Raw genomic sequence first — 122,957 nt, 5'->3', positions numbered from 1 at the left:
TAAATTATTTATATGTGATTACATGATTTATTATTTATCATTAATATTTTAAACTTAATATAAAATCGTTTCAAACCGAGTATATTTAAATAAGGAATCATTCATGGTTAGAAACCCTGAGATGTGAGTTGGGTTTTCCTGTTACTCATTGGAATTTTCAGACATTCATCACACTGAGATGTGGTAGTCGTGTGATGAGTATGCACTTAGTGTACCCGCATTTAAACCACACTTTGTTGTCTTCAAATATTCAATGAAAATTCTGAAAGGTTCAGATTTTAACACCCCCTAATCTCAAGATATTAAGCCTTCTTCTTATAATGGATAGCATCCATTCTAACAACAGGAGCAAAGGGCGAGAAGTGGCAAATGAGTGCACATATACCAGCAGATTCACGTCACTTTTAATGAAACCTATAATACCATTTAGAGGTAAAGGGACACACAGTGGACATCCCCCACCGAAAATTTAGAGCTTATACGTTTGTCTTTTCCAATAAAGCACGGAGAAGGCGTCTCCCTGTCACCCCTGTAGGGGGTGCTATGTGTCTGTTTCTCAAGCCTCTTGGCCTGAGAGTTTGAAGGTTCTGTGTTGTATCTCAGCAGTTCTGAGACAGGACAGAGACCTCTGATGGAATCTGTTAGAGCTGCTCTTCCAGCTTGGAGTTTGTTCCAAATGCCTTTGTTCTATTCTATCACTAGAACCACTTTGGACTTCCACGTCTGTTCCAGTTTTCCTTTAGCCCGTGGTGCTTCTTTCTTTTCTTGTGCTCATTTTTCTTGATGTTATTTTCAACCGAGATTGCCACATTTGTCACAGCTGCAGTCTTCTGTTCCTTGTCAACCATCACTGTGTGTGGTTGGTTGACCAGCAGCTGCTTGTCAACTGGAACTTGATGTCCTACAGTACCTTGGCGCTGGTGTCCCCAAACACCTTCAGCGTCATCTCCCATCAGGAGTTGAAAACTTCTAATTCATATGTTTCACAGATTTTCCTGTACACTATCCGTCTCAGTGTATACCATCTCAGCTTGCACATTACATCCTGCTATATGCTGTTGGATAGTCTCCAGGGCACCTTTGCACAGGCTATAACTTGGGTCTTCTTGGCTGTGGTAGACTCCTGCTTCCATGGATCTTGGTTCTGATGATGGCATGATCAGACCCTCTGTGCTGTCCTTTAAGCCAGCCTTTAAGCCACTGGTAGGATTTCATGATGTTACCAACTTCCTCTATGTGTCCATGGTACATCCCACACAGAGGTTGGTCATCCATGATAGTTCCTCGTCACCATTTATCCTCAACTGCCTAAGGCATTCTGGTGTTATATGACATGCCTCAACAAGGACTGAGAACACTCCCACACACATGTTCTCAGTATAGATATGATGGAGGTATGATGGCTAACCAACCAGACAGAGTAGCGGTGGCACAGTGATAAGTGTAGGTATACCAAAGGACCTTAAGAACATGTGGAAAGTGGTAAATAAGGTATTTGGGCAGTGCCAACCACCCCACCCCCCACCCCCAAAGGAAAAAAAAACTGGGTGAGTGGTCCCAAGAATGGAATCCCAGATCTTAGTCCAGGAAGGTGCAGTCCTAGGAACAGCAAAGATACTGCACGGGACCCTCAAAGACCACCTGCAGGGTGAATGGGGAATCTGTGTTTGTGCATGCATGTATAATTGACTGGGGACAGGGCATTCTTGATTTTTGTTTTTTTTTAATATACCACAAGTATGAAAATAATTTACTTTATCATTGATGGGAACAGGAAACATGTCTACATGTAAGCTAGGTACGTCAGCAAGATGTCTCTGAGTGTAAACCAGGAAAAAATACAAAATAATGATGATGATGCTTTTTGTAGCTGAATCCTTAATTGCAAGAGGTTGCCACAACATATGGAACTGTATATTTTCATTTGAAAGAGATTTTTCCTCCAGATGCCCTGCCACCGGGTCTTCTGTGTGTTAGGTGAAGTTGTTAACGAACTCTAGACAAACAAGACAGTAAATCATACATGTGTATGATAGTATAAAATAAAAAGAATTAAGAATAAATTGTTTAAAAATAATTTTAAAAATTCCATAGTCTTGTTTTGTTATATTTCAGTATGTTGAACTGTGACCCATTGCCTGATTGTTAATTTTTTTTTTTTTTACATTTAAAAAATATCACCAGAAATCATTAGAAATTACACGTCCAATTCCAACTTTCCATGATTCAATTTCAGTTTCCATAATTATATTATGACATTGATTTATCTAATTCTCTTAATTAAATTGAAAGCGTTTTCATGCAGTACTTGAATCTAAATATAAGTCCTTCTTTTTTATCAGCCTGGCAGAATTTACAAGTAAAACTGTTATAACCCAGTCTGATAACATCCTACAAAGGCCCCGTGATAAAAACACAGAACATGTTTATCAAAGGCTTTTTTGTGGGGTTAATTGATTGGGTTAACTTTTCTCTCACGTGCTTTCCGTGGGCGGAACTATTCTGTCCAATCACTGCAACAGATTAGCTTGCTGAAGTGGCTATTTGCACGCTGATTGGTTACAGATCAAAACACTTCACGGGTCCCGCCTCTTCCCGGAAGCTGACGGTCATCTGATTTTTTTTCCTTTTTTTCTTGTTCCTTGTTAGCAAGCGTCAGTGCTAGCTAACAAAACATCGATTCCACTTTCTTTTCTGTGTTCTATTTCCTCTCTGCATTCATCATTAGGAGTTAAAGGAACTTCTCGTCTACCTCCCAAGTCATGGACGAGACGAGTCCGCTTGTCTCTCCGCTCCGGGACTCGGGTGATTTCACCTACTGCCCCACGGAGCCCACCAGCCCCCGGGGCGCGTTTGGAAGCACGCCGGGCTCCGTGGTGCGCATCACGGCCGGCAGTCCGGGGCGCAATCGAGAGAGACAGCCGCTTCTGGATCGAGACCGTGGAAACACGCCACGGGAGGCGCACAGGAATGAATTCCCAGAAGATCCCGAGTTCAGGGAGATCATCCGAAAGGCCGAACGAGCTATAGAGGAGGGGATCTACCCCGAGAGGATCTATCAGGGTTCCAGTGGGAGCTATTTTGTCAAAGATTCACAGGGGGTAAGAAGACCTCCTAACTTAAATCTGCCTCGTAGCTGATCGGTCATTTGAGGGATTTGTGAAACCCGAGGGGTTGTTGGTGTTGTCTGAAAACACCTAAGAGTGTTTTAAGAAGTATCACTTGTTCCCAGGAAAGGCCTCGTCCAAGTAGCCCGTGATGACTTTGCAGATACACTGTAAGTCTAGATAGACTAATTATTATCCAATCGAATAGCCAGACACTGAAGATAATGGGAGGTTGGTATGAATAATACAATGCAACAGAGAAAGTTTAAATAAAACATAGCCCGAGATTCAATAAGAGGGGCTTTAGGGGTTTTTTCCTGTCTTCTCAGCTCATGTTTTCTTCTCAGATATTTATTTTCTCTAAGTACTTTACCTCTGTTTCACTTCCACTACCAATTTGTAAGCACCTAATGTGCTGTGAGAGAAAGGTGAGGTGTCCACAGGAAACCCAGGCACAGTGACAACATGCAAACATGCAACCCCAGCTGAAGTTGGAACAAGGAACTTTGAATCGCTAACCAGTGCACCACTGTCCGTGCCAGTGTGGACTTAGTTCTGACTTAATTACTCATAATCACAGATGTCAGTGGTTCCAACACTAGGTCCAGTAATGCCAGGACTCTTTTATGCACCAAATCAGTGAAAAATAGGTTAATTAAAAAACACACACAGACACAACCCAAATGGGCCTGGGGTATTCTTTTTATTTTACTGGCCACGCTGATGGTGTTTTTTTAGCTTATGCATTGCACATCAGAGCACCCTAAATAAGACACACACTGCAGGCCGCTTCCAACAAATATATCTGTCTTCAGCCAAAACTATGAATGTTATATACCAATTGCAAAACTCCTATAACAAATTACTTGCTTTCTTCTAAAATGCTTTCATCACCATTGTTACTGTAAGTCTGTTGACACATGTTCATTATCTACATCCCAGGTAGTGTTAGTAATCTGTTAGCGACTCTGTATCTGACCAGCTGTCCCGGTGACAGCAACACATATTCAAATAATATACATGATTTTTAGGCTTCTTTTTTTCAGATGTTACTCTAAAGTTTCATGATTGGAGCCAGCTTGAGCAGCTCACTGACACCTTCCTCCCAGTTTCTCCCTATTGTCAGTGTGTTAAGTTGTTTAAGAAAAGAGAAGTGTGCCTCAAGGCATCTGAAATGGATCCACACAAATGCATTTTCCATCTAATCACACCAGCTTTATCGTGCTGCTTTCTTTGGCCTGTTAAGGCTGAATGTGTGAGGTTTTTATCCAGTGACCTGCTGCTCCCATTCACCCCCACCTCTCCAGTTTCCTTAGTCACTACCGTGATTAGTAGTCATGTGCTTTCTCCCTGTGAGGATATAACTCTTCAGTGACCAAGGTTTATGTTGTAATTGCCGCATGAGATACATGTTACATCACATGGTGCATATAGTGTGACTTCTATAAAGAATTATAATCACCATACCAAAAATCTGCCTTTTGCCTATCCTGTGAAACTGGCATCCTGTGTAGCTTTTAAAAGAAGTTTAAAGGTTCTAGTTTCATTTCAGCCATAATATGGTTGCAGTATACAATTTCAGTTCGTGTTGTTAATGGCTTTTATCATTTAAACTACTCTTCAGGATAATTCTGCTTTCTATTATTCTGTATTCTGTGTTGGTGTCAGATTTAAAAAAACAAAACAAAACACACATTGTCTTTGAATTTTACTGTTTGTTTCATACATATATTTAAACCTGCCCTTTTTACTCTATCTTCTCTGCATGGGCCACTTTATCTGCAATTTATTTTATTTTCCTTCCATTCTGTCTCCCTTTGCAGAAGATAATTGGTGTGTTCAAACCTAAAAATGAAGAGCCCTATGGGCAGCTGAATCCCAAGTGGACCAAGTGGCTCCAGAAACTGTGTTGTCCCTGCTGTTTTGGCCGTGACTGTTTGGTCCTGAACCAGGGCTACCTCTCAGAGGCTGGGGCCAGTCTGGTTGATCAGAAACTGGAGCTCAATATTGTTCCCAGGACCAAGGTATAAACTCTCAGGGCAGTGTCTTCACATTACAAAGGTCAGTTAAGAAAAAAAAAGTCCCTCTTTTTAATCAGAATTTCTACTTTTAGGTGGTGTATTTGGCAAGTGAAACATTCAACTATAGTGCCATAGACAGGGTCAAGTCTCGAGGAAAAAGGCTAGCTTTGGAGAAGGTGCCTAAAGTGGGCCAGCGCTTTCACAGGATTGGACTGCCACCCAAGGTAATCTGGTACATTGGTTTTATGCAAGTCATTTTATTCAGTTATTAATTTGTGTATTATTCTACAAATATTCTTTAATATATTCTTACATTTCTATGAAATGTTCAGTTACTCTCGTCAAGAGATTTAAGCTTGATTCTCATGAAATAATCATGTTCATCGTGTTGTTTGTTTTTGATTAGCTTATAAAATCAAATGCCGCTTTAGCTGTAGTGGACACAATATCTATGTTTGGTCATCAACCCACATAAATATAAAAAAAACTACCAGGGATAAAATACCATTTTAGGTAATTTCATATGAAGAGTTGTAGACTTTTTAACTTTCTTGGGAAAATGATTTCGAAATCTATCAGAAAATCTATAATTTGCAGTGCTTTTTCTGCTTCAACAGGTTGGTTCTTTTCAGCTCTTTGTTGACGGATACAAGGATGCAGATTTCTGGCTGCGAAGGTTTGAAGCAGAGCCTTTGCCCGAAAACACCAACCGGCAGCTCCAGCTGCAGTTTGAGCGGCTCGTAGTCCTCGATTATATTATCAGGAATACAGGTACGTACTCACAACCGTAAGTAAACGAAGCCGAGTGAACTCATTTATCACTGTTGAAAAAATGTATTGTGCTTATTGCAGAGCGTGTAGTGCTGTTTTGGTTAGGATTGGGTTTATCTGAATTTGAATATTTTTTGCATCCCAGACCGGGGAAATGACAACTGGTTGCTGAAGTACGACTGTCCCATGGACCCTGTTGGAAACCGGGTGAGAAACACACACACGAAAGCCTACGTGCAAACACATTTAGAGTTGTAATATTAATTTTTAGAAATGCTAATTAAAATATAACTGTCAGGAAAAGCACAGGTAGCGATTTACATATTTCGTGTAGGCAAAACGTGTTGCCCACACAAACATCAACCAACCAGCTGATCTGAGCATCTTTTTATTCTTTTTTTAAAATAAAAGACAATAAACTACTGCTCAGTCTAAACTACAGTGAGGCTGAGAAAATGAATATAGTAGTACAAGATGTGGTCTTAGTATTGTTTCATGTTGTAGCATGCAGATGGAGAAAGGCAGATGTCTCTTAAAGTGCCGTTTGATTATTGCAGTTGGATGCTACAACATTGTTGTAGTCGGGCAGACTTGTTGCTAACCTAAAAACAATATTATTTTTTAAGTGCAGTTTCATTATCTTAGTAAGGACACATAAAAAACTACACATAACAGATTTTATGGAAATCTGTTTATATTTCATGTATCTGAAAGGAAATAAAAATTATCAGCCGATATATCGATTTTTAAATCACCAAAAATTAGTATCGGTATTAGCAGATGAGCTAGCATTAGCTTACATTAACAAGAAAAATGATGCCTCGCTTTTGAGCAACAAAATCAAGTGAAGGTCCCTCAGTGAATCAACCATGTTAGAATTAAATGAGAATCTGTTCATATATTTGCAATAAATAAATAAATCGTTAACATATGAAGAATGAGGGTGACATGCTGTTGGGTATTTGGGTTGTATTTTGCCTTGTACCCAATGACAGCTGGAATAGGTTACAACCCAAGTCTCCACAGTGAATTAGATAAGTGGATGAAAATGGATGGATGGATACATGAAAAATGCGAAACATTGCAATTTTAATATTGTTAATCTTTTTTTTTTTGTTATTGTTTTTGCTCATTCTGCATTGTGAAGTCCAAATGCTTTCACCTGAAAAGGTCAGTAGTTAAATATATCTTTGTTATATTTATGTTTTTATCTGTCCAGGACACAGACTGGGTGGTAGTAAAGGATCCTATCATCAAGTTGGCAGCCATAGACAACGGCCTTGCATTCCCCCTGAAACACCCTGACTCCTGGAGAGCTTGTAAGCACCATTTAAACCACTCATTGTTCAACTTAAGGACATTATTCTTCCCTTGAGAAAAAGAAAGCTTTTTATTTTTCCTTTTCATAAGTATGTACATTTTATATACATTGACTGTATCTTGCTTGTTTCATTAGGTTTTAATTAATTTTCTATTCATTTTGATTTCACGAATAATTGCTGAGCTCTTTACAAGCAATATATTAAATTAGAATTTTTTCTTGTCCAATCACAGACCCCTTTTACTGGGCATGGCTTCCCCAGGCCAAAGTTCCTTTCTCCCAGGAAATCAGAGAGATAGTGCTTCCTAAACTCAGTGACCCAAATTTCATCAAAGACCTAGAGGAGGACCTCTATGAACTCTTTAAGGCAAGTCATCATTAATTTTTTGTGGCATGGAATGATGTAAGTGAGAGAAGTTTGAAGTGAAAACAAGGATGGAGAGGATGGCTATGGTATATACATGTGTTATCTACTGTGTCTCACAGAAAGATCCTGGTTTTGACAGAGGACAGTTTCACAGACAAGTAGCTGTTATGAGGGGACAGGTGAGTTATCTTTTCTGAAATTGTCTATCTAGACAGCAAAACCTAATGGTGAAGACAAAAAAGGGGAAATGATTCTTAATATATGTATGAGTTTAAGATGTGACAAACCTCTCAATTTGCATCCTAAGATCTTGAACCTGTGCCAAGCCCTGAAAGATGGTAAAACACCCCTCCAGTTGGTCCAGATGCCTCCAGTAATTGTTGAAACAGCCAGAGCTCCTCAGAGAGCAAACAGTGAGTCTTACACTCAGAGTTTCCAGAGCAGGAGACCCTTCTTCACCTGGTGGTAGAAAAGAAGCAGAATAAGAGAAACAACAAGGAGCTGGAGCGAGAAAAGCAATGGAGAACATTTGTGTTTGGATGAAGGACACTGCAGAACCTGAGGGCACAGGTTTTAATTTTTTTTCCTTGAAATGGAATTAGTCCTCACATCTCCCATCCTTTCCTTATGGATAATTCAGTAGCAGAGTGTGAGTTGGTGAATGTTAAGAAGAGGCCAAAAGAGGAAGAATTTCATAACATATCTTCCCTGTTTTACTTATGTGCCTTTTGTGGAGGTCAGCTTAAAACTGATGATGTGATGAAGATTTTGTACCTTCTTGTGAAAGATTTCAGTGAGGTGACTTTTCTGTTGGACTCCTGGGTGCACGTAATGTTTGTTCACACACATGCACACTCGTCAGAAGCCTCTTATGTTGTTGTTCTTGTATGGAAAGCGTTGCATTCCGTGTTTTGTTTTGTTTGCTTTTTTCCATATCTCTCATCCTTCAATATCCACATGCATATTCCCTCCCACAAAGTTCAAAACCCTGGGTTGGTGAAAGCAGTTGTGCCACTAAGTCGACATTTTATTTTACTTTTATTTTTTAACAAATAAGAGAAGTGTTCATTGTGACTAAGTATTACAGATTCAGGAAACAGGCACTCAGTGGTGTGCATGCCTTTACACAATGAACATCGACCATGTGAACTGGTTTCACATGGTTCCTCCTAAGATCAGGATCTGCAAGTCATCTTGGTTGATGTAGAAAAGCTGAGGTACTTTTGGTTTAAGAACTGAACTGTTTGTTAAGTTAAGGTAAGTGTGAGTTTGAGTGGCTCGTCTAATATGTCTACTCCCTCTGAGGAGTTGAGTCTTTGGTGAAGAAAACAAAATTACTGCATCTGCAACTAAACAAAGGGGAGTGGTGGTTGCTCGTCCATCAGCTCCTTTTGTTTTGGACTCTTGGATTGAGTTGATTTTCTGTCTCCAAGGTGGACCTAAGTAAACAAAGAAATAACTTTCTGCTGTACTGAACTGACATGAAATGTAATGTGGCAATGCACTGTATAATTTGTATGTAATATTTAATGACAGATTATAATTAAAACATATTCCATTAATACAGACGATTTGTGTGTTTGTGACTGTTGATTATAATTGATCTTATTACAATAGAAAAGAATAAAACAGCCCTTTATTGTTGCTTACGTACAATCAAAAAATAAGAAGAAGTGCAAGAATAATTTGCTCATGTTCAACCAGAACTAAGGTTTGTTAGTTTTTCAAAACTATACTTTCAGTTTATGGCTTTTTTTTTTTTTAATGGATAGAAATTTTTTTTAAATCATGACTGAGTTGTGAACAAATAATAAACTTTATTATTCTGTTGGATTTGCACTGAATTTTTTTAACTGAACAACCTTTAACACCAGACTAGCACACTTTAATCTGACAACAGTTACTCATGAGTATCGAGTTGCATGGAGAGGGAACCACAGGCAGCACTTTTGAAGTCTATTTTGCATTTTGGCCTTGGCTTTAAAATTGTTCCACCCTTAATTAAAACTCAGTGCTATACTCAGTATCCTTTTCTGTTGACAGTTGATATAAAATCGGGACCACTTCACTGTTGAACTGCTTGTTAATGCAAATAACTAATTAGCCAATCGCATGTAAGCAACTCATTGTGCATGTAAACATGGAACAGATGACCTGCTGAAGTCCAAACTGAGCATCAGAATGGGGGATAAAGGTTATTTTAAGTAATTTTGAATGTGGCATGGTTGTTGGTGCCAGATTTTTTTTTTTTTTCCACACAATCATCTGGGTTTACAGAGCATGGTCCATGGCAGTGAGCCATGGGCGAAAATGCCTTGCTGGTGCCAGAGGTCAGAGGAGAATGGCCAGACTGCTGACTGCTGAATCTTGAAGCCGATGGGCTAGAGCAGCAGAAGACCGAACCACATGCCACTGCTTTAAAGAAGAGGAAACTGAGAGAGACAAGAGAAGATTGGAAAAATATTGCCTGGTTTGATGAGTCTCTTTTTCTGCTGCAACATTTGGATAGTGGGGTCAGAATTTGGTGACCCAAACTTGGTGGTGTAATGGAATGGGGGATCTTTTCTTTGTAGTTTTTGGGCCCCTAGAAGCAATTGAGCATGTTGTAAACACAGCAGCCTACCTGAGTAGTGTACCCATCTTCTGTTGGCTGCTTCCAGCAAGACAACATCCCATGTAATGAAGCTCAGATCATCTCAAACAGGTTTATTGAGCATGCCAATGAATTCACTGTACTCTAATATCCTCCATGGTCACCAGTTCTCCAACAAGCAACCTCTGCATTGTAGTAGAATAGAAAATTCACATTATGAATGTGCATGCAAATCCACAGCAACTGTGTGATGCTATCATGTCAATACTGACCAAAATCTCTGAGGAATATTTCCAGCACCTTGTTGAATCTATTCCATGAAGAATTAAAGCAGTTCTGTAATCAGGTTCCAACCCTGGTGTGCCGAGTAAAGTGGTCAGAGAGTGTATGATGTGACACGCATCACACGTAGTGACAAACCCATAGTAACCACCCAACTTTCTTCAGCTTGTTGATTTATTCATTTTTTTCACTCCCAGTTTTAATGATTTGGTTCATTCTCATTTGTCCCCTCATTCTCTGGGTTAGCATTGCACTTGTTTGCAGAAAAGAGCACTGATAAACCCACAGTACACTCTTTCCACCACCCATCGACAAACACAATTAGCACCCAGCTGGTAAATATATTGGGGAATTTAGCAACTAAGATTTAGCAACCAGATACTTACCGTAGCTAGTGGTGGATGCCAAAATCACAGCAAAAAGACAGAGAATGTTGTATTTAAATTTACTAGATGGCTAGAACTAACTGTGAACTCATGCTAGTGTGTTGTAAATAGGCAACTTTACAATATGGTACCTTTTTTTTCTGCTGCTGAAAAGCTAATCCAGGGTTTGAAAAGAATGTGAGTGAATTGTTTTATTATTTATATGTACATTTCAGACATGCAGTTTGTGGAGATAGGTTAATCGATTAATCTAAATTGCCCATAGGTGTGAATGCAGGAGTGAATGTGAGTGCGAATGGTTGTTTGTCTCTGTGTGTTAGCCCTGTGACAGACTGGCGACCTGTCCAGGGTGTACCCCGCCTCTCGCCGTATGACAGCTGGGATAGGCTCCAGCGTCCCCCCCACGACCCTGAAAAGGATACACGAAGCGAATGGATGGATGTACATTTCACCGCTAACTTTTTTTTTTTTTTAAATTTATGAATGATTTGATATTCTGTGACACATTGAAATATCCTATCCATATAAAAGTATTTCCCTCTGTTTATTCAAAATATTTTACTGTGTATAAGAATTGTAGTGTACAGAACAGCCCATTAAAAACCACAACAACAACAACAAAACAGTTCATTCTAGCCTCTTTCCAACAAGTCTCTCTGTGAGTAGACACACATTCGAATTTCCTATAATAGATTGTCCTTTAATTTGCATGCAGGTTTACCACAGTTCATAAAGTTGTGCTAGTGTCTAATATGTATAGTGCATGATAGCAGAAGCGCGTACGTCTAAACAAAATCAGACTTCAGTTTTGTTGCATCTTCAACCAAAATCCAGTTTTTAACAGAGGATGCGATGAAGGTAACGTTCAGAGTCTCTGGCTTCCTCAAGCCTTGTCATCCCCAACCTCCACGATGAAGGTTTGAAGGGATTTTGACTATCTGAGATGTCTTCCTCAGTTGGCAACAGAAATTCTCCTGCACTTGGAGCTTTAGTGGTTTCTTCATCATCAGCGCTAAAGTCAGATAATGGCTCCTTAATCCTGGAACAAAGATAAATAACTCTTGGTTAGGCAGTTAAATAAACTGTCACAAAGACACATTATAATCTGAGGATCTGAACATTTCATTTGCTGTTTATATTCTAAAATTCTAATTCCTTTGCAGTTGGCCTGATGGTTTGATACTAATGTGTATGGTACTGTAAAGCAGAAATATAGCCACAGACGAGCTATTATGAGAGAACAGCAATAAAGAAAATTTGTAGGTTGCCACATGGAAAAGAAGTTAAATTACAATGTAACAAGTAAAAACTTTACTGACGATTACTTCTACTTTATGGTTGTAGAACAGAATAAAGTTACAATGTTTCTTTATTTCTCCAGAAATGGAAAAAAGCCTTTCAGCAAGTGAAATGAATATGTCATTTGTAGCAAACAAAAAAGTGTCAAAAATAAATTGTCACATTAGACATTTAGCATGAGAAAACAAGCTGAACTATACAGTCAACCAGAGTTTCCCAACTTTAGCTCACAGCGTTGTCAAAGAAGTAACACTAATTCTGTTAGTCTAAGGAGCTTGGAAAGAAAAGCGTCTGGACTTCTTAAAGTTGCTTGAAGACGTTTCACCTCTCATCCGAGAAGCTTCTTCAGTTCTAAGGTCAAATGGCCGAGAGTCCCAGATTTAAACCCAGTGGGAGTATCCCCCCAAAGAGGGACAAAGGACCCCCTGGTGATCCTCTAATCACATGAGCCAAGGTGTGAAAGCGGGTGTGGGACCCAATCAGCCAGGGTTTCGGGTGAGCTCATTGTTAAACCTGGCCCCACCCTATCATGTGAATTCCTGAGGTCAGATGGCCCAGAATGTGAGTGGGCGTTAAGGCGTCTGGGAAGGGATCTCAAAACTGGATTATAGATGGCAGACAATTGGTGTCGTAAACCACCGCCTCTGTTCAAAGATGGTCGCTCACAGTGGACATAGATGGCCTCTTTCACTCCTCTTTCAAACCATCTGTCCTCTCTGTCCAAAATGTGAACATTGGCATCCTCGAAAGAGTGACCTTTATCCTTAAGATGCAGATGGACTGCTGAGTCTTGTCCTGTGGAGGTGGCTCTTCTATGTTGTGCCATGCGCTTGTGAAGTGGCTGTTTGGTCTCTCCAATGTAGAGGTCTGGGCATTCCTCGCTGCACTGTACAGCATACACCACGTTGTTCAGTCTGTGTTTTGGAGTTTTGTCTTTCGGGTGAACCAGTTTCTGTCTGAGTGTGCTGCTGGGTCTGAAGTACACTGGGATGTCGTGCTTGGAGAAAACTCTCCTGAGTTTCTCTGATACACCGGCTACATAGGGGATGACAACGTTGTTGCGTCTGTCTTTCTTATCCTCCCTCGCTGGTGTCTGATCTTCATCAAGATCAGACACCAGCGAGGGAGGATAAGAAAGACAGACGCAACAACGTTGTCATCCCCTATGTAGCCGGTGTATCAGAGAAACTCAGGAGAGTTTTCTCCAAGCACGACATCCCAGTGTACTTCAGACCCAGCAGCACACTCAGACAGAAACTGGTTCACCCGAAAGACAAAACTCCAAAACACAGACTGAACAACGTGGTGTATGCTGTACAGTGCAGCGAGGAATGCCCAGACCTCTACATTGGAGAGACCAAACAGCCACTTCACAAGCGCATGGCACAACATAGAAGAGCCACCTCCACAGGACAAGACTCAGCAGTCCATCTGCATCTTAAGGATAAAGGTCACTCTTTCGAGGATGCCAATGTTCACATTTTGGACAGAGAGGACAGATGGTTTGAAAGAGGAGTGAAAGAGGCCATCTATGTCCACTGTGAGCGACCATCTTTGAACAGAGGCGGTGGTTTACGACACCAATTGTCTGCCATCTATAATCCAGTTTTGAGATCCCTTCCCAGACGCCTTAACGCCCACTCACATTCTGGGCCATCTGACCTCAGGAATTCACATGATAGGGTGGGGCCAGGTTTAACAATGAGCTCACCCGAAACCCTGGCTGATTGGGTCCCACACCCGCTTTCACACCTTGGCTCATGTGATTAGAGGATCACCAGGGGGTCCTTTGTCCCTCTTTGGGGGGATACTCCCACTGGGTTTAAATCTGGGACTCTCGGCCATTTGACCTTAGAACTGAAGAAGCCTCTCGGATGAGAGGTGAAACGTCTTCAAGCAACTTTAAGAAGTCCAGACGCTTTTCTTTCCAAGCTCCTTAGACTACGATGACCTGGATGACTGAGAACCTTCACAGACACTAATTCTGTTAATACTGCACCACTCTGTCGCCTACCTTCACCACGCTGTGAGACTTTATTATTACTCTAAGAACCCTTATTTCATCTCAGCGAGGAATGTAGAAACAGATGTATGACTGTGTGTGTGTGTGTGTGTGTGTGTGTGTGTGTGTGTGTGTGTGTGACGGAATGCAGGGGAACACAGTCTTGTGAGGTTAAAATGAGTTTGTTAGACACATGACAATTGTTTGCTGCATTTAAAGACAGCCACTGGAACAAAGTTAGGCTGGAGCTTGTGTAACCCAAAGTTTAACTTGTGACAGTATTACTGATATGAAGGGGAAACAATATTCTATGAATAAAATCTAAAATCATTATCTTCACACATCCTGTCTTTTCTTATTTTGTGTAGTAATAGACAAAACAGACACATACCTGAGATATCCCAGTGCTCTGTTCCACTTGTGATCTTTCCGTCCCTCTACTCTGATTCCTGCTTTATTCCTTGCTCGGACTCTCAGTCCTACCAAGGCCTCGGCCAGCCCTGTTTCTTCCCCTTCTTTCTCATCCTTTTCTTCATTTGCTCCTGGCATATCGTCATCTATCCCCTGCCACACCAGCTTTGCCCGATGCTCAGCATTTCTCTCCCCTGACATTCTGAACAGCCTGTGTAGCTGATGCATGTTCAAGCCTGTAAAAATGTTAGAGCATCCAGACTTTCGGCTGCGTCGACTGGAAATGTTCCACTGCATAAGGAGACTTTCCTCACTGGAGCCGGAATCCAGGGCATCTGCCATGTCACACGGTTGGAGAATTTCTGGGTTGTTATATAAGGGCACGAGGATGATGATGATGTGAACCCAATGTACGGGCACTGCTGAGAGTCTGGAAGGTAAGGTAAAAGAGAGAGAGTTAAAAGGAGAGAGACTAACCTGGTCAAACTAAGGATAAGGATAAAGAGATCACAACCACAAGCAAAGCTTTTATCCAGCAGACAATTTCCATGACTGGAGCCAAAAAAACTATACCAACACCATCCTTTCCTGTCTGACAAACTCTTATCTCATTACTCATGGGTATTGGGTTAAGTACAGTATTTAGGGTGTTTGTTGGGCACATTACAACTTACACATTGTACAAACTCATGTACTTGCACACATCCATGTGAAAACACTTATGTGGGACTGCAAATAGCAAATTTCTCTTACCAGTATATTTTTTCAGTGACTTAACTGGGCCATAAAAAGTAAAATTTTCTACAGCCAGGAGTTTAATTGTATTAAGTAAAACCTGAAAAAGAATAAATATGATTAGACGAAAACAACAGAATTTTGTATTTTTTGCTAAATCATGACAAAATGTGTTCAAGCCCCCTGTAGGCTTTCAATAAAACATGCATGTGTATCTTTAAAAAAACAAACAAACAAACAAACAAACAAACAAACAAAAAAAACACCACCTCATGTTTGAAGTGGGTGACTTCAGGTCTTTTTGCTGTTTCAGGAGAAACTGGTATTTTTAAGATTAGGCTAGCTTTTTGCTTTTTTGTTTTTGGCTGATGAGAACTGATAAGGAAATTGGAAGTTTCATAGGCTATTAACAGCCTAATAGTTCTATGCGTCACATTGTTGTGTGACAGCCAGTCTCCATGTCATATCTAAAGCATCAAAAGCCCCAAATCTACATCAAATAATTCTCCATTATCATCTTGACAGTGTATCCCAAATATAACTGTAAACTACAAATGCAATAATAAGGGTGCTTACCTTCAGTCTGAGTGAGACAACTGTATGCACTAGGCCAGTAGACAGACAACCTGATTAATGAACCGGCATCCAAAGTGTAACCTTCACACCGGCTAATACCCAGCCGACCCACTTCACAGGGGCGCGTCAGTGGCACGCGGAGTCGCGAGGGACGTAAAGGAATAATCAAAGAGTAGGCTAATCCATTAGTGACGTTAGTGTTTGTGCGCTCACCTCACAGCAAGAGTCAGCCTGTAGCATTCAAAAACAAAAACAATCTAACCAACAGAGCAAACATAAACCCCGCACATGGATTTGTGCTTTTAATCTCGCACAAATCCATGTGGCGAGATTAAAAGCGGGGTTATTTTGTCTTAAAATTCTAAATAGCCGCCTAATTAACCTTACAGGTATCTATGCATGAGAGCTGAACATGAGTGCATTGCTTGAGTATGAGCTTCAGGATCTCCTGAAGAATATTGAATAGATCAAAATGGTCTGAGGCATCATAACTGTCTTATTTGATAAGTTTATTTCAAGCCTCTTTTATGCATTTCTCCCATTTCTTCCATCAACGCAATTTCAGTGGTACTGTACCTTCCTGTTATTAATGAGATTAATGAAGTGAAGTCGTTAATAAAACCCACGCAAAGCAATTTTACCTGTAAAAAAAAGTGAGTGTGCCATTATTAACCCATTTTAGATAAGCTGAACTAAAGCTAATACCTCTTACGATTAAAAGCCACTGAAATTACTGCCGTTATCCAGTCTCTGTTCAGACGTTCAACATCATTTAATAGCACATACCACGTGACCCATTGTTCCTACCATTTGGCAAGAAGCCTGGTGGAAAGGTAGCAATTAGCAATGGCTGGTTTAGAGGTAAAGTTTTTTATTCATATACTCTCATACGGCCCTGATTTATATAAACTCACAACGCTCCATCTATTTTTATTTTTATTTTATTTTATTTTTTTTATTTATTTATTTTTTTTTACCGTGTAGGAGGTTGATTGTAATTTAAATAAAATCCAACAGAAGTACATCAGACTGGATATGCTTATAAACACTGATAAAAGGAAGCACTGTGACTGTGGAAGACCAAACCCTGAATTTAGAGTTTAATGTGATCGTCAACAGGAAAAGGACAGATTTTAAAAGTTAACCATTTACTTAAGATAATGAGCATTTAGTAGATCCAAGATTCTAGCTTAACTTGCTCGAAATACCTTAACTATTTACTTTCAGGATATAGCTGACGTTAAAAAACAAAACAAAGCTCGTTTTCTACAGCAGGTGTAGAGCACCTAATTAAGACCAATTAGCAGGCGTGTGAGGAGATCTCTTTAAAAACTCACAAAACGCTTGGTGGTTATTTCTCTTGCGTGTGACCAGCGTTTCCTTTCAAGACCAAACATGCGTGGGCTTTTTGCTGGATTAAAAGCTGGCCGGGTTCTTATACCCGGGTCAGGTATTCAACAAAGAGCAACTTACATCCATGGCAAACCGCCCAAAGATAAAATAGGCGCTGTCGTAAGTAGACGCTAATTCCATGTCTGTTGAATATGTTACAAATTTTGACTGGTGGTAACTGAAGTAACATGTTGTTGTTCTGCAGCAATCTGCTTTGGTCTTGATGGTGATGTCTCTGGCCATCCTCGGGCCTTCTGGTTGGATTCTTTCCCGCCTAGACTATTACAAAACCCGTGACTGATGGAGGACGTCCCGGGAGCAGCCGTTACACCTGTGCTTGCCCTTAAAAGAGCATAATTTCAGATATTTCAGTCGTTGCTGAGATAATAAATTTAAGTTTCTCAGTTGTACTTTGTCCTTCTTTTTTTTTTTTTTTTTTAACCAACAAAGTGATGCACTTCGCCATTTGGACCACTAGTTGGCACATAAGCAACTGTTGGCGGAAGTAAAACCTCTCACTTTGCTTATAAACGAGCTCCATCAGTACAAGGGGTCCATTATTGGGAAATCACGTGCTTATCAGGGGTTTTAATATTAAGTCATTGCACAGCGTTAGCGCGTCGTTAAACGCACCATGAAGCCGCAGCTGTTTGGGACCAAAGAGCGACCGTGCGTAACACACAAAACCAACGCGGACGCTGCGCTGTCCTTTCAAGAGGAGCTTGTAGCAGCAATACACGGAGCATTTGAAGTGGCCGTGGAGATCGCGGTTCGCAAGGTGAAAAAGCTTGTGGCAGGTCAGGTGACGAGCGACATCTATGAAGAGATGCGACGAGAAAACGAGTCCCTCAAACAAAGGCTGCAGAGAGCCGAAGCTAAGCTGGACTCTGCGCGCAGAGAGGAGAACTGTGGAAGCCCTCTTACTACAAATCAGCTCTTCGGTGCCATAAAGTACACCGATCAACCGCCACACCCCAACTGCAGTCAAAGCACAAGTGCTGTGGGCAGTGTGCTCAGCCCCACAGAGGTCAGAGGTGACACTACCCCTGCGGGTCACAGCGGAGCGCATCAGCCTCGTGACAGCCAGGATCAACATTTGAGAAGACCCGACGAGCGCAGATCGCGCGAGGAAGAGAGAATAAATGACGCAGCTTCAGATCCAGAAAATGAGCCGAACGACGGATGCACTAGAGGTACTTGGCAGACTTGTTCTCTTTCGTTACTGCCCCAGTAATTGCCTCAGCATCCTAGTTATATTTAGACCACGATGTGTGCACAGAAACTAACAGCTAAACTGTTAATGCATGGGGATGAACATTTTTCACACGTTTTGTAGACAAGTGTGAAACCAGTGATGCACAGTTGCCAGTTTTAACAACAGAATGTGTTACTAGCAGGATTGCTGAAGTGCAAACACTCACCTTTGGGGGAAATGTTTTTTTTTTTTTAACACAGTTAAGATTGCGGCCGATGCAAAGACTAAAAAAATATACCTGTTGGTTTGTGTGTGAATCCACCAAGTGCAAAGATTAAAAATACACAACACATCCAAGAATCATTAAAAGGTCTTTAGCTTGTCTTGATGCGCTCATATAACTTACAAGTGTTTTAAAAATGAAAATAGTGATGTATGCCACCCAGGTTATGCATTGATGGGATTGCAATATCTTGTTCCAAAAATGTGTATATTCAGCATTAATGGTGTCTTCACAGATTTGCAGGTTACCCATGCTTTGTGCACTAATTTGTTGCCACACCAGATGATAAGAAGGGCACCTCAGTGTGAACCATATATATATTTAATTTTGTGTAATATACTGGGATAATTATAATTAGAGCTATGTTGTTATATTTTGTAACTTTCCTAACATATGGTATTATTTCATTTAGTTTATTTTGTTACTGTTCTTACTATCTTGGAGCAACTGTGACCACATCATTTCCTCTGGGATTAATAAAGTATTCTGATTCTGATGCTGGCTTTTGACCTGTGCCCTGATTACATGCCTGATGGTTTCAGACTAGAGAGAAAAGAGACTAACACTGTAATGATTTCCAAACATAAAGTTCTGGATCTTCACATCTGTTTTGAGTTCTGTTTTTAAAGTAACTGTTTTTGGAAACAGAGTTGCAAAGGTACTGTGCTCAAGCTCCATAGAAGGCTGACTTTAAATTTATTTTATAATGTATGGAAAAATTGTCTTAGTTTTCTAATTTAAAAGAAATCATTAAATGCTTGCATCTCTTTATTTGCAGAAGTAACTGAAGAGATTTCTCGCGTTTGTATGGTGAAGATTGAACGTATGAACCCAGTATGTCCAAACCAAAGAGCTCAAGATGGCATCTCACCACCACTTCCCAGCATTCTAGGCAAATCCACTCGAGAGCCAGTTACTCAGGTTACTGTAAAGCAGGAGAAGCCAGAAGAGGAAACACATGGTTCCTCTTGCTGTTTGGATTCCTTTAAAGTGGAGGATTTTAGCCTGGAGTGTATATCTGGAGTCCAGTCCAAAATGTTGGAGGAGTGGAAACCAGAAGTGCAGAATATTCAGAGCCAAGATTCAAACTCTCAGCTGTCCAGCGCTGGGCTCGATCAGGGTAAGAGCGAAAACTGCCACAAAGTATTCCCTCTGTTACAACAAATAAGGTTGAAATTAAGATCAGATTTACAATATCTAACAATGATATATTCAGCTAAAGTGGAAAAGTCTTTGAAACTGCATTTACCTCATGGGAAGGTAAAATGTTTGAGATTCAAGAGGGCTTAAAAAAACCCAGGCCTGTAAACACAGTTAACACACTGCAGAGCCTTCTCTCATAAATTGTTTAGTTTTACAAATGTACTGCACTGACATTTCCAATATTCAGATTTAGAAATGTGGAATCCACAAGAGTAAATAGACATTTTTCCTTGCGATCAAGTTGCTGAAAGATCATCCAGGGAAATTTTTTGTCATTTTTGGATCTGCAGGCCAGTCACATTTGCAGCTAGATTTGATCATTATAGGAAATTATTGTCTGTTGTTTCAGTAATTAGTATTAAAACTGGTAGATGGACTATATGCCAACTCACCATGTGCTATTTCACTGGGTGCAAAATGATTAGCTGTTCATTTTACTTAGCATTAACAAGCATTAAAGTTGTGCTTAAATTATATGTATAAGTCCACTTACAATGTAATTAAAATAGTTTAATCTCAAATGAAGCAATTGTAATGCAAAAGCTGGTTTAAGCCCTAACCAAATGCCAGGTGCAGAGAGCATGACTTGTAGTGTGAGTTTGGGACCTGCAGTGTCCTGGCTACTTCCAGATAGTGGAAAACACATAAGACTCTTTTCTTCCCACAAAAAGGAATGCTAAGGGGACTGAACCAAGTTGGTCCTAAATTCTGAGGGATTGTTGTGAGATTTAGCATTTGGAACTCTCAGGTGATGAAGGGAGCAGACATTCAACTGATGGAAATAAACCAGAACATGTTTGTCTAATGATATAACATGTAGAGGAGGCAGGAACTCTTAGTGCTGCTTCAGAGTCCTGTGCTGCCTGCAGCTTGCCCTGAGTCTGACAAGCATCTACAGGAGTCAGCAGTGCTCAATGCTCAAGCCATGCCAGCACAACAGGAGCATCAGTGCCAGCTGCTAGAGATGACAGCAGATCAGACGCAACAGAGGGAGATGACTTCTAGTCAGCTCCCACATCCCATCATGTCAAAGCAATCAGTGAAGAGACAGACCTACCAGCATTCTTTCTGACACCTCAGATCATTGCACCAGCAGGACAAGCAGTACTTTCTGTGCCAGCAGTTCACTTCACCAGCCCACAGTCCATTCTGACTGCCACCATAGTGGAAGCTGGACAAGCTCCAAGGAAGCTGTATAGGGGAATTGTGAAAGTCAGAACAAATGTTTGGCCAGTTCTGCCCTTCTGGGACTGAGCACAGCCAACACGATGACAGAATACAGGCTTAGTGAAAGATTATTTTTTATAATTTTATCTCCTGAGTCTGTATAATTAAATTAGACATCATAGTCATACAAGAACAACAGCAGTTTCCTGTTTGTGTTCAGGTAGATAGAAATACATTCATTCATGACCCAGAGTAGTTTTTGTTTTCTTTTTGGTTGGCATCGTTACTTTATATTACAAAGATTCTGGGTTTGAAATTTTCGGGATGTTTTTAGTGTTCTGGCACCGATACAGCAGTTTCTTCACGCGGTTCAAATACATACATGTTCAGTTAACTAGCGATGCTGAATTGACTTTATCTGTGCATGTGAGATAAACAAAAAGTTGGCAGTGCAGGGAAATGAATAGGTTTATTGGCTTGCAATGTAAAATGATCTAAGTTGCTAGTGGGACAATAAAAGTTCTATATAAGTAACAGACAATTTCTCATTATCAATAATATTGATTGGTTGTACAACCAGTATGCAATAGACAATTTGCCTCATGCCCATATTCCAGTCAAACCGCGCGACATTTATGCTTTCCTACTATCTACTGATGCAAAATTTTAACATCTGGACTTCCAATCAAGCGGCTAAACATCAGATTATTCTAAAGGATTCAAAAAATGTTTGCTCTATATAAAAACAATGGTCACTCTACTGACTTAATACATGTAAATAAATAAGTGTTTTACGTATGTACTTGATACTACATGAATTCTGATCTTTAAGGCTAATCAAGTTTGTGTAATTAAAATTTTTGGGTTCATGTGTTTATTAACATGAAAAAAATCATAATTATTCTACAGTGTAATTAACTCTGCATGTTATGTCTTTCAGCAGCTCATCCTCCAAACCCAGCCTCCACCCTTCAACCGCCCACAGATCTTCCATCCCTCCCTGCAGAGTTCTCCAGTATCTTCCAGCTGTCCGAACCAGCTCCTGTGTCAGAGGCCGCTCCACAGGTTTACCCAGTCCATGTTCGAACCAGTCATAAACTCAACCACCCCATAGCTACCCTCTATGCCTGTAAGTCCTGTGGTCAGACTTTCCATCTGCCCAGCTTGTTGCGCCGACACACTGGCCAGTGCCAGCTAAGGTTCCAGCAACGCTGTCAGCAACCTGTAGCAGGAAGCAAGAGGGCCAGATTGCAGCTTTACCCACCGGGTTGCAGCCCCTTCCGCTGCACAGTGTGCAACCGAGAGTTCAATCGCATGGAGAATCTCAAGACCCACCTTCGAATCCATACAGGAGAGAGGCCATATACCTGCTCAGTCTGCTCAAAGTGTTTCCGTCATTCTGGTGCTTTAACCAGGCACTTCCGCATCCACACTGGAGAGAAGCCTTACATCTGTGGACAGTGTGGAAAGTCTTTTAGAAACTGTGGTGGGCTCAAATTCCACCAGCGCTCTCATAGCAAGCAGCTACAGTAGTGTGGTTCTTGAGATTGGAATTTTGTTATGCAATATGCATAAAAGTTGATTTTATGCAAGGCTTAATATGTTTAAATTTTATTTTTATGTTAGCAGCCACCTATCAGTCCTGCCTCTGCTGAGTAAAATGTCAAAGAAAGACGTTTAATATTTTCCCATGTACACGTGATATACAGGCACAGCACGCTCAAAGGAGTCATGTCTAAAAACAAGCAACATTCACAATACAGGATGCAAATATTTATGTTTCTGAGGTGCGTCATGCTCAGTGGCTATAATCAGTCCCTACTGTATATTGATATAACCTGAAATGACTCACCAGTATGAGGTCTCTCTGTGCAATGCACTTTTTCTTTTTCTTTTTTTTTTTTTTTTTTAGACCAGGTCTTCCCTTTGAGACTGTGTTGTTTCAAAAGAAATCTTACAAAGCAGTATCTCAAGTTATAGATACTGCAATGAGCATCTTAGGTCACCTGTCAAAAACTAAAACTATCTAACTCTCAGACAAATTTAAATACTTTTATGATTACATGGTGAAAAGAAAATAAGCTCCAGGAACTGTAGCTTAGTGATCACTGAGGTCAACATTTAGATGCATACGGTATATGTCAGGTCAGTAGTAAGTGCTGAAAACTAAATGTGTGTGGAGCCTTTCAGTGTAATTCCAAGTGCCATTTTTCTTATGTTCGTGGTATTTATTGAAGAAACTACTGGTTGAGCCAGTATGTGTTTATGCCAATCCTGTTTTTATAATTGTCTGTGACTCACATATGTACTACTGTATGTCTCTTATTTTGACTACACTATGTAAAATAATGTATTTGGACTAATAAAAGTAGTATTTAAAAGTAGAAAGTCACAAAGTGGATCTTTTTTTAATTAATTTTTTTGTTTTGTTTTGTTTAATCAGTCACCTGATCTTAACCCAGTAGAGGAGTTTTTCAGTTAACAACGGGGAACTGTACAAAAACAATTTCCTAAACAATGAATGAATTAAAGTTGAAACTTGTTTTTTTTAGCTAAGGTAACTAATGTTTAATGTTAACAAAAGAAATAATGTGTCATTCAGGTGTCTCTCTCACAGACTAAACTAGCAGCATTCAGTTATTTAGGGTTTCATTTGATTGTTATTAACTGCTCCACTTGCCACGGTCTTGCTGACACTTTTATATCCTCTTCCTCTTTTTTTTTCTTCTTTCTTTGCTCATTTGCAGAAGGATACTCCTCCTTCATTTTCGCTGAATGGGTTTGCAAAATTGCAAAACCTTAACTTAAACCGTAGTTTAAAGCTTGTCTGTGTTCTTTCTATTATATTCTGTGTGTTTGGATTTAAAGCAACAGTCTAAATTCCACAGCTGCTATTTAATCTTCATCAACTGCTGTACAGTAAATCTGTGGTCAAGGACTGACTGAAGCTCTTTAAACCAGGTGAGTTTTACTTTATCATGACCTCAACTTGTGTGTAACAAAATCAGCAGTAGCCTTATGCTACTTCACTGGTCAACCCATCTTTCATTTCTCATTTTCACTCAGAATGAGGCCCTGTTAGTAAGTGGAGGGCCCTCACTTCTCAGTATAAGGATCCAGTCAGTATGACTGAATTATTGCTTAATGGGAACACATGGCTCTCCTTCTCCAGTATGTATCCAAGCCCCCAGTATTCATCAGTGCAGTTTGCTTAATGTTTTACTTTCACTAATAATAAAAAAACCCCTATTTTCACATCTACTGGAGCCCCCCCCCCTTTCCAAAAACAAAAACAAAAACAAAAAAACAACAAAACAAAAGCATCCTTTAATTAGATGTTTTGGTATGATAACTATTCTGATAAATCATAACAGTCAGAACTCTGACATAGTCTGAATAATTTCTGCTTTAAAGGTCACAAAGAGACATTATTATTATTATTATTATTATTATTATTATTATTATTATTATTATTATTATAATTACTCACAAAAATGCTTTCAATATAAAATTGAAATGTATGGAAAGATTGTCCAAGAGCGCAGATGGTGGTAAAATGTACAAATATAATTTTTAAAAAACCCTAATAAAAAATATGTTTATTATGTTCTTGTTTTCCAAAGGAGTATTCTTAATTTAAAAAAGGGGGAAAAAACTGATCAGGCTCTCTGCGATCGACTGGATTGGACACCTGCCATTGACCATTTTCTGTTATCAATTATCAGGCCTGGATTAAACGAGGAAGCAGACGCTCTCGCTGCTGAACAGAGCTAGCAAAGCAAAGGTAGCAGGTCCAAAAAAGAAATATAGCGGGTTGACTCTCTATGTCGACACGCTGACAGTTCCAGAAATCGCCTCGTTGTTCCAGGTTTGTGCTCATGCAGGAGGACAGCCGGAGCCATGTTGACTGAGCTGCTTGAATTCGGAGGCTCTTTCTTCCTCCACGCTGAAGATGATGGTATCGGTGGGACTCGCTAGTTTCGCCTGAGCTCCTTTCAGCACCGCCGCGCTTCATAACTTGGTTGTTGTTGGAAACCGTGCTCGAGGTAAATGATCTCCTTCGTATTTAGTAGCTAGCAAGGCTGACATGCCGGTGTCGTGTTGCTATTGTACAGCACAGCGCTCTCCCACCGGCACAGGACTGGAGTTAACTTTCCGGTTTGGCCGCATCTCGCAGGCCACAGCAGTTAGCCCGGATTTCCCTCCTTATGGACACGATAAAGAAATCGATTTTAATAGATTAATCAGAAATAAGTAGTCCTCATGAAAGCTACCAACATATCGTAACACTTGGAAGGAATCCACCTGAACGCTAGGTTTATTCATTCATGAACTCGTATAAAGGAGATGAGACTGTAAGCGTGGGTTATGGGAGATCCTTCATACAACTAAAGCGCACAAAGATAGGTTAGTGGAGAAATTCGCTCTTTCCAATAAAGCTTGGATGATGGGTTTCTCTCACAGGACCTCAGGAATAGACCCCGGAAAAGCCTACAAAAGCATCTCTGAAAGCTTGGTTGGTCATAACGAGGCAGACTGTCTACAAATTGAACAAATCAAGCACTGGTGTTAATCTCACTAAAGCAGTTAATTTTCTCAAGGGGGTCACAGAAGAAACAGGGACTGCTGTGGAGGGTTACACTAATAAGCTTATTGAGAGATAAAATTAATATTGAGCAAAACTGAGTTCAGCTTGATGACCTCAACAAAGAACCTAAAAGCTAAAGAGTAAAAATCTCTCCAAGTATCAGAATTTTTGTTCATTCAAAACACCAAATAAGAGTAGTATTAATGGAAGGAAGCATTTTAGTGTGTTTCAGGTTTGCAATGACTTCTGAGATTATGTTTTGTGGACAGATGACAAAGAAGTCGATTTTTCTATTTAAAATGCACAACTCTGTGTTTGTGAATTTTAGAACAGTACTGTCTAGCAGCTCTAAAACTGAAAGAGTGGTGGAAGGATTGTGGTTTGGGGCTGCTTTGCTCTCTCGGGAGTAGAGTGTCACAACTACACAGTGACCAAAGTGCACAAGTAAATCAACAGCACGATAGTTTAAAAGGAAGAAAATTCATGTTTTTGGAATAGTCATTTCAGAGTCCTAACCTTAACACAACTGGTTAAGGTTGATATATGATGGAAAGTGTTGAAAATCCTCTATAAAAGCTAAAAAGATCTGGTGTACGTTTTGCTAAAAGAGATTCTAAGATATAGGAAACTCAAGGCCTGTTACTTTTCTCAGCTTGGACTTTTTGTAAGACGTTTTTTTGTGTTATCAGTTTATGTTTGTCTTTATTTGTAAGAAGATGAAATTTCAGTAATTCAAAAGGGTTTACAAACTTTCTCTTGCTGAAGCTCTAGACAGTTGGTAATATTATCACAGCAGATTCATTTTTGCTTTCGAAGTTACTCAACACCTGAATCCTGCTTGTCGTCTGTCCCTCATTCTGTCCAGGGATGGCTTTGCACAGTACTGGATCATTCCAAGACCCCTCACAGGGCACAGGGGATCGGGGGGAGCTGGTGCACACATTGTCTAAAGAGGCCCCTGGGTCTCCAGATGCCTCTGAGTTGGGAAGCCCTCGGAGTACACCAAACTTTGACCTCCTCAACATGGTTTTGTCCTATAAGAGGATGGCTCTATATCTAGAACCCGTTACAGATACAGTGGAGCTCATTCGCTTCCTGCTCGGGTGTGTATTTGTGCTTTCTGTACCTTGTATGAACATCACATAACTGCTTTTTCATAGTAATCACAGAGCTACATATTTATATTGCAGTATTCATTATGATCTTTTTTTTTTTTTTAAATCTCTCAGGTGGAAGATGCCACTGTGTTCTCTGCTTGTTTGTATTTTCCTCAATGTCTTCTTCTGCACAGTTAATGAAGGTAGGAGGAACCATTACACAGCCTTATTCAGCCTTATTGTTGCCTTTTGAATAATTTACTATGTTGTTTTTTCTGTCTCCCTCTTCTGATATCAGTCGGTTGGTTCACTGTGAGTTTAGCAGCAGTATCTTTGCCGGCTGCCCTGGGTTACCTGCAGGACAGGTGTAGGGGCAGAGCCTCAGAAGATGAGCTTCAGAAGCGTCGCTTTCACGCTGTGTATCGCAGAGACTTACAGATCATTCATCTCACCAAACAGGAGGCCATGTTGGAAGTCAAAGACCTGTAAGGCAAATTATGCATTTAATGACTTAAACTATTAGCATGTAGCTTCCAGATCTAAAAAAATGAAGTCAGTGTGGAGCTGCTTTAAACCTGCTTTCGTTTAAAAGGCCAGCAGAGACAACCTGTTGGTTGTCAAAAACAAAGTCTAGAGCCCTCAGCTCACTTGATCCATGCCCATAGTATACTTGTTACTGGTATGTTTAGAGTCTGAGACACTTCTTTCAGGTTTTACTGAATCCAACATTATGTTCATTTTGTAAATTATGGTCCCCCTTAATGTGCAGAAAGAAGTTAAGCAGAGTATGCTTTCAATGTTTGATGCACCCTATACTTATAAACTCTGGTTTCAAAAAGCTAAGGTCCCGATTGGAAGGTTTAGAGACCTTTAGGTGACCCCCTGGCAACGACTGGTCGCTAGGGGGAAAAAAAAAAAAAAGTATATTCCCTTGCTGATTTGTGAGCAATTGCTTGAGGTTGCTGGCAGTCACTAGGTGAAATTGGTTGGAAAGAGGTTTACAGCGATGCATCAAAAAACTCTTTTTAATTGCTTTGGTTATTAGCAGGTTGCCATGGTTGCCTGTAGTTGACATGGAAGATGTCAGCAAACACTTGCTGGCTGCTACTTGTGTTTGGAGGAAAAAACTTTGAGGAAATGCTTGTTTGTCCTGTAGAGTTGTTAACTTTTGTGTTAACTTTTACAATTTTAAAATATCCAATTTAAAGATTAAGTTTCAGGCAAACACTGATAAAGAAGCTGGAGGAAGTCAGTTACTTCCTCTTTTCTTTTTCTTTTTTTTAAGCAGTTTACAAACTGTAGCTATCGGTGCATTTCTGAGTATTTGTTCATGGTATGTATTTGCAAATCGGTTGAAATGTATTTGTTCACCCTTTATTTGTGGGTCTCATTTGCCTTCACCAGGTTGAAGCAGCTGGATGACATGCTGTCCTCTGCCTGTCAGTCAGCAGAAGCTGCTTATAAAGTCTTGTACTGGGATAATCACACCAAGTCATCAAGGTCTGCATCTGTGGTCTCTCTCTTTTACACACACACACACACACACACATGTCTGGTTTGCTATCCTCGTAGGGACATCCCATTGACATAATGCTTTCCCTAGCCCCTTACCCTAACCCTAACCATTAAAAATGAATGCCTAACCCTAACCCTTACCCTAAACCTAACCATAACCTAATTGTAACCCTGACAGTAAAACCGCATTTTGAGTGTGAAAATTGCTTTCAACCCCGAGGGGACCTGGATTTTGGTCCCCACGGTGCAGAAAGTCCCCACCAGGATAGTAAAAGTCAGATTTTGGTCCCCACCAGGATAGTACGAACCCGTACACACACACACACACACACACACACACACACACACACACACACACACACACATTCTTATTGCTTATAGCTGAGTCATTATTGCTCAACAGCCGACGCTCATGATAACATCAGTTCAGCTTATGCATGTGAATGAATTGTATATGTTTTAAAAAGCTTTGCGGTACTGATCTCTTCTGTTGTTGCCAATAGTAACAAGATATTCAGATGTGTGTCATTAGTCACGGTTTAAAATGTCAAATGTGAACTTAACAAAGAATTCTGTTGCTGATCAATTGCTCACATAGTTTTAATGTGACTTCTCAAAATGTTCCACCTCCAGGTTCTATGGAGGGATATTAATCCTGGTGTGTCTACTCTATGTTGCTCCGGTGGCCTGGGTGCTAGCTGGACTCAACAGTGTCATCTTTCTGTGGAACAGAGACTTCTGCAGAGGTTAGTTTGGAAAAGGCTGAAAAATAAAGCTAACACTGAAGCGTTAAATGGCCACTAGAGCCTGGCTCTAAAAGCAGTAATACAATACAATAGTAGTACATGGTCATTCCATACAATACATTCTCATTTAATTATGGTTAAAAAGTAAGATGGTGACTGAATTTGAGACTTTAAAAAGGGTAGTCCACAATCCAGTGAACGACCTTTAGGTGGCTACATCCATCTTTATAAATGCAGTCGATGGTCTGTTAATCTGTTCCAGTTTTATTGGAGCTTAAGAAACTGTTCCACATGAGCAAGACACAGACCTCAGAAGGGGCGTGTGAAGAACAAGAACAAGGCAATTTATTGGAGAGGACCCCCACACCGACCAGTCTAGAGGTGAGAGACAGAAGCACGGAGGACAAAAGTTTATACGGTCTGATACGACTTACACTGAAGGATTATTTGCTGTGATTTATATTAAAACCAAATACAGCTGAAAGCTTCTTACACTGAGAGCATGGGATAAACAGTCCATCTATCATTTTCCTTTCATGCCCTCTGTGTCTTTCTGTGTTAGGATTTTTACTCCAGCAAAGTCACAGACTGGGGATCACATTGATCTGTGGAATTCCAGAGTGAAACTTCACCCGTTACATTCATGTGTGATCCTGATTTCAGATCTCTTAATCATACCACAGTTTAACAGCTGTTCTGGGTGCTCACTCTGGGATCAGCTGTGTTTCAGGAGTTAAGTAAACAAGTGCTCAGATGTTGTTTTGTGTTTTGTCACAACAGGATCTGTCCCCTGGCAGTGTAGAAGAAGCTGAGGAAGCTGAGCCTGATGATGAATTTAAAGATGCCATTGAGGTAAACGGAACACTTACATTTTAGGATGTACTTTTAAATTACCTTTGTATGTTACTTCTCACACACACCCTTAAATCCTGTGTTGTGCAGTTGTAATTCTCAGATGTCTGTGGTATTATAACTTCTTCCTTGTAATGTCTAATGTGATTGTCCAATTTCATAAATCTTTGTAGTTTAATTAATCATAAAAGATGTTTCTGTAGTATTTTAATTTGTTTTCTTGCCAAAGTTATACTAGAAAAAAATGGTTACTGCCATTTATTGTCTGGCCAAGTTGGAAGCACTAAATTTACCTGATTTGGCACAGATTTACACTCATAGGTGGAGCAAAAAGACCAAGTGTGTTCCACTTGGTTCACCCTGACAGCAACAGAAATGGTGTAATGAATGGGAGAAGTTTTATCTTTCACTCCTTTCTTCTTTTGCTCAGATAAGTAGTTTCTACTGAAATCTTCAGTAAACTGGAGTCATTCATTAGCTTAACTTTTCATGTAATATATAGATGTAGGGGGAAACAAATTTGGATGGTGAATTCTATAAATTTTTGTCTTGCATAATAATAAAAAAATTAAGAAATTCACCGTTTGAGCTTGCCGGTAACTGTTAGGGAGGAGGAAGCCTTTGTTGCTGACATACCTCCTGTCTTTATTTGGTTTTTTTTCCCTCTGCTATCCTCCTAACTCAGGAAAATTCAGTTTCAACACAGGTAAGTGTTCTTCTCCTTTATTGAGAGGAGGCTAGTTCATCATGACTTTTTCTTTAGTTCTTGCTTTGCTTTTTGAAGCGCAGTTTTTGGTGTGGTCACGGATAGTAACACTGAATATCAGTACTTTTAGGTAATGTTTTTCTCATCTCTTGTTTTGTTGCCTGACAAGGAAACCCCATTGGTTTTGGTGGTAAGTGATTTCACTGTACATCCCTACTGCCAATTCATTCATTCATTCATTCACCTTGGCAGGAGTTGTGTGGCAGCAATAATGCTATAAATAACATGCCCATAATTGTTGCCTCCAATTACAGAATATTTTTATCATTATTATTCAGCATGATCAGCATCATACTTTAGGCAACAAATCTTTACTATATTAAATCCCCAGACTGAACTAATTCTATCAACAGAATGTGAATAATTGCCTGTGACTTTCTGTCCAAAATATTTTAAGAGAAATCAGCTGAACACTAGCGCCAGGGTGTTCTTTTGTGTAACACCAGTCTGCACGACAAGACTCAGTCAAGACTGAGTAGCGATGAACCTTTATTTTAAAAACACATATTGTTATTCATAATAGAGGAAATGTGGTTAGAGCTAAAAAGAAATGTCTTTTAAAACATTTAAAGAACAGAAGCATAGATCCAAAGACATTTCAGGACTGATAAAATGCTGCCCCCTTGTGGTGAGGGATTTAGTTAAATACCAAAAGTGCCTTTAAAATCTATTAGCTCTTGTGACATAAAACTCTAAAACTTGAACTCCTTTAAATAACAAATATGTTGTCAAATTTAGTGGCCAATATTAGTCAACAAGGTCCATTACACCTGATTTATCTGTACATGAATTTTTTCATCAAATAAATGGATACACTTATTTGCTAAAATCTTAAACTGTTCCATTAACTGCAGGGAAGGAAGAAGTTATCCTCCTCTCTCCAAGTCTTTATTTTTTGTTGAAGTTGGATATGTGTTATTCTTATTAAAGAATGGTTTTATATTCTTTAACAAGAAAAGCTTTTAACACATGACAACTAATATCTTCATTCTGTTTGTCCTCTTACACTCTGTTCATTTGGTTCTGTGTCATTGCTGTCACTCAGTGTAGTAGATCACATTTGTAGTGGAGTAGGTTGTGCTAACCTTACTTGGTAGCCCTTGGTTCACAGACAATTGGTACCTTTATCACATCCTAGTTATATTGAATATTAAGAGTTAAGAGAGATTAACAACATTTAATTTCTTTAATATTTCTGCTTTTGCTCTTATGGAGATTGCGTCCTCATGTTTGGCAGATAAATTAAGTACAGCAAGTGCGTGAAAGCATGTTCTTTGAAAGCATGTGTTCTCCACCTTCATAATCATCCTAGTAGTTGTTGTGATCATCATGCTTAGCTTATTCATCAAACAGCTATTAGTCAGACTACCTGATTTATTTTTTTAATTCTAGTTTCTCCTCTGTTAATGTTTAATCTGTTTCCTGGCTTCTTTACACTTCAAATATATACGTTATATAAAAAAAACCAAACTATTTGTTTTTCCTATGTATCTCACTCCTCTTCGTCTCCCTAAGGAGGATGATGATGGACCCCTTGGAGCTCCCGAGTATGACACTATCTCTGAAAATGGTCTTCTAAGCCGAAATGAACCAATACGCAGCAAAGTGTCTAAACTGACAGAGAAACTGCGTAAACGCTATCCCGCAACCGTCACAGGTCAGCAAATCCTCCGCTGATTTCAACCCTCTTATTTATAGCTCGGTGATGACACGGTAGATTTTCTAAGACTTACAGCTCTATTCTTGGCTGTTTCTTTCTGTCTCCAAAGGCAACTGTTCGAGCTGCAATGCCGTCTTCTCGGTTCTGAAGAAAAGGGTGAGACTGAAACCTTGTGGCAAGAATTTGGGATATATTTAGGCATCATGTCGTCATCATGGTTAATTTTATCCTATTTTTCTGTTGGGATGAGCTCTAACCCACTGTCTGTTTTTATTGCAGAGAAACTGCAGTAACTGTGGCAACAGCTTCTGCTCTCGATGCTGTTCCTTTAAGGTGCTGAAATCTGTTATGGGGGCAACAGGTGAGAAGCAATATCGTTAAAATATTTGCATCATATCACACAATTCTGTTTCTGTTAGTTTTATTCATCTGTTCTTTGAGTTATAGCCGCTGTCTTTTATTATTTCATCCTCAGCTCCAGAAGCACAGAGAGAGACAGTGTTTGTTTGTGCTGCCTGTAATTCCACTCTCATCAAACCACAGTGAGATGGCATGTTGGTTATGTCTCCCAACGGTCAGCAGGTGTTCTCTCACTGTTTGGCCCTGAGCCCTATATTGGACCCTGACGTACATGCCTTTGTGTTCATGTTAAGGCTCTTCTGTCAAGAAACATCCCATGTGGAGCTCCTACACTCCTTTGCCTTTATCAGTTCCTCGTTAGCTTCTCTTGTTGCTTATGGGATTTCTACTATTCCTGTTGTTGGATTTTTCTTTTTTTGTGCTATCAGTGAAGGACTGGATCTTATTACTCAATGAGACTCAGCACAGTACACAGTGGCTCTAAAATCAAAGGACCTATTTACAGTCTTTCTGAGAAGGACCAATATATGCACAGTGATAACCACGACTCAGCTAGTAGTGATTGGTGGTTGAAATAAGTGAACAGGGTTACAGCAGTTTTGCTTTACAATCTTTGCCTCACAATAACAGTGATGGCTCGTGAATTTTGATATCTTAAGGACTGTTTGGCAGATTAATGACAATGTAATGCTGAAGGACTTTTCTGTAAGAACATAAGGCATCAAATCTGCCGTTCAGACTGATGAATATGGTGTGGGACAATGCTTCAGTTGTGCTTAAGCTTGTTCAAAAGTACAAGTTAGTGCTACTACACCTTGACATCCATCTGTCACCAATATGATATGATGAATTGTGGGTTTGTCCGAGATTCTGAAGGAAAGTTTGAGTTCTGAGTCACACAGGGCCACAATCCAGTAAGCCACCTCTGGCCCCAAGAGAATGTGCGTTCCCCGACTGTTTGTGAACAGTTTCTGGCTCTTGTTAGGTAAAGTTGCAAAGAGAGCATTGCAAAAAAACTTGTTGTGATTGCTTCTGTTGCTGGCAGATTGCTGTGGGCACTAGTAGTGTGCGAGGAAGATGCCAACTTGTTTGGAGACATTTATCATTTTAGTCTCTGAGCTGTAGTAAAAGTTGAAAAAGAACAGTGCAAACTGGAAAAAGAGAACATTTGCCTTCATAGTACAAGTTGTGCCTTACTGGAACAAACACATTTTAAAAGGGTCACCTTTCACTTTGAAGCCGAATGTTCTCCATCTCCGGTTTCTGTCACACCTTTTACAGTTTTGCTACTGTTGGCGAGTAGTTTGCGATTGTTTTCACTCCAGTCTCCTATCAACCAAAGTCATCTCACAGAGCTTTTCTGGACCTGACTGTTCATCATATCTGAGTGAATAGGGCTTTAGCAGTCAATATCAGAGTGTCTGCCAGCACCCGCTTACCAACTGATTGGCAAATGCACAACATGCACGACAGATGGTTCCCAACAGGTTTCTAGGCCTGTGTGACTAAGGTTGACCAGACTGTTATTTGCTCACATAAGATCATTTTGAGCAAATACTATCCTGGTAATCCTGGTCTGGAAAACTCACTGTGATTAGATTTGTCTTTTTCAGTTGATTTTCCTACCAGAGGAAGCAGATGCTGAAAAGCATAAAAAACTGAAAATGCAAAGCAAAGTCTCACACAGTGTGGTTTTGTTGAAGGCAGGGTCTGAGCCGTTTTTGAAGTTGAGCGGACCAGTTCACTCTTGTAATAATCTAATTGCTGCTGCATTTCAGTTGTCATGGTTTCCTACGTGGGCGTGTCAAACAAGCTTTATTGTACTACAGCAGCATGTCCAAAGGTCCTTTGAGTCCATGTTTTTCGTCTGACTGGATCGAGTCGACCCAACTGGATAAAAATAATTTGAGTGGACCGAAGAACCCACTAAAACTGTTACCATAACTTCACACTCTTGCAAGCAGGACTTGACTTGAAGAACTCATGTGAGGCACTGAAACCCAATATGTGGATCTTGGTGGCAACATTGTTTTAATCATGTTTCAGACACAGATGATTGTAACTGTTTGCTTTGCTTTTACTGTAATCATATATAAGCTTACTGTAAATAGTTCTAATTGTTCTATATATAATATATTTAATTTAAAACTCCTGAAAGTGCGAGTTATTATTTGATCGAATGATTAATTATGTATATACTGCCCAGGATTTTAAAGATTAAATTATGCCGTTATTAAAATAAACAATGTAAAGATTTACAGCTGTGGTCAGTTCACATACACTCATTGTGAGCTTGCATGTCATAGTAACTTTTGAATTTTCATAATTTCTTTGAACTGTTCTTTTCCCTTTTCCGACACATGTTTAATTTTATTTTGAATTTTCTCTAATCCACACAGGGTCAAAATTTTATGCAAGGGCTCAAATATATGCATACGCTCCGTTAAATGTTTCAATAAATGGTGCTGAAGGTTCTACAGTGTTGTGGCGAGGCCAAGGTCTATTAATTTCTCAAGAGTGATTGTGATTGACTACAACTGCTAGCTTCTCTTTGCCGCCATGGTGGAGTGACCAATACTGCAATTGGAAAGTGCAAGAAACTCAGTGAAGCCTTAAGTTAGAACTGCAGATTTACAGAAACTGGAAAGGCCTCTTGTAGCTGTTTTTAAACAGCTGTATTCAAAGATCATCAGTTCAAACAAACTTAACAATTGGATGTATCACTACTTTTCCAAGGTCTACAAGAAGACCAAAATAGTCACCCTCAGGTGAGAGAAAATTGGTTAGAATTGCTGTTAACTGGAAACTGGTGGAACACCAGAGCCACTGTCCACAGTGAAGCGACTTTTACAATGGACTGAGAATGTACTAAAAGCCCTGCTCTAAAATTTTAACTTTTAAGCTCGACTGGAATTTTCACCTGCACACAGTGACAAGCCAGATGCCTTCTGGAGAAAAGTATTATGATCAGATGAGACAAAGATTGAGGTATTTGCTTATTTATAAGGGGCATGTTTAAAGGAGCAGAACGGTGAGGCTTTCATCCCAAAGAACACCATGCCACCTCTCAAGCATGCTTGTGGAAGCATCATTGTCTATTTTGCTGCTAATGGCATTGTTGCGTTGCACAAGATTGATGGAGTAATGAAGGAGAAGGACTACCTCCAAGTTCTTCAACTTGACTTCACATCAACAGCTAAAGGGTTGAAACTTGTACACAGTCAAATATTCCAACAGGACAATGATCCCAATCAAAGCCCTGAACTCAACCTTACTGAAAATTTGTAGACTATGCTTAAAAGCTGAGTTGGTGCCAGAAAATCAACCAATTTAAATGATCTCTACCAATTCTGCCAAGAACTGTCCAGCCAGGATTATGCCAGAAGAATAAAAGCACCTTCTCGAGGTACAACTTGCTAAGAGACATTTAGCCAAATATAAATGTGGGTCTATGTGTATATTTGTGCCTACATGTATCACTTTGACCCCGTGCAGATGAGAGAAAATCAAAAATAAATTAGGACTTGTTTTTACAAGTTGTTGAAGATGTATGCTGTACGATCATTCCACTCTGGAAAAAAGAATAGTTCAATCATTGAAATCAATTAAAAGCTCAAAATGAGCATGGCACTCGTGGCCATGATGAGTGTATCTAACCACAGCAGCAATTAAAGTGACAGGTGGTAAGTATGTTCCTTTTGGCATGGGAATCATTTTATTAGCAACTAAAAGGCATTGTCATTTCAAAGCACAGTTGTACTACACTTTAAAAAAACATCAGAAATTATTTTGCCTTAATTTGATTGATTTATTCCATTTAGAAATAAAAGTCTGAATTCCTTCATTTAAAATTTGGTGTTTAACTTTTAACTAATTTATTCAAGTATCAACATTTTCAGTGATATGCTGGTGATAGATCCTCAAAGTTGGTTTTACAAATATTTGTCTGAACTAGTGGATTAAATTATGATGTGTAAAGTGAAATAGGTCACTCCCACTGATAAACCCATAATGTTTATGCCAGAGGAAGGTTAAACAAGAAAGCTCTACTGTAAAGGGTGCAGATATGGGAAAGAAAATACAAATAACGACACTTCAAGTAAGACCTTGAAATGATATTTGAAGTTTTAAAAAACTCATTGCCATTTAGATTCATTTCTATTGTTTTTAAATGAGAGAAAAATTAGTTAAATCACAAAATGGAGCTGTAATAAATTTTATTTGAAAATTTAGGATGAATGATGCTGCTTTCTTTAACATATAGCTTATAGTATAGGCTACTACTAATAATCAAGACTGCAATCTGTTTTAAACAAGCTCTCATTTCCTGAATATAAAACCAAAAAGCTCTTGTCACAGAAATGTATATTTTAGATATGGTTTTGTAAGGAAAAACTTATTTCATGAAGCCTTTTTAACACATATTATGAAATTTACATGGAGATTTTGTAAAAAAATAAATAAAAATAAAAGCAAACACCTATTTATCAATAACTGCAGTTCCTCTAATAGCCTCTTGAGGTTGCCTCCAAAGGCAAAAGCAAGCTAGAAAAGACCAAACCCAGCAATCAAAATGACATGTTTACAGTTTGTTTGAGTTTTTTTTTTTAACTCACCTTTTTGGATTGTGTTAAGCTTTCAAGTAGTTTCGACCTTCTAGAAATACGGTGGTGACCACAATTCTAACTCTAAGGGTTCTGGATGTGGAGATGGTTGCCAGATGTCCTCTAAACTTGTATGATTGCTGTCTTATTGATTTGACTCTATATCATCATATGTCCAAAATGGCAGACAAGTTAATGTCACTTGGTTAACAGTCACATAGCTTCAAAACCTCAATTGCACTCCAAATAGTGGGTGAGGCCCTGCAGCATCTGTTCAGCTCCAGCTGCCTATGTCAGAACACCTGTCAATCAATGCAGCCATGCCCCTGATTCAATTATCAGGTGAATGAGTTATAAAAACTTTGAACTGCTGTGAGGAGTTCCTCCTCTATTGGGGGGGGGGAAGATATTTCTAATTCTATCCTCCAACTTCAGTATTTAGACCTCAAACATACACTATGAAAAATGTCTGAACCTTTTTGTGTTAAACAAGACAAGCCGACCCACAGTGTATTAAAGACAGTCACATTTACATTCCAGGTCTCCAAAAAACCTAACCCCTTAAACCCTTTATAAGTTTCCTTTATAGGTTAAACATATCAGTATCGGTATTGGTATCGGCAATATTTAGTTCATATCTGATCGATACCAAAATGTGCAGTATGGCAGATAACTAGTTGACTCCCTTTCGGAGATCACCTCAAGTGGCCACCAGAGGAACTGCAGTTTTTGACACTTCCACATTCTCCGCTCCGGCTGCATTTTTCAGGTTTGGAGGACGTCGTCCCCCCGACGTCCCGCAAAGTCAAGTTGAGGCTGAAGAAAAAGCCGAACACTCTACTACAGTAAGCCCCGCCCCCTCAGGATTACAAGCCTCTCCTCCTCTCCCCACCCTCCCCCCTTCCGTGTCCCACTAAGCGGTTTCAGAGCGTGAAGGGACTCGTCCCTACAGCCACGGATGCACGGTGCAACATGGCGACAGAGGTAAGACACTCGCTTGGTTTGCAGCTCGGGTCCGGTTACCGGCACGAACAGTGACATGAAGGTTTAAACGAAACAGGCGCGGCTTCAGTTAACACGGACGTTGAGGGCATGGAGGCTGCACACGGTTAAACTGTGCGGATCACTTGTATCTGGAGTGACCACTGTGTCCTACATTATCACGCCAGTTTCACCCGAGGATTTGGTCGTTTTCATTTCTGTCTTTTTTTTTTACCACATAAACGCGCTCTAGTATTTTTTTTAAAGAGAAAAAAAGGGAGGGAGGCATTTTTGAAAGTCAGCTGAGCTATAAGAAAAAAGGATCAGTGCAGCCCCCTCCGTCCCTGCCATGTTAAGCTGTTTTGGTGAAAGCAGATCTGTTTTTGTGTATTGAGAAGCCACGTTAATCCGGTGACAAACAACTGTGTTTGACTACACACACATACCCACTCACACACACACACGGAGGACAGCCGTTCAGCACCATGGACAGAAGCCACTCCACCCCGACCTTCCTCCGTGCTTTACCTGACTCCCTTTTCCTCCATCTGTGCTTTCATGTAACCAAAAATAATGGTGACGCACAAAACTGATTATATCAAGCATAAACAAGCTTGTATGTAATACTTGTATGGCCTCTATAAGTCTGCTTCAGCTTGTTCCGTGTAATCGATCTGTGTTTAGCCGTAGTGAAATGTTGTCCCGTCTCCCTGCTTTCCTGAAAGACCAAGAGAAAGTGTGTGTGTGTGTGTGTGTGTGTGTAAAAGATCGTATGTCTGATGCTGGGCTTTGCTCCAGCAGTCAACAAGGCAGAAAAGCGTGCAGACACTGAGCCAATGAGTGATCGATCACATCTACTCCATCACCCTGTTCCTCTAAATCAGCTGCTGTTTGTACACATTACAGGTGAACAGGTGCTCAGGGATGCACATAGAGGGATACATAGCTCCCTTTTGGGACTCATTAAAGAGATACTATATTAACCCTTACTGTATTACTCTGTGTGTGTTATTTGATTCCCACAGTTTCATAACCTGCAGGAGTTGAGGCACAGTGCATCTCTGGCCAACAAAGTATTCATTCAGAGAGACTACAGTGAAGGAACCACCTGCAAGTTTCAGACCAAGTTCCCCTCTGAGTTGGAGAGCAGGGTAAGGAAACTGGAGAACCTAATTCTAGGTTTTATATTGTGTTTTAATAGGTGCAGATCATACAAGCATTTAGATCTTTGTTAGCCATCATGGTCTGAAAAGAAAAAGTCTGTTAAAAGGCATTATCATGACATTGATATGCTTGATAATAGATGCAAAATAAGCTGGAAATCTATCTTATAAAAGCATATACAGTAACAAAGTTTCATTTCAGTACTGAGTAAAGCAAAACACATGCTGGTTCACAAATCACTCCACATTCTCTGTTGTTCACTGGTTTCAGCGTATTTGAATGCTTCTTCCTACTTCTTTTTAAACATGTTATTTATTGAGGATCATGTTCCCTATTTTTGGCATCATTTTAACATGTATAGAATAAAGCCTTATGTCATCATATCATATGTGTGTAGAGTTCATTTGGGGTGGACAAAAAGTGAATCTTTCAGCATCAGACACAGGGTTTCATGACTCAGATTGGTTCTTTAAGTAAGTACTATTGGCTCACATGTAGATAAAGTAAACAAAATTCCTGATTGCTAGCTAAAAATTTTATGCTGTGTATGATATACGCACAAAGTTCTGTGATTTGGTCAGTCATTACCTCGCTAGCTTTTATCACAGTGGAGTAAAAAGTATGAGGTGTAAGTCGTCCATTAAGAGGGTTGCTGACCCACTATTGATTATGTGCCTCATCACATGAGCCAAGGTGGGAAAAAGGGTGTGGGTCATTATAACCAGAGGTTTCGGGAGAAACCATTGTGAGACCTTGCTTCACCCTATTATATGACCTGGCGTTAAGGCATCTGGGAAGGGATTTCAAAACTGCATTGTAGGTGGCAGACAGTTGGTGTTGTAAGCCACACCCTCTGTTCAGAGTGGACATAGATGGCCTCTTTCACTCGTCTTTCTAGACAAGTGACCTTTGTCCTTTAGATGCAGATGTACAGCTGAGTCTTGTCCTGTCAAGGTGGCTCTTTTATGTTGTGCCAAGTGTTTATGGAGTGGCTGCTTGGTTTCTCCAATGGAGCCCTCCTCGCTGCACTGTACAGCATACACTACATTGTTTAGTTTGTGTTTGGAGGTTTTTTCCTTGGGATGAACCAGTTTTTGTCTAAATGTGTGTGGTTGTGTCTGAACTACACTGGGATGTCCTGCTCGGAGAAGACTCTCCCGAGTTTCTTTGATAAACCGGCTACATAAGGAATGACAATATTGTTTCGTTTGTCCTTCTGATTCTCCCTAGTTGGTGTCTGACCTTCTTTTCTGTGCATCTTTGCTGATTTGATGAAAGCTCAATTGGGAAACCCACATGTTTTAAGAGCTTTATTTACATGTGTGTGTTACCTTTCTTTTCCTTCTGGCTTAAAGGGAACAGTTTCTGTGTTGTAGGGTCCTGATTACTCCAAGTTTGTGTTCCAGAGGGTGGTGGGAGTCAAAGAGTAGGTACTGGTCTGTGTGTGTAGGCTTCCAGAAATGACAAACTGTTATACTTTGTATCTTTCCTGGTAAACTTTATGATTCTATCCACTGAGTCGATGTGAACAGTGAAGGCTTCTACTTCTTGGGTTTTGATTTCGGAGTTTAGATGTGATGATGTGTGTTCCCCACAAGGGAGCTAGGATGGTTGCAAGCTGCTTGGAAATTTTTTAGGTGGCTGAGTTGATACTGCGTGGGACTCCTTTGTGGATCTTTGAAAGTCCATATATACAGGGTATAGTATTTCCTGGGTACAGACAGTGGTATGAAGTGCAGTCAGTGGCTTCATCCATTTCAAGTTGTTGTAGGCAACTGATGACTGATGACTTTCTTTTCATAGTTGCTTGTGGGGTCTCGTCTTAAAGCTTCATAGGTATTGTTGTAAATGTGGAGGAATAAACACAGCTGGTCACTGGGTCATAGCTGGAGTCCCAGGTCTCATCAGCACTGACCATTCTTGAAATGAAGGTCAGTTTCACACGTTAGCTGATGTTTGAGGTTTGTGCTGAAATCTCATGGAAAGTGCATGGGCAATAAGACACTCACAGCGTCTTCCATGGACGTGACTTCAAAGGGGAAATTAAAAACATGCAATATCTTTTCCCTTCTCCAGCTCAGTAAGTTACTTTATTAAACATAGTATTTGCTGTTGCTACTCACTGTCCCCATTTCTGCTCTTTTGTCTGTCTCCAGATCGAGCGAACACTGTTTGAGGACACTGTGAAGACGCTGAATAACTATTATGCAGAGGCAGAAAAGATTGGAGGACAGTCCTACTTGGAAGGGTGTCTGGCCTGCGCTACAGCATATCTCATTTTCCTCTGCATGGAGACACGTTATGAGAAGGTCAGAATCGAATACATTTTGATGTTCTGGGACAAATTAACATGTAGTTTGGATTCTATATTGCTTCTCATTTTTCCTCTTCTGTCTGTGTGTCAGGTGCTGAAGAAGATTGCCAAGTACATTCAGGAGCAGAATGAGAAGATTTATGCTCCCAGAGGTCTCCTTATCACAGATCCCATAGAAAGGGGAATGCGTGTTGTATCCTTATTCTGAATTTTGGGTGTATTGCAAAAAAAAGCAAAACAAAGCCACATTTCTGTAAAATATTTGTGTAATTTATTATAAACCACAGATCATTTTTGTTCCTTAACAACTTTTAACAGATAGAGATCTCCATCTATGAAGATCGGGGCTCCAGTGGCTCCAGCTCAGGGAGCAGCTCTGTGTCCGGCAGCACTGCTCGATGACTGGATACTTCCTAAACCTGCGTCCACCTGATCACTCACAACCGTGAAGGAAAACCTAGGATGTAATACGACTCCTCTTCCAACACCAACCACCCCCTCAGCCACGCTCACACAAAGTATTCACTAGTTTTTTTTCCCCGATCATGTCCTTAACTTGTTCACAGTAGACACTTGAAACACGCACTTTAGTGGTTTATTACGAAAGAAATGTGCAGGTGCTGATGCACTTTTGCTAAGATGTAATGTCTCAATGAAAAGGAAGAAAAGATGCAGCTAGTAATGCTTTGTGTGATCCCACCATTTCTCTCCTTCCTGTCTGATTTCAAGATAAAAGGGACGAAGTGCCTCATCTGCTGTCATTGTACCACGTAGGCCAGATCAACCTGGGCTGCACCCCAAAAACACTGGACCAAACACAAGACTAGACCCCAAATTCAGCACCTCTTCCAAATCGGCTCTAAACCATACTGTCTGGCAGCAGATGAATGTCATTTAAGTCATCCATAATGTAGCAGATCCTACATATTTCTGATGAAGCTTGTATTTCCTTTTTTAAAGTCATAGCCACAAATCCAAGTACTAACCTCTTGGTTTCACTGAGCGAGAGCAACTCTTCCTAAATTTAGATTATGCAAAGACTCGTTGTGCGTGAAGCGCAGCAGTAAGTAAAGAAGGGATGGGTCAAAAATGTCTTCCTAAATTATACCTGTAAGTGTTTATGAAAATACACCAACCCTTCCTTGCTTTATGAACAGACTTCCAAAGAAGAATAACTGCCAAAAAACAAACAAACTGGCTCACAAATGTGAATGTTTCTTTTATTTTAGTGACATTTTGTGCAAGAACAAGTTTTCATACTGCTTATTGTTTTAATACACATGGTAGAAATGACTGGCGTCAAATAAACAGTTTCATCACAGCTCCACCAAGCTCATTGTTCTTGTATCATCTGTATTCTACAAATATATGAAATCAGTGTTACTCATATTAAGCATTTTAAATGATTACAAACATATAAGAAAAGGCTCAGTACTCAATCTGAGCTGCTTGTTGGACATCAACAGAAACCAAGTTTCATGTAAACAAGCAAGTGCAACGCTATAAATACCTCCCAGGTATCCATATTTCCCTCCCTTTATCTGTGGTTGCCATTTTTTTCTCTCTGCCTTAGAGTGTCATCATTTAGATTGGGTATAAAAATCTTTCACGTTGAACCTGCCCCATTCGGAAAACACTACCATCCTCGGCATCAAATCAAATGTGATGGAAGGACGCCGATTATCCAAGCAGGAACACAGAAGAGCAGCTGCTAAATGGAAGTTAGCAAATATCAAAAGCAGCACTGGTTAACATTTCAGCATTAATACTCTCAGCATGGAAGGTGAAGAGGATTGCTCATAGCAACGCCTACAGATGACATGCTGGCTGTGTAGTTCCTCTGAGCTCCACAGTTTTCAGTACTTGATCAAAGTTTTAGTCTAAAATCCAAGTGCTTTGTTTCAGTGTCTCAGCTCTCACTGAGTTATCAATAATGCATTAAAGATACAGTAAGCAAACAGCCCAAATCAGTGATAATGTATCTGCTGGATGTGTCACTTAAACTCAAAGGCAATGTTGTGTACACCTTGTTTGACATGTCAGTATGCTTAGAGTTTATTACCAAAATATTTGGCTTAATTCTTTAGCTTGACAGTAACATGATCCGTAAATCAGTGTAAAAGACAACAATATTAACCATCATTAAATTTTAAATTTACTGGACACGGACACCATTTCCAAAAAAACCAAAGATGTATAATTTTATGCAGCCCTTTTTTTTCTAAAGGCATTTTGTCTTCACAGCAGACAAAGCTGACAAAGTCGTGAAGAAATTAACAATTGATAATGTCTACTCAGGGCCGTGGTATTGTGGACACTGCTCACAGTCACCAATACCTAAGTAGAACAGCGGTAACAAAAAACCTGCCTTAAAGAATTACTTAACGATTTAAGCATATTGCTTATTTTGTTACAAATTCCTAATGCCTGCATGCATGCACTAACTGGTTATTTGGCACTACAGCTTCCACATGCAACCAGCTCATCAAAACAAACAAGCAAAGTTCAGGACGGACATGCTCCATGCATGTCACAGTAATTTGTTCTAGCAGGTGTTAGATCCAGGTGACCAGTGCTGGATAGAGGTTGTCTTTTCCCTAAAGACTACTCTCACTTCATTTCTGCTACTGCAGACAGGAATAAAACACACTGCAATAAAACTGTCCTAAACCAGGAAGCTTCAAACATGGAGACCGAAGACCGAACGCCATCATAAAATGGAGCCAATGCTGCATGGGTGGAGAGCAAAGAGGAGAGTAACAGTGGGGGAGGACGAGACAGACAAGCAGACATCAGATTAATACTAAACAAACTGAATGACTAAAAATGAAGACTTGGTCATCCATGTGTAAAGACGAGGACAGGTACAAGTGGGGAAAATTGGAGAACGCAGGATAACCTTTGTGGTTTGCACTAAATACTTTCAGTTACTCTGTGTCAGCCACAGTTCGTGTGTCTTGTTCTGTTTCAGCAGGTTTTTAGTGCAAATTCAGCATCTCTTAAGTCACGCAGGAAACACTTCCTTGCATTTGTTACTCTCAGGGTAGCATTTGGAAAGTTAATGCTGAGACTGGAGGATTACAATGTGAGTACTAGAACAGTTAAGACTGACTTTTGAGTTATAAAATAATTCGAAAGAGCCGGTGCATTGATAGGAACAAGTTTATTCACTTCATTTAAAGCCATAAAAGAGAAAAGAAATCTAAAAAAAAAAAGGAAAATGAAATAAATCTACTCACAGAGTAAAGAAAAACAACCAGCTCTCCCTTTTAAAAACCAAAGCAAAAGACATTTTTTTTCTGTAGCATTACTGTAAACCACAAAAATCCTTTATTGCATTTCATGTGATTCTCTTTAAAGACCTGCAGAAAAATAAAGATTCAATTAAAAATAAAATAATATCTGGTTTTGGATTATTTTATGAATCTTTAAGACTTGCTCACCTGCACAGCGCCCATTCCTGACAGTAAAGCCATTACCACACTAAAAAGAAAAGAAAAAAATAGAGGAAACGGTTTCTATCCAAACCAAATAGGCTGATTCTGAGACGTTTTAAAAACAATTTACTTTTATTTTTTGAAAGGTAGGAGTAAAATATCTTATAATTAAACTAACCAGAGAGAGAGAGATTAAGGCTTTGGTGTGGTTCAATTCACTGCTCCACTAACAGAAAAAAAAAAGGCGTGTTCATAATTCATGCTGGGAATTTGGCCTGTGTACCTGCGTGTCATTGGAAAGCACAGTGGTTTCCCCTTCTTTGGGATAGGTGACTTCCAACACCGAGTTCATTTCACCAGCCTCAAGAGCTCGAGTAAAACTAGTGCCGTCTGGCCAGGAGACCTCAAGCACCTTCACCTCATCATTTCCTGGGAGTCATTGGTACAAGACACAATACTACGTTACATTTTACAAGTACAAATTTGTATTTTGGGAAAGACTTAAAAATATCTGCTGGGATGCTACCTGCCTCCTGACTATCAAACTGTGTTTTACAGACTGATGTGAGAGCATCTCATCTTAGTTTTAGCAAGAAAGGAAGAAAGAAAGCTTATATCCCAAAATTTTTAAACTTTTACCAGCCATTAGTTATAACACCAGTATCTGGTTTAAAGTAAAAAATATCAGGGATATTATTGTTTAGCTGAGATGTCTAAAAATACCAATGACAAAGGCACACATACTGAGTTCTAGTGTTTGACAGGATAGATGCACGATCACAAATAAAAAGCTGTTTGGCCAACAATCTGCTCTAGCGTTTACTTGTGAGGTGTCTGATGTTTTTTCAGTGTCTACAACATTTAAAAGGAAATCACCTAAACCAAAGTGGGCGACTGGCTCCATCTCACATAGATATCCAGAGCCTCCATCAATGATGCGCGTGTGAGCTCCACTCTGACTGGTGAAGACTGTCACCTTGGCACCCCGAGCAAAAGAACCAAACTGGGTGCGAGGAATGACCCGCAGCCAGTTATTGGATGATCCCTAGCAACAAGGATGTTCATGGATTATTATTCGCTAACTAATAAGAAGAAGACCAGTTAGTAGGTATATCATTAGGCTGTCAGTAAAAAGAAAAACAAACAAACTCCACCCCACAAATACACACACGCACACCCACCTGCGTGACCTTAAAGACAGAGATTGGCTGCTGGGCGCTCTCCCCGTGTGCCAACAGCAGGTCCAGCTGTCCATTCCCATCCAAGTCAGTCACAGTACCACCTGTCCAGAACACACAGAGTGCTTTCACTGAACTGACCTACACATCAATGTCAATGGGGAGTCTCCCTGACAGTTATATTTCTGAGGCTCATCCAAACACAGAGGCAGTTCAGGCAACATCAATATATTTTAACAGGCTAGGATGTTTTCTAATATTTTCACATATTGATTATTGTTTTGTTACCAGGTGGAACAACACTTCATTAGAGTCACTTTTCAAGAAAGCCATAAAAATCATTCTCAATTTATTGTAATATTTTAGAAAAAACATCTGTATATCACTATTTTGTGTCTGTATTGCCTGGGACTACACATCTAAAAGAATTGGCAAGTTAATATATGTTAGATTTTTAAACTGATATCCATTAAGATGTACAGTGCCTGTTAAATGCATAGGAAAAACAGCACAAAATGTGCTCTGATATTAAGAGTTTACAGACCTGTTCCTCTCCCTTGTGGCTCTTCAGCGTCTCCCACATTAAGTTCCTGGATCAAAGGGTCTGCATTAGTCCTCCTTGAGACCCTGCAAAAAAGGAAACAGCCAAAAAAATCTGGTAACAGTTATTTTTTAATTAACAAATACATTTCATTGGAAATTTAACAAATACATGAAATCTAACCTGAACAGCCTATTGGGAGCATTTCCTCGGTAGGCAATATTGTTAAAGAACACCTCCAACTCCTTGTCATTATCAAAGTCAGCAGCGATGACTGTGCGAATAGGTGAGGCTTCAGCAAATCTTCCAGTAGCAATATTCTGCAAAGAAAATTGTACTTCTCTCAAGATACACTTTATTAAAACCTTTTGTTTTTGTCAATTTTGTCACTCCTCTCTTACCTGGAATCTGGAATCGCTGCGCTGCAGGAAAAGTCTGTGCGGGCCGTTCCAGTTGCCATAAACGATGTCTGTCTTTCCATCTCCATTGAAGTCAGCCAGTGCTACTCCTCTGCCATGCTGGTATTGGTCCTCCACACCTGTTTGCATCCGCACAGTGTTAGAAGCAACTAATCACAGTGCTTCTGGAATACAATTTTTTACAATAAAAAAATTAAGTAAAAGTGATCAGAGGACCTTCATATGTCTCTTAAATTTAGTGCTATATTTTCAGGAGACTGCTAGATTAGTTTAGCATAAGGACTGGATTCTGGGGGCATAAGTCAGCCTTGCTCAATAACAGTAAGACGCTCCACATACATGAATGTCTTAAACTCACCAGTTAGCATTTTCACTTGTGTTTGATTAATATTCACATGTCAGGTTGTGTTACTTCATGAGGTGTTATCCTTATGAGCCTACCAGAGAGCCAGCAAATGTTATAGTAAGCTAAGCAAATAGACTTATTAAAGTCAAACAGGGCAACACCTGCTATGACCTGTTGTGGTAAGGGGAGAGCTGAGTGTAAAAGCGAAGCTGTCAATTTACCAGTCAATCTACATTTCTACATACCTGGTAGAAGTGGCCAGGTGGAAATCTGGGCTTCTCTACTTAGACTACTACCCCTGTGACCCAAACCCAGATAAGCAGTAGAGGATTGATGGATAAATAAACAGTCAAATATAAAAGCCTCCAAATATTTCTAACTCTTGGTAACTCTATAAATCATATATAAATCACATCACATCAATAAAGATGTAGTTTGATGACTATTAGAATAATTTCTGGGTTTTTCCAAAGATTGCCACATAGGCAGAGACCACCCCCACTAACTTCTGCTGCACACTCAGGCATTTTGTTCTATAAGCTGGCCTGAAATATGACACAAGCCATTCAGTTCAGAAAAGTGAAACAAAGGTTCCTCCTAGCTGGCATTCACAGGGTAAAGAGCTAAAATTAGAAACCAAATAATGGAAGGGTGAGATGAGACAAAGAATATCTGATGTGAAACCATAAGTTGAAAGACAGACTGCAGAAAGTACTACTGAGTTAGGCTTCATGTTCCCTTGCCACCTCATTCTCACCTGTCTGTCTTGCCATGTCAACAAAAGTCCCATCTCCATTATTCTTGAATAGGAAGTTAGGTCCATTTTCATTGTCACAGAACACATCAGACCTCGACTCGCTCAGGATTGGTCCAACGACCACACCGCGACCACCTGACCAACGAGCCAACAGTGAAGCTTTCAGTTGTTTTTGACAACTTCAAAAAAAAAAAAATCCCATGTTTCAGGTAAACACTGTGACATCTCACCTGTGTACCTGTTGACTCCGGCCTCAGCAGCTACGTCAGACAGCGCGATGATGCCCTTGCTCACATCACTGGCAGCCTCGTCCATTTCTAAGAGAGCGTGGGGGCCAACATTCCCACTGGCGTAGTTTGCCACGTAGACTGAGTAACGGCCTGTTCCCTGCACAGAAAAATCAGTAACTTAGAATAACGTATAATGTACTCAAATGCAGTGAGATAGAAGAAATAGGTGGGTTTACTTACCTTTCTATCAACACATGCGACTGAACGTCCTGCCATCCGATTAGCAACACCACGACGTACATTCAGCTCATCGCTGAGCAGATCTTCAAAGCGACCATTACGAAACTTGAAGAGCTTGTCAGTGTATGTTGCTCGTCCTTCACAGAGAAAGAAAAATTATTTGGTTACCTCAAATTACTTTGATGACACTTTAATTTCAGGATGACTTATGCAATGTCATATTTACCAGAGTAGGCATTGTTTGTATTAAGAAAATAGATTTCTTCTCGTCCATCTCCATCCACATCGCAGGCGGCAACTCCAATAGCATTTCCTGCCTGGTCTCTCAGAGCATAGTATGGAGAGTTACTGTCATCAATAGCAATATTTACCAGCCTTTTTTGAGTCCTGTCATACTTCAGCACCAGGTTGGGCCCATTGTACCTGAGAGAAAACATGATTTTGATTTATTTTTTATCACAAATTTCTGCATAAAAATCCTCACACATGGTAATACACTAGCACTCACACTTACCCTGCCACCACCACTTCCAGGTCACCATCACCATCCACATCTGTCACAGCCATCCCATAATTGAGTTGTGTGGGATTGTGCAGATTGTCAGGGGGAAGCATGGTCTGTGTAACAACCTGAAGCATGGGATTCGGGTTCTGGGCATGGGAGTGATGCCAGAGTGTCACCAGTAGGAGCAGCAGACCCGAGCCCCACATTATTCCAACCTGGCGCGACATGGAAGTCAAGAAGATATCTTGTTTTGAACAAAACTTGCAAGAAACATCTGAAACTGAGAATTATAATACGAAACAAAACAACATTTCTTAACAATTGAAAATATATATGAAAATAAAATTATCTGAATTGATCGAAAGCAATCAAATAAGAACGTTAAAAGAAAGAAGAAGAACAAAAACATAATCACCAGATATGGTTTTAAACGTGGAGTGTTTCTGTCTAAATCTACCAACCAAAAGTCTTTAATTCCGTTAAGAAAGCTATAAAATTTCAAGACGTTAAAAAAACAAAACGCAAAAACTGTCATGTTCAGCTAAAGATGTTATTAATATGTTATTAATGCTCTCCAGCAAATACATTTTCTGTATTTCTGACTTGCTTTTCCTCCAGCGTAATGACATGCAATACACTGATTTTAATAAAAACATGCATGAAGCCTTTTCCCCATTTTGTGCAGAGCAGAGGCGTGTGCAAGAATTCATTCCCTTCATTATCGTAATACCGTCTTACCGTATCAAGGTGTGGAGGAGAAAATGTGTCTCCTGCTGTGAAGATGATGTGCTTGTAGTTGTGAAGCGAGCTCGTCAACGCCTCTATTACACAAATAAGTTTCGTAAATTACAAATTTACGAAACACCTTGTGTAACGCGGAGAATACTGTCCAATCAGCGAAGAACTGTCTGACCGATGAAGATGGTGACCAATGGCTGAGCTGTATTTCTGTGCACGTGTCTCTTGCACCCGAGGGTTTGGTTTGTTTGTAGTTTATGTTAAACAATGGCACAGAAAAGATGGATTCGGTAGAAAGGATATTTACCATTTCCTTTGGGGAAACTCGTTGAACTACAAAGGAAGAGAAAATTCGTTGGAAAAAGGGAACTAATAACCTGGTAGTTATTCCGGATTTCGGAGCGGCAGTGCTGTAGAAGAACACAATTTCCCACTACGCTTTGCGCTAGGATTTGCTTGCGTCAACTGTGCGACGAAAGTCTGTTGTTAAACAAATCATAAACGGGTAAGCCGACAGACTAAATTTATTTGATTTAATTATAGATTAAATATTCTGAGTGAAAATAAATGAACATGAATAAATGTAACATTAACCGCTATTTATTTTATATTTATTTCTTCATTTAAAAATATCTTTACAAGCTACACGGGAGGAAGTTTAGTTAGCTAACTGAAGCTAGTTGTTCAAATCCAATTTATTTAGAAGGCTGCTTGCCGCGTACCTGGCTGCTTCATTCCTTAATAAAGTCTTTAAAGTAAATTTAGAGTGCTTTGAAAATCTGTGAAGGTCTGACAGTGTTCATGTTCTCGTTCCTCCATGATCCAGATACTTCAATATAATTTAACCATGGAGGATGTGCAGCTTAAAGAAGACTGTGGTCCAACTCAACCAAGACCTACACCTCCCTCTCAATCAAAGAGGCCAAGTCAGCCTCTGTACGTCCCCAAACAACGACTTCATGCCTCGAAAGAGAAAGCTCAGACTCAGGGAGAAGTTAAACCAAAAACCAGGCCTCGCTACACAGACAAAGCACGAAAGAACGCCAAGAACAAGAAAGACAAAGCTGGAGGAGCGGATAAACCATCGCCCGGTGGGGGAGAAGGAGATGGAGGTGAAGCACAAAACAACGACGTTACGCCAGATGTGAAGGAGGACCGATTACAGAGTTTAGAGGCTGAGGTTAATGGGGAGTCTTCAGCCAAAGTGGAGGCAGGCGGTACTGCACAGCAGGAAGAGGATAGCTGGGACACCTTGTTCAATGATGATGGAGACTGTCTGGATCCACATCTGCTTGAAGAGGTGAGAGCTTGATTTAGGTTTTGATAATCAAAACCCAAGACAATCCAATCCAACTTTATTTATATAGCACTTTAAAAACAACAAAGTTGACCAAAGTGCTTTCCAATAATAAAACAGAGATGACAGTTAAAAACCATACATTAAGCAGACAAAGAAATAAATATAAATAACAATAAAATAAATACATAAATGAAAAAAGAAAATAAAAATAAATCAGTATATATATTAAATATTAAAACAATAAACATAGACAATAAAATATACAATGAATAAAATTAACAAAATATAAAAGATTAAGAGTGACCAACAGCTGACTAAAACTGACTACAAGTGGACTCTGGTACTACTCCTAAAAAGCCTTAGAAAAAAAGTGTGTTTTTAAAAGTGACAAGCAGAATAATATCCACCCAGATTCACATACACACTGCTGATAATTAACCTAAAAAATCCTATTTAATATGATGCAAAACAGATCTTTTTCTCTTCTCATCATTGTCTTCTCTCCTGCCTGCCTTGCATGCACAGCTGGCTTTGAAGGAAGGAAAAAAGAAGGAGTCAATCCAAGAGCCTAGGTTTGATTACTACAACATGGACAGAGGCAGTTATGATGATGATGATGATGACGTTGACCTCACAGAGGATGAACTTTCTCATATTGTAGAGATCTACGATTTCCCTACAGAGTTCAAAACAGAAGACCTTCTTAAGCTGTTTCAGTGCTACCAGTAAGTCTCTAACCGCGTTAGAATTGTACAAACTCTGTTTTTGCCTTATATACTGTATGTCCTTTTATATTTGCAGAGATGTCAGTAAACCTCTGCATCTATTTGCATGATTCACAATTTGAAATAATCCTTTTTTTTATCGTATACTGAGCCTTGGTGCAGCCCTGAGTTCAGCCATTGTCTGAAACCCGCTGCTGTAGCTCTTTTTTGTCTTGGTGCTAGCTGTGTTCTTCTAATTGGGTGGGACTGCAGGTGAGAGGGGCTTCTGTGCTCACTGCAAGATCACTGTTCCACCAGGCTGTTCTTGGCATCATGCAGATGAAGTAGAAGAAACTTTTTTAATAGAGCATTTAGATGAGTATCTACCATTGTAACAGTATATGTTAGAAAATAAGGAAATGATAATAGGTTTACTTTAAGACAAAAAAGTTGTGAAATCTATGAAAGAGCACAAGTATATGATTTTTACATCTTTAGGGAGCACGGTCTTCTTTTTAGAGCTAATGCTACTGAGGGCATGTTGTGAAATATTCTTACTACCTTGTGTGATTTCTGACTGTCTTTTCAGAAAGAGAGGATTTGACATTAAATGGATTGATGACACACACGCCCTCGGCCTTTTCTCAAGCCCCATAGCAGGTAAGTAAAGCTCTGCCTCACATTTAAGGCAATTACAGTTCATTATGCTCTGCATTACGTGTCATTGCTGTTACTCATCATCTGGCTACGATGTTGTAAGTAGAAGTGTTTTGGTAAAGAAAATCCTGGCCAACAATCTTAATGCTGTTTGCTCCTGAGCTTTTGAGATTGTGTCTCTGTTACTTGGGCCATCGTTTTTCTGACTTCAGATTAGAAATACACATTTTTCAGTTGTAAGGAGATATTAAACTCACTGACTCTTACATTTCGTTCGTTTTCCCTTTTAAGCTCGTGAAGCTCTGAGATCCAAGAATCCACTGATGAAGTTGCGACCACTTTCCAAATCTTCCTCTGCAACAAAGGCCAAAGCCCGTAGCTGCTCAGGTGCGATTGCACAGATCTGTGTTTGTCATTTTTCATAATTTTGTGTTTGTATAATAATAAAGCAAATCCATATTTGTTGAAAAAACCCTTTACCTTTATATCCAATTCTCCAGTACACTACCATTTAGTCTTTCAAGATACTCGGCATGTAGATTCTTGACTGTGGGTTTGGTTTGCGTCTGTCGCTTCCTCAGACTGAAAATGAATTTCTACTTTGAATTGAATCTCACCTATGGTGCAGCCTACACAAATAGCTGATGTTGTTGCCAGCGTTTATACTTATGCCTGGTTTGCCTGCTTTACTCTTCAATTTCTCCACCAAAATACTGATTGGTGGTTCAGTTTCTCTCTTTGAGATGATCCGTACTCTTCCAGTCAGCTAAAGAAAATGACAGCAGAAGAAGAAATAAATGGAAATATGTAGAATGAGCCAGTTACATATGTTACAGGCTTAATTAAGGTGACATGTAGTTACATTTCTAGGAATGTGCATGCCCAATTATGATGTAAATGATGGTTTCAGAAGAGTTTGTGATGTATTGGTGGAATAGATTAAGAGCAGAGGTGTAAATCCCACATAACTCTGATGCTGCTATCAGCTCTCTCAACACTGTCTTTACGCTCCAGGACTTCTTATTCTTCTTTTTCTTGAAGATGGCTCTATATGTCTCGTCTAGGTTTTGGGGTTATTGTGATGTTGTAAAGTGTATTTTGGTGCCATCCAGGTTGTATTACACCACAAATTAAACATTTAAAGTGCTTTAAAACTGTTCTGTATCTCCCACATTATGTATCCTCCTTTCCTTATGCCCCCAGACTACCTCCTGCCTGCTAAAGAGAGACCTCAGACGAGTGCAGCACTGGCTCGGAAGCTTGTGATCGGTGCCCTCGGTGTAAAGAGCAACCTCACAAAGGAGCAGCGTGAGGCAGAGAGGAAGAAACTCCAGGAAGCAAGAGGTACGTTGTACTTCTTTGGGTCTCCACTTACTTTTTGGGCTGAAGTCTTATCTTGGGTGGGCGGTTGCTAAACTAATTATGGATTCGGTAGCTTAAGCGTGAGGGTCATACAGGGTGCTCAGTTAAACTGAGACATAAATACAAATAATTACTGTCCCAATAGTTGTATCACAAAGTTACCACCACAAGTGGGAGCTGTTTTCATACTTAACTGAAGAAAGTGGAAAGTTTCAAATGTAGTGCCAAAAGAAGTCCGTCCATTGCTGTGTAGGTCACAGTAAATCTATAATCAGTAAAGCAACCATTTCCCTTCACAGATGGAAAATAAGTATATAGGGCCAGAAAACAACCACTGGCCATCCAATGACAGTCAGTCCAGGAAGTCAGGAAGTAAAGCACACTAAAAAAAGCTCCTTTGTTCTCAGTTTAGGCTCACTGCTGCACTACCATCAGTGAACAAATACTAAACTTGGTGTTGGAACAGATGCCATGTATGGTTCTATGTGAAGATTAATATGCAATCGGCTTCAGCTCTTTACTGCTCTTCATGTGGCAAAGACAGTGATATAAATTTAAGATTTTTGTTTGTCGTGTGATTTATCTTTCAGAACAAAAGCGCCTGGCAGCCAAGCAGAGGGAAGACGCTTGGGAGGGAAAGTAACTGGACAAACCTCTATTTTTTTTTCTTTAAATTCCTTGATTCAGCAGAGGCTTAAATCATTTCTGTTTCATGTAATGCTCTGGTTTTCTCAGCTGGCCGCTCCTTCGTACAGGCATATTTCCGAGAAATGATATTTTTTTCAAACTGTTTCCTGAGAGTCTTTTACCGTTTCCTTTGTCATGCAGTGTCTGACATCATAAAATGCTACATGATCAGATCACCTTCAATTATCTGTGAACTCACCGACTCACCTGGACTCTATATATTGTAAGCACAGTCTGTAGTCAAGCACTGAAGCTAATAGTTCAGTTAACAAGTAACGCGTTAACTGAAATACTTATCTGTACACATCCTCGTGTTTGGGTTTTTAAATGTTTTAAGATATAAAAATGACGTGATGCTTTCAGTTAAATGTCACTGAAGTTCAGTCATGTTGATTCGTAAAATTTTTATGTGTCACAACATTGTTGATTTTATCCAGTTTGAAAGTGGTGTCATTAAAAATTAATGCTGCATTGTTTGCAGTTTAAGTTTTATGAAAGTATTAACTTACTTTTAAGCCATCGTGTCAGGTGGTTTCCGGTGTTTGAACTGATACCCGGTATTATGTATAATGTTTTGCTCAATGCAGCTGCTGTTATGTATGTCCAGTAAAAAAACAAACAAAAAAAAAAAACTGCTCGACTCCGTCTGTTAAAATCTGAGCGTGTTCTTAAAGACACGAGTCTAGACATTTCACGATGACAAGCAAAACTGTCATTTTCCTTAACATTGAAGCACCTCACTATTTTTGTGCGTCACTTAAACAAATCTACCAAGATTTTTAGTTCAGCTCCTGTTTTTAGCTCCATCCATTCTTGTTCTGTTTGTTGACAAAATGTAATGACAGTACGAAGAAAAACGTGTCTCTTTATTCCTGACATGCTTTTTTTTTTTAAAACTTTACAAAGGTAATCACTAAAGAGAGACAGTATTTATTCTAACTGTCATCAAACAGGGTTTCCCAAGAGTCAGCTTTCATAATTCAGCTTCCTCAGACACATCTCTCAGGCTCAAGAGCCCTTTTTTGACAGCTGCAGGCAGACGCCTCTTCTGAGGCTTTACCCAGCAGACCACAGACCATGTGGCACTGCGGCTCATTCAGTTCCTCAGTGAATAATTACACCACTTTCAGCCAGTGTGGAGAAGGAGTTTTAAATTTGTTCTTCAAGAGATTTGTATCAAAAATCAAATTTGCTGCTAAATTAGGGTTTTTTTTTATTTTTAAGGTTTTTTTTTAAATTTTTTTTTAGCCCTCTCAGCCAGTCGAAATGTTCACACACTAACACAACAGATTGCTGTGTACTTAAATGTTTAAAATGATTATTCCTTAAATTTTAGTAGTCCTGCAGATGACTGTGATTTATAGTTCCCCTCCTTTTAAATATCCAAATCGGCCCTGTATTGCGCGAAGAGAGTTAGTTTTGTAACTGTTTAGCTCACTGGCTGTGGATGAATGAGGCACTGCCACGTGGCTCACAGTGGGCTAATTAAAGAGCTGCAGCATGAGAATGAGTCTCATTACATATTTGTTTCTTTTCACATCAGTTCTTCTGAATGTGTATTGACACATTTATATCCATGCAGATAATGTGAAAGACGTTTTTGTAAAGCAGATTTGAGGATTCAGTATTAGGAAGAGTTTCCTTTTACAGTATTTACGATGTGCTGTTTTAGAAGGTGATAAAAAATTTCTGAAAGCATGTAATAGTTTTTTCTGTATAATCATGAATACCAAGGCAGGATTAAAAAGGATAAAAAAAATGCTTTTATTTAATGGGTGACTCATTAGTGTAACAGTGGTTATATAATAAGTGATTCCATTCTCTATAATACACAATTTGATAACCTTGCAGCCTTAGAAGTGCTTTAATGGTTCCCTTTTCTAGGTATCGGCATTCAAACCATAGACTGTGTAACTGCTGCCACTTTGTGAAACATGTGCTTGAGGTGTTTTGCCAAGCCCAGCACTGGGTACACATATAATGTATTAAAAGCTATTTGTCCATTATATGAACATACAAGCACTAAATTATGGAAATGCTAATTTGAAGAGTTATAAGTGGCTTGGCTTAACTTTTAAAGTACTGAAATGTTCAAATAAATGCATGAGCCATGCCAGTCTAAGTATATGCAGCTGGTACGGTGAAACTGCTCATTAAATCAGTTATTTCAGTCACTCTCTTCGCTAGCTAAGAATCTCTTCTGCAGTAACTTGTTCTTTTGTAGTGGGCTGGTGATTTTTGAGCTGCTGGTAGTGAGACAACCATAGACTGCATATAAAAGATGAACATAGATGGGTGCTACTTCACAGCAGACTGTATCATTTGTCATATAATTGTAGTAAAATTGCTCCAAGAGGAACCGACAACGCAAACACATTAAAGATGTAAAGTCTATACATAGCATACAGAGATCGGCTACAGTGAGCAGCAAGGTCAATCAAAGCATACATTTCTCGAATTTAAAAAAATATAGTGAAAATGAATAAAAACAAGAAAGCGTTTTAGAAAATTCGGGGCGCAATAAGGTACAATGATTGAAACAATTTTTTGATTTAGGCTTTGAAAAAGTTGTTTTTATGACTTAACTTGGTAAATCTAACAAGGCAGTCTACAGGAATCGATTAGCTTCTGTAACCAGCCTCAAGTGGCCATCAATGGGACTGCGGTTTTTGGCACTATAACTGTTGTGTATTAAGATGTGAAATGTAAAAAAAGAGAAAATAGCAAATATTATTTTATGTTGATATGTCATCTATTAATTGTTAGACTTTACGCACTCATTGTTGGTTATAGACAGGTGTTTCTTTATCTTAGTGCACAGATGGCTCTTCTTGATGCCAAGTGCAAATGTGGACACATTCTCATAACAGACCTCCGTGTGTGCTGTTGTTCTTGCAGCTGGACTACATATAGAGTCTGTAGCTGCTCTTTACCATCATCGTGTGAGATCTGAACCCAGCCCATAATCTCATGTTTTACTGTGGCTTCACGAGGGGGTGATGTACCACAGAGCAGCCAACTGGATACCTCACACACAATCATTAGATTAACTACACAAACACAAGCCACAACTGAGAAAGTAGTGGTTTCAAGTGCCAACTCTACACAGAAATGCTACATGTTATGTCATGGAGCAAGTGAAGTGTGAGACATGGTCCAAATTAAGAAGTAATCTAATCTCCCACCACAGCAAAGGACCCTGGTGGTGAAGGGTTTCCTAGCACCAAACACTGTCAGCAAACATACCTTACATCACTCTCTTCCCTTTGTAAAAATTTGGCTTAGCAATGACACGTTTTCATTAGCACCTGAAAAATCATTATGTTTTCGATTTATTTCAGTAATATTTTTAAGGTGCCATTTCGAAACAACAGGCAGCTTAGGGGCTTTTATGTGGTAAGGTACAGTATTTGAGAAAGAAAATCCAAACAATCATGCAATCCTTGAATGAGCACCTGGCGACAGTGGGGAGGAAGAACTCCCTTTCAACAGGAAAAGCCCTTCAGCCACTTGCTGATATGGGTTGGGGGGTGAGTAGAAAAAAAAGAAAGAAAAGGTGAAAATAGCAAGATCACAAATAAAAAACAGGACAAAAATGTCCAAAAATACAGAAAAGACAAAAGTTATGACATGCAGTAGTGGTAAATAAAACCATTATGGAAAGTCCCCCAGCAATATGAGCCTTTAATAGTATAACTAAGTGATGGTTCTATATTCCCTTACCCAGCCCTTACTCTAAGTTTGAAGTCTTACCATATGGACAGGTTCTTAAATAGTGCTTTTATACTCTACCTGAGCACTCAGAGCTCTTTATACAACTTGCTTCATTCATACAAGAACTTATTTCTAAATAAGTGTTGTTTCGGTAGCACTTTCTATTACAGCTTGGTAATAAAGGGGTAATAGTAGAATAACAAGGGGGAAACAAGTGGGTAATAATGTGGTAATTTCTAAGTTATTACAATGCAATTACCATAGTAATAACCATGTAATATCAAAGTAATATTATGGTAGCAACAGTGTTTACAGTAATATTACCCTGAAATGTATGTAATAGGGTAATAAGGGCCTCAAAAGTGTGGTAACAATGTGGACATACAGCTCAGTAATAAAGTGGTAATAGTAGGGTAACAAAGAAGAATAAATTAATAAAGTTATTACCACTCAATTACCCGTGGTGTTTTCTGTGTAATAAGCAGGAAATAGCATTGCAAAATGCAAAAATGCCTATTTCTCTTTAATAACATATGAATAACCTATTAAAGCTAACTTAAAGATGTGTGATTATTACCTGGAAATATCTCGGGTAATTTCTGTGGTAATAATTACCACATTATTACCCTCTTGTTTCCCCCTTGTTATCCTACTATTACCGCTTTATTACCGAGCTGTAATAGAAAGTGCTACCATTGTTTCTATCGAACAACTACACTGATGTGGATGCATCAGAGAGCAACTTGGGGTTAATATCTTACCCAAGGATAGCTGGTTACAGACTGGAGCAGACAGGGCTCAAACTACCAACCTAAGTCAGGGACTTATTTTTTGTTTTCAAATTTTCTAAAACGATCTAATTTACCTAGGTTGAGACCTTTATCAGACCTTTACCAATGCCTCCACTCCACTGAGTTGACTCACTGAATTGATTGAAAATGACAAATGCCGGGAGCACAGTCGTGTTAGCACTATTGCTTCAGTGTGTTAAGGAAGTGGTCCCTAACCCCCGGGCCATGGACCGGTACTTTTTCGTGAGTTGTTTGGTAATGGCCGCAAGAGTTGAGCTTGGGTGTGAAATTAATGGTTTTCAGGGTTTTTATCGGTTTTTAGCGTTATTTTTTAATCGTTTTTATCATTAACTCGGTTTCCTGGGTCTTTTCCCGTGTATTATGAATAAACCTTCTTTTTTTTGATACCGGTTGTATTTTGTTGTACACCTTAAAGCCCAGTCTGTGAAAATATTGTCGGACACAAACTGGTCCGTGGTGCAAAAAAGGTTGGGGACCGCTGTGTTAAGGCTCTAGGTTTGAATCCACTGGCTGGCTGGGGTCCTTATGTGTGGAGTTTGTATGTTCTCCCTGTCCCTATGTAGGTTCTCTCGTAGTCTCCTGGCTTCCTCAAAGACATTAAGTTATTTTCTAATAACCTTATTTCATAATAACAAATTCTAAATTAGACATAAGTGCAAATGGTTGTCTGTCTCTCTGTGATTCCTGCAACACATTGGGTTTGCCCTACTTGGCCCCCTATGATGGCTGGGATATGCTCCAGCCCCCCGTGACCCTGAATCGGATAAGTTGAAGAAAATGAATAAATGGAAGGAGTGTCAACAGTCTGCTGATGCACTACCACCCCAGATGCAGTCACAATCTGCAATGCAGATTTGCATCATGTTTATGTCACCTTTACCGACTTTGTATTTGATTTTAATTTGCCACTTTATTTATATAGTTTTATATGGCACCAGCTCATAAAATGGAAAGAAAAAAGGCCAAAGTGAGTCATTTATTTAAAGCATAGCCTATGTAATGTGACAGAGGGCAACTGTGAGAATTTCCAGTGTTTCTATGTATTCCTCAGTGGAAATATGGTGGAAACAACAATAAAACGCCGCTTAGCTCACGCTCCCAGGAAAAGGATGGGAAACCCAGCAACTTTAATCATCTTAGATCTTTTTAAAATCTGCTGAAGGCTCGCATAAGGCACTGCATGAACTTCAAGAATCTCTTTTAGCCTATTAGGCAATTCTCCAAACCTTCTACCAAAACTGTAACATTAACTCTGCTTAATTATTATTATATCCTTAAACACGGCCTAATTATTCTCTGCTTTCTGCATTATAAATGTCTGCGGTCAAATAATAATGCCTCAAATGACAGTTTTCAATCTGACATTTATTCTTTCACTACCATTACCAAGTACTGACGCAATACTGTGGTACAACCAGATCTCGTCTGTTGTTCCCAATGTTAAACAGGTAAAGAACAAACAAAGTGGAGATAGTTATCATAATAAAATTAACAATACAAACAGCTTTCAACTCAAAAGTACATTAAAATTCTGCATAAATTAGAGACCTTAAGAACATTATTCCAGAGAGGTAATATAAAACTGTACATGACAATACATTTGCAATACATTACAATATTTATTCAAAACAGGCAAAATAGCACCATGAAAAATAAATCTCATTTAAAACCAAAAACCACACAGCTGTAACAATAAATGCTACATTTTGCAGTGTGATGATGGAAGCACAGTAAGCAGGTACAGAGATTTATGGACTACAGTCTGGTGATGTACTGCAAAGTTGTTCTCATATGCCTTCATGTCATGACTTTCTTAACGTTGGTTACTTTTTAATCAAGGTAAGTGTTAAAACATCAAGTTCTGAAAATTGTAAACTATTGTATGTCTATTATGGTGTCATGATGCTTATGATATCTGACTTTAATGTGTTTTTTTTCTTGTTTAAACATTTTTTCCTTTAATCTCTTTGACTTTCTAACAACAAAACTCATTGCTGATCATAATCAGTCACAGGATACTGTTTTTCATTTTTAATCAAGTCACTCCATCCCTCCCAAATCATTCCTGTGTACAGACCCTCCTCTCCCTGATCCCCACCTCTTTGTTTACTGGCAAGTAATTATCATTCACCCTCCCTCCCCATACATGTTGAGGTGTGGTGAGGAGTTCTACAGTTGTTCTGTTAACAAATTTGGGTCTCCCATAATTCACAGGAAGTTGTTGGAGATCTGACGTTGGTGGTCGAACAAGTCCTCCGCCTCAGCGCTGTAAGCGTCGCCTGATAAAAACACAACAAAGAAGAGAAGTGTCTTACACAGAATCAGTCAGGAAAGTATTGAAACAGAGAGAATTTAGTAAAAGACATTTTACCTGCATGGCATCCGAACATGTAAACCCGAGCTCCATCGTACTTGCAGCGGCAGCGCATCACATTGTTCTGGAAATCAGACTCAGCCATGTCTAAAGACGGGTTGACATCCACCTGAGTAAGAAACAGGACAGATGATTAGACTGAAAGTCAGTCATCTTCATAACAAATAGAGTTTCATTTTGAAACAGAAGAATTATTTAAAAAAAAATAAACAAGCACAATGTAATCCTTTTGCTAGATGGAGAAAACGGCATAATTCACCAGCAGCCCCTGTTCTTGCTTTAGATGCTCTAGATTTGATTATCACCACCACCACAAACAGCAACAACAAATAACCCACTTCTGTATACTGTGATGGCTTGTACATAACTACAACCTTCCCCATGTCTTTTTCAAAGATTGTACTGCAATTTGTGGCTGCATTGTACATGGTGTCTCGACAGTTTTTGAACCACTGCAAGCATTTAGAGTATCCCAGGTTATCACTGCGATACACGGAACATTATATATCCACCGTCAAAGCTCGAAATCTGCATTAAACACACAGTTAGGAGGGGTTTAGTTACACATATGATAACGAGGATGTTTTACCACGTTTTCATATAATATTTATTATTGCAGAAACATTGACTAAACTTATTTAAGTAGCACCAATTTAATTTATATCAAAGAATTTCATGCATCGTGCTGTCTTGCACATTTCTGATAATGCTCTGCTACGTTAACATTTTTAACAACTACTTTATGTATTGGTAAGACTGTATACTTCATGTGCACAATTTACTCAGGCCATGTGTCTTCTTTTTCTTCTTCTTTGTATTGGTATTATTTAATGCATGTATATTAATTATGAAGCTAGAGTTGGGCAGCTGTTAGCTCAGTTTATACTGGAAATACGGGTGGGTGTTTGCATGGGATTGATAGTAAAAGCAACATTCTGTCTAGACTTGAAATGTTGCAAAGGGTGTCTTTTAATAAAGTAAGGGAGTGAGTGTGAAAGTAGCAGTTCTCCTCAGATAATTTTGAAACAACAGGTTTTCATGGGGCCCGACTGAGAAGCCACAGGATTATTGTTTTCACCTTTTCTATATGACCAGTGATGTTATATATTTTGGGTTCAAGCGATGCATGACATCACTTTCCACTGCTATCTCTGTAAAGGACAAAAGACCCAGAAAGGCAGATGATAGTGTTGGGTTTGGATTCAAGTCGCAGCCTACCATTAGACTGTAACCATGGTTGGTTGCCATGGTTTGTTGTTTTCCACCCTGTCTGTCTGCCATATATAAGGAAAGCACACAAATGAATTTTCCTGGTGCACACATCAAACAGATAACGTGACCACATATTCAATAAAGCAACCCACTTTCATTTTTTACATACTGTATAAATTTTGTGGTTACAATTATATTCACAGACAAAGATTTAAGATGCTGAATTTTCATAATTATGAATATATAATGTGCAGTATTATATATATATATACATTACAACTGGTCCTAACTGCACATTGGGACCAGCCAATGATGTCAGCACATATTTTGTAAAACACCACGTTAACTTAGTGGCAGCTGATATCCCATTAAATGCTCTTGTAATAATGTGAAACAAAGGGCCCTTAGCCTGTTTTACAGAACAATGAAAGGCTGTCACAGTCATGTAAAAGACTATGAGGTTGTGTCGCTGATTTTTAAATAACAACTCAATAAGGAGTAATCAGGCTGAGGTGGACGTGACTCATCAGCTTAATGTATGGTCTTAAAAATGGCTGCCACGCTGTGAATCACGGTGAAGGCTGCACAGGAAAAAGCAAGGCTCTACGCCCTTCCTTAATCTCTCACTTCTTACACAAATTTATGAGCAGCTCAACTACTGTTACGACCACAAAGTGCTGCATCGTGGCAGCACTGCATCTGTGCTTTATGTGGGTTTATCTCTCAAGAAGTGGCTCGTCACATGTGCGCAGGCTCATGTGGACACAGAAGGACCACTCCTGCGTGTAGTTTACATAAAGTCCACGTAGGCACATGCAAGTCTAACTCTGGCATCTTGATTTCATGTAAAGACTCCGAAAATGATTAGAAACTGTAAACATCGTTGCTTTTCTGCCGCAAAAATGTCCAGAAAAAAATAGAACAAATGACAGAGAGAACAAGAGGACAGATGAGAAGGTCACCACACAGCGGCACACGGCATGTCTAGAAACAGACATGATAGAGCACTAAAACTTGTGCAAATGCAAAATGCTGACAGAGCTTTTCCACCGCCAATAACTCCGTACTTTCTAAGAGGGTGGACTAATAGCAGGTCTACTTTCTATATAAATCCAGACTAAATTCACTTTCTCTAAATACACACACACCCTTGAAACTACATATATACTGTACACCTGAATGGCTGGAAACACAGCCAAGAGCCACTTAGCTAAAATTATAGTGTTTTATCTGTGCTTTTATCTCATGTGTGCCTTCAGATGTTGAAACACAAACGTCTGTGTTTGCTCTGCTCTCTATTTTGCTTTCATGCCTGATCTGAGAAGTTGTGTAAGCTACTGAGATCACTGATGCTATTTCAGCATGAAGATTAAGTGTGGATTACTTTTTGTTCTGCACTTTCACTGGACTAACAGTTTCACCATGAGCTCAGCACAAAGTAAATAAATTAGTCAAGCGATAATATATTTTTGTGTCTTAAAACAAACTGACCTGAAAGATGTATTCACCAGGTCGTATGTCTGTGATGTCCACCCACTGACAGTCAATGTCATGCCGGTAGGTGTCCCAGCAGCCAACTGAGATTCCCTGTTGTCCCATGTTATAACAGGAATATCGCTTATGGAGACCTAGAGGGACAAAAAAATAGTTGGAGAGACTTTAAACGTAAATTTTCTTTGCTGTCAGTCGCTGTGGATTTGAGGTCTGAAGTTAAAATAACATGATTTATAAAACAAGTCTTTTTTGGTGTTTCCTCTAAATGAATAGAAAGGATCTGCATAAAGCTGTCTGGCCTCTCTGAAACCAAGATCTATTTAGGCTTGGCTTCTGATCTTACAGCCTGACTTTGAGCACTCATTATAGGATTTCAGCTTTGCATTTTTATGTATTCTTGATTCTTTCTTGTCTGTCACGATTCTGCTCTTTTTTGTTTTCACATTTCCACACAAAGAACAAATGAATGTATTAGTAATCTCTATTAATATCTTACCATCAGGACAGTAGGTGTCCTCCAGACAGAAGCTGGCTTTGTGACCTTCAGCTACCTTTGTCCCATTGAGTGTGAGCAAATCATAGTGGGTAAACACCTCAATGCTGTGGTAGTGTCTGAAAGAGGGCAAATAAACAATGAAATACATAAAAAAGAGAGAGAACAAAACTAAGACAGACTTGCTGCTATTTTATTTTCCATCTACACAATCTATGGACAAGAATCCTAGCGTCAACTTGAAATTCAGCAGCTATAAATCCTGTTATGTTGTTCTCAAGGCGTCAGACGAACACAGGAAAAAGTTGTAAAAAAGCAAAAGAGAACAGACAGATATCAGTTTGTTGTTCTCTCATTACAGAACCATTCCCAGAGCAAACCCTATCAAAACTCAAAGTCAAACCATGTGTTCTCTGGTCGGGGAGGTAGTGATTGGGTTGTGGCTGGGAGACACAACGAGCTGTGCCTCTCGTTTTGGGACACACAACCACAACCGCCAAGATAAGAAGCCAGGCTGCTCTGAGTGCAGTCATGGCTCTGACTCTAACAATTGGGTGACCAGTGAGAAGGATGTTTATTGTAAACAGTATTTTGGAGGATAAAACATTATGTTCATTGTGCTAAATAACAGACTTTTATACATGTTTCGCTATTTATAGAGCAAAACCCAGTGATCCAGTTTCACTTACTAAATCTTAATGTCCCATTTATCTTTCCCTGCTGACATTTAATTTTTTTTTTACCTCTGCTAGCAACTATGTTTTCTATAAAATGCTTCTGTTTTGCATCACCTCATAATGCCCTGTGCTGTTCCATAGAGGAGGTTATGGTACTTTTCTTTTCCAGCCAAAGACTGCAGCACATAGTTACTCCCTATCTGCTTGGAGGCATAAAATAAGCAGCTACAGTTTTAAATGAAAACCTTGAAGCTCAGTTAAATGGCACATTGGCTTCTAAATGCCTGCTTTAGTTCTTACCTGTGGCACTGGTGCCATACCCAACTTTCTCTTGGGGCTCGTGGTCGGAAGTCGGCACGACCCATGTTCATAATGCGGGAGGAGAAGCGTAGCAGGCGGCGGTGTCCGTAGGGCCAGTTCATTCTGGCGGCAGAGGAGGACAGGCAGTTTTCCTCGTTAGCACAAGTCAGAAGGTGAAGAGGCCGATCCTCGATGTAAGCAGTCTCTTGGACGAGCTGTGCATCCAGTACAAGGTCAGGAGCAGCTGCACGAATCAAAGAGTTTTATTGTTAAGTTTCCCTTCCAATTTGGCACTGTACTGTACTGGAAACATCACTAAAAGTGCAGTTGTGTCCACGTGTTTGCCAGTTCTAGACTTACTTTCTACACATGTGACTCCTGCTGCCCTGCCATCTCCCCCTCTTGGACAGTAGACGTGTGCATTTCTGCGGCACTGCTGAATAGACATCTCAGTGCCAATGCAATGTGTCCCACTGAGCAACACCTCACCAGCATCTGCGGATCCAGGCCAGTACCAAGTCTCCTGCACAGAAGAAAAAATATTCAAAGAAAAATCCCCAGAGGTCATTTGTGCTCTGAAAAATTATAACAAGAATCGTGAAAAATGGCACAGCGGAAGGCAAATAGGAGCTTCTGCTGTAAACAGAGAAGCACCATTTTTTATAGGATCTATCAGTACATATTATCACATTTTCCACTCTTTTTCACAATTTTGAAACTGCCTGTTAAATGTTCTCGGTGGCCTTTTCCATGCAAAAGTCTATTTTCAGTTTGTTTGCTCTGTGACTTTCTCCCAATCTCTCTTCAGCTTACTTTCCCTCTTTTATTTTCAGTGCGCTGGAAGTGGACGTCTGAGAAGCCTGTAATTACCTCAGGCCTCAGTAATAACACAGCACAGGCACACAAACAGTAGGATGGAGAGAAAGCGGGGAAATGGGAGCACACATAACAAAAGCTTAGAGACAAAAAGGACGGAATCAGAGGAAAACATCAACAAAGGGAATTCTGTTTTTTTCCACCTGATGAGCACTTGAGGCAAAGCCCAAGCCCAGCTGACGACAGACCACCATGGCCTCATTCAGGCCCCAGTTTTCACTGCAGACAGAGCCCCAGCGTTTCACTCCTCCGATTTCCATCAGCACCTCCACACGGCCCTGCGATGGTTCTCTGCCTCCTGCCAGGCGCACCTAAAAGTGAAAGGAGCAAGAAAGTGTTTCCTGTTGTATGCCTAAATGTCGATATGTGTGCACTCTGTCTGTGTGGGTTTCTCACCGTGGCCTCCATTCCAGTTTTTGGGACGTTGCAGCGGACTGCCACATCCTGGCTGTGTTTGCAGGTGTAAAGAGGCACTGGTCTGGAGTGGCACTCGGTAATTGACTTCTCCCTGCCTGTGCACTGGACACTGTTCATGTGGATGGGACCAGTACCTACAGCATAACGGAGTAGCAGTTGACTGATTGCAAATTACAAGAGCGACACAGACATAAAAGTCCCTGAAACCTGATGGCTCAAATGCAGCAGATGAGCAAAGAGAAGGATTAAAAGCCCAGACATGAATGGGACCTGTGATGTGGCTCTGAAAGCTAAATTACTGTACACTCCGTCATGCACGTTGCACACCAGGGCAGCTCTTTATAACTCAAAAATAGATGTCAAAATAGCAAAATGGAGCAAAATCTTTGAACACATCTATGTTTGCGTAGGTGTATGGGGCCCAGGGCAAAGCCCATTAAAGCCCTATAATTTAGTCTTCAATAGCTAATGATGTCATCAAACCTAGTTTTGAGTTGCTGTTCTCTTCTGACTGGAGAACCCTGGGACCTCACATGGACTCATGCCTTATATGTTTACACAACTCATAAACTAGCATGAGACGTTAAAAGGCACAATGCCCCATGCTGAAATGTAACCATAGCACCTAGTTTAATAGAGCCTTTAAAGTAACACTCACATGCTTTCCATGAATTACTTAATTAAGTAAAGTAGAGAGAAGGAAATGCTCCCACCATTATAGGACATGCTATGTGCTTATTTGGGCAGAAAGATAATGGGAGGAAATGAATGTGATTACAGAGTTACTGCAGAGGTATGGCAAGAAAAAGTGTCAATAACAAAGTGTGAGAAAGGGCCTATTTTGTTTCCTAGCTGAAAAAAGCATTACTGCCAGACACTTTGGTGGCTATATGTTTACGCCCACAACAAAAGCATTACTATTATAATTACAACTGAATGTTTGGTCTTACTCGGCACTGATTGCCTGACATCCCAGTTTCAAAGCTGCGCTAACTTTTCACATACATATATGTTTATTTTGACAACAACACATGCAGTTTTTTTCATCGGTGGAACTTCATAGCATTGTTTACACTTGTCTAAGTGGTCATGGGTAAAGTTCTTCAACAATCAGCTTCTCTGATAGAAGTGGAAGCGAGGCAGTAAATATTTTCTCTGGGTTTATTTGTCTGCTCAGGTCCACGATTCTTGGAGTGCAGCAACAGACATTTAGATAGAAAAGTGTTTAGTCTAAAGGAATCGCCGAAATAAACTAATCATACTTAGGATGCACTGAAAGTCTGCACCATATCTTTTATGGTTATCATATCAGCAGCTCGTGGCCTTTTTTATCCTCTCTGTGATTTCATAAATGAGGTTATCTTTTTACTTAGGAATAAAGACAAGTAAAACCTGCTTTTGGTTTTGTTCAAACACACAAACGTCTCCCACAGTGACCTTCCAAGTCATGGTGAATAAAGTTCACTGCACCAGAAAGACATCAAAGTATTGCTTGACTGTATGCAAACTATGTGTGTGGCTATGTTTATGTGTCCTATCTTACCCTGTCCCAGCTGAGCCTGGGTCAGTGCCTCTTTGGCAGTCCCAAAACCCAGCTCTCTGCAGACCACGCTGGCTGCAGGTAAGTCCCACAGATGGTCACATATGGTGCCCCACTTGCCTTCTTTCAGCACTTCAACGCGGCCCTCCCCGAGACGGGGCCCGGCCTTCAGACGTACAACAGGCTGGAAGAAAAAAGTGCAAGTTTTAGTGAGGTGTTTATGAATCAATTTGGAAATTTTACACTTAAAGCATGTTCACATTTGGATGCTACATTTTCGCATTTTCTCATTTCTCATTAAACTCAGTTTCTTGCTGAAAAGCAAAGGGAAAGTTAGCATAAAAACAGGAAACAGGAGTAAACAACTAACTAAAAAAACTAAAAAAAAGAGCAAAATATGTTTTTTGGACTCAAAGGCATACAGTGCTTTGAACAAAATCTTTGCTCCCTTCCTGGTTTCTTAGTTTTTAAAAAACTGGTCAAATAAATGTTCAAATCATCAGACATGTTAATTTTAGACAAAGATAACTCGAGTAAAAACAAAATGCTTTTTTAAAATGATGCTTTCATTTATTAAGGGAAAAGAAGCTCTTTAAACCTACCTAGACCTCTATGAAAAAGTGACTGCTCCCTCTTATTAAATCATAAACTGACTGTGATTAACCATATTTTTTTTAAAGCCAAGTTCAATTTCACTAGCTACACCCAGGTCTGCATGCTGCCAGTTGAATCATGAATTGTCTTAAATATAACCTGTCTGACAACGCATCGTGCCAGGAGCTAAAGAAACTTAAAAATAGCAGAGACACATATACAGTCAGTCTTTTAGTCTGCAAGGGTCACAAAGTCATTTCTAAGGCTTTGGGACTCCAGTCAACCATAGTGAGAGTCATTATCCACAAATGGAGAAAACGTGAAACAGAAACCTTCCCAGGACTGGCCGGCCTTAAAGAAATGAGTCTTTGCATCAATGACTTATCCAGGAGGTCACAAAAGAACTCGGAACAACATTATTCACATAGGGTGAGCTGGGTTTGGATAGTTTTTCCCCTTCATCATTGAAATACTGCATTTGTATTCACTCAGGTTATGTTTTTCTAATATTAAAATTTGTTTAGTGTTAAGTGTGACAAATATATTAAAAACAAACAAACAAAAAAAAAAGGAAATCAGGAAGAGGTCAAATACTTTTCACACCTATAAGAAGACTTTTGCGTAAAGGTATGTGCTCAAAGTATTTCTCGATTTCAGACTGTGACCCCTGTGCTTTTGTACAGATTAAAATACCTACAATATGCTAATGTACATGGTCAACTGGCAGGGAAAATTAAGCAGGACAATATTAGTCATAGTAACCCAGTAATTGTATACAAAAGTGTCCCTTGCCACCAAGGAAGACAGGGCAGTGGAGGGGCCTCTGAGGCCAAAAGCTGATTTATACACACAGAGTATACCATAGAGTATACTATAGGCCCTTTATATAGAACTCCCTTGTGACCACTACATGGAGACCATACTGTATGTAATGTGATAAAAAATCTTCTCATTTACCACTTAAAAAGAAAACCACTGAGCATTTTTCCAAAAGTCTTAAGCTGCGTCCACACTGGAAGTGATTCACTTGGGACGTATTACTTTGAAGCTAATGTTTGAAGTGCTGGGTGCCTGGGTAAATCTCCAGTGTATTTCATATATCAGACTATGTGACATTGAGAAAAGTAGATCACCCATAGTTTTTTACAGTCATTTGCCTTCTGTGGTCTCTGGTCACCAAGTCACTGAAAACTGGTTCCACTGTAGACACAGCTTAAGGTTTTAATTTGAACACTTCCAGTCTGTATTTGTCACATTCCACCCCGACACTAACCGGCACAGCAGGCGGTGCAGGTGCTCTGCCGTTGCGCGTGAACTGGGATCCAGGTACACAACGGACCACGGCGTGCATGCCCCCCCTGCATGGGACATCGCTCCTGGGCAGGGACAGCAGGGCCTGACACTGTGACAAAGATGTTTCCACACCCTGACACTGCACCTTCTCCACCCAGTAACCCTTCTTACTGATCTGTGTCCTCAGCCTGAGTGATTCAAAGAAGAAATGGAATGAGACGACACACTATAAGTATGATTTTGTGCTCGAGTTGTATTCTTTAAAAAGCAGATGCTGATTTTACCTGGAGGAAGGATCAGCCAGCTTGGAGTCCCACAGTTTCCTACAACACAGAGAACATTATAGTCATGAATGTTCAGTCATGTGCATCTTTACATCGAGTAGACTAAACAATCTGCTGTCCTACATACTCCCACAGTCTACCCCTGTGCTTCTCCTGTACAGTCTCCTTTTCAGTCACCTTCTTGTTTCTTCCTTGAAATCCCTGCTTCTTCCAGTCTGTTCATCAAAGGTTAAGTAAACCAGCTGAAACTATAAATATGAAGGAGACACAACATCCTTGACAGGGCATTTGTTCCCTAGTTAAACATATGTCAGAAAGACAGAGAGGAGATTTAGAATAACGGATAACAAAGTTCCCTTTTTCTTTCGTTTTTCCTCTAAAACCATCCCCTCCTTCTTGTGTCTTTTTTAGAGCTTCTATTCCTACGTTCATGGGTATTTCAGTTTCAGTGTTTGCCTATATGTCTAGTGTGGACGTCTGGTTTGAGGAGTCCACGTGGAAAAGAAACTAAACATATGAATAGTCCACTATACATTAATCCCAGCGGGAATCCTTATTGAGGTCTGCCAACTTCAACAGGCTTTCCAAACTCTGTCTAGTTTTATGGGTATTACCTTAAACTAGAATCCAAAGAGGAAATATTGTCTATGCACAAAATGGGCTCCCGTAAATCTGGAAACAGACACATTAGCGCTGACCACTTGTATTAGACAGTGTGACCACAGACAGGTGCAGCGTGACTGACGCCCTTTATGAATGTGCCTGAATTAAATGACTCACAACACCAAGTATAACCAGGAGGAGTTTACACTAAAACCAGATTTGTGATGCAATTAAATATTTGGCATACTGGAAAAGGGAGATGTTTCCTCTCCGGGAGAACCTCGGTATCCTGCTTTTCCGAGTGCTTTCATGCACAGTCCCAATATTAGAGGAGAAATGTCTTTGATGCTGGAAGCACTTATAATGAAAACTAATAGGAATCCTGAGCCAGAAAACTACTGTGTGGAACATTTGCACCACAAGTCATTTACAGTCTAACAAAAGGCAGTCTGTGGAGGGAAAACAGTGTATATTTAAGCTCTTTTACAATAAAAGACATTTTCCATGCTCAGATAAGCATAAACTGTTGCATATTTTTTTCTGATTTCTGCTGCAGTCCAGTGGTTATGAAATGTAATTTAGTCTGCAAGTTTGGTCACTAATGCAGTCCTTCTCTGGTAATAAATCCCTACAAACAACAGAAATGAGACACAAATCCTAAGTCGTTATGAGTTTTAGCTGCAATGGAAACAAAAAATTGATGTAGCATTTTTGGCGTCATTCAGCAGTTAAGAAAACTGTTTTCGACTTAGAGCTCTGTTTCTATTGAACTGAAGAATGTGCAGTATTCACTTGGTTGGCTGCTAATTGTGTCTGTTTCCTTTCTGTGCTGAGCAGGTATATAGCTTTATAAGGGGTTGTTTTTGTTCAAATAGCTGCTGACTGAAGCTGAAAACGGGTACAATAAAAGCAGTGAAAGCATAGTGAGAGATAAAAATGGCAAAAACCAACACATCCTCAGACTGAAACAGCAGAATAGGTTGATTGTCAAGTGTCTGCAGAAATAAAATATATGAGTGCTTTCCCACAGCAGCAGCACCTGCGAGGAAGTATAAAGACCAATAAAATCTATATCTGGAGATGGAGGATAGGACTGTGGTTTGACTCAGACACAAGACATTTAATCAGGGGACCTGAGATCCAACACTGTGTTTACCGTTTATTTGTTTGCAGGCACTATTTGGTTAAGTTTAGGCCCCTAAACTACTTGGTTGGGTTAACTAGAATTAAATGGTCTAGTAAACAATAACAATTAAATAACCACATCTTAGAAAACAAACTCGTTGCCCCAGATTTTAATGACAGAAGTAGTGACCACTTCTGTGACAAGCCTGAACATTTTACATGCACTTAGTCACACAACCAAGAGGTCCCCCCCCACATAAACAGTGGCTGCTGAATGCTTTCAAAAATTGACCACGCTTGTAATTTCTCTGATCAGGTAGAAAACCACCTGCTGCTCATTAATGTGAGGAAATATTATTATATACAGTATGAAAATGTATTTTGTGACTTTATAGAAGCTTCTATTTTATTTCCTTGGCTTTATCTCCTTGTGTGCTTGTGTAAGCCTATCTGTCTGTGTTTGCACCGTATAAAATGTGTCATAACTCCGTGGTAAATCAAAATGGGAGAGACAGACTGCATGGGGGTGTTGGTTCATGGTCTGGAGGAGGCGGGGGTGAGAGTACTTCCCATATAATTGCCTGCTCTGCTTGGCAGTGTCTGCTTTGTGGTGAGCAGTAGCATGTTGGTTCACACACAGCAGACATGGAAATATGCACATACATATCGACTTTCCCAGCCTCTGTAAAAGCAAAGATCTTTAATATTCTGTAAAACTGCAGTTACGACTGCATGCTGGGAAACATGGAACGAGTGATGTAAGAGTAAAGTATCCATGAGCTGGGCAACTTTTAGGAGCATCTCTTCACTTAACAGGAAGAGGAAATGCATGTTCTCTTCGATAGGTCTCAGCTGAGAGCTAAAAATGCAATGTGTGATGCTCTTTGTTGGATTGAAAACAGGTTGGAACTGAGTTAAGGCTTTAATGGCAGATAAGTGTGCCACAGCAACATGTCTCAACGCAGCATACCAATTCTGATTGCTGTAGTACTGCTGAAGTCTTTTACTCAGGAGAAAATATTCTCCTCCGGATCCTCAGCTTAATGCTGTTTTTTTAATGAAACTCTGACCACACAATACCATAAGCCACAGCGGAGAGAGGAGCTGACTCTCAGGAAAACTGAGATAACATGTTATTATACTGCATGAATGCAAAGCTGCCTGACTGGAACAATTGGCTCACTGAAGAGGCAGCAGGTTGCCACACTGACTCCACAACAGCCCCTAATGAGTCCCGTCAACCTCCATGGAAAAAAAACTCAAAGGGGTCATAATGATGTACTTTCCATGAAAAGCGGGGTTTAGCATAATTGCCTCCAAGGCATTAAACATGGTCTATTAATAAACTGAAGCTGAGGATGGGAGAAAAAGGAGCAGGGGGTGAAAGTAAATTAGAAGAACTGAAGAAGTTAGTGTCAGCCTCAAAGAGAGTGTGGATGTTAGAAAAGAAGGGAGCTGGAAAATGGATTTAACACTTGCCTTTTGTAAGCACAGCAAAGTGGGGGAGTCTTTAAACATCTGTAAAAATGTGCTGAGCAACTTAACAGGCAGAGACAAAGGCAGTCACACCAAAAAAACAACCGCATGGTAAGAGGGGGATGTGCTGACACAGCAAAGGGTGTGCAGCAGGTTCTGCTGAGAGAATATTCTAGATTAGAGGATCGCGCAGACCATAATTACAGCTGTTCAAGTGGACACCAATCCCCAAAAAAGACTAGTCGTGGAAAACTGCCAGTGTAGTGTGTAGCACCAGAAAGAGGCGATGTGACTGCTGTCATGTCTGGATAAACAATAAGAAAAGCTTGGTGGTGCGCACAGAAACTCAAGGAATTATATTTATAATATATTTGTATTTGTTCAATGCAAATTTCATGATAATCCACTCAGTGGCGGTCAAGACATATCACTAAAACATAAAATAATGACTTAAAATTAAAGCCACGTAACCCCCATAACCCTTTGGGTCTTTATAAAAAGTGACAGGAATCAATTTATAGTCACTAAAATAATATTTTAGTCTGGACCAAAGGCACCGAGCAGCGCTGCCATCCCCATAGATCTTCTCTGCTAACATGGCTAAAATAGGCTCCTGCCATTAAGGAGAGACATAACACATCTACTTCTACCTCACTTAAAAAACATTCATCTACAAAATATCTGTTAAAACAGACACTAATGCTCAACCTGATGCACCCTCCAACTGTTTACTGTCTGCTCTATTCATCTCCCACGTAGTGGGGTGGAGGTTGACAAAAACAAACAATCTTTACACAAGCTGCTGCTCAGGCTCTTGGCACAGACACAAGATTTTTCTCCAGACAACTTTGAGGTGTGTTTTTTTTTTCAGTGTTGTCCAGATTAGATTGGAACATTAGATTCCAAAAGTTGGACAACCAGACTTGTTTATGCTTTTCATAGTTTCTTCGTCCAATTTTGACATTTGGTCACGTTTGGAACCCAAACGTGACCAAATGTATCTACTTATGTAAAAGTGAAGACAAACTTCTGAAGCACTGGAGATAAGTCAGAAAGAAGACAGAGCATCAGTGTTAGGCTGCTGGAGCTGCAGTGAATGGGGCAGATGAGGTGAATAAGCCTGTGTCCTGCTGCTGAGCAGAGAGGAGCAAGACACATGGAGTAATTATTGGTGAAATGGAGAGAAGAGACAGATGGTGTAGAACAGGCCAGCGGTCAGTACAGTCGTCCTGTTAGCCAAGACGTAAAAAGACCTCTGTGGGCAGCCAGAGGGACATATGGAGAGTTGTGTTTGCATGTGCGCAAGTGTATGTGCGCGTGTGTGTACTCTGTTTGCATGTTTATTTGTGTGAGCACGTGGATTTCGGACAAAGTTTATGCAAGGTCTGTGAGCAGAATGTTTAAGCATGCGCAAGTGTGTGTAAAGGCTTTGAAGGCTGCTGTAGGTGTTTTAGTGGGTATTTACAGCTAAAGTTAGACGAGCCACTTGAATTTATGGGTATAAAATCAACAATTCAGCCTGGTATTATTTGTAGAGCAAAGGGTTTATGTTTAGGGAACAATTAAATAGTTATAAAAACACTCAGTTTGAAAAAAAAGTGAGATCTTTCACTTTTCTTAGTCATTATTGTATACATACTGGATCATTATTCCGGCGTTCCAAAAACCCGAGACATGTTTTAGTTGTGTTTCTCTGTATGTTTATTTAAATGCGCAATTATGGAGAGGTGACATGTGTTCCCTGAGCCTGGGATCCCCACCAGGTGTGCTGTTTTCCTCCCACATTCAAATAATATGCATGTTAGGTTAACTGGTAATTCTAAATTGGCTGTAAGTGTGAATGTGAACCTGCATGTTTGCCCTGACTAGAATGAACCAAATAAAAAGGAGGAGGGGGTCAAAGTATATTAACCACCTGGGAGAGCCTCCAATACCTCTAAAACCTCTGCTCTCATAGTTACAGAAGCTGTTAAGTAAGTGTATGGCTGAAAAAAGTCATAATTACTAATGAATTCAGTAAGTGTGAGCTCTTAGTTCTTGTAAACATGCCACCTGGCATTCGCAGATGCTGCTGCACACAGTTTTCACTGGATGATTTTTAATTGTATGAGATTAGAAACCATGTAAGGGAAGGTTTTAAGTAGAGAGACACACAAGATGAGGATGACGGTAATCTTGTTGTCTGGATCTGACATTAATAACATACTTTCTAGGACTATTTTAAAAGTCTGTGCTGAGACCAAATCAGCCAGTGGGGAAGACAGCCCTGGTGGACAGCCAGGCTTGGCTAATACCACTATGGACCTGTCATGCCAAGTGTGGTTATACTAATGACAGCGGTTGTGGTTAACCTCTACTACAGGGGGGTTGAAACAGCAATCCAGGCATGGGGCTGCCTAATCTGTGGAGGGATGTTAGTCCATTATACTTTTCCATCCCTTTCACTCAGACACACACACACACATACACACATCCATTTCTATGTCTCTTTCCACCTCTGGTACTCTGCCTGGCCCACAGTCACATACTTACCGGTAGGCGTTTTGCTCAAACGCTTCTGCTGCAGGGAATCCTAACATGCCACAGACGACACGGCTGCTGCTCAGGTCCCATCCACGATTACATACATGACGCCACTTCCCAGCATGCTTCACTTCCAGCACTCCCTCTGTGACCAGACCGCCGTGGCTGCCGGACAACACTGGCCGCAGACGAGCCTCCTCTAAGTGAACTCTCTCAGATCCCTGTTGATAGGAAAAAACAGAATGGGCACTGATTTATCCCAAATAAATAATCATTGTTGTCTTTTTAGCTTCGCATCAACAATTCATTTAAAGGTTGACACATTGTCCTACTGTTTAAATAAGCATAAGCAGATAGTACACAATCAAGACAAGAATAACACGAGGAGATTCCTATGCTTTGTCTCTAATCATCCACATTAAATACTGTTGGCAGCAGGAAAGAAACTAACAGAGGTCGACAGAGTTTGTTTAACGTGTTGGGATATGTGTCATCGTGATTACAAAATGGTCAAGAAGTGTAAACTCGGCAAGTTGAAAAGAAGAAAAAAATAAAGTCAAACAGCAGGGATAAATAGCAGAGTTTCCTCTGATCTAAAGTTTTTCCTTCAGAGGAAGAGCTATTGGTGGTTAAACTAAACTTCAGGCCATGGTAATTCATAAGAACTGGTTCTGGGGAAGGTCTGGTTTTAGGTTTGTCTCTAATTATACATGTCCACTGGCCTGTGGTTCCACAAATGACATTTCTGCAGAAGTCTGGCTTAAACTAGACTGGGTTGCTTCTTTGGTGTGCAGTAGAGGTTGTGTGTATTGTGTGTGTGTGTGTGTTTACCTGTGTGTAGTATGCACCATTCTCCTCTCCTATGTCTGGATAAAGAGTGTCTGGTTCAACATGGTTCCCACTGAGCTGCTGATTCCTGTCACTCCTCCTCCCAGAGGGGATCTGGGATTCAGGCTGATATTGGGACTGCCTGTTCACCCTCTCCTCTTCCTGTTGTCTCCCTGCCTGTGGACTGCTCCTTGCCGTTTCCTGTCTTTGCCTGTAAGCTTCACCATTTGCCAGACGTGAAAGTAGCTGGTGCCCTTGTGGAGCAGCTGGGCTGACTTGGTTGTTGTCTCTTGAACCACCTCGATTTCGTCGCAAGATCTGGATCTCATGACCATTTTCTTGCGGGGAGATGTTGCTACGGCGGGAAGAGACTGGGTTGCGATGGAGAGCAATCTCATGGCCTCTTTGAGAGGCAGATGAGATGTGTGCTGGGCCTGGAGGTGGAGCTGGGGGCGACAGAGACTGTCTTGGTGACTGGTTTCTCTGTCTTTGCTGGTTGGAAGATGAAGGACTCTCTTCTACAGTCACAGCAGGGGAACCGGGTCTCCTTTCTGGGCTGCAAACAACTCCTAGATCCTCAGCATGGCTACAGTCGTTGACCCCCCAACCATTGGAACGACATTCCGCAATAGAGGCCTCTGTGCCCCTGCAGCGTACATTGTCTAACCAGATCACACCTAACACAAGAAAGAGTGGCAAGTCATCAAATAAAGGGAAATCAATCAAGAGACTTGTATTTTAAAGCTTCACATTTTTGGCTGGACCTACCTTGTCCTTGGCCAAACCTGGCACTGTGTGCCCAGGTCAAGCTGCGCTGGAAGCCCAACTGCCGGCATATCACATTGGCCAGGTTAAGATCTACCTCATCATCACACACAGTGCCCCATGCGCCATTGTAGAGCACCTCCACACGTCCTTCGTTTGTACTGCGCCGGTTTAAGCCTGCAAGGCGTACATGGACCTCCTGTGCATAAAACGAAGGGGGGCAGAGGAGAAGCAGGACAAGGAGCGTAGACAAGGAGCTGAGCCACCGCATCCTGGTAGGGGGGAAAACAAAGAGTGAAACACAGGCTGATAGAAACATCAGCCTGACATCAGTTCAAAAGAGCAAAGCAGACAAGATGCTTGAAGCTCCCAAAATAAATGTGTGTTACCACAAAAATCTTCAAAATCACACAAAGCCATGGAAGTCACATTCCATAGTCCAACAGAACATATAATTAGAAACTTCTTCTTTAACCCTAATGGGACATTCCACAGTAAAATGAAAGATTGATAGATGTTTTTATCCTTTAAAATAATCAGAGTCATTTAAAGTACAGCGGGAGGTTTGAGAAACAGCCTGAACCAGTCAAGGCACAGGGAGTAATAACCAGAGCTAAAAGTAGCTTCTGCATCCAGCCAACGGAAATTCTGGCTTTCCGCAAACCCTCAAGTTTAGTTGCACGTATTAGGCCAACAGACACATAAGCAAATAAACATTGTCATAAAAATGCTCTCACACATAAATAGAGCAGCAGGTCTCCATCTGTGCAAGATGCTGTAGTTAATGAGCAATAATTACAACCTCTAAAATTTTTGTCTTCTAACAGAGTAGCTAACTAGTGGTAAGGAGCAAGCTGTGAGGAGAAGGTCTAGAGGATGATAGAAAAACTTTATTTAGGAGTCAGACAAATTCTGCTTTGTGTATGGATCATGGGCCCTCATACAAATGTTGAATGAGGATGACTTCAATTAGTTACAGGGATGAAATTTTCAGTTATTGAGGAAAAACACAATGAGAAAAAAATGAAATAAAAAATAAACAGAAGGAGAGGAGAACAAAATAAAAATGCTGGAGAAAACTTACCTATCTGTTGATCTCAGCCTTGAGCTTCTGGAGGAACGAAAGGAGAGCACTGGAGCAGTGAGCTTGGTCCTGCTGTCTCTATTCTCCTCTTTCCCTCCCTCTTTCTTCTTCTGTCACTCCCTCAGGTTGGCTCTCCATCCCTCCCATTTTATTCATTTAAGGAGTTTTTCCTTCCTCTGGTCACGTTTCTCCTTTCCAACACATCCTGCCCGTCAAAGGAAATCTGGAAAAGGGAAACTGACCATGGAAATCAATGAAAACATAAACAAATCAATGACTTTTATTCTCTCCTAGTCTCCCAGTGCATACATATGAATCAGAATACTTTATTGATCTCAGAGAAAATGATGTGGTCACAGTTGCTCCAAATTGAATATATGCTATATATTGCAGCAGGTGGGTAAACTCCCTGGTCTGGTCACATGTTTGGCTCACTTGACACGTGAGCTTGAATTATAAAAGCCTGTAATTTTTATAAGAATCTCTAATCTTTTTTCCCCCCAGGCAAACATATATTCCAGTCAATGGATGCTTGTTTTATTGTGTGTCAAATCTTACACAATTCTAAGTCTCAATCTCATTACTTTTACTCTTACTTGTTTGCTTTGTGAAGTCTTTTATTCCATGCAATGATAAAATCACATGTTCTCTCTCTCACACACAAGCCTGGCACCCTGCCCTGCCCACAGTTGGCGGTGTCATAAAATAAATACTATGTGCTCTGCAGTGCGAGTGAAACTGCATGTCTGAACTCTTTGCATGAACTTGAAGTTTCATAACATCCTCAGTCGTGGCACCTCATTACGTGAAGAAAGTTATCTCTAAGAATAGAGACAAATGGCAGCCCAGTGATTTTATAAAAAAAGAGCAGATAATCCCAAAGAGGCTTTAGTGCTTAAACACTTATGAAGCAGCAACTTCAAATCTTTGCATGAACTACGTAACAATCCATAGAAACTTTTTCCTTTTATAGAAATGGTAAATGTTAAGTATGGATTAATTCTTTCCTGGTTTATTAAGGGCTGTATTTTAATCCCTCTTTTTGTTGAAATAACAATGAACGGCTAGTCTTTATAACACATTTCATATAAATATCAACAGCATTATATATCAGACATTTCTATATAATCTGGAATGCTTACTGAAGTTCATTATTTTTAATTGTTGATAAATTTAAATGGAAGACTAGAAAAAAACAGCAGCTACCTGTATCTGTATTTAACATGTAGTTTATTTAACATTGTGTTCCTGCCCAACAACTGTTGATGGAATTTAGTTAGCAGCTAAATCTGGTCTTATGAGATCAATGTTTGTGGTCCCTGAAAATAAAGAATAAAAACTAAACTTTGTGTAACTCCACATCTAAGACTATGTGTGAAGCCTCTGTCCAGGGACTGCAGACATAGTCCCCCCCCCAACATCTTTTCCTGCCGATTCACCATCGGTTTGTGCGGGGAGGCCACAGTTTAATCTGTGGTTAGCATGGCCTCCCTGACCACCATTTGGCTCTGTTTCTCCATAAATCACAAATATAAGACTTACCGAAACGTTTTAATGTGTGAGTCATTTTTATTTTTAGAAGTCGCCCCAGGCCTTGATGTTGTCCTTGAGGCAGAAACCAGGTCGCTGTAAAGCAACGTGACGAGAGGGGAGACAATGAAGCTCAAGAGCTCCCTCTAGTGGAGGCAATGAGTGATAGGAAGATTTTGCTGTAACTCAGACTGTTTCTGTGGCTGGAAACTGATGAATATGGCAAAAAGTTCCAACAATAAGTGTTCAAATAAAGTAAGACCGCAATGAAAATGTGATTATGCTTTCAAGCTATTGTGTGAAACAATATTCATTCTTTTTTGTCCTGGTTATGCACATTCTTCGGGGGTTTTTTGTGTTCATTTGGTTATTGTCAAAATCCTGGGTCACGATATACCTAGGTCATGTAAAATATTTTGGTATTGGCATATTTGAAGGCATATTTGTAAGGCCATCATGAACAGATGGTATAGGCAGAACTCCCTCACATAGGACAAATAGCTGAAATTAGTGAGAAAATAAAGGTTCGGGAGCAGGCTCATAACATAACAAACCAAGGCAAACAATGTTAAAAGAAATTAAAGAAAAGTACCATGTTTATGAGTGAAAGACAGAGTGAAACACTTATGTCGCAGGAGCAAACTGTAGTGATTAGGCAATCCAGATTGCTCATGGGTTAATATGTGCTTTGTTTTGTTTTAAATGACAAAGCAATAAAATTTAAGGTGTTATAGAAACTTTAATGCATATGAACTATGCTTTTTTATACTGACTTCTCTTTTTCAATGCTTGAACTTTTAACTGGAACTTTTAACTAGAAAGTTCACAAGGCAGGACATGGCACCAGAAAGGGGATTTGAATGGGGAACTGAGAGATTTTAATATTTGCTGGCACCTATGATTAGATTTACAACCACATTAGTACATGAAGATGTGGCGCACTCAGTACCTGTTATTCATCCACTGCAGTAAGTTACATTTATTTATTAACAGCAGTCCATTTAATTTATGTAAACAACTTTCTTATATTGAGACTATTGCTGAAAAATGTAACACTTAAGAATAGATTTGTCTGGTTTTATGGATATAATTGTCTACAGGCTTGGCTGTCGCTATGTGCAAACTAATCTAAACAGAGGTCTTCTGTTTTGAATGAAGAGATGCTGGATTAAACTCACTTTAAATGACCACATCCACACACCTTATGTTTTATTTTCATAAATATTTGCTCACTCAGTGCTGTGGGTGAGCACTGAGTGAGCAAATATTCTCAGTGCAAAATGAAACATGAGGCACTCCTCATGTTTCATTTTGCACTGAGAATTTTTTTCAGATATCACAAAGTCTAAGCAATGGGATAATTTCAGTCAGGGATGTAAAGCCTGTGTGATGTTATTTGGCCTTTATAGACATTAGCAAACAGGGAACATACAAACACACAAACATACATATACCGCGATCTTTATACTATGATGCTGTGATGGGGTTTCATTCTATGCTATGCATAAATTCCATTCAGTGCTCAATTGAACTGTCAGACATACAAATGTATACAATTTTGGGATTTGTATACACTCTACAGATGTTGGCATTACACTGTCCTAATCAAGGTTCATAACATCTCAACCAAATTGGTTCACTTGTCTAGGAGGAGATAGGGAACATATATACAGTACAGTCATTATAGGATGCTTCTGCAGGGAAAAGAGAACCAAAATTCATCTGCAGCGATGTGAAAGATTCATTGCTGGTTATTGCAAATACTTGATTCCAGTTTTTGGTCACCACTTATAAATATGTCTAAACCAATCTGGGACAGATCACAATCATTCATCAAATATAATTTGCTCAAAAAGAAGAAATTCCATCCATTTTCTTAGCCAAAAGACATAGAATGAAAATGTATTTTGTGTTTAGCTTGGAGTAACATGTGTGCCCCCGAGATCACAGAATAGCACATAGCACAGAGATGAGGCAGACTGAAAAGGAGGTGAGGGACAGGTGCTCCCAGGGTGAGAGAAGATCGCTCTCAGAGTCCTTTGGTGCTGTGGGCGGACACTATCCAGGTACAGAGAGAGAATGTGGAGTTGTTGGCGACGTGTAACACTGCTGCTGAATTTTAGAAAGTTTTTTGTGTTTATTTAAAAAACAATGGGAATTGCCCTGCTTCCTTAAAACCCATTTTAAGATTTTAAGGAACCATTAATTTCCTTGCTGTATATCCCACCAGGATATACAGCATATCCTGGTGGGATATACAGCAAGAACATTGGAATGTCGTTCGTACTGGAGAATTGTATTTGGATGATAACAAAGAGAGGGAAGGTAGTCAGAACAGAGGGGATTGAACTACCAGAAGGCAATATTGCAGACCTAGAGGACAGCTACGAGTACCTGGGGATCCCACAGGCAAATGGGAACCATGACGAGGCTGCTAGGAAAGCTGTAACCACCAAGTACCTGCAGAGGGTCAGGTAAGTCCTGAGGAGTCAAATGAATGGTAAGAACAAGATCTGGCCTATCAACACCTACGCCCTGCCCATGATCAGGTAACCTGCTGGGATAATAAGCTGGCCAAAGGAGGAGATAGAAGCCACTGACATAAAGACCAGGAAGCTCCTTTCCATGCATGGAGGGTTTCACCCCATCCAGCAACCTGAGGCTGTATGCTGAGCAGAAGGAAGGAGGCCGGGGACTAGTGAGTGTCAGCCCCACAGTCCAGGATGAGGCAAATACCTCAGGCAGCAGAAACCCAAGATATAGGAGGAGGAGGAGGAACCGTCATGGAAGGACAAGCCCCTGCACAGTATGTACCACCAGCAGATAGAGGAAGTGGCTGACATCCAGAAGTCTTACCAGTGGTTGGACAGTGGCTCTGTAGGGTGGTGGAGAATGACAGAGCTAAGATCCTGTGGTACTTCCAGGTACAGACAGACCAAATGGTGGTGGCTAACCAACTGGAGATCATGGTGGTAGACAAGCAGAGGAAGATGGCCGTAGTGATAGATGTAGCGATACTGAATGACAGCAACATCAGGAAGAAGGAGCACAAGAAGCTGGAGAAGTACCAAGGGCTCAGAGAGGAGCTTGAGAAGATGCGGAGAGTGACGGTAACAGTAGTCCCAGTTGTAATCGGAGCACTGGGTAGGGTGACTCCCAAGCTAGGCGAGTGGCTCCAGCAGATCCCAGGAACAACATCGGAGATCTCTGTCCAGAAGAGCGCAGTCCTGGAACAGCTAAGACACTGCGCAGGACCCTCAACCCCAGGGCTCTGGTTTAGGACCCGAGCTTGAAGGATAGATTGCCCGCAGGGGTGAGAGGGGAATTTTATATAATTTCTTATAATTTTTTCTTTAAAAGCCTAGGGAGGGCCTAGCCCTGTCAGCCCATTCATACCAGCTGTCCCTGTCTGTACCTAACACTGTTTTCTTCCGTTTACAGTTTCTCTGAGCTGTGTCACCAGCACAGCAGGGGTGATCCGCGTGTCTGGATATGAGGGGGCAGATGTTAATGTTTCTTGTTCCTATAAGAAGGGATTTCAATCTTCCGAGAAGTACCTGTGCAAGTCAAACTGTGGCAAGAGTGATGTTCTTATCATGACGACACAACCGAAAAACAAAAAATACTCCATCTACGATGACACAAAGGCTCAAATCTTCACTGTGACGATCTTCAACTTGCAGAAAAGGGATGCAGGGAAATACTGGTGTGGCATCTCCTTATTTGGAAATGACATCTACACTGAAATCACAGTGGATGTTGGACAAGGTAAATAAAATTACCTTATATAATTATTTATTATGTTGTAGTTTTGGGGGCTGGGGTTCTCTGGCAACAGATGGATTTGTCAAAAGTAGCTAGAGAACACTGGAGAAGGTTTTCAAAACAAAGCATTGACAAATTTTTTTGCACTTACATTAGTGACACTCGTCAGCTTGAACAACATTTGAGCAACATTTGACCTTTCTGCACTCCATGTGTCACGATGAAACAGAGGTTTCTCTTTCATCGTGAAACATGGAAAGAAGCAAAGGATAAACACAAAAATAAAAAGTAATACAGTACAGATATAAGCATGTTGCTTAGATAAGAGTCAGCACACATTTTTGGATGACAGGATAAAATTAAATGTGAAACTTGTTTTAGTTTTTTGACATCTTTTTCTTTGCATTTACTTAGTCTGTATTTTAGCTTATGACAATTTTGGATGTTTATCTTTCTGACAGACAGCTGCTGTAACAGTGTGACCAAAATAAAAAGCTATAAAGAAGATTCAGTGACCATCAGTTGTCCTTATGAGTCTGAGTACCAGAACAACCTGAAGTACATCTGCAGAGGAACGCGGCCCTCCACATGTCTGCAGCAGGCACTGATCACCTCTGACAACAAAGAAAATGGACGATTCAGACTTGATGATGACACAGTGTTAGGAAAATTTAGAGTGAGCATTACCAGACTGACCCGAAGGGATTCTGGTTTATACCTTTGTGGTGTCCAAAGAAACAGTGGACGAGATGTTTTCTCTGCTGTTGAGCTTCAAGTCAAAGGTGAGAGTTTATAGTTATGTCTCTTATGAAAGCCAATACAGAAAGTATTTATTATATATAATGTATTTTATTATTTCAGAAACAGGAAGCAAAAAATGTTGATGTACAGTAAGATTTATGTTTTCCTTTTTCTTTTGGGTTAAAGGGACTTAAACGTGATGTAAATCCTCATGCATTCAAAATTTCAATGATTTGTGATTATAAAATAGGAGTGCTCATTTAACTATTAATGAAATAAGGAACACAAGGTACCAAATGCTGATCTGTCGGGAGATTTGGTGCTATTTCTACTGTTTAGACAGACTGGAACATATGATATGTGGATATTATGATACTTCTGTGCAGATTTCAAAGTCAAAGTCAAAGTCAAAGTCAGTTTTATTTGTCAATTTCTTCAGATGTACTTGCCATACAAAGGAATTGAAATTACGTTTCACACTGTCCCATGCGTAGACATAGACAACAATAAAGTGCAGATGCACAACATTTAGGTAACATACAGGATATAACAAGACAGGACCTACACATAACATATAACATATAATAAAGTGTTCCACAGTGCGCCCTGGAAAGTAGTGTACTAGTTCACTTGACGTAGTCCCAGGTTGTGGTTGGTAAGTGTTTTTGTTTTAATGCAGCATAAGACTGTAGCAGCAGTAATAGTAATATAAATAATATAAATAGTGCTAAAGAAAATACTAAAAATACAAAAAATATAAGGCAGCAGGTGTGTGCAATTGTAATGCAGAGGTAGTCGTGTGTGTGTGTGTGTGGGGGGGGTAGGGTCCAGTCTGTCCTCCTATACTCCTGCCAGTCTGGTGTTTCTGCTGGCTGGGAGCTGGGAGGGGAGAGAGTTCAGCAGTCTCACAGCCTGGTGGATGAAGCTGTTGGTGAGCCTGGTAGTGCGGGAGTGGAGACTTCTGTATCTTTTTCCAGAGGGCAGGAGGCTGAACAGACAGTGCGCGGGGTGGGTTGCATCGTTGACAATTGTGATGGCTTTGCGGGTAAGGCGGGTGGTGTAGATGTCTTGCAGGGAGGGGAGTGGTACACCAACTATCCTCTCAGCTGTTCTCACAATGCGCTGTAGAGCTTTCCTGTTATAGTCAGTGCAGCTACCGCCCCACACAGTGATGCAGCTGGAAAGGATGCTTTCAATGGTTCCTCTGTAGAATGTGGTCAGGATGGGTGGTGGAGCACTTGCCCGCTTGAGTTTGCGTAGGAAGTAGAGGCGCTGTTGTGCTTTCTTGGCCAGTGATGCTGTGTTGGTGGTCCAGGAGAGGTCCTCACTGATGTGCACCCCCAGGAACTTGGTGCTGCTCACCCTCTCCACCGCAGCGCCGTCGATGGTCAATGGGGGGTGACAGGTGGGGTCTCTCTGGAAGTTGACAATAACCTCCTTGGTCTTGCTAACATTTAGCAGGAGGTTGTTGTCTCTGCACCACGTGGTCAGGAGCTCAACCTCTTTCCTGTAGTGGGTCTCATCGCCCTTGGTGATGAGCCCCACCAGCGTTGTGTCGTCCGCAAACTTCACAAGGTGGTTGGAGCTGTAGGTTGGTGTGCAGTCATGTGTCAGCAGGGTGCACATGACATTTCATTCTCTTAAATATTTCTTTTCCTGCAGAGATTCACATTCTGGTTTACTTTCTGCCCGCACCTCTGGTTATAATGCTGATACCGACAGTGGCTTGGATCAAGGTTTATAAATGCACCAAAGTGAGAGGTAAAACACACATATGCACACAAACACATATATAGATTTGTCCACACACAAGCACTTTAATTTATTGTTTTCTGTGTTGCTCCAGCAGCTGACATCGGCATGGACAGAATCACGATAAACACTGAAGAAGCAGGAGAAGTAAAGCTTAAAGATCATGTGAGAGGAAAATACACGAGACAGTATCAGAAGCATTTAGAGAGTGCAATGTTTGCTGCACCATACTGGCGATTTAGCTTCGACAGCGGTCGTGCAAATGTTACGTTTATTCTCAGGCACATCTTCCCACCATGTCCTCTAACATGTGTACATTATTTCAATATTACATTTCTGTAGACTCCTATTTACTCCATTTAGGCTAAAAAATCAGAGATATAGACGCACCTGGTGCTAGTGGGCCAAAAAAATATGTTATCATCAAGAAATTGTTATGCCATGTGTCCATCTTATTGTGACCTCTGAATTTCACTGTGAGTTTCCTTCGTCATTGTAATCTTTCCTTCTATTTGTTTTTTAGACTTATGAAAACCAAGCTGTTGAGGCGTGTTTCAATTTGGATTCTTCTGAGGAGCGGAACAACTGGCACATCTATGATAATGATGATGGTGATCATGTGTATGAAGATATCCCTGAGACAGAAGATATGTGCTTTACTTATGAACGCTAAAACGACAGAACCAAAACAAACCGAACAGTATACAAAACTGTGATCAAATATGTGGTCATATTAATGCCTTCAGTACTAATTGTAAAATGTCATCTTTATATTGGTCATAACCATGTCTCAGAAGTGCATATCCACATTAAACTATGACCTAATCTTATATTTGTTGTTTAGCCTGTCTTCTCCCAGCTGTACACCTGTTATGTACATTGCCTGTAGTTATGGGTTTTCCTCTGATGTAGCAGTTTTTAACACTTGTACTTCAAAGTAGTTCTGTTCGAGCCCCATATTGTCAATCTTTTTAGAATACGTGAATGAATAAAGAATATTGTGGCTATGAAAAGGAACTGAAATGTAATTTTTTTTCAATATTAGGTTTCAGGCTCTCTTGTACACATGATTTATTTATTTGTTTATTACTAATTACAGCAACACAAAAAAGAGCCAAACAAAGACGTGTTGAACCTTTCAGTATCCTGACAGTGCTGAAGTGGTCGGGTATCGTTTACGGTGAGTCATGCACTTTTCCCTCTCGATGAACAGTGAGTGGGTTTTGCAGTTGATGTCTTTCTCCAACGCCATGCGTGACTCCTCCAGACGAGACAGGGACTCTCTGGCTTTGCTCAGCTTCTGGTGTAGAGATGCCAGAGTGGCATCAATCTGCTTCACCTCTCCTTCCAAACTACAGACAGAAGCAAAAAATCAGAGCAGTGACAAAGACAAAGCAGTTTATTGTTTTGTGCATGCATACCTGAGTTGGGGTTCATCCCTGCACAGCTCCATGTTGGGTCTGAGGGAGCGAAGGTAAAGTCTGGACTGAGCTACTCGCAGTGGAGCTTCTTTGTTGTGAATGGCCTGCTGCAGAGCCACAATGTTTTTCTCCTGGGCACCAATTTGCTCCAAGATCTACACATGAGATAATACAATCAATCATCAACTAATAACCAGTCATTTACTCTGTCTGTCAGTTTATCCACCTGTTTGAGCTGCATATTGAGCTGCGTCTTGGCCTCATTCAGCTCCACACAGCGTTCGCTGAAGGCTCGGTCAACACTGGAGCACTGGACTCTCAGATCCTCAGCTGTGTCCTGCAGCACCTGCTCTACCAGCAATCTAACACACAATGATTCCATTTGTTTAAAGCAAATAATAAACAATGAACCAGGATCAGTTTCAGATTCTGCTGCAGTATATGAACTAGTATGTGCTCTAACCTGAGACTGTTGGTAGCCTGTTCCTCCTGCACGGCCTTGAACAGGTTGTCTTGTGTAAACTTCGTCCATGATGGGTGGCTGGACACCCTGCAGCAAGTGAAAAAAGTTATCAGGACTGTTTCTCATATTGTTAGGTTTATGTAATATCTCCAGTTGCTCAAACTCACTGTTCTTGCATGGCAGCTGAGCTGGGATGGTGCTGCGTATCTGAACTCATGTTACTGTGTCTTCCGCTGTGGTCATCAAAATGGTAGGCCTGGTACTTATCAGACCAGTCCATCTCTAAAGTGTGCTTGGCTTCTCTGTTCAACCTGTTGCACAGATACACATGAAATAAAAGTTTCTGTCTATAGTTATATAAATATTTCATGTTATGAAATTCTAGGTGTTATGCAGTTTTACTCCGAGTAAACAGAGTTTCAAACTTACTTGATTTGACTGACAACCTGAGCTGTAGTTCTCTTCAGAAGAGCCTGGACGCTCCTGATCAAGTCCACTTCCTGCAAAAGACAGAGTCATCTTACTGGTTAATGTGTTACTGCCATCTGCTGGATTTCATTATTAAATGTTTTATTCTGAGAATATTACAGTAAGAGCTAAGATCAGTTCAAATATGTTTAAATATCACTGAAGACAAGAAAAAGCAGACATTCTTAGTTTGATGAGGTGAAATCTGCCACTGCAAGTTGATCAGATCAGACTAGTTCACATTTGTCATTAACTTAGGTGCGATTCTTTCCCTTTAACTTGAAAAGCATTATTCCAAACTAAAATATCAATGTGTCTAAAATATCCCATTAGCAGTAAATGGTCAAATATCAAATTAAATACATTTTTGAGAAAATGTATCCAAATACAAATTTCACTTATAGTTATAATTATACGTTCAGATTTTTGCAAGCCCACACTTAGACGATATTATTTTGGATCATGAAATATTGTCTATCACCTTGAACAACTCTTCCTCCACAGTGTCTCTGACCAGGTCAGCTCCCAGCCTTCTCGCCCTGCAGTTCAGATTGTCTGTGGCGATAGCATAGGGAATCTCGGTGGCATCCAGCGCCTTCTCCAGCCGCGTCTTCAGCGCCACCAGTGACTCCGTGTCGGCCAGCAGCTGCTCGATGTGCCGCTGCAGCTCAGACTTCCAGTAGTGGATCTCTTGTAGTCTCTCTCCCAGACGACGTGTTCCCTCGGCCTGTGTCTTAAAAGTGGATGCATCGGTGTCTTGGTACAAAGTTCTGGACTCTCGCTGGAGGCTCGTAGCTTCGTGGCAGTCGGTGCCGGCTTGCTGAAGTAAGTTTTGGTAGTTAGAGAACCATTCAGTCGGGGTGTATTTAGCCGAGCGGTACCCTGCTGTAGCTAAGCCTGAGGACGGCTGTGGGGCCGCTACAAGGTGATCTTTCTCCGGGACCCCCTGAGCTACAGCTCTGCTGTCATAGTGAGGCCGTGATACTACAACATCCGAGCACATTTTTTTTAGCAATTCAAATGGCGTACAAGAAAAAAGACTCGATTTATTTGGGCTGATTGAAGCAGATTTAGTCCCAAATAAAAAGTAGCAGCACTAACATTAACAGTCCGGACCAAGCTGTAGGTTTGTTTGTTTGGTGTTGCCTAGTTACACATGTTGGCTCAGATGACACGGCTAATCATCAAATGCTATCAGTCAAACAACAAACCTAAGTATATAATAATACGATAATTAATAATAAAGCTCAGGGACCAATTCAGCGTATAACAGAGGAGACCCATTTTAAATCTCTGTAGTATAGTATACAGAATTTATTGTTTAGTTGCTAAATAGAGTAGAGTAGAATAGAATAGAATAGAATAGCCTTTTATTGTCATTGTACATGTACAACAAAATTATGGGTGGGTGCAGGAATAAAGTGTAAATAGTAAGACAACAAGAATAAATAACAAACAGGAGAAATATATGCAATATATGCAATCAAGAGGAGTGCTTGGAAGTAGTGCAAAGGAGTTGGTCTGAGTATAGAGTCATGTCAGGTGGTCCAGTTTGGTGTCGAGGATGTCTGGGGTTATGGTGTTGAGCCTGAGCTGTGGTCCACGAAGAGCATCCTTAGCTCTTCCTGTTCTCCAGATGATGATTATTTGTGAAATTATCATGTGAAAACAGATGGTTAATTTGGAGAAATGCAAAGAAGGGATTACTTTATCTTTTATATAGTAGTACCAAATATTTTTGGAAAAAACTGTCACGGGCTGCGGTGGCAGACCGTGGAGTGGCAGTGAAAGTAGGGCCCAAACGCGAGACTCTTAGTGAAGGACAGTGGATTTATTTACAGGAGGTGAAAAACACACAACTATATACAAAAATCCAGGCACTGTGGTCCCGTGGTGATTCTCCCTGAATCCCACACAGTGCAGATGTCCGTGAAAGGTGAAAAGTTGCGACTCCAAAAAACTCCAATTCCCACACCGTGACTTTAAAGCACACTCCGCTCCAGATTCCTGGTAACACAAACAAACAGAAGGTTAGGAGGAAATCTATTAACTAGGAGGTTAAACAAAAGCCCACGGCGGTACTGACGAGTTCTGACTCAAGGATCCAGCGTCGGCCTCAGCTCAGCTGCAGTCTTAAATGCCGTTCCCTTGACGAGCGTAATCTGCTGCAGCTGGCAGAGGACGACGAGCGGCAGGTGCGGCTGTCTCTGGAGCAGAAACACTTCCGGGTTCGCAGTCTCCTCAGCGAACCCACACCTCCGGAAGCTCACGGGGAGACACATGGAGAAACGGAGAGCAAACCAAAACACCACACGGAAAACATAAACATAAACATACACTGAAAATACATGAGCCCTGGGTCCCTAGACCCAGGCCATGACAAAAACAAACAAACAAAGGGGCAAAGTAGATATTTATTTCATTTTCTTGGTAGGGAGACTTTTGGCACTTTATTTTAAAACAACAACTTGAAAGTATTATGCAGTTTTATAGCATGCAGCACATTTTAAAAACATTTTAAATCTAAATCTAAGTCTGGACACCAATGTTGCATTAAAAAAACAAAACAAAACAATCAAACAAACAAACAAACAAACAAACAAACAAACAAACAAACAAACAAACAAAAAACTCAGTGGCAATTTTGACAAGATCTCCAACACCACTGCAGAAACAATGATAACAAACAAACAATGATAGAGCAATCAACAATATCAGGTAGAAAACAGTGATGAGTTGCTTTGTATACATACATTTGTGGCTGTGTAACAGGGGACGTTGTTAGGATATTCAAACATTGAGGACTTAGCACAGCCCTGAAATCTTTAGGATTTTCATCGAACAGGTGACCTGTTATAACAGTACAGACATTCACTAATATATATGTATACACAAGGTGCGTAATATGGCGTATGGCCTCCTCTGGAAGTGTCATCTATCTGCCCATGGACTGCACATGTATCTGCATCTGTTATTGCCCTTGACTTCTGCATGAGAGCGACCTGCAGTTGTGCAGTAGCTTCTGGCTGCATCTGCCTTTGATGAAAACGTTGACCCAGCATGTCCCCGGCATGTACAATAAGAGACATATCAGGGTGAAATTCTGGTGAAGGCAGTATTTGGATATACTCCTCATCCAAAAGCTATTGGCCTAATGAAACAGTCCCAGGACAGCAAGAATAGCACAAATACAGATTAAATTATTGACTTTTGTAGATAATTTACAATTTGAGTTTTCTAGCGTCATAGGTATGTGAAAATGTCACATGTATGGCAAATCATTTAAGTTATATCAAATAACACAAATGAAGACAAACGTATCAGAAAAAATAGGAGATGAACATTAAATAAATCAAGAGCAACCATTTCACAACAATAAAACTAGTGGGGATTACAAAAGTAAGACAATGAATACAGTGAACCCCAGTTGTACATTAAATTGTGCTGCTACTGTCAAACAGAATAATCTTGTACTGGCACTGTTTAACTGTTTTTCTTATTAGAAATTTCAACAGTTTCTTCTGTTGTTGTGAATTTTTCCAGTTTGACTCATCGCTTCCTCACTGTGGTAAAAGGCGCAATGCTGTTTTAAGGTCTGCCTTTTCATGCACACCAAAAATTCATGATTTCCAGAAATTTAAAGAAGAACCAACAAAGAGCAAACAGCGGATCGCCCTGTGCAAGGGCTGCAGGGCGTCAACACGTTAGATCAGTTAGCCATGCAGCCAATAGCACACGGCGATCTGCGTTAACTCGCTAATGGAGATTTACCACGTTAATGCGGTTATGGTGTTAACGTCATTCTAATGAGATTAACGCTGACAGCATTAATTTCAAGTATAATGTAAATTGTTTTCTGTGGAATATATTTGTATCCCTTGTTTGGAAGCTTTTAATGCACAAATATATTTGATACCCAGCTTTATCTGTCCTTGAAGCTGTATGATACACATCAATTAATTAATGACCTCTTATTTCCTGCTTCTAAACTGAGATAAAACCGAGGTTATTGTACTCAGACCTAAAAATATTAGAAACATGGTGTCCAACCAGATACTATTTCTTGCCCAGTGTTGGCTGGCATGACTTCAGCACTGAGGAGGCAAGCTCAGAGATGAGTGGTCATCTGCTGGGACTAGTTGGTTAGTGAGGGGAAAGACAAAGAAGAAAGAAAACGCTGTTAAGCAAAGAATAGGGGAGGGCATTTGTAATAGGATTTGTGATAGACAATGGACTTTAATTTTGTACATCTGCTGCACTAAGTTCCTCTTCCATTCGTCATAAGAAAGTTTTATGCTTTTTTCTGCATGAAAATTTCAGTGCATTGGTCTGTTGTGAATGCTATGGGTATGTTATGATTAAAAAAATACCTTTCAATATGTAATATTTGTACTTATGAACTATAACCAGGGCACACAGCAGTAGCAGTAGCAGCACAGATCGTGCCGCAAAAACCACATAGACTGTGGCATCTGAAAAACAGAAGCCAAAACAGAACAGAGTAAAAAAATACACCAATTTCAGGACCAATACCAAATGTTTACCATAATGTGGGAACATATTTTGCCTTTAATAGACTTACCGGGGACATCTGTTGAATTTGGTCCTGGGATTTCCAATATAGTGGTAAATTTTTCAGTGGTGGTGTGCTGCAGAAAGACTGCCAGAGAAAAAAATACTTAGCTAATTTAGTTTAAGTCCACATAGCAACAGGCCTCTGTGCTTGGTAGCACACTACTTACTTCTTATAACAAAATATCCAACATATTGTACAACATTGTACTATAACATGGTATATTAAGTCATTGAGGTATCCAGTTTGACTGGAGTTAAATAGAAGAGAAGAAGAGAATAGAATAGAGGAGAGGAACTGCTGATGTAAAGGCTGATGTTGAAGGACAGGTATTAGTGACTAGAATAAGCAGCCCTTATGATCACCAGCACCCGTTCAAAGACTTCATGCTCAGTTGCAAACAACACTCTAAGCAATGCTGTGAAAAGCTAAGTATTTGCCTTGATTCTATAGCTTGTAGAACAAACATGAGCAGCAGGAACTTGGAAGTAATTGTTTTCTGTATGACTATCAGTGTCTCACACTGTTGTGGAGCAATATTGGCCCACTCTTCTTTATGTTGTTGCTTCAGTTCATTCAGGTTTGCAGGGATTTGTTTATGCACAGCTCTCAGATCCCACCATGACATTTCAATTGGATTAAGGATTAGACTATCTGTTGCAATTACTGGCTTTAATGTGCTGCAAGTGGTGAAATGATAGTTTCATGATTTGTAAAAATGTTTTGTTTAAACAAACAAATTTTCTCTATTTAGTTTTTGCATACAGTGTACAGTAGTGGTATGGACAATGATTTGGTAAGATGAGCTAAAGCAAGGTGTAAGAATGTCTCCCCCCAACGCTGCCAGGAGCGGCACACCAGCGAGAAGCTGTAAGTAAGAAAGTTATCGGCTGTTGAAAACAGTTGTAAAATATTCAGAACTGTGCGAAACCATACACTATACTTTACAAGCTGCTGGCTTATGGTTTTCAAGCTTATGTTTTCTGCCTATGTGACGAACAAACAGTTGCAGGGTTTATGACAACAATCCTCCATGACACCTATGAGCCTTGGGGGAGGGGGTGGCTATATGCAGATATGGTGCTAAGAAGTCTGTGAACCTTTTTTAGCACATAAACCTAGATAATTTAACAAGCAGATAAAAAAGCTACAGTATAGTTCAATATCTGATAAGCTTTGAATGAAAAAAAAGGGTTGGGTTTATTATTTGGGCAAGTGGCCAGAAGATGTTATCTCTTTGTCAAAGGCAGAAACACATTTTGTTCTCAGCACTCCTATTTTAGCAGACGTTTTTTCGTGTGAATGCTATGCAACCATTTTTCACATGTCAGATAAGAGAACATAGAAATGGTGCTAGTATAGCTGTAAATATATTGTTTTATTCATATTTTACATCTTATGCCTGTTATTCCTGCCTATCTAGCAGATCGATATTTTAACAAAGGCGAAATAGCCACAGATTACAGTTCTATATTAGTTTGATTAGTTCAAGTAATCAAAGAAAGAGAGCAATAACTAGTCAGGAAACCAACAGGGCCCAACATTTCTTGCTCTGTGTAGTACTGTTTTGTCACTATTCTGTGCACCTATTGTATTCGTAACTTGAAACCCATTATAATTTGTTTTCTTATTTTCTAATGACAACAGAACTGCCAACAACAGCCCGTGTTTGTACAGAGGGGACCAAAAGGAGGAATTTACAGCTCAATTCACTTTATTTACATCTACACATGTTCATCTTACCTGACAGTTGAATTTTTGTGTAGCTTCCAACTCTGAGCTGTGAGTCTGATCCACACCAGTATGTCCCAGCATCAGCTGCTTCCAGCTCTGTGATCCTCACCAAGAAAGAGTTGGAGGGAGCAACATCTTGCAATGTGAACCTCCTATGACTGGTTACGTTTGTGCAATTGTTGCGATGGTCGCCCTTACAGAAAAGCTTCTTGTAATCCCAGTTTTGTGCAGGATAAGGACACCGCAGAGTTAGTGGATGTCCTACTGTGCCATTTATTTTAGCTGAGTTGAGACAGCACCACTCTGTCAGATTGAAAGACAAAAGATATTCAGTACTCAAAAAATATTCAACTTTCTTGGAGAATGTTTGACAGAAACCAGTGCTATCTTAGGGCTGATGTGATGAGGTATAACTATGACCTCTCACCTTGGATCTCCAGCTCAACAGAAGTGAAAATGTCCAGCTTAGAGTTTCTCTGGACACCACAGAGGTATGACCCTGAATCATTTTGAGTCAAATTGTTAATGGTCACTGTGAATGTTCCTGTCACTTTGTCACCAAGTCTGAATCGTCCATTTTGTTTGGAGTCAGAGGTGATCAGTGCCTGCTGCAGACATGTGGAGGGCCGATTTCCTCTGCAGATGTACTTCAGGCTGTTCTGGTACTGAGAATCATACGGACAACTGATGGACTCCGAATCTCCCTCATAACTTTGGAGTTTGGTCACAGTGTCACAGCAGCTGTCTGTCAAGAAGGTAAACGGTATCAGAAGATGTGCTACTGCTACAGAATAGCTAGAAAAGACAGGTTTGTATTTTCATGTCATTTCATAATTCAGACTCTTTTTACATATAGGTATGCTCTCAGCCTTTCTATCCTGGATTTACAGTTTTCAAACTTTAAATTCCCAAATCATTTTCAGTGCGATCACATTATAAAACTTTGTAAGATGTTTTCTAAAGTTCCATTTTTTTCCCAACAGCTACTGCTTCTATGAGAGTTTAAATGTATTTGTAAATGTATTTGTATGTATATGTCGTGTAGGTATATTTACAGTTTTTTAGTATTGTTACTGTTCTTCAGAGGTGGCAAAAGTAAAGACATTTTTTACTTAAGTAGAAGTACAGATACTAGTGTTGAAAAATACTCCAGTAAAAGTTGAAGTGCAAATTCAACTTATTTAAGTACACCTTATTGTACTTAAGTACAGCTACTTCCCACCTCTGCTGTTCTGTATACATTGACATTTGACCCCCCCAAATACATGTCAACGGTCACATTTTTATTTAAGACTTCTTTATCTACTAATACAAGTGTGTACATATATTTATATATATATTTAGTCTGTTAACATTTTCTACTATATTTTCGCTATATTTTATAAATATTTTGTTTTTTAAACTATTTTTTACTGTACTATACTGCTGAGTGACTTGTCTTCTGCTCGTCAAATACATTTCATTGCAATGTTGACTGTGCTAACTTGCATATGACAAATAAAACTGAAACTGAAAAACTGAAACTATTATCCTGAAACTGTTGTCGTTACCTTTAACTTCATTCGTTATGAATTGTATTTCAATGTACAATTAAATTTTTTCAAGCCTTTATTTACCTCGTTCCAATTTCAGCTTGACTTCAGTGTAGATATCCCACAAAAATTTGCTCACTCCACACCAGTATTTCCCAGCATCCATAGAATGAAGATCAGAGATGGTCGTTGTGAAGATTCGTGCTGTTTTGTCATCATGGATCCTGTATCTGTTTTTCACTGGATTTGATGTTGTAATAAGAACATCATAATTGCCACAGTCATTCTTGCACAGGTACTTTTCATATGATTCATAACCCCCATAATAGGAACAGGAAACGTTAACCATACTCCCCACATATCCAGTCACATGGATCGCCCCCACTGCAGTGGTCACACATCTCAGAGCAACTGCAGAAATAATGTGAAAACATTGTTTTGTCAGCTTTCATACGAGTAATGTAAGTGCTTTTTTATAAGAAATAAACAAGCCCAACATAGTGTATGGCAGAGTGTGCTCCATAATTCTAAAACAGATATTTAATCTACACCTGCCTTTAATCTTTGTATGTTCACTTAACTAGTCATTTAAACAACTTACTGCAGAGGGTAAACAACAGGTTATGAAGGCTCCACATCTTTCCTTTGGCTCATCTAAATAGAATTATGCACACACAGTGATCATTTCAGGCAGAACTAGACTGTCAGCACATAGGGGATGGAACATTTTAGATGGCCCTTCCTTTAAAGGCGTTTCAATAATTTGTAAAATAGCTAACATGTGCCATCTAGTGGTGAAAGTATTTAGAAGCATTACATAAACAGCACAATGAAAAATTCACTAAAATTATTTAAGTATATTTTGGAAACTATACTTAAAGAATTAAAAATACAACCTTCAGTACAGAATAATGACCCATTTGAGTTTTATAATTTCTTTTTATTATTACTCATGTATTAATACGAAAGCAATATTAATCTGCTAATTGTGCTTTGGAAATGTTTTAATAATTGATCACCATATTGGTTTATTCTCCCTTACAGAAGCCTGTTTAAAGCAGGAGGACTATATTAGATTGAAAGAACAGCCATGAGTCACACTAATTTTCAGAATCGTTGAAGCACAGGGCTGGGGAGGTGGTGTGAAAATTTTAAAATAAACTACAAACACCTGGTGAGGGTATTTTTTGAATGGGTTTAATCACACGTTGCAACATGGAGATTGCACTCTGGTCAAATGTCAAAGTGGTCTCTGAAAATGGATGCCACACTGATCTCTTATATACAACACACAGAAAAAGATATTCCACAACTCTTACATGTTGCCATCACATTATCTCACATGCATATACGTTTAGCTCAGTTCATCCTTGAAACCAGGAGAATTACGACCATGCTGTCACCTCCCTACCTCACAGAGATGAACACCAGGCACCCAATGCCTATCTATCCAACACCCTGGATGTCTCTGGCCTACTCACAGGCCTCACTGTGTGTGGAAACACAGATGTGAAGCTATCCTATATGTATATAAATATGTGACAAGGTGATACTACTATTACTAAAGGATGAAAGGCTGACACTTAGCCTTGTATGCTCTAACTGAAAACTCAAAAATCAGCTTTATTTTTAGAATCTATCATTCTCATGGCTTTTACTTAAATTTTCTATATGAATTCTTATTCTTTTATCTGATTTTGTGTGGATATCAAGTAAATGCATCACTTTGTAAAACTCTGGATACTGTGGCTCCTCTACACATCTTCAAAGCTTCAAAACAAAGACTCTCTGATGTTTAATGCCTAAAATGTTAGCAAATAGTTTAGCACTATGGCTAGTGTGAAATATCTGCTATGTAATTTTTATATTTTACAGTTACATGCTGTGACATGCTTTCTCAATCAAAAAATCATCTTTTGTCAAAATGAAAAATTAAATTTTCTTTCTTTTCTTTTTTTTTCCCCGCCTGTCCCGTTTGGATCTTTTGCCATCAGAATTATTGTCTAAAGGCCAAGAAAGATGCCCAAAGGATTTACTTTACCAAGTGGACCATCCCAGCCTTGCTATATTGGCCCATTTGATTGACCTTTGTTTTTATTGTTTATTTTATTTCATTTTCAGTTGTTACATAGGGGACAGACATGACTGGGGGAAAGGAAAGGGAGAAAGAAAGAGAGGGAGGGAAAGAAAAACAGTGGGGAAGAGGAAAGGTGATAAAGAGCACAAAACAAAAAAGAGGTGGGGGGACAAAAAATATGTATATATATATATATATCAATCACCTGGATCACCTGTTGAGAGAGAAAAAAAAAGAGAAAACAAGCAAAAAAAGAGAGCAATATAATAAACAACATCATCGTGATAATCTATGTGAATATAACAGGAAATACTAAATATTGAATATTATTGTGCAGCATGTAAGATCGACAGCGCACAGTGTGCTTTGAGGTAGGAGCCAAAAAAGGTGTAGTTTGTGTCTATGAGCACCCGTGTGTACACCTGTGAGCATGAGCGCACTTGTATTCAAAAGGTTCCTTCATGTAACGATCTGCTAGAGGGCGTGGGTAGCTATAGCCCCGTCCTCCAGGGCTTGAGGCAGGTATGGAGGAGATCCAGGCTCCAGACATCCAGAGACCCTCAGAGCACAAGAGACCAAGGAAAACCAATGGAGGGGCAACCGTGCCACTCTCCCAGAAAGAGCTGAGGAGAGCCCCAGATGAGTGGTCACCCAGCAGCCACGGAGCAGAAGCCAGAGGGGGTTGCAGTGACGTGTCCGTGAGCTCCACCGGCAGCCAGCTGTGCCAGAGTGGACCGAGCCCCAGGCCCAGAGGCCAAGGGCACCCCACCCCCCGAAGGGGCCCGACCGAGCCACAGGTGCCAGGCCCTGACAAGCAGCCACCGGGAGTGAGCCGGTGCATACCTGAGCACGCAGCCCTGGACAGCAGGAACCACCAATGCACCAATGTCTGAGGGTGTCAGCCACTGGCAGGGGGAGGGGTGAGGGGAGATAGGCCTCCATACCTTGGAGGGCCTGAGATGTCCCTAGAGAGGTGGCGTCTAATACCCGACCTGACATATAGACACAGACAAACGGGCACACACAGATACGAACATCCATCCGCCCCGCCATGCACACATATGCAAATACTCAGCACTCACCCAACGTGGAGACAGACATAAGTAGACACTGTAGACAAAGTCACCCTCCCCAAACGCACTCTATACCCCCAGTCTAGGTACCCTTGCCCCTAGAGGGGGAAACTGCACCCAGACCCAGGAGGTGTCACCCTTTTCCCTGGGGTGGAGACAAGCAGACCGCTCCTGACACTGCAGTAGCAGGGAGGCCCCACATTCCAGACCCCAATCGGACGGCCAACTCCTCCTCCCTGCCCCCCCCCGCCCCAACGGGCAACAGAGAACGTGGGTGTGTGAAGACTCCAAACCTCCTTCCGTCCGCTCATATGTAGTGTTGATGCATGTGTGTTCTAATGTGCATTAACCTGCCAGAGAGCAGTAGGTTAGCGCATAGCCCCTCCTGAGAACCCTCCATGTATACATGTATTTAAAATTGAGAGGTGGGCACCGGCACCAGAGGTGAGGTTGTATACCCTGACGGTCTTCTGGATGCCGTGTGGCATGCCCCCAGCCCCGCTGCACGCAGCCACAAGGAAACCATCATCTAAGAGCCACCAGAGCCCGTAACAGGTCATGACCACAACCCCGGGTTGAGTCCTCCAAGGAAGACGCTCCTAGGTAATCCCCTGACGCCCCAAGCCTGTCCCTACCCCCACACCAATCACAACAGCGAAGGTGGGACCAAACTACAACACCCCACCCCCACTAGGTGATGGAGCTGATCAAAGGAGCCCAGAGCGATTGATCTGATGTTGTGGCAGAGTCTGTATCAAGACTAATATAATCTATTAGATAATTTCTATATTGGTTAGAATTAAGATTATTTTTATTTTTCCAGTTCATGAGGACTGTTTTCTTGGCAATGCATAGGGCAGTGAAAACCATATGGGCTATATTCTTTTCTGTAGTGACATAATCATAAAGTTGCCCAACAAACACACTAAAGGGGAAGTTGGAATGTTACATTTCAGACACTTTGATAAGTCTTCACGCCAAAACTTCTGAACTGGTGGACAGAACCAAAGACCGTGGATGTAATTGTCCGGTGTATTGGCTTGACATTGTGAGCAGTTGTTGGAAGACGTAAAGATGTAAAGTGTACTCTATGTAGTATTTTGTATTGAATTAATTGAAGACGGGGATTTCTAATTAAATGAAAGGTTTTTTTTGTTGCATATCTTAGACCATAAGTTTTGGTCTAAGTGGTATATTTGCTCCCTAATACATCTATAACTTTGGTATACTCCAACCTGTATTTCATGTTGCACTAACTCACCAGCAGGGGGCTCACTGTGACACTGAAAGTGTGACTTTGAAGGAAATTGATTATTTTGGCTCTTCTGAAGAAGATTAAAGAATATTAAAGCTCATGATATTGGTCTGCTAACAAACAAACAAACAAACAAACAAACAAACAAACAAACAAACAAACAAACAAACAAACAAACAAACAAACAAACAAAAGGCCGCTGGTTGTTATACTTTGACTCTGTTTTTCAATCCAAATTGAAAGTCTGTCTGAAAGTGAGAGACTTTCAATAGTGTTTGAATGAATTCAAAACAAAGAGAAATAAAAACTGTTAAACTAATGATTATTTGCCCACATATCTTGCTTAATTTTGCTTTTCTTATTTATACACTTTATATAATTTATACACTTTACACTCACTCACTTACACTGTTGATAATTTGCATTTATGATTTTCCAGAATTTTATAATAACAGAGTAGATTTTGAAAGCTAAAGCTTGGACCACAGTTGCAAACTCTATTCATCTTCTATTGGTTTCATGTAAATTTTCATCACAGTAGATTTCCTCTGTTGTGGTCATGTTTTTGTTGTCACCTTCATAGATGTAACAGGAACTTTGTTTTTTGTAGTTCAACTCAGTGGTTTGCTTTCCATAAGTCTGAAGAAGAATCAACACAAAAATCAGAACACTAAAGCATATGTGTTGCAGAGCCCTGGGTTGTTACGTTTTTTTAGTTGCAATATATATTTATATCTGTCCAGAATTATTGAACAATAATAATTCATAACAATGTCATGAAAACTTTTACTGATTAACCTCACAATTAAGGGTAATAAATGTAACAGTACATAAATTCTTTATTCAAGGTTTTCTAAATACACGCTGTGGGACAGTTTTCACAATGAAAGAATACACTATGATACACTGATTCTTCAACATGTCCACTTTGATATAGAAGTGAAAACAGGCCAAGCGAGCACTTCTCTTTTCACTCTTCTGCTCCAAGTCATCAGATCACACGTTCCAAGCTATTTATATCACCAAGTGTTCGATGTGTGAAATATCTGCATAGTTCTCAATCATTTGCATAATAAGCACCCAATCGTCTACTAACTTTGACAATTCTTTAGACCAACAGTTTTCCCTGTTGTTGATTTGTTTTCTGTTACAAATTTGATTTAACCGGTGCCATAATTAGTGTATAAATTCTTGAATTAAAAAACTATCTGTGACAACAATCTGTCTATCTACATGGTAGTTTGTGTTATAGACACGTCACTCTATTAAGACGTTACACTTTCTGCAGCACGCATCACATCGCCTGAGCTCCTTGCATTGGATGTAATTCTACTCATGGTGGCAACAGCTTCTGAAAACACACAGCATTAGATGTGTTTATGCTGTTTTTGCTTTCAGATTTGAGCATAAGGGTTTGTGTTTGTATTTGACTGTAAAAGATACCTTCAACCCTGCAACATCTGCACTTATAAACAATAACTAGGACACATGTCAGTAGCAGCACAGGGAGTAGAATGTAGACAATATAGAGTGCTGCATCTGAAAAACAGAAACCACAACATAACACAGTAAAAGCAAACACTTTCCAAAAAACAAAAAACAAAAAAAGAACTGCCATGGACTTATCATAACTGAACTATGGGCTAACATGAAAGTGTTATTACTTGTTATGTGTACCTTAACTTAATTGCTGGAAACAACATACTGGCTAGACTTACATGCATTTACTGCACCCGTGAAGCCATTACCAGAATCACAGCCAAAACCAAGTGTACAGCATGAAAACACCATAACTTATAGTATGGAAATGTACTTGTCACAACACTCAGAAAAAGTACACACTAACAGACACTTATCTATACATACATATATATGTATATAATAGCTTTGACAGGGATGCAAAGAACTCTTGGTGCTCTTAGCAACTTTATTTTATGACATTATTTTTTACATATTTGCAGGCGCCCATCATCTATAGCTTGCTAGTTCAAAAAGTTGAAAAACTATCATTTTTTAACTGTTTTTGTTTTCCCTTTTTTCCCCTAAAGGTGAACACTGACGACACAGTTTAACCTGAAGTGTGAGGCAACAAGGTTTTGGTGATGAAGTATGAACAGTGTGAACACTGTGCTGATAGTTTGGTTATTATTTGTTCACACAATGGAGCTTGAACAAGCACACCGCATCACACAAATCTACTCTTTGTATTATCATATTGTATACAAAAGTGTTCAGCATACCTGACAGCTCAATCTTGATGTAATTTCCAACTCTCCTCTGTGAGTCTGAACCACACCAGTATATCCCAGCATCAGCTGCTTTCAGCTCTGTGATCCTCACCAAGAAAGAGTTGATGAGAGCATCATCTTGCAATGTGAGCGCTTCACCGAAGCACTTCAACCTTACGGTACCATCTAAATGCAAAACTTGTTGCAACAAGCACAGAAACTATGGGAGCTGTTAGTGCTAGCAGTTTGAGTACCAACAAATGTGTTGGCAGCCCAAACTTGATAAAATGACTGGCTTCAGGACCAAAATGGATTGCTCTGGACCAGTGGTAGACGATAGCAGGTTAGAAAATGAGCTACAGTTAGCGTCAGATGATTCAACTTTCCAACTGCCATGCTGAAAGCCTATTTCAAGTAAAATTCATTTTCAATTTATGACACTGAAAAGCAAGCAAAATTAGATGCATTACAGACAGCCCTGCTAATATGGAGGAACTACACCAGGAGCAAACAAGACTGGGGCAACAGAAAGAGCCACTCATACGGGATGTTTCCATACACTGGAATTCAACGCTGGATATGGTTTCTCGTCTACTAATGAATCAAGAGGGTGTTTTTGCTCCTTTAGACAAATAAAATCAAGCTAGCAAGCTAGCCCTTTTAACTCCATCAGAGCTGGTAAAACTCCAAAAGCTGGCGACTGTCTTTGATCCATGCAGGTAAATAAAACTATTTTTTAACTTATTGTTACTGTTTCTTCAAAAAGCTCTATAGTTGACAGTTATTGTGTAGATTAATAATTACTTTCTTGAACTGCTTCAGACCATGGAGGTCCATGATGACTCAAATTACATGGTGAAGTTTAAGACTGCCTTCACAAAGGACCTACGTGTAGCTACACTCAACCATCAGTGGCTCCAGATAGCTACTGTGCTTGACCCACACTTTAAGGATTTAAAGTGTCTTGCAAGGGGAGAGCAAGAAGAGGTTTACACCAGCCTTGAGGCCCGTCTGCAGGAACGGTGTAAAGATGCCACCACAAAGGAGCCAGCAAAGACAAAGAGCCTCCTTTTCTCTTCATTGTCTTCAGACTCTGATTCAGATGAGGACGCCCTGTGTAACAGGGCCCTGAGTATGTACAGAGCAGAATCCACCATCAGCGAGACAGACTGCCCGCTGCAGTGGTGGTCCAGTCGAACAGGGATCTACCATCAGCTGTCTGTCCTGGTCTGCAAGTATTTGATTCGTCCTTCCACTTCTGTCCCATGTGAGAGACTGTTCTCATTTGCACGTCACATAGTAACAAAAAAGAGGGCTGCCTTGAGCTCTGAAAATGTGAACAGGCTAGTTTGCCTAAGTAACTGAGTAGCTGAAAGAGACAGACAGTAAAAAAGCATGAAGGTATTGTCACTCCAATGGGTTTCTTACTTTTTGCGCTAAAATCTTCGATGTACTGTACAAAATAAATTTGATTAAGGTTACTCAGAGTTTAAAGGTGAAGTTGGTCGGATAACCTTTTCTGTTTCTGCCTTATTTTTTTAAAAACAAAAATTGCAATTTACGTTGAAATTTTTATTATTATTATTTAACCTCCTAAGACCCGAACTCTTCCATGGCATGCATTTTTAATTTCTTTTTGATATTTGGGCATATTGGGACCCGATGGATGTAAAAACAAAGAGTCACCAGATTTTTTTTTTTTACCCGATTTTTGTTCCTAAGAAAAATTAGAGCCACGTGTGAGGATGTTCGTTTTAAATTTTGATGAAACAGGGGCAGTATAATGTCCTCGTAAGTGGATATCAGGCCCTTGTAGAGCAAAATTTAGTATTTTGGTCTAGACAACCCAAAATGTGATGTCCACATATGTGGACGCCAGGTCCTAGGAGGTTAAAGATAATACCATTTTGAAAATGTACTTAAACTTATTAAAATAACACTTTATTTTTAAGTCTGCCCAATTTTGGCCAGGGATATTATTTTTTTCTTCTCTGTTTTGCATTGAAATGGAGTTTAAATCCTTTTCCCCCATAAATTGAAAGTGCTTGAGTTTACAATATTCATGTCCATTATTTGATTCTGTCACCCACTAAAACCGTTTTAAATAAAAAAAAAGACATTTGCGCTTTGTGGCAAATTTTCTTGTGCGATTGAATGAATGCGATTAATCAAGATGAATTACTTACAAAGCCTCTAATTCATTAATTTCTTTAATTGAGTCCCACCCCTAATATATACATATATGTGAGAAAACTAAAGAGTTAAGTCTTAACAGAGTAATTACATATTGTACTGTTTTTTTCAGATGCAGCATCTAATTTTCTACATTCTACTCCCTGTGCTGCTACTGACATGTGTCCTAGTTATTGTTTATAAGTACAGATGTTCCAAGGTTAAAGGTATCTTTTACATTCAAAGACAGACACAAACCCTTACGCTCAAATGTGAAAGCAAAAGCAGCATATAAAAGTATACAAAAAAACCAAACGTTTTTTGTATACTTTTTTTGTAGCCTGCTGCATCATTTTTTTTTTCACTTTGTGTCTTTGGATTCAGCCTCTATAGGTTGATCATTTACATTTCTATAAAATGATGTGCCAACCCAGTCCATAATCATTATCCAATGATATGATAAATGAACTGGTTCTATATAGTGCTTTACTACTCTACCCGAGTGCTCAGAGAGCTTTATATAACTTGCCTCATTCACCCATTCATACAAGCACTTTTTTCTATGTTTTTTTTTTTTTTTTTAGGTAAGTGCACCAGAGAGCAACTTGGGGTTAATATCTTGCCTAAGAATATTTGGCATGCAGACTAGGGCAACCAGGGATTGAGGCACACCAAACATCCAATTACTAGATGACCTGATCTACTTTCTGAGCTACAGACCACACAGTATTTTATTTTAAAATGGATTTATTTTAAAATAAAATAAATCAATCTGATGAATTTTCAGTGCGTTCCTTTAATTTTTAAACATCCCAAAACTTGAAGTGTTCACAGTTTTGTTCATTTAATAAGAGAAGCAAAACTAAGTGTCACTGTCCGCACTAAGTGTGGACAGTGACTGGTTTTTCTTTTGTTAACATCCTGCGACAGGTCGTTAAGAAAATAAGCATACATCTGGAAAGTCAAAAATGGTTATCCTGGAAAATACAAACTTTAAACAATTTATGTTGTACATGTTCTTATTAAAATATTTATAACTTACTTGACACACTCCATCCTCTGTTATATTATAGGTATACAAAACAGTCACAGTATAAAAAACAGTCTAAAACAGTAAATTAAAAAGCAGGTTTTACAATTAACATACATGAAGACCAGACCATTTCAAATTAATAATGAGCGATGCAATCTGAAGTCTTGTCGAGTATATCTATGCACCATAACTACTGTATTCAGAGTTACACTAACACATCACAGCATCACTGATGAAAAACACATCTGATCAGTTGCTTTGTAAAAGTACATTTTTGAACTATTAAGTAAACAGCATTACCATATGTATACTCCAGTCAGTAAAAAGCACTGATTTTGGGGAAAAACCAACCAACCAACCAAAAACTGACATGTTGTGACCACAAATCGATTTTTTTTATTGCTTTACACTCATGTTGATCTTTTACATTTAGGGGTTTCCACAGTTTATATAAAAAGAGCAAATGTTTTTATGAACACTTTAAGCAACTAATGAAAGGAAAGATATGGATCACAGATACAAACTCTTTTATCTTCTGTTGGCTTTATGAAAATTTTCATTACAGTAGATGTCTTCTGTTGCGTTTGCAGTCATGATTTCATAGACGCCTTCCTCTCCACCTCCATCTTTGCAGACTTTTTGCTGTACGTATGTCATCGCAACTTCTTGATTTGTATAAATCTAAAGATGAATCAACACACAATAAACAGAGCAATTAATGATACATGTTGCAGAAATTTGGATTGCTATGGAAACATTTTGAAAAAAATGTTGTCTACACTGGCTCTGTAGCCAAAATAGCCTCATGCTTCCACCGGTGAAACAAGTTGCAGTGTACATATGTGCCTGTCCAGACTCATAATACACTATGAAACTTTAAGAAAATACAACTACATGTGATAAATGTCATTTGTTTAGAAGATTGGGAGAACAAAACAACAATATTTTAAATAGAGATGTTGCAAAGAAACAGATTCTAAAACATGAATGCTTACATTATCAGCAGCACATGAATTCTATATCTTTGGTTGTCTAAGTCCAGCCAATAGATGAGTTTAGTCACCCCACAAGCTGCAGAGATCTGGGTTATGATGGACATATGTTGGAAAAGTGTTTTTTCTACTCTAACACTATAGGCAAAGTAGCTGCTTTCTGTTGTGTATCTCTGACAGTGAGACTCATTGCAGTATGCATTCATGTCCAGATTTATAGTAACCATAATATAGAAACCATTCTGAAGGAATTACAATTAAGGATAATGAATGTAACGGCACATAATATAGTAAGTTTTTTAAGAGCCACTCTTAAAAAACGTATTCCCAGTGTAATACACTTATTTATCACCAGTCAAAGTCACAGTAAAACAGGCCAAGGGAGCACTTCTCTTTTGTTGTGTGAATTAGCTGCATGGTTCTCAATCACTTGGTTAATTAGCACCCAGCCATCAAAGCTCGGAGAAACCTTGATTTATACAATCACCTAAGCTGTGACAAATTGCAACAGTTTGTTCTGCTGCGGAGTTGCAGCATATAACATATTTTTTTCTGCTAGTCATTTGTGTTAGATGGTGGCATAAGTAGAGATATCATCTGAATTTCAGGAGCGGGACCACACCTCATTCCTCGGGCTATATACCACACCAATACCTGCTTTTCTCATTTTCATGCGAACACCCTACGTCGTCAGAGAACATCACGAACATTCTAAGAGCTTGAATTCTATAAACCCATTTTGTTGGTCATCATGGATTTCCTGTCGCTTAGCCCATCAGATCAAGACCTCAGTCCTTCTCCATCTGATATTCCCCAGGCAGTCCATGAATTGCAATCTAAACATCCTAGTGGAGCTACCACAGTGAGCTTAATTACCAGCCATCAGATCTGTCATATCCATTCCTCAGAACTCCTCTCTCCACTCGATTCAACAATACAGCAGCTCTGGTCACTCTCCAGCCCCAAGAAACTAGAACCTCCAAACCTCCTCAGCTGCTCCTCCTACTCAGCATGGCACTCGGGTGGGGTTGCCAGTTCTGTGGTCTCCGATCCCTCCTTCGCAACTCGCCTCAGCAAACCCTCTTGGCACTGGGTTGCCAGGTTCTCAGCCACTCATACCTCCTCTGCTAAACTCTGCAGCAAACCTCAGCACCGGGTTGCCAGGTTCTCAGCCACCCATCCCTCCTCTGCTAAACGCCGCAGCAAACCTCGGCACCGGGTTGCCAGCTCCTCTCACCTCAGCTCCTTTCTACAACACTTCAGCTAACATTCTTACAACCAGGCATCCAACCATACATCCCTCTAACCCTACTTCTGTCAGTGAAGCTTCAAGCAGCCCATGGCCAAGCTTTTTAGCCCAGGCCTCTTTTCTTCAAACTAACACTGGTCAGTTTTCGCTGGTCTCAGCAATTCCTCCTCCCAACCCGACATCACAAGTGCCTTGAAGGTCCTGCCAATTCACCCTGATTTCTGGTGCTTGTTCGGAGTCAAGTGGAGGGATGCTTGCTTTCTCACTGTCAGGCTATCCTTTGGTTGCAAAAGCAGCCCTCAACTCACTCTCCAAAGCTCTATGTTGGATCTTCTCCAACAATCATAAACTGCCATTTTTGGTCCATCTGCTCGATGATTTCCTAGTCATTTCCCCTCCCACGTCACCGCCAACACGGGGGTTATCCACTCTGTGATCAGTCTTCTCTGTACTCGGTGTTCCACTGTCGGAAGAGTAAACAGAGGGACCTTCAACATCCCTGGGGTTCCTCGGCATAACCCTCAACATCAAGCGTTTCCAGGCCTCCCTGCCTATCGAAAAGCTCAATCGCATCACTCTTCTCCTCCAAAACTTTCTCCTCATTTCCACATTCCACACGACAGCTACTCTCTCTTTTGGGACACTCCTTTATCTCTCACTTGCTTTCACTTGCAGTATCTAAACTATCACTCCTTGACTCCATCTCGCTGGATAGCTCTTCCAAAGCCAAACTGCGACTCTGGCAACTTCTGCTTGCTAACTGGAACGACATTACTTTCTTTTACGATGATCAGCTGTCCCACCCTGACAACATTCAGCTCTACATAGATGCCGCCCTTTCTGCCATTTTGGGGGTTATTACGGCGTAAGGTGGTTCTCTTCAGCTTGGCCTCCTGAGTCCTGCCAATATATCCAGGAGCGGTTCCTCCCTTCGTCAGCCATTTTCGAAATTTACCCGGTGGTCATTGCAGCCTTACTGTGGGGCCACGAATTGTCAATAAGATCCATCCTCATTCACTCAGACAACCTTGCTGTAGTTGACATAATCAACAAAGGCCAAAGCAATTCCCCTTCCATCATGCACTTCATGCGTTGGGTCACGTGGCTATCAGTCACAGACCATTTCGTAATTAGAGCATAACACATCCCAGGGCATTTCAATTTCATTGCTGAGTCCCTGTCTCGTCTCTCCCTCCAGACATTCAGAGCCTTGGCCCTTCATGCAGAGTCAGCTCCGACACCAGTTCCTCCATTTTCAGTTACTACATTCGAGATCTAAACCCTAGCATCGCAGAACTCATCAGCCTCTCCCAAAAAGCAATAATAAACAGTGCTGCAGCAAGCACTTTGTCCACCTATTGGACCGCTTGGAACATGTTCTGTTCATTCCACAGTCACTTCAATCTTCCCGTCTTGTCATTTGACATTGCAACCATGTTCGGCTTCATATCTTATGCTTTCCGATTTCTGAGCATCAAAATTCCCATGATGAAGATGTATCTCGGCGGCATAAATTTCTTCACCAAAATGCTCACAGTTTCGCCATGCTCAACCATTACGTTGTCCCAGATACCATTACTCATAAAAGGTCTCCGATGTCATACTCCCTCTGCAACCCCACACCCCTAACTTCAGATCTTCTATATCGCTGAATCTCTACGCTCCGGCTGAAATACGGTGACTACTTCCTGGCACGTACACTCAAAGCCACTTTCCTGCTTGCCTTCTTCGGCTTCTTGCCCTGTTCCGAATTTACCTGCTTATCGTCGATATTTCAACCAGATCTTCACTTGTGTTTAAGCAACTTCCATCCAGTTTCGGAAGACTGCCTCATCTTCTTCCTCAAACGAAGCAAAACCACCCAGTCGGGCAGCCCCATTCCAATATACTACTTCAAAATAAACTCACCTTTAAGCCCCTTTGAATCGCTAAGCCAGTACCTCTACCTCAGAAAATCTCAGCACGCCTTACCTTCAGATCCACTGTTCATCACTGAATCCGGCCACATCCCAACAAGATCATGGTTTCTTTGACACTTTCGCCAAGTTCTCTCATCATCCAGGATTCCTCCCAATCTCTTCTCTGGCCATTACTTTTACTTCGGCGCTGCAATTTCTGCTTCCCGCAAGGGAATTCCTGACTACTTAATCCTCCTCCTGGGCTGATGGTCGTCACAAGCCTACCAGTTATGAATTTCAGGAGCAGGACCACACCTCATTCATAGCCCTTCTGGCCTCAAGCTATATATGACCCCTTCACCAATACCTGCTGTTGTCATTTTCATGCCCCCCCCCCCCCCCCCTGCTTTTTCCTTCTCTTCTTCTCTTCTTTCTTTCACTTCTCGTTAGTACATGGGGATCTGCCAGCCCGGGAGCCGCTGCCACTCCCCTTCGAGCCCATCCCCAAACGTGGTATTAGCTAGTGAATATGCATATAAAGGGGTAAAGCAATTAAAAAAGGTTGCATTCACAATTTTTAAAAAGAGAAAAAAGAAACTCCATTCAAAGAAATTATTCAATTTCCAATTGCAATCTTAGTGCTCTCACTGCCCTTGAGTTATTCCACCATTGTAGCCACACTACAGCCTGTGTGAGGCTGTTCATAGCTGTAGCAGGGCCTTCATCTGCATTCCGACATCAAATTGCTATCATTGTCTCAGCATCAAAAATAAAAATGTACACATAATTACAAATTCCAATTGTGCCACATTCTTTTATATTTTTATATTTTATACATACAACTCTGTTAATGCTTTACACTTTAGTTTTCTTACTCCACTTTCTGCAGCCCCCATCACTTCCTCTATGTTTTTTTCCTTGGGTGTATTTCTGCTCATGGTGTCATCGGCTTCTGAAAATACACAGTATACATAGTGGTTGTACTTGTTTTGCATCTATATTTGCATCTATATTTGAGTGTAAGCATGTCCATGTGTACATGACTGTAAAAGATACCATTAACTCTTGAGCATCTGTTCTTATAAACTGTAACTAGGAGACACATCAGTAGCAGGATAGGAGGTACAGTGTAAACTACATAGAGTGCTGCATCTGAAAAACAGAAACCAAAAGAGGAGACAATAAAAAGAAACACTTTCCAAAACACTTTTATTTTCATGCACATAAGCGGAGAAATGTGGCCTTCCAAGATGTTTTCATGTTCACTTTTCTTTTTGTTAATAGTTATGTGTTTTTTAACTTAACAAAAAACCCACAGATGTTTTAACATATTGGTGTGACATACACTCACTTCATGTACTGTAACCATGAAACCATAACCATAAACAAAACTAAATGTTAATCTTGAATGTGAAAAGGTACTTGGTCTCACAACATTTCTCAGCTGGCGTGCACACTAACAGAAACACATATGCAGTTTATATTTTCTATAATAGCTTTACCTGGGATTTTTCTGGTGTGCTGCAAAAAGACTGTAAGAGAAGAAGACTCTTAGTGTTGTTACCACATTCTTCACATGTCTAGTAAAAGAAAACATTTCATCAGATATGACTTACTGATTAAAAAGTGAAAATGTGGAAAATCAACCCTTAAGTTTTTAACTTTTCTTTTGCCTCAAAAATTTTCACTTTAAATTAGTAAAAAAAAAAGTTTTATAAAAGAATGTATAACATTTGTTTTGTTTAAATTATTTTCTGTCTTTAATATGTTGTTAGTCAAAACAATGCATAGCATCTGAATTATATTCTCCTCCAATGACGACAAGCCTTGCTTTTCCAGTAACTGAGAAGTCTGCTCACACCATCACACCGCCTCAACCAAAACCTGTTACCCTAAGGGTGCAGGAATTACTGTAACGTTCTCTATATCTTCTCCATAACTTAATCCTATGATCCGACTCCTGAAATCAGAATCCGCAGTCAATGCTGAACATAGTGTTCCTCCACATGTTCAATAATGAGTGCACATTTTGCTGCCATCAATGCAAACAGCACTATGAGACGAGAGAGTGGCTGTGTGCAGTCTGTTCCAGATTGTCTGGGTAAGGAGGTGTCGGCCATATTGCCCTGCAAACACTGAATGCAAATCAGTAAAAGACTGCCTACAGTTTCTAAATGTTGACAACATGAGGTAGTATGCTCTTTTTGGGATCTCTGAAATCCCTCTGACATAATATGAAACTTGGTCTTCAATTCTGAGATGGTCCTAGGACTTACTCCAGATAATGCTGCAACTTGGTAAATGGTAAATAGACTGATTCTTCTATAGCCCTTTTCTATACACATATTCACAGTCCAATGTATGCATCGGAGAGCAATTTGGGGTTCAGTATCTTGCCCAAGGATATTTGGCATGCAGCCATAGATCAGCCAAAGATCGAACCTGAGCTACAGCCAGGAGGTAGAGCAGGTTGGTTTTGCAGAACACCAGCTTGAAGTTGCCCTGTGGCATGGGCCCTATCCAGATCAGACAAACATGGTACTAATGACTGCTGTTGCAGGGTCTATGCTCACAGGTGCTGCCAATCAGGCAAGAAGTAATCAGTGACCTGGTTATCAGCACTTGGGGTAAAAGACAAGAGTCAAAACAAAACATGAGTCAGTAGCAGAATAAGCTGATTGGTATTGGCAGAGAAGATTTGGCAATTTTTCCATTGACACAACCCACATACTCAAGCCTGCTGCTCAGCTCACATTTGCATTTTTCTTACAAATGTGGCCCAATATAGGGAAATAAACAGGCTTCCCTACAGTATAAGATTTATTGCCAAGAAACATTGTTAAAACAAAGAGATAATTGACCAAACACAAATGTTCTTACTATTTGTGTTTAGATTTCATGTTTAAAATGTCCTTTTAAAAAGTTATTTTCCTGATATTGTAGCAGAGACTAGTGTTGATGCCAAGATTACATGCCATCATGCAGTGATGTCTACACAATGATATTACCCTTAAAAGTTTACCCAATATATATATTTTTTTCTCAGACGTTTTCTTTATTTAATGTTTTACCTGAAGCAGGTAAAACACTCAAGGTACAAATACTTGACATAGACTTTGTATGACATAGACATTAAATTGGTAGAATTTTATTATTGATATTTTCTTATATTGAAATTATGTATATTGATATATATTCCATATTCCCGTGATATTAATGCTCAGTTCGTCATTAAAAAGCATGTTCTAAAAATAAATTCTGGCTTGAGTTTGTGGCACAGAGAGTTTAAAAAAAATCAATTTCTACTCAAAAAATATTCATTTGGCTGTTATGAGAGTTTAAAATTGGAAAAAGACTAATTAAAAAGTATGAAAAATGCAACCCTGTTATTTACATCAGCGGCTTTTTAGTCTGAAAACCTTTATAGTATGAAGACAAAATTTTTAAGAATTAATTAAATATGCAAAGTGATTTCAACAAAATCTACATGGAATAAGCCATTTATGGGTTTGTTATGACTAAGCTTTGTTACAAATGCAAATATTGACTAAACAGTGTAAGTTAGAATATGACTACTTAGAGAGACAAAAATGTTTTGTGGTCTCAGACCACCTGTGGTAAGTGAGGCTCTCGGTAGTTCTATTTCTTGTGCTGCTATTTTTTGTGCTGAGTGTGAACATCATATTGACAGTTTTAGTTTTACTTATTCACTCTTCAGACAACTGAACCAACATAAAACAAACACATGGCTTAAAAGCTATACATTGTATTATCTTAACCAAAAGTCTCCAGCATACCTGACAGCTCAATCTTGGTGTAGTTTCCAACTCTCCACTGTGAGTGTGACCCACACCAGTATGTCCCAGCATCAGCTGCTTCCAGTTCTGTGATCCTCACTGTGAAAGAGCTGGAAGCAACATCATTTTGCAGTGTGAACCTGCTTCGACTCGTCACCATGTCCGAGCAATTGTTGCGGTGGTCTCCCTTACAGAGGAACTTCCTGTTATCCCAGTGTTGTGGAGGATAAGGACACTGCAGAGTTAGTGGATTTCCTGCAGTACAATTTATTTTAGTTGATTTGACACAGCACCACTCTGTCAGATTGAAAGAGAAACATTATTTCAGAATAATCAAATATTTAAGTTTCTTAGAGACTATTTGACAGCAAATAATGTCTTCTTGGTGCTGGTGTAAAGAGCTATTACTGTGATTTTTTACCTTCAACTTCCAGCTCAACAGCAGAGAAAACATCCAGCTCAGAGTTTCTGTGGACACCACAGAGGTATGACCCTGAATCATTACGAGTCAAACTGTTAATGTTCACTGTGAATGTTCCTAACACTTTGTCATCATCAAGTCTGAATCGTGCATTTTGTTTGTTGTCAGAGGTGATTAGTGCCTGCTGCAGACATGTGGAGGGCTGATTTCCTCTGCAGATGTACTTCAGGCTGTTCTGATACTGAGACTCATACCGACAACTGATGGACTCAGAGTATCCCTCATAACTTTGAACTTTGGTCACAGTGTCACAGCATCTGTCTGTCAAGAAGGTAAAAAACACCAAAAGATACGTTACAGCCACGAAACTATTACATATAAGACTTAAGTGTTTTTTCCAAGTTAAAGTGCAGTTTTACAGAAGGTCAGTTTTGCAGCAAAAAATACAGATAGTCATGTATTCACATACCACTGTTTAAAGATATGCAAACTTCTATTAACCTGAAACTGAAGTCCTTCCCTTTAACTTTATTTGTTGTGATATTTTTTTTTATTAGCAATCTATAATTGACTTTTGCAATGCCCCTTTTTTTTCTTTTTACCTTGTACTAATTTCAGCTTGACTTCAGTGTAGATATCTTTTCCAGTTCTGGTCACCCCACACCAGTATTTTCCAGCATCCGTAGATTGAAGATCAAAGATAGTTGTTGTGAAGATTCGTGCACTGTTGTCATCATAAATTGAGTATTTGGTTTTGCTTGCTTTTGATTTGCTTGTAATGAGAACATCACTGCTGCCACAGCCATTCTTACATAGGTACTTCTCATGAGATTCATAACTCTGATCATAAGAGCAGGAGACATTAACCTCTCTCCCCACATATCCGGTCACATTGATCATCCCCACTGCACTGGTCACACATCTCAGAGAAACTAAGAAGACAAAATATAACGTGAAAAGATCATGTTTTACTTTGTCAGGTCAGCTTTCTTACTAGCAAATTTAGTGCTGTATAAAGAAATTAGAAGACCAATACAGGACGTCACTTACTGTTGCTTAATACTAAAACATACATTTATTTGTTAGTATACAGCTGGTTTTAATCTTTATCTGTTTTCTTATTTAAATTACTTACTGCAGAAGATGAACAGCAGACTTTGAATGCTCCACATCTTTGCTCATCGAAATAGAAACGTGACAGGAAATATTTTCAGTACTGAAAAGCTTGTGCAGACACTAGGGTCATTTCATGTCATAGCAATATGAGGGGAGGGGTGGAGCTAGACTATCAGGACATCAACATTCTTAGATGGCAGTTCATATAAAGGTATTTTAATAGATTGTAAAATAGCTGACATATGACATCTAGTGGTGAAAGAAGTGTTATGCAGTGTATAAATTAAAAATCTTGCATCAAAAGAGTTAAGTAATAGTATTTAACTATATTTAGTATGGGTGGGGGAAAATTTTATACAGTATAATACTGTGATTTTCTGTGGTGATATTATATTGATACAGGGACACCAAATACAGATATATATATATATACATTAAAAAACAAACAAACACCCATCTCGCCCCTGCGGGCGGTTTATCCTTCAAGCTCGGGCCCTCTACCAGAGACCTGGGAGCTTGAGGGTCCTGCGCAGTGTCTTAGCTGTTCCCAGGACTGCGCTCTTCTGGACAGAGATCTCCGATGTTGTTCCCGGGATCTGCTGGAGCCACTCGCCTAGCTTGGGAGTCACCGCACCTAGTGCTCCGATTACCACGGGGACCACTGTTACCTTCACCCTCCACATCCTCTCGAGCTCTTCTCTGAGCCCTTGGTATTCCTCCAGCTTCTCGTGTTCCTTCTTCCTGATGTTGCTGTCATTCGGAACCGCTACATCGATCACTACGGCCGTCTTCTCCTGTTTGTCCACCACCACTATGTCCGGTTGGTTAGCCACCACCATTTTGTCCGTCTGTATCTGGAAGTCCCACAGGATCTTAGCTCGGTCATTCTCCATCACCCTTGGGGGTATCTCCCATTTTGACCTCGGGACTTCCAGGTTATACTCGGCACAGATGTTCCTGTACACTATGCCGGCCACTTGGTTATGGCGTTCCATGTATGCCTTGCCTGCTAGCATCTTGCACCCTGCTGTTATGTGCTGGATTGTCTCTGGGGTATCTTTACACAGCCTGCACCTGCGATAGGAGAAGGATTGTTGAATGCGAGAGGAACATGTGTATATATATATATATATATATATATATATATATATATATATATATATATATATATATTTTTTTTTTTTTTTTTTTTTTTTTTTTTTATTAAAAGTTCTCTTGGAATAATACAGGGCTCATCTCATGCACCTCCTGAAATAATGTTTGGTGAGCAAACAGATTATATCAACTCAACCAAAAAGCCATCCAACACACTTGTCTTGCCTAACTTACCTCCTAATTCAAAGCAAGCTATTGCTCTGTCACACTAAAGTAAAAATAGGCCCTGGATCTCCTTTCATCTGAAAAACTAAAACAAAAAAATGTGTCTGGCTTGTGACTGTACTAATTTTTTTTTTCTATTCTGCTATCAAGTTCAAGTTGTGGTGACGAAATGGTTGCCCAGAGTTTGAGAGTGTTGCACACTCAGTCTCCACTTTTTATTACAAGGTGATTGGACAGATCTTCTGACAGAGGCACATAACTAACTTGGACTCATTGCAATCACTTTTAGAGAGATTTTCACTCTAAAAAAATGAAACAAATACTATAAATTCAGGCATATTGCCGACGTGTTTCCAGCAGTGAAAATGAGTCTTTGTCAGTGTGCACAATTTGAGAAGACTTGACTAACTTGGCTGCCAGCTGGGTGTATTCTGGTCATATTCCCATAGCATAGGGAGGCTGCTCAGGATATCACAAAATGTTAAAAATTAGAATAATATATCATGAGTGAAGTATTGTGATAATATCATTTCGTGGGGTGACACACTTTTTCACTCCTTAATCCACCAGGAGAGTTTTGCAGAACTCTTATAAAGAAGCATCAGCTGTCAGTGGGATCACGAGGAGACACTGATGAGGGCAGCAAGTTGGAACACTCATTAAACTCCATCAGCAGGGATTCTGATCTCCCTTCAGTTCACCTGGAAAATGCCTGATCTCTTGTCAGTAAGAGGGATGAACTGCTGTGCTTCAACAGAATAAACAGGATTTTTTCCAGATCTTCAACCCTGTGTTTCACCTGGCTGGATGAACATGTCCTTGGTTCATATCTGCTCGACTACTGTGAGCAGGCTGCAATTCGGAGGTTTCAGAAAAAGTGAGGGGAGGTAGAATCTGCTTGTGTCTTCAAGGTTGGCTACAGCACAGTGTTAAAAAAGTTCATACAATCTTTACTTAGAGAGAATTTTTATTAATTGCAAATCTTTTTATTCACCATGGGAGTTTCCTTCATTTATTGTGTTTGGTGTTTAAATTCCATCTGAGGCCTGTGCTAGTGAGGTATTGCAAAACCTTGTTGACCCCTTAACTAAAATGGGGCACAAATGCACACTCTAACTTCAGCTACAGCCAACCCCCTCCCCAAATAAATAAATACATAAAATATGATAAATCAATCAGACGAATTTTTAAAGTGTTCCTTTGATTTTTTGAGCATTCCTTTAATTATTTTTTTGAAAAGAGAAACAAAGGCACTAAGTGTGGACAGCAACCGTTTTTTTTTGTCAACATCATGTGACAGGTCTTTAATAAAATAAGCATACATCTGGAAAGTCAAAAATGGTTATCCTGAAAAATAGAAACTTTAAACAATTTGCTTTCTAAACAACAATTTATGTTGTACATGTCCTTATTAAAATATTTATAACTTCTCATCCACACTCCATCCTCTGTCATATCATAGGTGTACAAAACAATGACAGTATAAAAAAACAGTCTAAAACAGTAAATTAAAAAGCAAGTTTTACAATTAACAAACATGAAGACCAGACCATTTCAAATTAATGAGTGATACAATCTGAAGTCTTGCCCAGTATATCTATGCACCATAATCACTGTATTCAGAGTTACACTAGCACATCACCTGCAGGGGTCAGTGCCACACTCTAAGAACTGACACTGACAGTGTAACTTTTGAAGGAGGACAAAAATCTGGTCTCCTCAGAAGAAGATCAAAGCTCAGGTCATCATGCTTCAATAGAAAAGACTGGACTGGTTTGAATAACCGACCGAGTCAGCAGTTTTGCGGATGTTTCTGTGTATTTTCTTTTGAAATGTTTTATTTTCTCTTTGAATATCTCAAGAATATATTGCCCCGAGTTTGTTGATTACGGCAAAAACTTATGTTCTAATGAAAAACACATCTGATCAGTTGCTTTGTAAAAGTACATTTTTTTTGCACATCTTAAGTAAACAGCATTACCATACGAACAAACCAACCAACCAAAAACTGACATGTTGTGACCAAAAATCGATTTTTTTTCATGTTACACTCATGTTGATCTTTTACATTTAGGGGTTTCCACAGTTCATAGAAAATGAGCAAATATTTTTATGAACACTTTAAGCAACTAATGAAAGGAAAGATATGGATCACAGATACAAACTCTTTTATCTTCTGTTGGCTTTTTGAAAATTTTCATTACAGTAGATGTCTTCTGTTGCCATTGCAGACATGATTTCATAGACGCCTTCCTCTCCACCTCCATCTTTGCAGACTTTTTGCTGTACGTATGTCATCACAACTTCTTGATTTGTATAAATCTAAAGATGAATCAACACACAATAAACAGAACAATTAATGATACATGTTGCAGAAATCTGTGTTGTTATGGAAACATTTTGAAGAAAATGTTGTCTACACTGGCTCTGTAGCCAAAATAGCCTCATGCTTCCACCAGTGAGACAAGTTGCAGTGTACATATGTGCCTGTCCAGACTCCAGACATATGAAAACTGAAGAAAATACAACTACAAGTGATAAATGTCATTTGTTTAGAAGATTGGGAGAACAAAACAACAATATTAAAAATAGAGATGTTGCAAAGAAACAGATTCTAAAACATGAATGCTTACATTATCAGCAGCACATGAATTCTATATCTTTGGTTGTCTAAGTCCAGCCAATAGATGAGTTTAGTCACCCCACAAGCTGCAGAGATCTGGGTTATGATTGACATATGTTGGAAAAGTGTTTTTTCTTCTCTAACACTATAGGCAGGATAGCTGCTTTCTGTTGTGTATCTCTGACAGTGAGATTCATTGCAGTATGCATTCATGTCCAGATTTATAATAACCATAATATAGAAACCATTCTGAAGGAATTACAATTAAGGATAATGAATGTAGCGGCACATAATATAGTAAGTTTTTTAAGAGCCACTCTTAAGTGCCCCAGTGTAATACACTTATTTATCACCAGTCAAAGTCACATTAAAAACAGGCCAAGGGAGCACTTCTCTTTTGTTGTGTGAATTAGCTGCATGGTTCTCATCACTTTGTTAATTAGCACCCAGCCATGAAAGCTCGGAGAAACCTTGATTTATACAATCACCTAAGCTGTGACAAATTGCAACAGTTTGTTCTGCTGCGGAGTTGCAGCATATAACATATTTTTTTCTGCTAGTCATTTGTGTTAGATGGTGGCATAATATGCGCATAATATAAAAGACGTAAAGCAAATAAAAAAATTTGAAAAAAAAAGAAACTCCATTCAAAGAAATTATTCAATTTCCAATTGCAATCTTAGTGCTCTCACTGCCCTGGAGTTATTCCACCATTGTAGCCACACTACAGCCTGTGTGAGGCTGTTCAAAGCTGTAGCAGGGCCTTCATCTGCATTCCGACATCAATTTGCTATCATTGTCTCAGCATCAAAAATTAAAATGTACACATAATTACAAATTCCAATTGTGCCACATTCTTTTATATTTTTATATTTTATACATACAACTCTGTTAATGCTTTACACTTTAGTTTTCTTACTCCACTTTCTGCAGCCCCCATCACTTCCTCTATGTTTTTTTCCTTGGGTGTATTTCTGCTCATGGTGTCATCGGCTTCTGAAAATATATAGTATACATAGTGGTTGTACTTCATTTGCATCTATATTTGCATCTATATTTGAGTGTAAGCATGTCCATGTGTACATGACTGTAAAAGATACCATTAACTCTTGAGCATCTGTTCTTATAAACCGTAACTAGGAGACACATCAGTAGCAGGACAGGAGGTACAGTGTAAACTACATAGAGTGCTGCATCTGAAAAACAGAAACCAAAAGAGGAGACAATAAAAAGAAACATTTTCCAAAACACTTACCATATTTTTCAGGCTGTAAGGCGCACTTAAAATCCTTTAATTTTCTCAAAAATCAACAGTGCGCTTTATAATCTGGTGCGCCTTATGTATGAATTCTGGTTGTGCTTACTGACCTTGAACCAATTTTATGTGGTACACAGCGCTCAAAAATCTGTCAAAAAATGTTTTAGTACGACTTTGGTAAGCTACGAAGCCGCACCGCTTGATGGATTGTCTGAACATTACGGACACCGTAGTCAGGAGCTTCGCGGAGTAATCCGGGACTAAACTCCGCTTCAGGTCCCAAAGTCAAACAAACACTGCGGCATCACTGAGAGTCAAAATCTGTCTAAATTCTTTCTTCTTTAATAAAGAAGAAGTAAGCAGTGTTGCTGCTTTACCGAGAAAGTACAAAAAATTAGTTGAGTAAAGTTTGACTTATCTGACTGCTATAATCCGGTGCGCCTTATGGTCCGAAAAATATGATAATAACTTAAGAGCAGAAATGTGGCCCTTCATTATGCTTTCATATTCACTTTTCTTTTTGTTAGTAGTTATGTGTTTTTTAACTTAACACAAACCCACAGATGTTTTAACATATCGGTGTGACATAGACTTACTTCATGTACTGTAACCATGAAACCATAACCATAAACAAAACCAAATGTTAACCTTAAATGTGAAAAGGTACTTGTTCTCACAACATTTCTCAGCTGGCATGCACACTAACAGAAACACATATGCAGTTTATATTTTTTTAAATAGCTGTACCTGGGATTTTTCTGGTGTGCTGCAAAAAGACTGTAAGAGAAAAACACTTTTAGTGTTGTTACCACATTCATTTCAAGACAGACTTTGTTTTTTCTATTTTTTTTTTAACAGAATGGCTAGTAAAAGATGACATTTCATCAGATATGACTTACTGATTAAAAAGTGAAAAAGTAACAATAAACTCCTAAAATGTTTCTTTTTGCCTCAACAATTTTCACTTTCAATTAGAAAATAATTTCAACAAAACAAATGTTATACATTCTGTTATATAAAAAGAATTCTTTACTGTCTTTAATATGTGGCTAGTCAAAATAAGTTATAGCATGTGGATTATTTTCTTCTCCAATGATGACAGAAGTCTGCACACACCATCACA

General features: G+C 39.8%; 10 protein-coding genes across 17 annotated transcripts; 5 read left to right on the top strand and 5 right to left on the bottom strand.

Moving 5' to 3' along the window:
• The first annotated feature begins 2,637 nt into the window (after positions 1 to 2,637).
• On the top strand, positions 2,638 to 9,160 carry pi4k2a (phosphatidylinositol 4-kinase type 2 alpha). Its single transcript, XM_063476689.1, has 9 exons — positions 2,638 to 3,101; positions 4,931 to 5,131; positions 5,221 to 5,352; positions 5,746 to 5,899; positions 6,045 to 6,106; positions 7,119 to 7,218; positions 7,454 to 7,587; positions 7,707 to 7,766; positions 7,895 to 9,160. Exons 1-9 carry the CDS (start codon positions 2,763 to 2,765, stop codon positions 8,054 to 8,056), a joined length of 1,344 nt encoding a protein of 447 aa, XP_063332759.1. The 5' UTR covers positions 2,638 to 2,762; the 3' UTR covers positions 8,057 to 9,160.
• A 2,213-nt stretch (positions 9,161 to 11,373) lies between these two features.
• avpi1 (arginine vasopressin induced 1) lies at positions 11,374 to 16,000 on the bottom strand. 2 transcript variants are annotated; one of them, XM_063476691.1, is made up of 4 exons: positions 15,872 to 15,955; positions 15,314 to 15,395; positions 14,541 to 14,990; positions 11,374 to 11,887 (listed from the first exon to the last, which is right to left on the bottom strand). In XM_063476691.1, exons 3-4 carry the CDS (start codon positions 14,900 to 14,902, stop codon positions 11,686 to 11,688), a joined length of 564 nt encoding a protein of 187 aa, XP_063332761.1. In that variant the 5' UTR covers positions 14,903 to 14,990; positions 15,314 to 15,395; positions 15,872 to 15,955; the 3' UTR covers positions 11,374 to 11,685. The 2 variants fall into 2 exon arrangements, with proteins under 2 accessions (XP_063332761.1, XP_063332760.1); XM_063476690.1 differs by lacking the exon at positions 15,314 to 15,395 and having other exon boundaries at positions 15,872 to 16,000.
• A 1,143-nt stretch (positions 16,001 to 17,143) lies between these two features.
• si:ch211-284e13.5 (uncharacterized protein LOC793850 homolog) lies at positions 17,144 to 23,463 on the top strand. Of its 2 annotated transcripts, none has more exons than XM_063475451.1 (4): positions 17,144 to 17,383; positions 17,469 to 18,456; positions 19,520 to 19,861; positions 22,055 to 23,463. In XM_063475451.1, exons 2-4 carry the CDS (start codon positions 17,898 to 17,900, stop codon positions 22,642 to 22,644), a joined length of 1,491 nt encoding a protein of 496 aa, XP_063331521.1. In that variant the 5' UTR covers positions 17,144 to 17,383; positions 17,469 to 17,897; the 3' UTR covers positions 22,645 to 23,463. The 2 variants fall into 2 exon arrangements, with proteins under 2 accessions (XP_063331521.1, XP_063331520.1); XM_063475450.1 differs by having other exon boundaries at positions 22,052 to 23,463.
• Positions 23,464 to 24,836: 1,373 nt separating this feature from the next.
• Positions 24,837 to 35,317, top strand: zfyve27 (zinc finger, FYVE domain containing 27). 5 transcript variants are annotated; one of them, XM_063476682.1, is made up of 14 exons: positions 24,837 to 25,157; positions 26,565 to 26,802; positions 26,929 to 26,999; positions 27,095 to 27,281; positions 28,201 to 28,296; positions 28,945 to 29,057; positions 29,320 to 29,438; positions 29,838 to 29,909; positions 30,595 to 30,615; positions 30,785 to 30,805; positions 32,194 to 32,332; positions 32,445 to 32,491; positions 32,615 to 32,696; positions 32,811 to 35,317. In XM_063476682.1, exons 2-14 carry the CDS (start codon positions 26,567 to 26,569, stop codon positions 32,879 to 32,881), a joined length of 1,275 nt encoding a protein of 424 aa, XP_063332752.1. In that variant the 5' UTR covers positions 24,837 to 25,157; positions 26,565 to 26,566; the 3' UTR covers positions 32,882 to 35,317. The 5 variants fall into 5 exon arrangements, with proteins under 5 accessions (XP_063332752.1, XP_063332751.1, XP_063332754.1 ...); XM_063476681.1 differs by having other exon boundaries at positions 32,191 to 32,332; XM_063476684.1 differs by lacking the exon at positions 30,595 to 30,615.
• A 2,839-nt stretch (positions 35,318 to 38,156) lies between these two features.
• On the top strand, positions 38,157 to 43,105 carry golga7ba (golgin A7 family, member Ba). The gene is made up of 5 exons (XM_063476688.2): positions 38,157 to 38,283; positions 39,306 to 39,431; positions 41,601 to 41,753; positions 41,850 to 41,951; positions 42,077 to 43,105. Exons 1-5 carry the CDS (start codon positions 38,272 to 38,274, stop codon positions 42,158 to 42,160), a joined length of 477 nt encoding a protein of 158 aa, XP_063332758.1. The 5' UTR covers positions 38,157 to 38,271; the 3' UTR covers positions 42,161 to 43,105.
• A 1,805-nt stretch (positions 43,106 to 44,910) lies between these two features.
• crtac1a (cartilage acidic protein 1a) lies at positions 44,911 to 50,314 on the bottom strand. 2 transcript variants are annotated; one of them, XM_063476679.2, is made up of 14 exons: positions 50,150 to 50,314; positions 49,421 to 49,691; positions 49,133 to 49,329; positions 48,907 to 49,043; positions 48,667 to 48,823; positions 48,437 to 48,571; positions 47,316 to 47,452; positions 47,098 to 47,234; positions 46,918 to 47,000; positions 46,377 to 46,477; positions 46,072 to 46,240; positions 45,479 to 45,624; positions 45,202 to 45,241; positions 44,911 to 45,120 (listed from the first exon to the last, which is right to left on the bottom strand). In XM_063476679.2, exons 2-14 carry the CDS (start codon positions 49,636 to 49,638, stop codon positions 45,113 to 45,115), a joined length of 1,665 nt encoding a protein of 554 aa, XP_063332749.1. In that variant the 5' UTR covers positions 49,639 to 49,691; positions 50,150 to 50,314; the 3' UTR covers positions 44,911 to 45,112. The 2 variants fall into 2 exon arrangements, with proteins under 2 accessions (XP_063332749.1, XP_063332750.1); XM_063476680.2 differs by having other exon boundaries at positions 44,914 to 45,120; positions 49,421 to 49,626.
• Positions 50,315 to 50,527: 213 nt separating this feature from the next.
• Positions 50,528 to 56,595, top strand: r3hcc1l (R3H domain and coiled-coil containing 1-like). Its single transcript, XM_063476687.1, has 7 exons — positions 50,528 to 50,654; positions 50,976 to 51,449; positions 51,975 to 52,174; positions 52,743 to 52,813; positions 53,102 to 53,197; positions 54,014 to 54,154; positions 54,763 to 56,595. Exons 2-7 carry the CDS (start codon positions 50,997 to 50,999, stop codon positions 54,813 to 54,815), a joined length of 1,014 nt encoding a protein of 337 aa, XP_063332757.1. The 5' UTR covers positions 50,528 to 50,654; positions 50,976 to 50,996; the 3' UTR covers positions 54,816 to 56,595.
• Positions 56,596 to 61,489: 4,894 nt separating this feature from the next.
• On the bottom strand, positions 61,490 to 79,371 carry LOC134628701 (lysyl oxidase homolog 4-like). Its single transcript, XM_063475449.1, has 15 exons — positions 79,344 to 79,371; positions 78,263 to 78,531; positions 77,498 to 78,171; positions 76,676 to 76,887; positions 70,940 to 70,978; positions 70,636 to 70,843; positions 68,772 to 68,952; positions 67,208 to 67,362; positions 66,955 to 67,122; positions 66,296 to 66,458; positions 65,936 to 66,179; positions 64,962 to 65,077; positions 64,463 to 64,599; positions 61,757 to 61,868; positions 61,490 to 61,664 (listed from the first exon to the last, which is right to left on the bottom strand). The coding sequence occupies exons 2-15, from the start codon at positions 78,528 to 78,530 to the stop codon at positions 61,594 to 61,596; spliced, it is 2,748 nt and encodes a 915-aa protein (XP_063331519.1). The 5' UTR covers position 78,531; positions 79,344 to 79,371; the 3' UTR covers positions 61,490 to 61,593.
• Positions 79,372 to 87,194: 7,823 nt separating this feature from the next.
• On the bottom strand, positions 87,195 to 90,486 carry tekt4 (tektin 4). Its single transcript, XM_063475448.2, has 7 exons — positions 89,965 to 90,486; positions 89,445 to 89,515; positions 89,183 to 89,326; positions 89,016 to 89,102; positions 88,779 to 88,914; positions 88,553 to 88,707; positions 87,195 to 88,483 (listed from the first exon to the last, which is right to left on the bottom strand). The coding sequence occupies exons 1-7, from the start codon at positions 90,484 to 90,486 to the stop codon at positions 88,270 to 88,272; spliced, it is 1,329 nt and encodes a 442-aa protein (XP_063331518.1). The 3' UTR covers positions 87,195 to 88,269.
• Positions 90,487 to 110,087: 19,601 nt separating this feature from the next.
• LOC134629784 (polymeric immunoglobulin receptor-like) lies at positions 110,088 to 116,689 on the bottom strand. Its single transcript, XM_063477300.1, has 8 exons — positions 116,653 to 116,689; positions 116,120 to 116,449; positions 115,518 to 115,838; positions 115,097 to 115,393; positions 112,802 to 112,831; positions 112,356 to 112,451; positions 112,175 to 112,251; positions 110,088 to 110,330 (listed from the first exon to the last, which is right to left on the bottom strand). Exons 1-8 carry the CDS (start codon positions 116,687 to 116,689, stop codon positions 110,088 to 110,090), a joined length of 1,431 nt encoding a protein of 476 aa, XP_063333370.1.
• Between the last annotated feature and the right edge of the window lie 6,268 nt (positions 116,690 to 122,957).

This window comes from Pelmatolapia mariae, linkage group LG6, assembly GCF_036321145.2.
Source record: "Pelmatolapia mariae isolate MD_Pm_ZW linkage group LG6, Pm_UMD_F_2, whole genome shotgun sequence".
NCBI lineage: Eukaryota > Metazoa > Chordata > Actinopteri > Cichliformes > Cichlidae > Pelmatolapia > Pelmatolapia mariae.
This window is presented reverse-complemented; position numbering and strand designations above follow the sequence as displayed.

What these genes read in the sequence shown, in the direction of transcription:
- pi4k2a (XM_063476689.1), top strand. Translation starts at nt 2,763, where the DNA reads ATGGACGAGACGAGTCCGCTTGTCTCTCCGCTCCGGGACTCGGGTGAT. An exon ending in TTGTCAAAGATTCACAGGGG is followed by an intron (nt 3,102 to 4,930) that starts GTAAGAAGACCT and finishes CTCCCTTTGCAG; the next exon opens with AAGATAATTGGTGTGTTCAA. An exon ending in ACCTCTATGAACTCTTTAAG is followed by an intron (nt 7,588 to 7,706) that starts GCAAGTCATCAT and finishes TGTGTCTCACAG; the next exon opens with AAAGATCCTGGTTTTGACAG.
- avpi1 (XM_063476690.1), bottom strand. Translation starts at nt 14,902, where the DNA reads ATGGCAGATGCCCTGGATTCCGGCTCCAGTGAGGAAAGTCTCCTTATG. An exon ending in AGAGCACTGGGATATCTCAG is followed by an intron (nt 11,888 to 14,540) that starts GTATGTGTCTGT and finishes TCTTTGTTCCAG; the next exon opens with GATTAAGGAGCCATTATCTG.
- si:ch211-284e13.5 (XM_063475450.1), top strand. Translation starts at nt 17,898, where the DNA reads ATGAAGCCGCAGCTGTTTGGGACCAAAGAGCGACCGTGCGTAACACAC. An exon ending in GAACGACGGATGCACTAGAG is followed by an intron (nt 18,457 to 19,519) that starts GTACTTGGCAGA and finishes CTTTATTTGCAG; the next exon opens with AAGTAACTGAAGAGATTTCT. An exon ending in CAGCGCTGGGCTCGATCAGG is followed by an intron (nt 19,862 to 22,051) that starts GTAAGAGCGAAA and finishes TATGTCTTTCAG; the next exon opens with CAGCTCATCCTCCAAACCCA.
- zfyve27 (XM_063476681.1), top strand. Translation starts at nt 26,567, where the DNA reads ATGGCTTTGCACAGTACTGGATCATTCCAAGACCCCTCACAGGGCACA. An exon ending in CTCATTCGCTTCCTGCTCGG is followed by an intron (nt 26,803 to 26,928) that starts GTGTGTATTTGT and finishes TAAATCTCTCAG; the next exon opens with GTGGAAGATGCCACTGTGTT. An exon ending in CCACACCGACCAGTCTAGAG is followed by an intron (nt 29,439 to 29,837) that starts GTGAGAGACAGA and finishes TTGTCACAACAG; the next exon opens with GATCTGTCCCCTGGCAGTGT.
- golga7ba (XM_063476688.2), top strand. An exon ending in CCTCTGAGTTGGAGAGCAGG is followed by an intron (nt 39,432 to 41,600) that starts GTAAGGAAACTG and finishes GTCTGTCTCCAG; the next exon opens with ATCGAGCGAACACTGTTTGA. An exon ending in TGGAGACACGTTATGAGAAG is followed by an intron (nt 41,754 to 41,849) that starts GTCAGAATCGAA and finishes TCTGTGTGTCAG; the next exon opens with GTGCTGAAGAAGATTGCCAA.
- crtac1a (XM_063476679.2), bottom strand. Translation starts at nt 49,638, where the DNA reads ATGTCGCGCCAGGTTGGAATAATGTGGGGCTCGGGTCTGCTGCTCCTA. An exon ending in TCGCATGTGTTGATAGAAAG is followed by an intron (nt 48,824 to 48,906) that starts GTAAGTAAACCC and finishes TTTTCTGTGCAG; the next exon opens with GGAACAGGCCGTTACTCAGT. An exon ending in GCAGCGATTCCAGATTCCAG is followed by an intron (nt 47,235 to 47,315) that starts GTAAGAGAGGAG and finishes TTTTCTTTGCAG; the next exon opens with AATATTGCTACTGGAAGATT.
- r3hcc1l (XM_063476687.1), top strand. Translation starts at nt 50,997, where the DNA reads ATGGAGGATGTGCAGCTTAAAGAAGACTGTGGTCCAACTCAACCAAGA. An exon ending in ATCCACATCTGCTTGAAGAG is followed by an intron (nt 51,450 to 51,974) that starts GTGAGAGCTTGA and finishes TTGCATGCACAG; the next exon opens with CTGGCTTTGAAGGAAGGAAA. An exon ending in CAAAGCCCGTAGCTGCTCAG is followed by an intron (nt 53,198 to 54,013) that starts GTGCGATTGCAC and finishes TTATGCCCCCAG; the next exon opens with ACTACCTCCTGCCTGCTAAA.
- LOC134628701 (XM_063475449.1), bottom strand. Translation starts at nt 78,530, where the DNA reads ATGCGGTGGCTCAGCTCCTTGTCTACGCTCCTTGTCCTGCTTCTCCTC. An exon ending in CTGCACCGCCTGCTGTGCCG is followed by an intron (nt 68,953 to 70,635) that starts GTTAGTGTCGGG and finishes TTTTTCTTCCAG; the next exon opens with CCTGTTGTACGTCTGAAGGC. An exon ending in AAACTGGAATGGAGGCCACG is followed by an intron (nt 67,123 to 67,207) that starts GTGAGAAACCCA and finishes TTTCACTTTTAG; the next exon opens with GTGCGCCTGGCAGGAGGCAG.
- tekt4 (XM_063475448.2), bottom strand. Translation starts at nt 90,486, where the DNA reads ATGTGCTCGGATGTTGTAGTATCACGGCCTCACTATGACAGCAGAGCT. An exon ending in TGGAGGAAGAGTTGTTCAAG is followed by an intron (nt 89,516 to 89,964) that starts GTGATAGACAAT and finishes TGTCTTTTGCAG; the next exon opens with GAAGTGGACTTGATCAGGAG. An exon ending in TCAATATGCAGCTCAAACAG is followed by an intron (nt 88,708 to 88,778) that starts GTGGATAAACTG and finishes TCTCATGTGTAG; the next exon opens with ATCTTGGAGCAAATTGGTGC.
- LOC134629784 (XM_063477300.1), bottom strand. Translation starts at nt 116,689, where the DNA reads ATGTGGAGCATTCAAAGTCTGCTGTTCATCTTCTGCA. An exon ending in TGTTGAGCTGGAAGTTGAAG is followed by an intron (nt 115,394 to 115,517) that starts GTAAAAAATCAC and finishes TCAATCTGACAG; the next exon opens with AGTGGTGCTGTGTCAAATCA. An exon ending in TGGGGGCTGCAGAAAGTGGA is followed by an intron (nt 110,331 to 112,174) that starts GTAAGAAAACTA and finishes TGGCTGACGAAG; the next exon opens with GGAGGAACCGCTCCTGGATA.